Here is a 112,132-nt window from a genome sequence, read left to right as displayed (position 1 = left end):
TTACTTATTCAGATTTAAGGCTTACTCAGCGACAAAAGAAAGGCTATTGCATATCTCTGTAGCAGAGAATGAATCAGGTTCAACAAACCTTAGCTAGAGGAGGTGATGTCAGTAGTCCTGTAATCAGACTGGGTGGATATACAAATGATCAAATTATATAAAAGCTCCATTAGTTCTATTCAAGAAAGAATTGAATTAAATTATTAACTTGATTAAGCTCCTGAATTTCCTAGATTCATTTGCTAGCTGAAGATCCAGCCTTCCCAATACTACCTTGTTCAAACTCTTCTGTGGCTTTCAAATCTTTTTAAAGCAATAGACTCTTTAATCAAGCAAAACCTCACTCAGGACACCCACCTCAGTCACTGCCCCTGCTGTAGATAAAAGCAGAACCTTATGACCATAAGTCATGTTTATTTTATAAGATTACATTTTAAAATCCTTATCAATGAGTATAATGTAACTAGAGAATAAAACACAGGCTTGGATGATCGTTGTTGATTTATCTACCTCAGCATCCATTTCTATATCTTGTTGGGATTGTCGAGTTTTCAGAAATTCCAGATTCATACAGATAAGGAATTTCAAGTGGTATTTTGTTATCAGCGCTCCTGGAAAACTCTTCAGTTAAACTGTTCCAGAAGCTTAAGAGGATGTTAATGAAGGTTTGCCCCTGAGTGGAATTCCCAATAATACCTAACAACTGATTACATTCCTTACCAAAAAAAAAAAAAAAGGTAGGCAAAAAGCACAAAAGATTTGCAGTAAGTGTTAAAATCACTTAACAGGAAAGGATCACAACCCCAGGGGCTGTGCATTTACTCTCATTGCACAACTTCATGGTAAGCACCCATAAAGCAGATGTACCCGAGCCTCGCCTGATATTTCACAATGGTGCACACAGGCTGTAACAGTGTCTTTACTTGTACAGTTTTATGTGTTCAGACAGGCAAAAACTTAAATTAAGATTGAGAAAAGAAAAAGCTGAGTCAGAACCGAGTGACAAACTCAGTCGCCAGGGAAGCAGTGCAAGAGGCTCAAGCATCTAATCTGGATGGCAAAGGTGAAGAGGTTTTGCAAGGTGTAATTAACGTGCCTGATTAGTTTACACTGAGCTAATCAAAAGGGAGATTATCCTTGTAGCCTGACCTTACCAGGTGAACCCTTTCAAAGAGGGTCCTGAGATCAGAAGCAGAAGCCAGAGACCCTTTTGTGGATCTTGAAGAAATAGGCCACTGTGAGTACTATGGCTACAAGGAATGAATACTGCCAACAAGCACGTGGACTTGAAAGAAGACTGGGCTTCGGATTGAGACCCTGGCCCTAGTCAACGCCTGGAATATTCTCAAAATCAGAGGACCCGGAAAACCATGCCCAGACTCCTGATCCGTGGAAACTGTGTGATAATAAATATGTGTTGTTTTAAAAGGTGAAATTTGTGGTAATTTATTATCCTGCAATAGAAAAATGAATACAGATGCTTTATTCCCAGGCAAATAAATACTGTGAGCACTTCAGGGCTGTCACTCAGTGTTAAAAATTCTTTAAGCTCAGAGATATAGCTGAGAGTGATTTCAGATTAGCTCAGAAAACTCAGCTCAGCTAAAGAGAAAACGCTATAAAGAATCACTCAAAATTATATTGTAAGAACCTGAGAAAGATAGTAAGCAACAGGCTAGGCTCTATGCAAACGTGAGTTAAGCCAGCAACTTGAAATGGCCTCCAAGGTGTTAAAAGTTGATTTATAACATATTCTAGTGTGTTTTACCATGATTAAAACTTTTTTAGGCTATATACTAAAATACGTACAAATTACAAAAGTAAAAAATGTAACCTTACAGTGGAGGAGCTTGCTAGACACCACCATCAGGTGATCAAAGTTAACATGACCAGTAATGGGACAAATAGAAATCCTGTGTCTGCTGATAGGATGTAATGAGAACACAGCATCGCTTCTGTGGTGTTCCTGCCAAAGTCTCACATTACCTGCATTTAATCACAAGGAAACATCAGACAAACCCAAACTGAAGGGCGTTCTACAAAATAACCAACCTGTAATCTCCAAAAGCTTCAAGGTCATGAAAATCAACGAAAGACTGAAGAATTGTTCCACAATTGAAGGAGACTAAAAAGACATGACATCCAAATGCACTGTTATGATTCTGAACAAGATTCTTTTGCTATAAAGAATATTGTTAGGACAACTGGCGGAACTTGAATGGGGTCTGAGGATCATGATATATATAAATGTTAATTTTGATTGATTGAATGGTTTTACTGCGACTGTTTTGGAGGAGAATGTCCTTGTTTGTAAGAATTACACATTAAAGTATTTGGGGTGATAAGACATCATGTTCGCAATCTAGTTACAAATGGTCAGGAAAAACATGTTCTTTAAATTTTTTTGTAAGTTTGAGATTGTTTTAAAATAAAAGGTACACAAAAAACTACATACTTGGACTTTGAAGAAATGATGCGTTTGGGCAACCCCTGAAGTACTTCTCAGGGAGCACTGTTTTTAAAAGGCTTTGGTTTATTTTTTCCAAATATAACACGATGTTAAATAAAACTACCTCTCATCTATATGGTAACCATATACTTTTCTATTTATTTTAAAAACTGCATAATTTATCATTTTTCTGTTTTGTGGTTTCACTAGTTGTTTAATTTTTTTCCCCTTTGTGATTAGGTCATGATTTGTATAATCATAGACTTTGAAAAATTTGCAGGAGATGTTTGCTAAAGTAAGTACACATTTCTCTTCTCATATTTTCAGGCATCCACTAATTCTCCATTTCTCTCCAAAATGTAATTTAGTTTGGGATTTTTTTCCCTTATGCATCCTCCAGTGCTACTTATTTTTTAGAATCAGTTAATTACAGTATTCTATAAGTTGTAGGGGCTAATAGCAAATCCACCATGGATGTTCAAATGTTATTTTAGTGTAAACAATAAAAAGTATACAACTGGAAAACCATTTCTTTCTGACTTAAGTTTAGATACTAAAAAAAATCAATTTATAACCCTATCTTCTTTTTACTGTTAACTAAGATTCTAAAAATATCTTTCTCATATATAATTACTGTAGACAAGTTACATGTTTAGAAAAGTTTGTAAACATTTCTGTGTTTCACATCTTTTAAAGAAAAATACTTCCCACTGAACTTTTTGACATTAATATTTTCATACATTTTTACTGTCATGAAACCCCTATATTGGAATAATTACTTCCTGATGAACAGATGGAGATGAATAAGGGAAGGGAATGAGGATATAATCCTCATCAAGAGAGCAAGCTTTGCTCTCTCTTGCTCCTGAGGCTGCTACTATATACTAATATTTGGCTCTGTAGTCAGTGACACTACAGAAACTCTTGACTTTCTAGACACATCCCACTTCTTCAACTAACACTTTTCTTCTCCTTACACCAAGCAATCCAACTTACAGATGAACACTGTGAACAGTTCAGGTCTATGGTTAAGTGCTAAAAATTTCTTTAAGCTCAGAGTTAGAGCTGAGAGCAATCTCTGAAACTCAAATCAGCTAAAGAAGAAACAATATGAAGATTTATCAAAAATGATACACTAGAAACCTGAGAAAGAAAAGTATGCTGCTTGCTGAAAATGTCAGCTTAAGGAGTGACAGCATAACGGACAACAATGATCCCTCGCCCTCTACATAAAAGCCATGCAGGGCTTTATGTAACACGTGCCACATGTACAAAAATTAAAATTATATAATCAAAGGTAAAGCTGTATTTCACCACAATATGTAATTCAAAGAGCCTAGGTTTTGAAACCAGATGGCTACACTCTAGCTTTATTATTTACCAGTTAGGTAAATCCTGATGGGTAATTTAACTGCTCAGTGCCTTAGTTTCCTCATGTGTAAACTGGAGATAATGCTATTTACTTTGCACGGTGTTGCAAAGATTAAATATAATGCACGGGAAGTATCCAGCACAAGGACTGGTGTGTAATAAACACCCAGGAAAAAATGGTAATTATCCTTCGTATTCGTGAGGTGGTGAGCGAAGGTACCAAAAGGAAGTCACATTACAATTTTTTAAATTGTTATATTTTACCAAAATCATACATGCACATAGTTCAAAAAGTTAAATAATACTAAGAAGTATATAAAGAAAATATGCAATACTCTGCTCCATCTCTCTAATCCTCTGTCCCATCCTCCAGAGGCAACACATTTCTGCTTTATTAGCTGCTTTGTCTAGTGTACATTCACCTTCTCAATATTTGGTTAAATCACTCAAATATTATTACTTATTACATAATATCACAATATTATGACCATGAGTATATTTCATTTCTTTTTTTCCCCTGAAGTTAATGATTACCTCTTTTAAAAATTTTCTGTGTTCTATGTAATTATCATTGATTTTCTTCCCTGCAGTCTCCAAGAGCTTTTTTTTTTAAAAAATTAATTAATTAATTAATTTATTTTTGGCTGCATCGGGTCTTCATTGCTGCCCGTGGGGTTTTCTCTAGTTGTGGTGAGCGGGGGCTACTCTTTGTTGCAGTGTGCGGGCTTCTCATCGCAGTGGCTTCTCTTGTTGTGGAGTACGGGCTCTAGGCGCGTGGGCTTCAGTAGTTGTGGCACACGGGCTCAGTAGTTGTGGCTCGCGGGCTCTAGAGCGCAGGCTCAGAAGTTGTGGCGCACGGGCTTAGTTGCTCCGTGGCATGTGGAATCTTCCCAGACCAGGGCTCGAACCTGTGTCCCCTGCATTGGTAGGTGGATTCTTAACCACTGCGCCACCAGGGAAGCCCCTCCAAGAGCTTTCTGCTATAATTTTCTGCATAGGCATCAGCATAGATAAATGGTCCTCTTTTTTTTTCTAGAAATTTGCCTCATATAACCTTTGTCCTTTTCGCCCAGATATTGCTCCCTGGGCCTACTGCACAACTCTTAGGAGCTCTTTTCCCCATCACCCTGGGCATTCCTTTGCCTCTCTCCGGTGTTATTGGAATCCCCCTTTCCTGGATCCCCCCATCTTCCTCAATCTTGTTTCACCCCCATGTTTTGGTAAAGAACATCTTTTAGCAGCCGCCTGAGAAAGACCCCTTAGAAGATTCACTTTTGAGACGTACCTTGAAGTTCTGAAATTGATTGTTGATGGAGTATAAAATTCTAGTTTAAAAATAACTTTTTAAAAAAAATTTAAGGCATCGTTTCTTTGCCTTGTAGTTTTAAGCGTTGTTGAGAAGTTCAGTGGTATTCTTACTGCCAGCTCTTTGTATGTGAATTCTCCAGAGTTCAATGGCGTTGTTATTGCCAATGCTTCGTATGTGAACTTTTTTCTCTCTGGAAGTTCAGGATCTCTCCTTTAACTATGATGTTCTGAAATCGCATGATGCTATATCTAGGGGAGAATTTGTGTTTTTCTTCATTATGCTGGGGTCTCAGTGGGCCTATCAATCTGGAGACTCATGCCCTAAAATATTCCTTAAATTTTTTTTGATAATTTACTCCTCTTTGCTTTTTCTATTCTTTATTTCTGATACTTTTATTGGTCAGATATTGGAATTCCTAGGTTTTTTTCAATCTTTTTTCTGGGGAATTTCCTTAATTTTCTAATACTTCTATTGATTTTTAAATTTTGCCATCATAGTTACATTTCTAAGAGCTCTTTCTTATTCTCTGATTGTTCTTTTTTAATATCATCTCGTTCATCCTGAAACATCTTCTGAATATGTTAATCTCTGAGTATATTAATTAGAATTTTTTTTAAGTTTATTCAGTTCTTCTCATTGCCCTGTTTCTTCCAAAACTATTTTTTTCTACTGTTTTTTACTATGTTTTTCCATGTAAAGCTTTCCTCAAATGTCTGGGGATCCTAGAATGCCCATAATAGCGAGTAAAACATGAGAAAGTTGTTTGGAAGCTCTATGTACACGGACAGGAGAGATTTTAAGAATGTCTTCAACAAATAAAGAAATAGTACAATACACAGAAAGCAGGGCATTTATGTCCCAAGAAAAAGACCTGGGGGTAAGTGCTGAAGAGTTAAATAACATCCTCTGAGAAAAATCCATCTTATATAAAGAGTGGAAGAAACAGGATAAGAGAAAACCAAGTAAAGGTGCTTAGGCCAGCTTGGTGAAGCATTTGAAATGTAGTCAGTTGAAGGACTTGATCTGATTAAGATAACAGTGAGAAGGTACCCTAAGAACCTAAGAATGGGGTTGGTCTGATCTAAATGATAGTGAAGGAAATATTTGGGAGTGAGTTAAGTACAGGCTGTTGTGCTGAGGAATCTCGCGATGATATAACGTTAGTTCAAGGAAAAGAAGTCTGTAGTCTGGGCATCGTGCTGCTTCTGTGGGGGTAACAATGACATTTGGCATGACCTACCTTGGGTTATGAAGACAAGGTCAACACCAAAGTACCAATGAGTGAAAGAAATATTAAAATTTGACATCGTATTATCTCTCTTATTTCTACAATCCAACGATCTCAGTAGGGGACATGCCAAAAGTTGTGCCTGCAACCACCCCACCCCCCTTATTCAGGTGTATCTTAAATGATTAAATAGCTTATACTCTAAAATAATGTTTCTCTGGCAAAGAAAGTTCACATTCTCATGATGGTCACAGGAGACTTACATTGCAAAATATGTTCAGAGATTATTCCCTTATCGGTTCCATGATAAAGCAAGGTTAGGCAAAAACTAGACCCGAATAAAATTATATTTCTTTCTAGTCACATTACTGACTTCTCCTGTGTTCCTCCCACCCCTGCAATATACAACCCAGTGAAATATCACAACTTGCTTCACTTTACCATAATATTATAGCAGTATCTTGTCCTTCTATGCTATTAGACCACTCAGATCTTATTATTAGTTATTATTCTAGGTCTAGGGTTAAATCATTTGAATATTTTCCAAACTTCTTAGAAAAAAGAAGCTTTACCATATGATTTAAAAACATTTAAAGGGACAATTTTCAGTGCTCACAAATGATACTGCTACTAGAAGGGAATGTCTCTTTTCTACTCTTGTTTTTAAAGAGAGAGCTGCTTTTGCTTTGTTTTGTTTTTCCTAAACACGCCTGGTCTCTTGTCCCAATTCCCCGAAGAGATAAACAGTGAATTTGGGAAAAAGCAGAATCTTTGTCGCTCAGCCACTTTCTCTCTTCTCTTCGTCTCTGGCATTTTGATGCCTGTCCAGCCCATTTGTTCTTGATTATTCTTGGCCAGGTTATAAAGACTAAAATTAAAAACCAAGCCCCTGGGGGTGGAGGGAGAGCCCCTATATAGTCTAGTCCTAACCAGGCAGGTTAGTCTATTAAATTTTGGGGTTCAGTGTCAAGCCCATTCAGCTGTCACACTATGCTCTGTCCTCTGGCCAAGCTTTTCTCAGTGAGAAAGGAGTTATTTTAGAGATCATCTTTCTTATTCCTTTTCTTATTTTTTTATTAGATTCACTACTCAAGAGTGATAGAGGGGTTCCAGGCTTTGGGCCCCTCAAGGCCTCACCAGAAGCCAATGAGTGTGATTCCCTTTTCACCTGGAAAACTGCTATCCGGTATCTATAGTAGGATGATCTTGCCATTGCTGCCTAAGCCATGTCGGCATCAGAGGGCAGGGGTCAGCTCCTGTGGCTAAATCTGGTGAGTAGGTGACATTGCCAAGGGAGAGCATGTAGAATGAGAAGACAAGTCACCTAAAGAAGGACCTCAAAGAATACCGTTATCTAAGGAACTATTCAAGAAAGAAGTTATACCACAGGCAAGTGGAAAGTGATAGAATGAGAACAGAAGAGTATGATGTCTCATAAGTCAAGGAAGGAAAGAATTTCAAGAAGTAGGGGGTCACCAGAGACGAATATCAATTTCTCAGAAATCTCTTTGCTTAGGAAGAAAGGATATGACCAGGAGACTGCAAATTAGGGCCCTTTTCCTTAACCTTGAGAAATACACGTATTTCTTTTACAAGGAAAAAATTCTTGAGGACCCTCCCCTCCCTGTGTTGAGTTAAATTATTGTTCTGATGTTACTTAAATATGTAAAAATATGAAACTTGTTTTAACCTCATTATGCTTATGGTTCTTACGTAATTAAAAATGAACAAATTTATAAGTTAAATATAAGTAAAATTATCAAATTAACTCAGTTTACTATTGTGGATGATTCCCAAACCCTTCAAAGCCCGTTCCCCCTCCCTGAAGCCAAATTACTGATTTCAAGTGAACATGGCGCCGATTGCCACTAGTCAGATAGTTTGGGTTTTGGCCTATGAACACCACTGTATTCGTCAAGTAACAAGCTTTCCCACCGCTTTTCTCTGATTGAAAGAGAGCAAAACTTTTTATTCGACGTGCCCTGAAGTTATTTGGCTTTCATATGGCACAACCTCATCGTTCACATATTAAGTTGGCATCTGTCCCTCCCTTTGTCATTAGTCAATGTCATTCAAAATAGCACTGTTACCAACTAGATCAATCTTGGGCAGTGAAATAAGGTGGCGTGACTCAGACACCAGGTGTTTATTCTTACGTTAGGGATTTTTTTTTTTAAACAAAAGATTTTCTTGAAATGGAATTTTCAGCTGTAGAAACACTGCCTAGGCTCTCCCTCCGCATACTTATTACTCTACTCAGGGCTCAGATGACAGTTGCAATGAAATGATCAAGTTCAAAGGTAACTTGAACTCCAGATACTCTCTGGAGCTGGACCTGTCATTGTGTGAAGCAAGGGGATAAAAATTAGAGCCGAAGTAGAGGGGATCTCTTGGAATGCTTTTCCTTCTATCAGAGTATGAAAGGGGGGCCTTTCTTGGTCTGCTACTGTTAGGGGCAAAGCCTACCAACCATTCTCCTTTGCTTTCTCTCTTCCCTTCTCCCTGACTCTCTCCCTTACCCTTTGCGATCTCTTACCCAGCGATCTTAAGCTTGGGAGCTGCCCAATTTCCAGCAAGATACACACACTTCATTGAGGGTAGGAACCATATCTCAGTAAAGAATGCTTTCTACTTCAGTTATCTAAAAACCCAAAAGTGGTTTAATCCAAACATGGTCTAGTTCCTCAAATAACACAAAGGTCTGGCGATAGAGTTTTGCACGATTTGGTTCAGCCGCTCAATCAGGCCATTCAGGCTTCATCCTCTGGCTCCACTGTTCTTAGGATGTCTGCCGTTTATCTTTCTGTTCTTTGTTTCACAGTTGCAAGTGGCTGTCAAGGCTTCAGAGATCATGTCCGTGTTTAAGGCAGGGACAAAGGGACGAGGGTAGTGCCAATCACGTTTTTGTTTTGCTTTAATAGAGAAGTAAAGACTTTCTCAGAACCACTGCCAGTTCTTCCCTGTTCTCATTTAAACTACACTGGGATAGCTAGTACTCAGATTTTTTTAGTCTTTATAATAGAGGCAGGCAAGGGAGATTGGTAGTGGGTGTTGCATTAGACCAACCAATGTGTCTGCCACAGATGGTGACAGACAGCTGCTGGGTCACTGCTGTTCCCACCTTCCATCTCAGAGGACAGACTTCCAGGCTGTGCAGAAGAATATGTGACGTTAATAATAGATGCTTGGAGATAAGCAATATGAGGACTCAAGACTGTACAATTGTGATTAACTTGTTGGGGAGTCGAGGTAGTTGAAAGGTTGGGATATAAAATCTGAAAATATTTCAGAATGGAATCAAAAGGCCAAATCATGGGCTTGCTCTTAGTTTTTTTAAGCTATGCTAAAAAGTACCACAGATTAGGGGTAAGGCAGAAATTAGCAACTCAAAAACAAACAAACAAACAAAAAACACTCAGAACTTTGTAAAAGATTCCAAAATAAACAAAAAGACTTTGAAATATATGTGTGCGTATAATTTCAGACTATTAGGAGGAGTCAAGTTATTCGAAGTCAAAGAGGAGAAACAAATGTAGATAAATATACCAATTCAGGAATGGTTGTTTAGAAGTAGACTCTTATTTTGTGATTCTTTTATGATACATATTCCTCAAAATTTTTGGGGAACCGATGAATAGTTACTTTCAATTCATGTAGGAGCGACTACCCTAAAAAAATCTTATAATTGTTTTACAATTAAACATGTTTGTAAAATAAATTTAAGCCTCATTTTTAATTAAGTCAAATTTATTGTTAAATAACTCTTGGGACATGGAAACCTATTCACATTTTCTAAGATAAGAACAGCTGTTAATACTCTGATTTCACATAATCCATGGGATTATATACTTCCATTGAGAATAAAATGTGCTGCCCATTATTTTGAGAGTGCACAGTTTTTACAAAATGCGTTAATTTGATTTATTCATCAAGTATCTAATAACCTCTCCCATGTTCCAGGCAAGCCCAGTCATAGGTACTGGGGGTGCTAGGGTGAACATGAAGAATGGCCTTCTAGGCTGGTAGGGGAAGAAAGACAAATAACAAATTACAATAAAGTACAATAAGTGGATGGGGGAAATACCTAAGGATAGTGTGACATCCAGCACACAACCCAGGGGGGTGCAGGAGAGGAGGGTTAGGGGAGGTCAGAAAAGGCTCCTTGGGGGAAGTGATGTCTAAGGTGAGACCTAAGGGATAAATAGGAATTAGCCAAAGACAGGTGCTGGGGTGGGGATGGGGGTAGAAGCAAAGGAGCTTTTTCCACTCTGAAGTAGGAACAAGTTCAAGGGTGAGAAAACCAGAGACAATGGGGCAGTTTGAAAGCAGCTAAGCAGACAAAGCTCTAAACTTGGGAGTCAGGAGGATTGGGGTCTAGCCCTAGCTCTGCTACATCTGAGACATATGTGAGACATTGGGAAGGCCACTCAACAGCACGAAATCTCCTGGCAAGATGCGTTTTCCGATTTATTCAGTTACTACTCCTCCACGTCTTGTGAACAGCAGCCATTGTCAGCCCTTATTTCTCTGGATCACGTGGCCTAGCATTCTGGTGGTTTTTTTTGTTTTTGTTTTTGACAGATCCTGCCTCAGGTTTATTTGTACAAATAGCACAGGAGGACACCAGCCCCATGCAGCCCAGGGGTCACACCAGTCCTTCTGTCCTCAAATTGGCAGAATTCATCAAGACATTCTGTCCTCACAGAGGCCTCTACTCTGGAGCCTTTGTGAGGGCCTGGGCATCTTTGGGAGCCTGAGCCTCAGCTGGAGACACAGCTGCAGTTGGCTTGGCCTTGGTTTGAGCCTTGGCCTGGGACTTTGGCCGGCAGAGCCTGAGACCCTTGGCGACGTGGGCACGAGCACGTTTCCCGAGCTTGGGGTGAGCAGTGTAGGCAAGTCGCCTGAGGTTTGCGGCTGCCACCCTTTGGGAACTTGGGCTTGAGCATTCTGGTGTTTTGTAGCCAGAATTAAGTTAAAAAATCCCACTGTTTGGCGTGTTAAGTGGTATCTTAGGACTCTGAAACCTAAATGTGGTTTTCTTTCTACTCCTAGTACTGTGTTTTCTATTTTTTAGGATGTTAAATCAAATAAGCATCTCTCTGCCCCTTAATCCTAAACACTTAATACCAGCCACATACCTATGGCTAATGTAACAACCAGCAGAAAATTTAAAAAATACCAGACAGTATCTTCTGAAATAATTTCCCTTGGTACAAAACTTACCTTTCCTTGTTTTCTCTTGCCTTTCAAGTAATTAACTCTTCTCTTTTTAGTTTGAACTATGCAGTGTAAGATTCCTCTGGAGTCATTCCAAGTGGCAGGTTAAAAAAAAAAAAAAAAAGCAAAAGAAACTTTATTTATACTGCATATACTTGAAAGTGTCATTAGGTTTCCTGACATGCCATGCCAGCAGCATTTTGTTTTAGTTGGGAATTAGGTGAACGGTAGTTGGGCCAACTCAGTGAATCATAAAACCTGCTAATTAGAGCTGGAAAATGGTTTTTGGCTATGCCCTCACTCTTATTTAATGTCTTGATGAATTCTGACCATACTGCTTGGACTCTGTTAAGAGAGGGAAAGTTATGCCCCTGTTATCACTTGATGCAAATATGCTCATTAGAAACAAGAAGAATTTCCAACATTTAAATTCTTCATTTACTTAGTATCTTATCACACTCGAAAATTCAAATGCAGGTTATGTACTTGTTAATAAATATACAGATCTAAAAACCGGCCACTACTTCATGTTCTTTTAAGTTTCATTCCCTGAATTTGTTCTATTTTTCTTAATACAAATCCAAACTAACACCTATTTTTCTTGAAAACTGCATTTTCTGTAGTGCCTTAAACTCAGCTTTCCCTGGAAATAACAAAGCGAAAATATTTTAAAGAATAGGTAGTCTTCCAGGGGTGACAGTTGGTGTCTCAGCACCTGCTTTTACACCTGGGAGTAAGAGATCAGAGGTGGTTAAATCTCTATTGCTTGCTTAATGGGCCAGATTTCATACATAATTCTCTCTTGTTGTCTTTCACTTTTTCCATTAGGTGAAGCCAGCAAGACCTTTTCCACTGTAAGAGAGATAAAATTGAAAAGTTTGGTCACAGCTGTCCTGCCTGAGAAAAACAATGTTGCTATTCTTCAAGGAGTGATACAAAATGCATTTTCTCAGAATTAGAAAAGGGTTATTATTTGTCCAGTATTTTAAGGGAAACAAAAGGACCTATCTCTTAGGTATTTAGCATTTATCCTCAATACTTTTAGGTGTCAATCTAATCCCTGTGAGAATTTAATGTTTACTTAATTACACTATTTTCTTCTTTTAGTGGGAGAATAAATGTTTTTTGTTTGTTTGTTTTTATACTTTGGTTTATGGTATCACAACAGAAAAATTCAAATGTGACCAGAAAAGCTTTTGAAATGCTCTAAATGAGATTTTTCTTAACAGAGGGAACATTCCACTATGTCTAGTGGGATTTAGCATATAGAATCTGTTAATAGAAGTCAAAGTAATTACTTAAAATGATAGTGATTTATTCTTTTGAACATGCTTTTATATCCATTACATCATTTGATCTATAGCCTTGTCAGACACAGCATGGAAAGGTAAAAATTTCCAAAATATATCTTTTCCCATCTCTTATCTCAACTATCATTTCTACTGAGATTTTTTGCTCACATTTACCCTTTCGTTTTTAATTAGGTGTGAATATCAAGCCCTTCCTCTTACAGAGGTTGTTTTTTTCTGTTTTTTGTTTTTTTGTTCTTTTTTTGTGAACCGTGTGGCTTGTGGGATCTTAGTTCCCGGACCTGGGATTGAACCTGGGCCCCCAGCAGTGGACGCATGGAGTCCTAATCTCTGGACCGGCGGGGAATTCCCTGTTATCCAAACTTTGATTTCATAATTCTCTGACTTTTACTCCTTCACCTGAGCCTTAAACGTAGGTGTTCCTTAAGATTCAGTTCTTGGTTCCTCTTTCTTTTTTTTTACTATTATTTTTAAGATTTTAATTAATTAATTAATTAATTATTTTACCATGCATACTCTTCCTTGGCGATCTTATTTACTTGCAGGGTTTCCTTCAATTGTCACTTTCACAAGATGACTTCTAAATGCATGTCTCCAGCACTGAGCTGGTGTTTGAATATGCTGCAAAGGCAAATCAAATAAATTTAGATTTTCCATTATTTTATATTAATCAATATTTTCTATCCATTAAACTTGGCCCTCAACTTTTAGGTCCCACGTGTCCAAAAACTGAAGATAATTGAACACTATTTTCAGTATTCCAAACATTTCATAATATATCATCTTGAATTTCAAAAGGTTAAACAAAGATATAGAAACTGTTCTCCTCCGAAATGGCAATCCGTTTTCTTAATCAATTTGGTATTATTCTTTAAAAATCACTCCTGAACAATGAGTTGGCAGGTTCAAGTGAATTCCATCCAGATTCCTAAAGGCTGGTGACAGTGGGTTAAATTGGTCTTTCAACATACAGGTGTATTTGCCAAGTCAAAGGCCATTGATATTTGTCAAAGGTCATTAGACAAGGAAGTACAAATTAAGAAAAGATCCTGAGAAATTTGGTAAATTCTAGGTGGATTCAGGAATTCTGGTCATGTTATGGGGAATTTAGCGGTAAAACCTGTAGAACTGGAGGGAACTTTCCAAGTTGTCGCTTACCTTCCTGTAGCCTTACAAAGTTCTAAGAGAATAATCAATCCAGGGTCCTAAGGCCCGGAAGCCAGACTGTGGAGGATAGTGATACTCCTCTATGGGGACACTTCGACTCAATCCATCAATCTGAGCTCCCTGGCAAGCTACGATGTCGAGGCAGGAAAGGGGGTATCTTCCACGCCGTTAAATGAATAGTCTCATATTTATATAGTAAACATAAAATATGAGATACATTTTGTTTGTTCCTCTTTAATTGGGAAGCAAACGTAGGTAAAATCATACAGTGAGAGAGGTTAACCCAGTTTGAAACAAATTAACCGCAGTCCTAACATTTCTCTACAAGTGACTCTGGGCCCAAATCGCGCGCCTCGTGGGGGTGGGGGCCGGAAGGGCGCGGCCGGAGGCGGAGCGGGTGGGGCTGGGGGGCGTGTCCTCGAGGAGGCGGAGACAAGATGGCCGCCCTGACCGCTTGGAGGACCTAAGAGGCGGTGGCTGGGGCCACGCCCCGGGCGGGAGGGCCTCTCTGTGCGCGCCCGCTCTATGATGCTTGCGCGCGTCCCCCGCGCGCCGCGCTGCGGGCGGGGCGGGTCTCCGGGATTCCAAGGGCTCGGTTACGGAAGAAGCGCAGCGCCGGCTGGGGAGGGGGCTGGATGCGCGCGCACCCGGGGGGAGGCCGCTGCTGCCCGGAGCAGGAGGAGGGGGAGAGCGCGGCGGGCGGCAGCGGCGCTGGCGGCGACTCCGCCATAGAGCAGGGGGGCCAGGGCTGCGCGCTCGCCCCGTCCCCGGTGAGCGGCGTGCGCAGGGAAGGCGCTCGGGGCGGCGGCCGTGGCCGGGGGCGGTGGAAGCAGGCGGGCCGGGGCGGCGGCGTCTGTGGCCGTGGCCGGGGCCGGGGCCGTGGCCGGGGACGGGGACGGGGCCGGGGCCGGGGCCGCGGCCGTCCCCAGAGTGGCGGCAGCGGCCTTGGCGGCGACGGCGGCGGCTGCGGCGGCAGCGGTGGCGGCGGCGCCCCCCGGCGGGAGCCGGTCCCTTTCCCGTCGGGGAGCGCGGGACCGGGGCCCAGGGGACCCCGGGCCACGGAGAGCGGGAAGAGGATGGACTGCCCGGCCCTCCCCCCCGGATGGAAGAAGGAGGAAGTGATCCGAAAATCTGGGCTCAGTGCCGGCAAGAGCGATGTCTACTACTTCAGGTACCGCCTTGGGGGCGGGGAGGGGGCGGCAGGGTCAGGCCGGGGTCAAGGGTCGAGAGCTGACCTGTTAGGGGATGTCAAGAGGAGAGCAAGGGCCAGAGGGGAGTGGCAGAGACAGACTGGCCTGGTAGTAGAAGGTGCCCGAGCCCTTGGGTGAGAGTTGACCCCAGTGCAGTGACAGTCACAATGTCTGAATGGTGAGAGCCCATAGGAGGGCCTCTTATGGGTAAAGTGTTGGGGAAAATGGCTTGCGGAAAGAAGGGTTACTCTGGCAGGGATGATTATTCCTCTGAAGGGTTAAAAGAAGGTGTAATTCATCGAAACTATAAAACCAGTCACTGTTGGCTCCTGTCCCAGATTCATCATCACAAGAGTGTTTAATCATGCACATGTGGAAGAATGAGGTATCTACAGTAACAAGGTTTCAGTTGCTTTGTGGGATGCACGAAAGTTTCTTATGAAGTAGCCACTTGGAATGCCTGTAGTTTCTTGGTGTTGCAGAATTTACTCCCTTTTGAAACGAAACACTGTAGTACATTGTTAGACTCCTAGACCAAAATTTGTCCTCCAGGGGATACTCGGTAATGTCTGGGGACATTTTTGGTTATCACACCTTGGAAGGGGGTGCTACTGGCATCTAGCGGGTAGAGGCCAGAGATGCTGCTGAACATTCTACGATACACAGGACAGCCCTCACAACAAAGGATTATCTGGCCCCAAGTGTCACAAGTGCTGGATTGAGAAAACTTGGTCTGAATGATAACAGGTTTTCAGTTTGATGGTGAATCCTGTGGTCATGCTGTCCGACCCAGTAAGCTCAGGGAAGTGTCTTTGGCTATTGATACCAATGGAATTTTCTTAACAACAAATTTACTAACTTTTCTTAGAAACAGTCCCATTTCTCGAAGAGAATATAAATATAAACATGTTTTACTCAGTGGCTTGGAGGGCCATGTTTGTGGGCTAATTGAATCATTTTCAGGGACGATATATGCGTGTTGGAGTAGTTGTTGTTTGCCATTTAGCCATTGGAGTATGGTAGGAAGGATTTCCTTTTTTCCAACATCAAGTAGGTTTAATACGTTACCCCTGGGTAAAAGTATATATATATATATACACACACACACACACAAAATACAATGTTTATGAATTGAAAATATTCTTAAATAGATTTGAGGTTAAAAAAATACATGTATATGTGTATATGAGTATGTACATATATACATACACACAAGAATGTGATCACTACTGGTATAACATGTAAATATGAACATATTCCTGATAGTTGCTCAAATATATGGAAGAGTAGTTTCAGTGAAGTTATTTCACCTATTGAAGTAAAAAATAAATAAAATGAAAGTGGTGTTGCATTAGAACTTATTTTGTCACTTAATCCGAGACCACTCATTTTGCAATCTTAAATGATAATTAGAAAACTTATTTTAAACATACAAAGGTGATAATCTTGTTTTGTATTTCCCCATCATTACATATTAAGTTTATTTCAATAATACTAAGAAAGTTATTGTGGAACAAATGGTTACTCTCAAGTTCACTTGTTTCATTTAGTGCTTTTCACAATTGTTCATTTTTGCATATTCTTTCGTTAACAGCTCTTTCTGTTTCCTTTTTAAGCAAGTAGTATGCATAACCTTCTTTATGTAAACTCTGTATTGATGTCTTTTAGCCAGTTATATTTGACAAGAACATTCTGTGTCTGGGATTGAACTCCTTGAGGAATAAGTGACTAGTCTATTCTCAATAGAGCATCTTCAACTTTGAATTTCACTCCCTGTGGCATTTCTCCTGGGATATGGTTTGTTTGGTTTTGGTATGATGTATTTGTTCGAACTTACTTTTGGTTACTGCAAAGCTTTTTTGTTGCTGTTCTTGCAGTACCTGGAAAAGTTATTTTAAAAAGGCAGATTGCTGTAGCGCTCATTCTGATGTGTGGTCACCTTTTTTTTAATGTGTTGTAAATTTTCGATGTTAACTTTTCTATACAAGCTCAATAGATTATTTTATGGTAGAAAAACTGATATAATCAATCTAAAACTTTCTAAACAAATTCATCCTGTGAAGAATCACAAACCAGTATAGTAATAATTACTCTCTAAAATTAAAGTCTGGGGCTTCCCTGGTGGCGCAGTGGTTAAGAGTCCACCTGCCAGTGCAGGCGACACGGGTTCGAGCCCTGCTGCAGGAAGATCCCACATGCAGCGGAGCAACTAAGCCTGTGCGCCACAGCTACTGAGCCTGCCCTCTAGAGCCTACGAGCCACAGCTGCTGAAGCCTGTGCGCCTAGAGCCTGTGCTCCGCAACAAGGGAAACCACTGCAATGAGAAGCCCGCGCACCGCAATGAAGAGTAGTCTGCGTGCAGCAACAAAGACCCAATGCAGCCAGTAATAAAATAAATTTATAAAATTAAAGTCTTTTTAAAAATAAATTTATTTAATAAATAAATTTATAAAATTAGTCTTTTAAAATAAATTTATTTAATAAATTTATAAAATTAAAGTTTTAAAAATAAATTTAATAAATTATAAAATTGAAGTCTTTTAATAAATTTATTTAATAAATTCATAAAATTAAAGTCTTTTTAAAAAATTAATTTATAAAACTAAAGTCTTTTTTTAAAAAATAAATTTATTTATTTATTTTATTATTGGCTGCACTGGATCTTCGTTGCTGCGCGCCAGCTTTCTCTGGTTGCGGCGAGCGGGGGCTACTCTTCATTGCGGTGCGTGTGCTTCTCAGTGTGGTGGCTTCCCTTGTTGCGGAGCACGGGCTCTAGGCGCTCAGGCTTCAGTAGTGGTGGCACGAGGGCTCGGTAGTTGTGGCTCGCGGGCTCTAGAGCGCAGGCTCAGTATTTGTGGCGCACAGGCTTTCCGCAGTATGTGGGATCTTCCCGGACCAGGGCTCGAACCTGTGTCCCCTGAGTTGGCAGGCAGATTCTTAACCACTGAGCCACCAGGGAAGTCCCTTAAAGCCTTTTTATGAGCCAGTGCAACATGATTTGCTTTTTACTTGTTTATGCCAAATGAAAAGACACATTGAACAGATTTGTGCCACATGTGCTTAGTTCAGGGCTGGAGGGAGTGTTGTCTATTGTTTGTTGTCTACCTACAAAGCTTAGTTACTCTACAAGATTGTAACATCCAGTCTCGATTTCATTCTGAGAGGTTACATTCTGGGACAGGAGGACACATAGGGTGTGATGTGATACTTGTGATATAGTAGTTACTCTGACTTTGACTTCTGCTTTCAGTGATGAATGCTGGAAGTCACCTACTTATATTAGAGGTGAACACACTATTTTTCAATCCGCAGTGTCACTGCTTTGAATATTAGCATCCCCGTATACCTGCCACTCATTAAAAACCAGTAGCTCACAAAATACTAGCCATATCTGTTAATAGGTGGGTTAAGAGTCAACTCTTCCGTTGGTAATGTGAACACCTGCACACAGTTGTGTGCACATAGATTCTAATAATGCTAACTCCTGATTTAGCTTGCCCATGGGAAGATTAATTTAAACAAATCTGTGCCTGTTAACGCAGGGTGTGTCTTACAATTATTAATTGGACTTAAATTAAGCTCATTGAGAAAGCCTCAAATTTTGGTAGAATTTTTTTCTTTTTTTGCTGTTTCCTGAGATTGCCAAGTTCTAATAGGAAGGTATGCCTCTGGTTGCTAGTTAAGCAATATAATTATGCCTTCTGTCAGGATTACTGATAGTACTGTGGCAGTTTGTATATGATCATCCAAAGTTTGTTTTTTAAAAGGGTGTGGTTTCATCAAGCGTTGGATCCATTGGTAGAGTTTCTGAAAAAGTTCATTGCCATCACATGAGCCCATTATTTGAACAATACTTTTCTTACCGGTCTACTTGACTCCTGTCATTTCTAGTTTTTGGTTCTTGCACTTGCAGATTGATATTTTTGAAATATTGTTTTCCTCTGCAGAGGAACCTTTAGTAGCTGTCTTATGCCTTTTTTAAAATCAAGTCTATGCTTAACCTTGGTGTGAGCTCTCTATCGATGTCTTGTTGGGTTCTAGACTTCTGGTTATAACTGGGTTAAAGGCCTGGGAGTCATGGTAAACTGCTACAGCTGCTGCCATAAAATGTCATCTGGTTGGGTATTGGAAACATAATAGTAACCATTTTTGACTCTTTTATCAAATTATGATGTATTCACACCTGATCACTTCTCTGAAAAGATAAAATGGAACCAGAGAACAATTAAAATAATCATTAAGGAGCAGATGCACGATGAGAGACTAAAGAGATTTCACCTTGATCTGGAAAGAAGAGGACTCAGAGGCAATATAATTGAGGGCTTTAAATCATGAGTGCGATGATAAAAGTAGGAGTCTCCAGGGAAAGCAGCAGGGCACAGGGGGTTAAGGTCTGGAACTGGTATTCTACCTCTGCATTTACCAGTGGTGCAGCCTTGAGCATGTCATTTACGCTTCCCAGTGCTGTGGTTGCTCTGTTTGTAAAGCGGGTATGATTGTACCTGTACCGGATAGTGCTGTAAGGATTCAGTTCCAGAACACCAAAATAAATATGTAGATGCCTTAAAGCTTTGGATATGTTTAAGGACTAAGGAAAACAGTTCATTAAATAACTCAAGTTGTATGGACTGAACATATAAATAGGTTTAAAAAAGTCTGTAGGCGTATCTCATTTGTTATGAAAGGCTGGTATGGTCTTTGAGGGCATGAATTCTGAATCATTGAGGATGTCAAAGTTCAACTAGGCTCTTTCCCTCTTTTTTTTTTTTTTTTTTTTTTAAAATAATAGACTCTCCCTTGTAGTCGTTGTTGGAAAAAACTAGCTCAGTGGACCAAGGGTCACAGTTCTTTTTTTTTTTTTTTTTATAATTTTTATTGGAGTATAGTTGCAAGGGTCACAGTTCTTAATTGAAGTCTCGCTGACGTTCAGTAAACTGTCTTTCTCCATAATATTTTCTTTCTGGTCATCCCTATGTAGTGAAACGTGGTGTCTCCTGTATTACTCTGTTGTTCATTTCCCTAGAACCTGTGGCTTTCTCACAAAGCTGTCTTCCTCCCCCCAGACACAGTGCTGAACACACAGATACTAAATAAGTGTTTGATACATGGCACGTAACATTTTGTAAAACAGGGCTTAAATGATCTCTTAGCCTTTGCTTTATATTACCTGTGATGTTGTACTGTACAATTATCTCCATTTTATAGGTGGGGCGTTAGGACAGGGAAGTTAGGTAATAGGCTTGAGGTTGTACTGCTAGTAGGTGCAGAGTTAGAATCCTGAGGCAGGTGGTTTAACCCCACAACTCTTAGCTACCCTGCTCTGCTGCTGCCTCACATAGAGACCTCTAGTTATATTCTGAAATATTGCAACATCTCTTGCCTAATCTACTTTATTAAACTTGGTGTACCACTAAAATAATGTAATTATTTACTATTATGCTTGCGTCCTGAAGTTGACAAGGGGTACATTTTAAATCCTATTTCACAGTGAAGCTATTGTACCAAAAGATGATCTTCCAGTTAGTTCTATGTAATATTGAAGCGGAAAAAAAAATGGAAAGATTGTGGTAAATTAACATAATTAAAGCAGTTTTTTTTCTGGGTAACAGAAGTGACCATTTTGTTCAGAAATATTTCTCTTTCTCTTTTTCTTGTTTATCCTAGGGTTGCCCCTCTTATTTATCAGATATTCAGATAGGCAACACATTCGCCAAGGAGCAAGCTATATAGATCTTCTTCATTTTAAAAGCTTTCACTTAAATAGAAGAAATCACATTGTAACTTGCAGGCTAAATGCAGCTTATGAGATAGTTTTATATGGTTCCTGGGAAAAGCTTTATATGTTTCTTTTCTTTTTTTTTTTAAATTATTTGCTTTATTTTTTAATTTTATTTATTTATTTATTTATTTATGGCTGTGTTGGGTCTTCGTTTCTGTGCGAGGGCTTTCTCTAGTTGTGGCAAGTGGGGGCCACTCTTCATCGCGGTGCGCGGGCCTCTCACTATCGTGGCCTCTCTTGTTGCGGAACACAGGCTCCAGACGCGCAGGCTCAGTAGTTGTGGCTCACGGGCCTAGTTACTCCGCGGCATGTGGGATCTTCCCAGACCAGGGCTCGAACCCGTGTCCCCTGCATTAGCAGGCAGATTCTCAACCACTGCGCCACCAGGGAAGCCCTATATGTTTCTTTCAGAGTTGAGATACAGTTGAAATGTATCCTACAGACCAATTTAAAAAAAATCCCTTTAGTTGGAGAAAGGAACAAAATACAGTATTTATTAAATACTTATTGCGTAATTGAAAGTTTAACTTGCTTTTAGTCTCTTCTTGATAATGCCTGATTGAAGCCTGAATCCAGAAATAAAAGTCATAGGTGTGGTGGAAGTTGTGCTCTGATAATTCTTTTCTCAACTGTACCATCACGTCTTTTTGTGATGTGCTAGAGGGATTTCTGTTAGGTTGCAACATTGCCATCTGTCCTACATCCGATTTTTAGAGTCTGACATGCAAAGTCTCACCTGCCAGAACATGCATAATACCTGTAGTAGAGGAAATACATAGCTCAAAAGGAACCGATACACGTACATTCTAAAAATAATCTCCAACAGAAACTGATGTATGATTCTTTTCAAATTGCTTTAAAATTTCATTTGTGAGATATAGAGTCACAATTTAATTTTTCGTAATTTAACTTTAATTAGTGGAACAGAAGCAGATGATTTGTGAAGTTGATGATGATTTTTTTTGCTTTGTTTTTGTTTTACACTTTATAGTGGGACTAATAGAGATTCATAATGTTTAGCTTGTATTTGAGATTTCTTAGCCCAGCATGATGAATTAGAAGTAAGTCATCAACTCTTATTTCATGGATTTACTGTTTGACTTGATAGGTATTACTTGCAGCTCTTGTCTGTTGATCTTTTATTGTTGTTTGCCATTTCCACTAAGAAATGACTAGGCAAATTGAAAAATGAAGTTTTACTTAATTTTGTCAGAACTTCTAAAAACTAAAACTTCTCAAGGAAGGAGAAGTATGAAATAGGGTGAAATTTGAATAATATATGTGGATCTTATGATCTTGCCTTATCTTATTAGAGTATAAATTCAAACTCATTTGTTTGGGAACTTAGCTACATAAGCAGTGTGTAAATGCAAATGATAGTAAATATAATTTAAAATTAGATCTTAAAAATTGAACACTTAGCATTTGTCAGGAACAATTATTAGTGATTTACAAATGTGAGGAAGAAGAACATCATCCTCTTGATGATTTTTGACTACTGTATCTTGGTATTCTTTTCCTCTTCTTTTTTTTTTTATTTTTTGGCTGTGCTGGGTCTACGTTGCTGCACGCGGGCTTTCTCTAGTTGTGGCGAGCGGGGGCTACTCTTCGTTGTGGTGCGTGGGCTTCTCATTGCGATGCCTTCTTTTGTGGAGCACGGGCTCTAGGCGCGCAGGCTTCAGTAGTTGCAGCACGCAGGCTCAGTAGTTGTGGCTTGCAGGCTCTAGAGCGCAGGCTCAGTAGTTGTGACGCACGGGCTTAGTTGCTCCACCGCATGTGGGATCTTCCCGGACCAGGGCACGAACCCGTGTCCCTTGCCTTGGCAGGCAGATTCTTAACCACTGCGCCACCTGGGAAGCCCTCCTCTTCTTTTTATACTGAAAGAATCCATAGATTAAAGCAAAAATGAATGTCCTTAGAATTCTTTTTAACATGTATGCAGTGATGTATGCATCTCTTTAAAAAAGAAAGATCTTTCCTGGAGGCCCCTAGCAGAAGTGGGCAATATAATACAAAAGTGGACATATGAAATACACATTGCAACTTTTTATTGTTAGATGCTACAAGTCATAAATTTACCATGTCATATTGCCATAGCAGTTTCTAAATGCTTTCTCTCCATTTCTGTACTTATTTGAAGACCTTGTTTGAAGTAAGTCTGTGCGTAAACTATACTTGCATAGCACTGGTTTAGAATAAAAATAGGGACTTTAAGTCAGAAGATTGGGACTTGAATCTTGAATCTTGCTTTACTGTTTTAACTTGGACAGATTTTTAAACTTCTGTAAGCTTCCGATTTCTCAACTGTAAATCAGGGGTAGGAATCCTATTTCATGGAATTTTGTGAGATTAAATGAAAATACATGTAAGGCATTCGGCGTGTAGTAGATGGTCAATAGATCAGTAAAATCTTTGTTCCTTTCTCTTCACTTAATTACCCAGCATAAATAGAAGCATGTGCTTGTTAATTATGTGAGGATTTGCAATATTTTGTATTTTGAAATGTGTTTAGGGTAGAGCTTAGGTTATACAAGTTCATCAGAGGTTTAAAAAATATTCCATTTTTTCCCTGATTATAAAAATAACCCATGCTCAGTGTGGAAAATTGGGAAAATACAGAAGAGTATATAAAGAGAAATGATAATCCTTACATAGTTCTAAAGAGAATCACTGTTAATATTTTGACACATTGTCTTCCATTCTGTTTTCTGAATATAGTTGTCTGTGCACACACATATACACATACACACACCCCAACACGTGTGTGTGTACGTGTGTATGTTCTTTCATAGTTCTTTTCATACTGGAGGAATCCATAGATTAAAGCAAGGATGAATGAACTTAAAATTCTTTTTAACATGTGTGCACTGATGTATGCATTTCTTTAAAAAGGTCTTTTCCAGAGACCCCTAACCTCTTTTTAAGAAATATAGTTTGTTTTTTGGGTGTTCTTATCTATCTATATGTATATTTTTTTATTATGGGAAAGTTCAAACATATGTAAAAACAAAAGTAGTTAGAAAAGTGTAATGAATTCCTCATGTACTTGTCTACCAGTTTTAACAATTATCGACTCCTGGCCAGTCTCGTTTCATCAATATCCAGTCCCCTTCCCACCTCTCCCATTATATTTTGAAATAATTTCCAGACATGCTTAATTTCTGACATTTCCATAACAGTGTTCAGTCCCCAATTCAACCAAAATAACCAGTGTTTTTGCTTTTTCAGAAGGTGAGTGCTTGTGGCAGTGGGATGAGATTAGGTAGAATTCTATGTTCATTCATTTTTTATTTTTTAGTGGATCACCCTGACTTTTTAACCATATTCGTAACCATGATATAGAGATAATACAATTTGCTACCAATAGTATACTCTTTGCATATAATTTTTGTTAAATAAATGCTAGTTTATGGAATAAGGATGATTGGCACAGAATTTGAATTCTACTAAAGGTCTTTCATACCATTTAAAATTGTGTGGTGATTCCTTAAACATTTAAGTCGAGGAAGAAGGTGGAATGCTGTCATATCTTATCAGTAGCCAAATTGTAAATACATTTTTTTTTCTTGTTGATACTTTAAAAATAATTCTCCACCCCAGCCCCCACCCCAGCTGCTAAGGAAATTCTTTCATGCTCCAAGTTACTTGCCCAAACTCTTCATATTTTTAAAAAACTACTTTTCAGTTTTCATGGGGAAATAGCTTGCATACTTTAATGTTTATATTTTAAGCATCTTATTATAGAACATTTCAGACATATATACAAAAGTAGAATTATATAAAGAACTACCAAGTGTCCAGTTCAGCAGTTGATAGCCTTATTTCTTCCATACCCACATCTACTACCCTGACTCAGCCTTCATTATTTTGAAGCACATTTGACGTCCTATCATTTCATTCATAAATAATTATACTTCAGTATGCTATTTGTGAAGATAAGATTTGAACTTGTAGAAGTTTTACAGCCATACAGAACTCAGTATTTCAAACTAGACTGCAAGAGATGCCAACAGGCGGTTCATGATTATTTACGTAATTCATGATTATTTACGTAATTCCTGTTACTTTGTTCTGTTAAGGCTTTGTGGAAGAGGTATAAGATGGATTAGTGTTTCTGGGCTCTTGGGGATTGGGGGATGGAGACACGCATGCTGGACCAAGTAAAATACATGGTTTGCATAGGGCTGAAGAGGGAAATCATTCAGCCTATTGATTCAGAATAGACTTGAATAAATCAATATGGCAGGAGTCACTGGGTAAGAGGAGTGGAAAATAGGGTTGAAAGGTTAAGAGAAGACTAGATGACAGAGAATCACAAATGCAGGGCCAAAATGTTTGGCTTCCTTTTGCTAATGGGTTGAAGTCCGTTGAAGGCATTTAAACTGGAACTTTGGTAATAGTGGTGTTTGAGGAGGAGCAGTCTGGCTAGTTTAGGATGCAAAGAGGCTAGCAAATAGAAAATCAGCCTATTGTGGTGATTGAGACTTAAGGTGATAAAGACTTGATTTAGGCAGTGGCAATGGAAATGGAAAGAAAGGATGGATTCAAAGGTGATTATGAAGGAACTGGATTTTGTAATTGATTGGAGATGGGAGATATTAAGTAAGATAAGATAAGAGTAGATAAATTCTGCCTGGGACAAACTATAGAGGAGGGCTGAGGATGTTCATTTTAGGAAAGGCCTACATTTAAAGTTTGGGAGGAAAGGAGTTAAGGGGGACTGGGAGCTGACTTTTAGATGGATTTTCCTGTGTGTATGTCATGTAGTTTTGAAAAAATTGGTATATACTTAGTACAAAAAGATAATTTTAATTTCAGATTTTTAGTCTCAGCTAAAATTTGATTTCTGGAGACAATTGTTATTTAAAGTTAGAGAAATCTTTCTTTCAATACTTAACACTCTTGTAAGTAACAAGTAAACTTTAACACTTAGAGGGATAGAAAAAATAGAAAGTTGATGTTTCTTTATTCTCAAACTTTTCCAGTGCTGTAGCTTCTAGAATTTTTATTATTCCCCGCAAAGTACTTCCTGATGTTGTTGGAGAGCCATGCGTGTTAGAACTTGCTCTTGAGCCGTAGACCTAACCATCTGCCGTCCACGATGCTCCTTCCTGCTGATAGGCCAGTCCATCTTCTTCCACTCTGGTTGCCGCCACCCCCACAGTTCATCCTGTTAGAAACTGGTTTGAAGGTATCCTTGTGTTTGCTCAGACCTCTGGTCTCCTCATAATGGTTTGACTAGACATCATGATTATCCATTCTACCAAAGTAACATGAAAAAATACGTTTGCTCTACTACTCATTTTCAGAGTGCAGTTTCACATGCAAGCAGCAGTCTTCAGAGAGTTAATTTTCATGTCATAGACTGGCAGGGCATATTACAGTTGTCTAGCTCCAGTAATGCTGTTTACAGATGAGTTTATAGAGTGACATAATGGGAATACTACTAAGTTAAGGTGACCGTTATTTAAGTCTTTCTGGTATCTCAATAGAGTTTTTTTAGATTTGAAAGTCAGATGCCAAATAAAATTTATTTCTGTTTGATAATCTATAGTTAGAAACCTCTAAGGTAGAGTTAGGTTTAAAAAGTGCTTTAAATCAACTATACTTCAATTAAAAAGAAAAAAGTTGCTTTAAACAGCTTAATCAAAATGAAGGCAAGCAAAGACATAGTTCAAGTGATGAAATGTTCTAATATGAACCGGAAAAATGTAACTCATGCTTTTGATTTTCATTTAATAGTTACTTTTCTTCAGGGTATTTAGTGGGGAGGACAAGTTAAAGGTGAGATCACAGGTTGGCTCAGGATAGGCAGATCTAGGGGGCAGTTGGTAGGGAAATTTTTTGTGGTTGAAAGTGAAATATTAGTATTTCATTACCAGGATTAGAAGTAATCGCTTTGGGCAGAGAAAACTGAAAGTGACTAATATCCTTCACTAGTCTACTAGAGTTTAAAAAAAAATAATTTCCCTAAGTTACAATTTGATGCTTTTAGAATAAAAGCTTAGTCACATTAAGTCCTGGTATGTCTGAGACTGTTACCTAACAGCAGCCATCTTAGAGGGCAGACAGATGATAACTTAGTCACTTTAGTGACATACAGTCGTTTTGTTTATCTAGCACTGACTTCCTCGGCCACTTCCAGAGTCATTTTGCCGTTGTGCAATGGTCCCTACGGACAGAATTTCTGCTTAACCATTCCCATGGGCCTTGCCTTTCTAATATGCTTGCCTTCATCTCCTGCAGAGGAAGGTCCCTGGTCTTAAAATCCCCTGGGGCAGCCAGGTTGACTTTCCTTAAAGCACCAAGCACAAGCTATAGCAGTTATGGAGAAGAAAATGGCTTGTAGCACGTTCTGAAGGCAACAGTGTGTATGACCAGTACTTGTAGCTGTGCATTACAGATGCTTGTATCTGTATATCAAGTAGTTTATCAGAATCTTATTTACCAGTAACTGGAATATCTGATTATAAGGACTATATACCTATTTTAGCTTAATTAAAATTATTCGTAATTATATAAGTGATATAATAACAGGGTACTCTTTACCAATTTTTCATTAACTTGGGTTTTTTAGTAATACTTCATTTCTTATGTAGTATAAGATTAACCATGAAAATATTTTCCAATTCAGTTTTTAAATTCCAGACAGTGTAAGTTTTATATAAGCATAGACTTTTCTGTTCCATTGTGTCTGCAAATGAAAACCATGTTCTTAACTATTCAACTGAGAGGTTTTTTTTTTTGCTCTCAGAAGTTACTTTGTTCAGTACTAGCCTATATATGTTTTGTTTGAGGGTTTTAATAAGGGACATAGTAATCTTTGGTTGTTTACTAATCAAGGGAATGTTTAGAATTGTAATGAAGTAGAATTGAGGGATAGTAGAATTATTTCTAAGTGGGCTTGCAGAATCACAGACAACTTCATAGATGCAGTGACATTTTAGCTGGGCTTGGAGGATTTAATAGTTTTATGATAGACAGGATATTGCTTATGCTCATCCTTCCACCTGGAAAGACATGACTGGAAGTCAAAGGTACATGGCATGTTTTTGGTGACACTGAGTTTAGAACGTGAGGCGTGTTCAAGGCTGGTGGGAAAAAGTCAGGAAAAAAAAAAACCTGAACAGATGGAAGGTTTTTGATGTTCTATTAAGGAGGCAAAACTATTTTGTCAGCACTGGGGAGCCTCTGAACACTTAGAACTTGGGATTGGATGTGTGGGCTGAGGGATGGAGCACTGAACATTGTGTTTGGCCTTCTAGCTTGAAGATTAGTTGCTAAGTAGACAGTGATGCTACAATAGAGGGGCAACACAAGAAGATCAGGTTTGGGGGTGGAAGTTTGCAGTGAGCAGAAATGATTCAGGTTTTAAACAGTATTGAGGGTTGCGTGCTATTTTATTTTGTGATACTGAGCATATTTGGAAATCTGGATTAGAATGGGAGTTGAGGTTTGTTTATACATAATTCTATATTCTTTCCTCTGCTGTGTTCTGGTTGTTGTTTGCTTCTTTCTATTCTGTTATATTCTGGTCTTAACTGGCTGTTACCTTCATCTGTAGGCTGAATTCTATACCTTGAATTGTGTTTCAGGAATAGCTACGTCATGTGATTGTGGAAAAAGAATGTTGATACGATCTTCAGTTTTGTTGAAGTCTGTGGTGGCAGAATACCGTGGAGTTTGTGACAGACTGGGGTGTGTTGATTTGGACTTGACCCAGAGAGAAGTTTTGCTGTTCCAGGGAAATGTAAATTGCTTGGTTTTCCAGCCTTTTCTCTTTTGTCTTCCTGTTGAATTATTTTTCTTTTACTGTAGTCAGTTGGTGCAAGGTTAAGTTCTCAATATGACATGTTGGCTTCTTTGAGAAGTATTTGAGAATTCTCACAATTCTCTTCTGGTAACATATCCCACTGCAGTTTATTCTAGCACATTTGGTTCAGAAAATTTATTAGATGAGACTTTGGGGTATTCTTCATATAAAATTTTTCTTACATTTCAGTGCAATATGGGACAAATTTTTTTAGGAAACACTAGTTTAGTTTAGCCCTCTATATAATTCCAGCACTTCTGTCATTTTCCAGCTTCAACAGTTTTTCTTACAGGAAGTAAGTTATTCTTGATACCCTTCTCTCAGATAAGAGTTAGGCTAACAAGAGTCATGTCAGCATCATACAAACACATTTGCAAATGTTTGCTTTAGTTTTCTCCTTTCAGTAACATTAGGGAGCATTTAAATATTGTCAAAAATTCAACAATTTTTTTTTTCTGTTGTGAATGTTATGAGTTCAAATCGGTAGCACAAAGATTATATGGGTTCCAAGTGTTGTGTAAATGTGTTGTTAACAAGAGTTGTTGACTTCAGAACAATTTGTTTTGAAGTTCTTTGTGATTATTGTTGGCATTGTGTATATGTAATACAGAAAAAAAAATTCAAACATCAATTTGGAAAATGTGTAAGATTGAAGACGTTTGCAGTGTGCACATTGTGTTGTGCATGCTGTTTGGGTTGGGATTCTGTTAATGGTTGCTGGGTGAGTGCCCAGTGGGATAATCGGCATTCACATCTGTTATGTGCTCCAGGGGTGTACCTAGTGGAGTATTATATTAGGTGACACATTATCTCTTTTTACAGAAGATAAAAAGTTCTAATTAAGTTCCTCTAAAACTTCTAATATTTCTTTGAAAAAAAATATGTAAAATCGTGATGTGATAATAATTGGGAGCAGAAAAGAAGGCATGAAGAAAAGGTTTATGTAGTGATCTAGGGTAAATATTGTTGTCTTTTGTACAATTAATGTTATCTTTCTTCTAGTCCAAGTGGTAAGAAGTTCAGAAGCAAACCTCAGTTGGCAAGGTACCTGGGAAATACTGTTGACCTCAGCAGTTTTGACTTCAGAACTGGAAAGATGATGCCTAGTAAATTACAGAAGAACAAACAGAGACTGCGGAATGATCCTCTCAATCAAAATAAGGTTGGTTAATTTACTCATAGCAAATGAGTGCTATTCCAAAAGCTCTCCCAAAAGTATCTTACATTGTACTGTGTCACTGGAATTTTGGTTGTCTGAATGTCCCAGTTTTTTTTTCTCCTCCCCCTCCAAAGCATTTTGACTTATATATCTGATTAATTTTCTGGTAGTTGGCTTACAGAGAGATAGCCTAAGTAAAATTGTGCACAGTTGAAAACAACATTTCAGTATCTCTCTAGGCCAACATACATCACACTTTTGACCCATTGGGACTATTTACAAAAGATTTCTTTGTTGATATTAATTGTCTCCTTTATTCCCCCTCTTAAAATAGTTCCTGTTGCCCAGAAAGAGGCAAAATTTTATTGTGGCGCAAGTATCGTTACCTACCACATAGTTTATACTTACCTGTTAATTTTCAGGATTAGGATTTGAGAAAGAGCAGTTTTTATTTTGACTTTTTGATGATGTTGAGGATAGTGACCTTTAGGAATAATATTCTCATTCTAATACTGTAATTGGAGATTGTTCCACTAGCTCTTACTTTTACTGGGTTGCTTAGTTGATGGTTTATTGTACAGGAATTTAAATGAGTAGCATTTGAATTCTGATGCTAATTTAATTGTATTAAAGCACCCAGTGTCTTTACAGAGAAAGCTCCCCACCTCCCTGTGGCCCCGAAACAACTAATCTTAGATAACCTTTTTTTTTTTTTTTCCAGTTTTTTTCCCTCTAAATTTCAGAGAGACACATGTATGTGTGTTGCCACCACCGTTGTCTCACACTGACCATGAAAATGGTGGAGGGAAAAGGAAGGGCTTTTCTTTCTAGGTATTTGGCCGATGTAGCCCTGCGTGCCCCTTGGGAGTGCCGCGTTCACTTGAGGAACCGGGGTGGCGTATGGAGTGGGGCGGGCATGTTTTGATGTACTGGCTCTGCCACTTACCAGCTCAGGCAGTCATGGGCAACTTTATTAACCTCTGATGGCCTCAGATTTCTCATTTGTAAAATTAAGGTAATAAGATCTTTCCTTTAGTTGTTGTGAGGAGTAAACAGGAATTTATGTGAAATTACCTAGCAGGTTCCTTTCCTGTTCCCGTTGTAGCTTCCTAAGCAGCGAGCTACCTCAGTGAACAGTGTTGCCTGGTGGCCAGTGTAGGAAGCTTTTCTGACCCAAGCTCTCTTCCTCCTCACCTTTTACTTTTCCTGGAGAATATGGGGTCTCTGCTTCATATCCCTCTTTTTTTCAGAATTTACCTTAACAGTTGTCTTTTTTTTTTTTAACAATAGTTTGATTTCCAAAAAAATGGTGTGGGGTGAGAATGCACTGTTTCCTCACATACTGCGTTAGTTACCTGGCATGGTTTCCCAAGGGGCATCGGCAAGTACCACGTTCAGAGGCAGAGCGGGAAGGGAAGGCTGGAATTGCCTCCGTATCGCTTAACTATGGTGTTACTGTGGGTTGATGGTTCTGAAGGTGTTAAGGAGGATATGAGGTAGTGGTAGGAGTCGGGGGTGCTCAGTTTGGGACCTTGAGTATGTAGAGGCGAAGCTGGGTGATTTCAGCTTAAGAAAGTCTTTATTCTGGGCTTATTTTGCTGCTTAAATGTACGGAGGAAAATTACGATTTATTTTTCTGAAACTGCCTTTTTAAAACTCTGAACAGTGCTGGATGTCTTTTGAAGGGGCTTAAATATTTATGAAATGAATGGAATGCTTTCAAACTACTCTGTTGTTACCAGAATCACAGTTAAGCTGCGCTAAGTGTAATATGAAGATATACTTCCTGGTAGTTATGATTCACTAAAAACCTAAAACTAATTCGTCTCTTTAGTTTGTGTGCACCTTTCCGCGCTAGCTGCGCTGGACCGCTCGTCATCCTGCACCGTGGCATGTGCTTTCAAGATTCTGCTTGCTCATGTGCTGTTTCCTCTGCTTGGAATGTGCTTCCCCCTCCCCCTCCATCTGGTGAACTGCTCCTCATCCAAGGCCCAGCTCCATTGTCTCGTCTCTGTGAAGCCGCTCTGCATCCTCCAGGCAGAACCAGTCCTTCCTTCCATAATGCCTCCCTGGTGCTTGGCCGTTGTATTTGTGATTGTTTGTCGGCTTCAGCTAGACTGTGAGCTCCGTGAGGGCAGGGTCCATGTCTTTTGTTTTGTTTTGGTATATTTAGTCCAAAGCCTAGCATACGGTAGGTACCTAATAAATGTTTGCTGAATGTTTGTGTATTATTCACCTCATTCCAGAAGTTTATAGTGGTCATAAATGTTTACTGAATAAATTAATATACCATACATATTTTGGAAATGCCTTTTATTATCATTGTTTTCTGAAGCTCTCTGTCTGAATTTTGGGGGGCCTGATTTATTTTTGTATCTGATTTTATTTTAGTTGAATAGACAGAAGATGGAGTTTTTCCTTTTTTTTTTTTAAGTACGCTCTCTTTTGGAGTAACACCAACATTAAATATCTCTATTAAGCAGAAAACATGTTTGTGGGTAATTAATAATAACTATATTAGGTATTTTTTAATAATAATACAGTATAGAGAAAATTGAGAGATTTAAAGTGATAAACAGGAATCTGAGGTAGTGTTTTGCTATGTAGTTGTGAACCTGGCTGAAGTGCTTTATTAATTGTATTATTTCTTAGTATTTACTGGTTTGTTTTATTTTTTAGATTCCACATGTAAATGATAACATACAGTATTTGTCTTTCTCTGTCTGACTTATTTCACTTAGCATAATACCCTCCAGGTCCATCCATATTGTTGCAAATGGCAAAATTTCATTCTTTTTTTATGGCTGAGTAGTATTCAGGGGTGTGTGTGTGTGTGTGTGTGTATGTGTATCTGTCTATATGTATATCTTTATATATCACATCTTCTTTATCCATTCATCTGTTGATGGATGCTTAGGTTGCTTCCATATCTTGGCTATTGTAAATAATGCTGCTGTGAACATTGGGGTGCATGTATCTTTTCAAATTAGTGCTTTCTTTTTCTTCCACTGTATACCTAGGAGTGAAATTTTTTTAAAGACTCGTATCTTTAAAGAATTAGAAATGTAATGAACAAAATAAACTTTGAAACAGGCTAAATTGTAGTTTATATTGACTGATTATAAACTGTGATTTTAATGTATCTTTTATATCAAAGGGGAATTTACTGGGTGAATATCTTCAGGTATGTTTGGAAAAATATCTTTTGAAGATCTTTGCAAAATGGTTTTTAATTCTTTGGGGATTGGTGGGTACAATGGAGTGGAAATTATCTTTCGATTGATACTTACTAAGGTTTTTGCAGTACCTATTCCCGTTTGTCGCAAACTCAGTCTTAACCTTACCCTGAAAATCTGTTCCATTCTTGATTACATTGTACCTTATTGATTTTCTTGCCACTGCCGTGATTATTTCCAGCCACTACTTCCGTCTCTTCAGCTGATAAAGTAGAATTGAAATATCGAGTATGTTACTAAAGATATTCCATTAGGTTAATGGAAAAAGACTAGAGAAGGATTTGGAAGTTATCAAGCTAGAGCTGATATTTGACGTCATGAGCAGCTTTCTCAAAGCTTACTCAGAGGGAGAAGTTGTAGAGCAGCACTGTCAATAGCAGTTTCTGTGATGATGGAGATGTTTTAGCCACCAGCCACATGTGGCTGTTGAGTACTTGAAATGTGGCTGATGTGATTGAATAACTGAACTTTCAGTTTTATTTAAAGTTTAAGTAGCCACATGTGCCTAGTGGCTACCATATTGGACCGCACAGTTCTAGAGCTGTGCCTCTCAATACAACTTTTGCTTCGAAAGCTGAATATTGTCTAGGTATTTATGCAGGCTTTGCTTTTTCAAAGAGGAGATGTTTCAGTGTTTTAGAGATAGGACCCTCAACATTTTATGAAGGAAGTTAATTTCTTAAAAAGATACATTTCTTTAAAAATTAGAGAAAGACTGGATAAAGAAGAGTATGGTGTTTCTAGTGCAGGATATGTTTAAGGAACTTGAGTAGCTTGGTTTTCTTGCTAGAAATTTATTTTAATGTTTCAGATGTGTAAATATTAAACTGAATTCCTTTTGTTTCTAGCTCTTAACAACACTGAAACGTTTATGAATTAAATCTACAAAACTAATAAAATTCAAGTTCCCTAACATTAATGTGGCATATATTTTACAGCTTGCTCACAATATGAATATGGTATGGAACAAATTATATTTTAGCCTGACTTGTCAATTCTGCTAATACCTTGGAAAGACTCAGTTCTTTCATCACATTTCACAAATTTGATACATTTGGAAATAAAGAGCATTATGTTCTCTTGAAGGAATTAATTGTATAAGTCTGCCGTTATTTTGTCATGAATTACCTTGGTTTATGGTAGTATGCTATTGTGATTATAAACACAGCATTGGATTCTGTATGGTTGTGTCCTAAGTACTTAATCAAACCATCTAGCAGGTGTTTGCTTTAGTTATCTTCAACAAAATAATAACAAATTCTTGTAGAGAGCTCATATATCTTGGGAGCAATATTTGTGCAAGTTGAGAAACTTAAGTGAGCTGGTGGTAATGGTGGAAGTCAGATTGGGTATTGGATAGGTGAATATCGAGTAGGTGCGATTTGGGAAAAGGGGAGACTGGAAGTAGGGAGAGCAGTTTGAGTTGTTTTAGTCCAGAGAAATAATGATGGCTTGAATTAATGCTGTATTAGGAGGTATGAAAAGGTGTGAGACTCAGTCAAGAGAAATTAGTAGATATGAGTACCTGATGATTGTAGAGAGGGAATTGTTGATGCTAGCTACAATTCTGGCTTGAGTCACTTGGGGCAGGGGTCAGTAGGAAGTAGGACAAGAAGAGCAGATTTGGGGAGGGAGTTGGTGAGCAAGACTGAGTTAAAATACTTTTGTTTCTTGGAGGTCTGAAAAGAAATTGTGGACCGCCAGGGTTCCCCAGGTCACACTTTGAGAACTCCTGTCCTAGTGGTTTGCTAAAACATATTGAGATCGCCCAACATAGGGGCAAACAGAAAAGTATCTTGTCACACTGTAGGCAGTGAATAAATTAGTTGTGTGGGGAGTAAGAAGGAACTTCCAGAAAGGTAGTAGGAGAATGAAGAGAATGTGGTGTTATAAAAGCCTAGGAAAGATTTTTTTGTTGGATGCCGTGGAGAGATCAAGGAAGATAAAGACTCTGTAGTATTCATTGGATTTTCAAATTAGAAGTCACCTGGTGGCTTTGATATAACCAGCTTTGGAGAGATAGAAAGAGCAGAAGTCATATTTAGAATGCCAGAAAGTTTCTGGGAAATGAGAAATTAGAAGCAAAAATGTAGCCTGCTGTTTTAAAAGTTTAAAAAAAATTTATTTGATATTATTTGATTAGGATTTGCACACACGGTAGAAAGGATATTCAATGAGAAACATCTCTCTCCTCTTTCAGTCTCTTAAGCTCAGCCTCTTCCCTAGAGGAAACTGTTGTTAACCAGTTTTTTTTTTTTTTTGGTATGTCCTTTCAGAGCTTCTATGCATTTACAAACACGTACACGTATGTGCATTTCTACATCTCCCCATAAAATGGTTAGACTACTCTTGTGAAGCTTGAATGAGAGGTGGAGGAAAGAGGACAATATTCAGAAGAGAATGCACCATCAAGGAACATTATTATTATTGTTATTTTTCCTGTAAAAGTTGAAAGAGGCCAACTTGGCAGGAACCAGTAGAGTTAGGGAGGTGTCTAACCTGAGAGTCCACGTTTCAGGATGCTCTCCAGGAACCTTTGAAATGTGTGTAATACTTTATGTTATGAATTTTTTTTTTATGTTTTTTTTTTTATGAATTTTTAAAAATTAATTTATTTTTGACTGCGTCGGGTCTTTGTTGCTGCACGCGGGCTTTCTGTAGTTGCAGTGAGTGGTGACTACTCTTTGTTGCGGTGCACAGGCTTTTCACTGCGGTGGCTTCTCTTGTTGCGGAGCACGGGCTCTAGGCTTGCGGGCTTCAGTAGTTGTGGCTCACGGGCTCTAGAGCGCAGGCTCAGTAGTTGTGGTGCACGGGTTTAGTCGCTTCGTGGCATGTGGGACCTTCCCGGACCAGGGCTCGAACCCATGTCCCCTGCATTGGCAGGCAGATTCTTAACCACTGCGCCACCAGGGAAGCCCCTGTTATGAATTTTTTAAGGAGAAAGTCTATCTTCATCAACTTCTCAAAGGAGACTGTAGCCGAAAAAGTTAATAACTACTGTTTTACAGACAGGAAGAGGGAGCAAGGCTTTGGCGGAAGATGTTAAAGACCAGCTCATTTGCTGTAGCTCAAATTAAGCATTTGTTTAACTGATTAGGAATTTTTCAGTTACTGAAGTAGCACCTTAGAGGGGTGATTTATTTCTGTCCTAGGGACCCCATTGTCAATTAACCAGCACTAAAGGGCCCTGTGGTAGGATCAGTCTGATTACCAACTCCTGGTATTGTGGTAAGAAGTACCCCTTGGCTTCTCCCTTCCTAGAATCTTTCCATCCAGACTGAAAACAGAGACCTCATTCCTTACATCAACATTCCTGGCCTATCGGGAAAGTAAAATCTTTCCCAAAGATGCTGGTGCTTTTTTCATCGTGTTAAGCCCTTGCTGAACAGAGTGTCTTTTGGTCTCTCTCTGTTGGATATAGTTGGGAGTGGAAGGAGGAGAGAGTAGAACACAGCTGATGAATCCAGCATTTCTAGGCCTTGAAGTCCTTACAGGGGATTACTGGCATCTCACTTAAGTGTGGGCCACTCTTGAGTACAGATTTCTGTTAATTTGAAATGAAATTGACAAAAGCGGAAGTGAGGAGCGAGTAGCTGTTAACAATGGTACAATGAGGAATGGCGATGGCCTAGACATATGTGGTGATAGAAGTGAATAGATCCTAGTTCCGTTTTGAATATAGAATTGACAGAATTTACTAATGAATTGGTTGTGAAAGATGACAGAGAAGACTCAGAGTGTGAGCCCTTAGATTTTAGATAGATTGAGTGACTGGGTGGATTGGATTGCCATCTACTGAGATTGCCTTAGGAAAGAATTTATATGGGTGAATACAATAAATTCAACTTCAAACATGCAGAGTTTGAGATGCTTATTAAACATCCAAATGGAGATGTCGTGTCACGTGTGTATACTAATTGAGAGGTCTGAGCTGGAAAGTCATTAGCACGTAAGTAGTATTCCAAGTAATGGGACTGGAGTTTATAGATAGGTAGATAGATAGAAGGATCCAGAACAAAGCTCTGAGAAAGTCTGGTAATTAAATTTGGGTTAGAGTGGAAGGAATCAGCAAAGTGGATTGTGAAAGAATGGCTAGTAAGGTAGTAGAGACATAGAAGAGGAGAAAGTTTCAAAAAAGAGAGTGGTCTGTTACATTGTTGCTGAAAGTTTGAATGGAGGAAGACAGAAATTTCCATTGAGTTTGGCAGCCTGAAGGTTATTAATAACCTTGATAGATAGCAGTAGTTTCAGTGGGAAGTGAAGCTAGATTGGATTATCGGGCTGAAAGTGAATGAGAGTTAAAATTGTCAGCATGGACAATTCTTTCAATAAATTTTCTTGGCTAGGAAGGAGAATCACTAGATAGTAGATGAAAGGGATGCTGACTTGGGTAATCTCCCATTTTAAAGATTGTGGAAAGGATAAGAATGGGGTCTGTAGCACAAGTGGAAAAACCACAGAGGTCAAGAAAGTTAAGCATACTTGCAGTGTAATAACAATGATGATGGACCATGGAATCTATACTGGGTAGGGAGGAATGTGAAAGAGGTTATGGAAGAGTAAGAAATATGGTCAGTCAATGGATGGGAAATATTGATGGGTTCAGAGAATGCAGAGGGCAGTCCTCAGTGAGTTACAAGGATAGGAAGTAGAAATTGGAGAGTTGGATGCTTGATTGAGATATTGGAGATGGTGTAGTTACTAGTGTTGACAAGCCTGTGCCTATAATGTTAGGTGGGTGAGGTTGGGTAGACAGATAGGTCAAAGGACTCAGGATGTTGGGTGGATTATCCACATGGGTACTGAGGCCTTTAAGAATGAGGACAAGAGTTGGGATGGAGAGGAAAACATGGAACAGAAACTAAAGTCTTTAGTGAATAAGGAGAAAGCAGGGAGAAGGGGTAGACAATAGTATAGTCAGATCCTATGAGCTTCAGAGGAGCTCCTGTTTTTGGAGGAGGAAAAATAGATGATTTGAGAAAAATGGGGAGAAAGGAGGAAATTACCACTTCCTGGCCCCTTAGATATGTAGTTGTAAGAGAGAGAGAAAGAAAAAACTCTTTCTCTTTAAATTTGAAAGAACTTTAGGGAAGATAGGACCTTTGAGGGACAGCCAAGTTTCAGTAAGCCCAGCAACTTGAGAGACTGTTGAAAGAAAATATTGAGGGTATAGGAGAGACTGCGATCAGTCACTCGAGTGTACAGTACAAGGACTGGGGGGTGGGATGGGTAAGGTGGGGGGTTGGTTTTCAAACGTCAGATGGTTAAATCAGTGTAATTGTTCAGGACTGGAATTTTTAAGATATGAAATGCAATAAGATAGAAAATAGTGTCCATCCCATTTAGCAAGGATAAGTATTTTAGGTGACTTTTGTGATACACACCCTTGTGTATACTAAGTCATGATGTAAAGTATATATTTCTACTCTTAGTTGAAGTCAAAAAAGTTTGAGAGCCACTGAACTATGGCGTGGATGTACAGAATATTTTGGAGATGAGTACTGGGTGATGACCTATGATCTGGGGGACTTGGCCGTTTGGTTATTATGAAGATAGAATGTGGGGTGTGATGGGATTAATTTTGATAATTGCTAGAGCAGAGTATACAAACATTTGAAATATTATTGTCCTGACTTTTTAGAAAGGAGGTATGTGTACCTCTGCCAGATAGCTATTACAAATGAACTCAGAAGAACTTTCTTAGGCAGGTAGGACCTGTCTGGAACTCTGAGCCCCAAAAGAACTGGCTTTATTCCTGCCTTAGTTCTCAGCCTCCTACATGAGTGATCTGCTACAGGACTACTCAGCAGAGTATGGGCTCCTTAAACACCTTTGCTTACCTCCCTAAGAGAGAATAGTTTTACAGTTTGGGGCAGGCTGAATTCTCACTAAACTTTTTAGGATTCAAGTTGATTAGCTCTGCTTATCTCCAAGTTAATATTCTTCTTCTTTTTTTTTTTTTTTGGCTGTGTTGGGTCTTTGTTGCTGCACGAGGGCTTTGTCTAGTTGCAGAGAGTGGGCTTCTCATTGTGGTGGCTTCTCTGGCTGCGGAGCACAGGCTCTAGGCGTGCGGGCCTCAGTAGTTGCAGCATGCAGGCTCAGTGGTTGTGGCTCATGGGCTCTAGAGCGCAGGCCCAGTAGTTGTGGCGCACAGGCTTAGTTGCTCCGCGACATGTGGGATCTTCCCGGACCAGGGATCGAACCCGTGCCCCCTGCATTTGCAGGCGGATTCTTAACCACTGCGCCACCAGGTTAGTCCTATTATTCTTATCAATTATACTTAAACCAACTTTGAGTTGGTGTAACAACCAAGCGATCACCTGTCTCATCTCTATAACTTACCTGTTGACATCCTATTGACCTTACACTTTGGCCCAAGGTTTTAATCTCCATACCAGTGTCCTTTGTCTAGACCACTGCTAAGTTTTAGGTTATTTTACTATACAGATGAAAAGTTGTTATGGCCAGTAAGTTGTAGTGAGATGATACAAGTTTTCAGATCCATAATGAAGAACATTTTTCCTAAACCGTGGCTCTCTAGGAGCAATATGGCATGCTTTCTGCCAATGTACATAGTTTGTTTTGTTGTCTTAATCTCATGTTGGCAGTCTGCTGAGTTATACATTTTTTTTACTCTTTATTTCCCATTATTTCATGGTATAACATCACTATAATTGACAGTGACTTTGCCAAAAACACCATCTGAGGATTTATTTTCCCATGGGATGTTTGTGTAGGACTGGCTGTGTATCTATAAGCATAACTTCATGTTAAATACTAAGAAATGGAACAAGTCTGGGGATTATTTTACATTGGTAATCTTGAGGTATATAATACAGATGACTATGCTTAATAATTTTGACATGGATATTATAGACCATGTTGAGTTAATAATTTCCACTTCCGTAGCATGGGTACGTTTCAGGCTGACAATGAGAGTATTCAAGAGTAAGGGCTGCATAACACAAGACCTTACATGTAACAGACATTTTATGCATCATTTATTCCACAGAAAAATTTTTAGCACATTCTGTGTGCTCAGACATTATTCCAGATTCTGGAAATATAGTAGAGGAAGGTTATATGTTTGTGGAGCTTATTATTCTAGTGGTATGACAAACTAATACACAATTTAAGTATTAAACGCTACACAGTAAATTAAGAATGGTTGAGATCGACTAGGTGGCTATTGTAGGCTGAGTGATCAGGAAAGCTTTTTGGAGGGCGTGATTTCTGGCCAAGATCTGAATGAGAAGGAGTCAGCTCTATAAAAACCGGAGGGCAGAGTGTTCCAACCAGAGGGAGTAACCAGTGCAGAATCCTTAAGGCCGGATACATTTAGCATATGAGGGCAGAAAGTAGGCCAGCATGGTGGGAGGTTAGTGAGTGGGAGAGGGGTACTTGGTGAGGTCAAGGAAGAAGACAAACCTAATGACAGGACTTGGGAAGCCACCATAAGGAGTGGTATGGAACGCTTATTTGTGGACTTTGTGTAGGGAGCGATATGCTCTCTGGCTGCTGTGTGGAGAATGTACTGTAGAGGTGCAGAAGTGGGAGCTGGGGGCCAGTTACAGCAAGAGGCTATTTACCCAGGCTTGGATGATGATGTCTTGGACAGTGGTCGTTTAATGAATAAAGAAAGAGTAAGTTGTAGCAAGAGACACTAGAACTACAGTTGACCTTTGAACAACACATTTGAACTGCATGCATCCACTTATATGCAGATTACTTTCCATAGTAAATACTGCAGTACCACACGATCAGCAGTTGGTTGAATCCATGGATGCAGGAACAGGGATCCAGAGGGCTGACTATAAGTTAGATGCTGATTTTCATTTGTGTGGAGGGTTGACGCCTAAACTCCCACCTCGCTCAAAGGTCAACTGTATTTAGTATTCCAGAGAACTTCTGATTTTCTCATATGCAGAAATATCCTTAATAAATAAATAAAGGATATTTATTTATCTTTAGCTGATGAATGAAGATAATGAACAAGTTATTAACAACTAACAGCACTGGTCCATTTTTTGGCTAATTTGAGATAGGTATTTAGGTATGGATTGTATAAAGATTGCTAGGAAGCAAAAAGTGAACAGAAGAACTTTAGCCATGTTAGCAGATAGACTTGCTGATGAGAGTATACTCTTCAGTATGAGAGCAGGTTTAGCATGTTATAAGTTAGTACTTCAAAGGTAACAAGGTACAATAGACCCTTTGGGAGGGTCTGGCTTGGCCTTTGTGCTAATAATGAAGGTAGATATGGGGACATAGGTGCCCATGGTATGGTTTTGTCAAGATTTATTTTGGATGCCTGGTTTTCTGTCAACAATTGAGTGAATTTCACCAAGTTTTATAGGTCTTGAAGAGTTACCTGACTTTGTAGACTCTAGGTCAACAAGAGAATGAAGCCCTACAGAAAACGATTTGGGTGACTGTTTCCATAATTCTAGGGATGTGTACTCAGCTAGTGCCAACACAGATGTAAAGGAGATAAAGAATTCCATGCAGTTGATGCCTTAGTTTGAGTAGAGCTGTTCTGGTCGAAACTCATTAATCTTTTGCCATCTGTCCTTTTATGACCCCATATTAACTAAATCTCCAAGAAGTTATTTTTTCAAACAAAACTCTTCAAAACTTGATTTCAATGATGAATTTCAAACCTCCACTTCTTCAGTTAACTACAAGTATATGTCCTTTTTTAATGAGCTCAAAGTACAGTATACCCATTTCATTATTTTTTTTAATATTCCATTGATCTCCTTAAAAAGGTAATATCTTTTTCCTCATTTAGGATATTACATGAAGTGGATTTTCAGTACAAAATCGTAGATACCAGATACATTTTTCTTTACTTTTTGCAGAAACCTATGAAGCTTGCACAACCTTCTGAATCTACTAAAACCCACTGAGTTGTATACTTTAAAATGGTGAATTTTATGGTGTGTGAATTATATAAAAAACTGAAGGATTGTAAAGCACCTTGCATTGTTGGCTTTTGATTTTTGTGGAAACGCATTAGCTGTTGGCTACTGTGCATATTCTGGAGAAAATCCGAAATTAAGCTTTGAGGATAATCTTGTTTCGACCTGAAGATACCACTCAGGCTCCTCTTTGTGTGAAGCAGCAGATCGCTTTCCTTATGGGAAAGCTTAATAGGTCAAGTTTCTAAATTTTAGTAGCATGTTCAATAACATGTTAGTGCTGATAATAAAAATAGCTCCTATTTCTTCAGAATTTATGTGCCAACATGACTATAAACTCTACACCATTTTGTTAATTGTCGTCTTATCCCTACCCTGAGAATGTAAGCTCTGAGGATTTTGGTGTTTTGTGAGTGATACTATACCCAGCGTACGGTCAGTACCTGGCAGATAGTAGGCACTCAGTGTTTGTTCAGTGACTGAATGAAAGCTGCATGAGCTTTCATTATCATACATGAATTATCTTGTTTGATCTTTATAAGAATCTTATGAATAGTTATTGTATTTACCCTCATTTACAGATGAGGAAAGTGACCTTAGAAAAATAAAGTCTTTGCTTCTCAAATTGGGGCATGACTATCTCTTGGGGATATGCAGAGCCACAAAATTAAAATGATACTTAAATGATTAATTTTCTTTTTTTTCCTTTTGTTTTTGTTGTTTTTTTAAATTGAAGTATAGTTGCTGTACAATATTATATAAGTTACAGGTGTATAATATATGATTCACAGTTTTTGAAGGTTACTCCATTTATAGCCATTATAAAATATTGGCTATATTCGCCATGTTGTACAGTATATCCTTGTAGCTTATTTTATACCTAATAGTTTGTACCTCTTAGTCCCCTACCCCTATATTGCCCCTCCCCCCTTCCTTCTCCCCATTGGTAACCACTAGTTTGTTCTCTGTATCTGTGAGTCTGCTTCTTTCTTGTTATATTCACTAGTTTGTTGTATTTTTTAGATTCCACATACAAGTGATATCATACAGTATTTGTCTTTCTCTGTCTGACTTATTTCACATAGCATAATGCCCTCCAAGTCCATCCATGTTGCTGCAAATGGCAAAATTTCATTCTTTTATGGCTGAGTAGTATTCCATTGGAGGTGTCCAGTTTTGTTGAAGCATTTTGGGTAGGAGAGCAACATTTTTACATTAAAACAAACATGGCTAATTTCTAAAATAAAATGCAAAATTTGCATGCATTTTAAAGATAAAATGAATCCCCTAGGCGCTTGTTATACAATATGTACAGTTCTGAACTATCATACTGTTTCAAAGCTAGGCTGAGAAAAGTGGTATTTAGAATATATAGTTTAAGTTCCTGCTGTTCAAACTATGTTATGTGGAGGCTTAATATGGTATACACAGCATGGGTGGTTTTAAAGGAATTATTTCTGTATCCTTAGGTTCTGAGAATGTACCTGAGATAGAGGTACAGGTTCTTTTTTCCCCAGTTCCCCTTCCATAGTCAACTCTCTCCCATTTTATAGAAGAGTAATACTCTTCTCGCTTGTGTGCAATTTTACCGTGGTATAAAACGTTTGACCTCCAATAAAGGGACAGTTTGAAATATTGGTGTTGATACTGAGAAAATGAATGACTTGGCAATTGTCAAGTCTTTCTACTAGTACAGTTCTTTGCCCGCAATAAAATTTACAGAGGACTTAATGTAGATGTCAATTATTGAAATTTTTGATGGTTCGCTATGTGATATTTTGACATATAACTCAAAAGAAGTCCAAAAAATTCACAGACTAAAACTATTTATTCATTTATGCGAACAAGGTTTCTTAGTGTTATATCTATCAAAAAATGAAGAATAGGAATAGAATCGATATTAAATCTTATTCTAGCAATTAGGACTACTCATCTAAGGCTATGGACTTAATTTTTAAATAAAAAATTATTTTCATGTATAGTTTTATCTCTTATGTTTAATAATTATTTATTAAAATGTATAATTTACTGTTTTTGGTCAGTTATATACTAATAATTGTAATAAACCAGAAAAAAATTTTTTTTTTATCACTAAGAACTTTAAGGTCACAGAAAGTTAAAAAAATAACTTTATGATGTATAAATGATTAATTAAAGGTTTTCAAGTTTAAAATAAGAAATAATTCTGGGAATGGAATTGTTAGTTCAAAGGGAAAAAGGAGTATAATAAATGTATTACTATTGAAGATTTTGTTTATGTATACATGGCTGATGGTGGGTATATTTAGATCCTGTTAGATACATTTTAACATGATGTAACAGTTTATTATTAAAGTGTCAGTATTTAAAATACCTTAGTAAGCTCATCCTCCCCAACTCTTTTTTTTTAAATTTTATTTATTTTTTATACAGCAGGTTCTTATTAGTCATCTATTTTATACATATTAGTGTATACATGTCAATACCAATCTCCCAATTCATCCCCCACCCCTGCTCCCCAACTCTTTACATTAAAATGTGAAATACTTCAAAATGTAGGTGGGGTATATATATTTGAAAAAAATTTTTAGGGGTAGGAATGAAACAGTATTTGAAAACGACCGGTTTATGAAACATGCTCTGCATCACCTCTTTAGTTATCCTCTTTTCTAGCCTTAATCACGTTAGATCACTGAAAGTTTACACAATAATCCGACCACACTGGTTTAGTCCTTTTCAGAATCATCTTCACTGAGTTGTCCTTTAAATATGTTCTTGGCTTTAATGGAAGGTCATTGGAAAAAGAAAAAGCATTTGAAATCTGCTAAATATTTGTTGTGATGTTAAGTGTCTTTAATTTTTTTTCTAGGTTTAATACCAGGACAGCTTTTGTTTTCCTCCTTAATTGGTATGCTTCCTCCCTTCTGAGTGTGGTATCTATGTAATTTAATATTTCTTTTTTCATCCACACCCCTAGAAAGTTCACATCCACATTTGATGCTCAGCTCTAGTATCAATCACTGTTAACCTTTTCAAAAGGAAATTTGTTTTCTCCTTGATTTTTAAAAATTAATTTTAAAATTAATTTTTATTGCATATTTGTCCTTTGTGAGTTTTAAGAGCCATCTCAGATATTTATTGGAAAGAGATGAAGTAAAAGTTTAAAAACTTTTTTAAAAGATTTATTTTTGTATTCATCCCAGGAGGATAGAATAAACCCTTAACAGTTATTTGAGTTATTTGAATACTTCCAGCTTAATATACACATTATTATAAAATACATTAAATTTTGATTTGAGCGCTAGCCTGTGTACTGAGAAGATTTATCAAAGGTTGGAAACTTTATTAGAATGTGGGTGTTTGTCAGTTTAGTTTTCTAATATAAGGAACTTCTATTTTACTTTTTCTTGTATTGAAAGGGAAAATTTCAGATACATGAATAGCTTTAACTTGTCCCATAAAAAAAGTGTTTGCTTTATAACTCCTAAGTTCATGGCAGATTGGTAGTTATTTAGAAAAACTCACACAACAACTGGGCGTGAATTAACAGTGACTCTTTGACAGTCCTCAGGGGAGAATGGTAATAAAATTTACTGTTTTTGTGGCAGTTTCTGGGAAAACCAGTTCGTCCAGCTTCTCAGATTATTCTACACGATACTGCTGTAGAATACAAAAGTAATTAGTAAAAAATTCTTTCTGTCTTCAGAGCTTTCAGGCCAGTTTAAAAAAGAAAAAATAATAAAAACCAAAATAAGATCAACAGAAGAGCAAGGCAGCACACTCTTGAATAATCTCATTCCATGCCACTGGGAAATGAATTGTCTCATTGTCAGACAATGGAAGTTAATGGTGTATTTTGAATACTTTTAGCCAGTAAATAAATTTTTATTAATTGCACCACGAACATAAGTTAATGAAAAAAATATCAATCTAACTATTGTAGCACAGGTTGTTTTACATGTTCCGTGCTTCCTTCCAATCTGTGTGGATTCAGGATTTTATAGTTTTGAATAGTTTAGACTAGTCTGTGCTTCCTCCAGTCATTCTTTGTAACAATGAGAATCTTACAGGCTCGACTGTGTTTGCTCATACAAATAGTTGTTATATACTTCTTTGTCTGCTGATGCCATCTTTGTTCTAATACCAGCAGAGTTTAGTGTTCTTTATTCAAGAACAAAAACATTAAAAACCAAACAAGATATTGTTTAGTGGAAGATACTAATTATAACTAATTAGTGACAGGATAAGTTCTTCATAAGCATTTATGTGTTAAGCTTCTTTAGGATTGAATATTGACTATGTGATAGGTTGGATGGCTTCACTTAGGGACTCAGAATGCTCTAGATGTCATAAATCAGAGGGATCCAAACCTGTGCATCACAGAATTACCAGGAGAGCTTTAAAAAATACACATTTCTGGGCCTCACACTTTTCAGAGATGGCATCCTAAATGGTTATCTTGCAGCCTGTTGGTCAAGTTTCCACACCTCTAAGTTTTTTGGAAAACCATAAAGATAAAGTGAAATGCCTGAGGAATAATATTAGAGTTATGAAAGATGAATATGTCTCTTAAAGGTAAGCACATACATGGGGAGAAAATTGAGTGCAAGAAATGACAAGCATGCCCAGTAGGTACAGAAGATCAGTGTGTGTGTGTGTGTGTGTGTGTGTGTGTGTGTGTGTTTGGGGCTGGGGGTAGAGACATTTAATAGTGAGTCCAAATAATACTGTAAGTGTAATAATGATCAGATTAATTTACCTTTCTAGTCATCCTGATATTCTTTAAGCAGAGATCACAAACTCAGTACCTGTAGGGCTCAGACAGCTTTGCAAATGTGAATTGAAGACTTTTGCAAAAGAACAAACCTTGACACCTCTAGTGGCAGCCATTACTAATCGATAATGGCCTGCTTTGGCCACATCAGTCCAGTATTTCTAGATCTTTGAGTTTTTAAGAGAAGCTAGAATTCTGCATTTGTTGTGAATTTTATTTGTAGATGTTGGCTTAATTTACTAAAGAAACTAAAAACTGAACAAAACACATCTATGGGTTAGACCTGGTCTCCCCGCCACCAACTTGCAGTCTGTGTTGTAGAGCAGTAGTTGTCCAAGTGTGGTCCCTGGACCAGCATCAGCATCAGCTGGACCTTAATAGAGATGCAGTTTCCCAGGTCCTACCTCAGACCTCCTGAGTCAGAATTTCTGGGAGCGAGGCCCAATAATCTGTGTTTTACTCAGCCCCTCTGGGTGACTCTGATGCATGCTCAAGGTTGAGAACTGCTGTTTTGGAGTCTCGAAGTTGATATTTTTATTTGGAGATAGTTATAAAGATAAAAGTTCATTGAATATCCTGTAGATGATTTATCAAGTATACTTCTATACTAAAATTATCTGAGGTATATTGCTTTCAGGTATATTTGACCCTTTATGGTTTTTGCCAGAATCAGAATACACAGTGATTAAATCACATTTTGTTCTTTTTCTTCCTCTTTTTCCTCGCCTCTGCCCCCACCTGATGTTAGAGTATTTCAAATGAGCTCAATAGCAATTCTGTGCCACATTTGCTTTTCATTAGAACATATCTTAATTTTTTTACTGGTGGATTAAAAGTATATAAGTATGTTGCTTGCCCTTCTGAAACTTCAATTTTAAGTTTACTTTTAAAAAGCATTAAATGTGCTATAAAATATTAAAGATAAAGAATATTTCCTTATTTTATTACATTTTTCTAAATTGAGCTCTGTTTGTGGAATTACAACTTTCATTTCTAATTATCTTTTTTTTTAATATAAAAGGGAAGGTTAACCTTTGTGGTTTTATGTAAGCCTGGCCCCCTGACAGCTCATGAGGTTATTTATATTTTAATGGCCAAGTACGCTATTAGTTTCCTCCATTCTCAGAATGTAGAAATGACTGCTTTCCGATTATTGTCCTGAAAACCCTCCTTCCTTTTGTGTAACCTAACCTTAAACATATTTGTTCACCTAAAAGTTCCTAGTATCTTGCTAATCAAATTTATTATGTATTTTAATATAGAGAATTTTCTTACATTTAAAAGAATACAGAAAGCTTTTTATTATGGGAAAACCTTGCATAAGTCTTACATAATAAAGTGATTAAAGTGTACTTCAGAGTATTTAAAATGCTGAGATTGAGAAGTTTGGAATAATCCAAGTTAAAGTAATACATATTGAATTAATAAAAATTCATCTAATTGTATTTATATATAATATTTATTAATTAAAACACACTTGTATCCACAGGGTAAACCAGACTTGAATACAACATTGCCAATTAGACAAACAGCATCAATTTTCAAACAACCGGTAACCAAAGTCACAAATCATCCTAGTAATAAAGTGAAATCAGATCCACAACGAATGAATGAACAGCCACGTCAGGTAAGGATCTAATTGGTTCTCCAATCTTATTTTTCAGAAAATTCTGGTATCTTTACCAGATATAGTTCAAGTAAACTCTGGTTAAAATGGAATATATCTGGAAAGAAAATTGTTTTATATCCTAGGCTATTACATGAATGCTGGAGAATAACTCTGATAAGATAACATTTAGGTAAAATGTTTTAAGAAAAAAATTAAGTTAATTAAAAAAATCAAATTAATTTTATGGACTCCACTTTTATGCTTTTGTGTGGTAGTGTACATCAGACTTGGTTCTGCTCTTCTTAGTTTTTTAAAGATTATCTTTCCAGGCATAATATTTCCTAAGGGGATGAAGCATGCAGTTTGTGTTGCTTAGTTTAAAAATATTTTCTATTATTTGGAAATGACTTTTTGTTCTGATTTCTTATTACATGAAAGCAGTCCCTCCCCTTTGGAAAAACAGCAGTAAATAAACTTTGTCAATATGGTATATTGTCCTGTGACTTCCATTTTTGTATAAATTGCATTTATTTTTCTCTTTCTTTATTGTTTCAAGCTGTATTCCACCAGAATCTTTTCTTAGAAAAAAAGTATTATCTGAAAGGCCTCCCTGCTGCTTAATAATGCCACTTAGCCAGGGGAGGGAGACTTGACAAAACGCTTAAACTTTCCAAGTGGTCTCGCTCACTCACTCCCTAATTGCGGTCAAAAAGTTTAGGTACCTTGTGAAATTTTAGTAGCAATTGGGGTGAGGGAGCGGAGGGAGAAACCTCGGTGCATTTTTTCTCTCCTTTCTCTGCCTCCTCCCACTTAAGGATTAGACACACTGATTTACCTACGACCAGTATCTTTTGCTCTCGTATTCCCCTTTTAGATGTCTCACTCCACCTTTTCATTTGAATTTGGTTTTTCGCTAGTCCCTCAAGTGTCTCATCTCCAGACTTCAAAAAGGATTGGGCCAAAACTTTCAGACAGTTGCTCTAGAAGAAACTACATAAAGAAATTCAGTTCCCACATCCTCTGTAGTGTTTTTTCCTCTTCAGGTGAGCCAGGAAAACAGAAGATATTTGGAGCCACATTGGATCAGCATCTTGCTATAGATGTCTCAAGATTTGAAGTTCTAAACTTGCTTTACTGTTGGTCCCCAAGAGATTCAACAGGGGCCATGTAAGTGTATCACATCCAATATAAAAGATGCGTACCTGCATGTGCCTTTAGGCTCTTGTCACCACTTAGGTTTTCTTTGGGCCATTCAGCTTTCTGTGCCAGGCTTTTCCCTTCTGTTTTACTACTGCACCCAGTGGTAGCCACCAAACCACCGGCAGTTTTAGTATATTCATTCCAACAGGGAAGGAATTCTGCCATTCTGAACTTTGCCCACCTTGACAAAGCCACTCCCTGATTGTGTTCTTTCTTATTTACTGTCTAAAGTCTTGAACATCTTGTCCTTTGGCTTTTTGGTGATTTTAAAATCGTTTCCTTGTAAAGATTTTTATTAATTGAAAAACTTGAAAGTATGTAATTGGGTAAGACAGTTTGCTTCAAAAAGCCCAAAAGATAAAGAAAGTGGAATAACTAATAATATTAGTTCCATATTGAAAATTTGAGTTGTCTCATTGAGAACAGATAGTGTTTCGTAAATTTTATCCTCATCTTTTCCTTGTCAAATCATTCGCAATATAGTCTGTGAACAAATATTCTGGTTAAAGACAAACTGAGTAGCAAATTATGGTCATTTTAACAGGAATTTAATTGTTTTCTGCACTTAAGTTCAGTCACAGATTTTAAAAACAGTAATAATTATATTTACTGGGTGTTTATCTGGTTGTAGAGATACTGGCAACCTAGATTTTTAAAGCTGAAGTAACCAGATTAGTTGCTTCTTATTTTTTGGGATGTTGAGTAGTTGTAAGTTTTCCTTCTTTAATTAACGTTTATGAGACTGTTCTCAAGTGAAAAGAATATGTCAAAAAAGCTAAATCATCTCCTGCCCCCACCAAAAAAACCCCACTTATGTCATTTTAACCCAGATCTTTTGAGGGTTTTTATCTTCCTTCTAGCTTTCAGAGACAGGAAGTGTTAAAATTATTTTGGAGGTTACTTCTCCAAATGTTTGCACTGTTTTTCACATCATCCTCTTGTCACCTGACAATTTTTGCTGGATGTTTTTGATTACACTAAGACATTAGTTGTCTCTCCCCCTTCTTTATCCTGAATGTAAGAATTGAGATAATATTTGACTACTGTCTCACTAACAGGATTTCAAAATATAGGACTGTGCATTGAGTAAATGCAGGAAAATAGTAAAGAGACAACTTTGGTATTAATGTTTTTTGAAATCATGATCTGTCATCCTGACTATTCCAGTTTAGATTCAGGTTTTTAAGTAAAGGAAAGATGTTGATTTAATTATATTTTGGCATACATATGGCAGATGACTGCTAGTGAGCTATTATTGTTGAGGAGATAGTTGGTATAAAATACATAGGCAAAAATGATTCTTCCAATTTTGCTACCTTTTGCATAGCTTCATTGAACTAGATTAGTAATATAACTGGCCAAATATTTCATTTGGAGAAGTTATTTTGATCATAGAGTAAATAAATTAGACAATGAGGTTTCTATTTTTTTGAGGTTCCTGCAGATATGTTTTTATCTTAACTGTATCACATTCTTTTAATAAGATGGTATTGTAATTCCTTTCGGAGTGTTGAATTTTGAGACCTAGAACTAGGATTTGATTTTTAGATCTTTTACCTTGAATCGGTTTGAAGTGATTAGTTTAGATGTGAAGCAATCATAGAAATTCATAATTCTGTTTTTATATAACAAACATCATATGCCTAGTTCTGTCTCTATGGCAGTCTAATTTGAGTTCTATAAAATGTATAAATTATGAAATTCTAATGTACTGACTCCTTGAAAATGCCTTAGTTTTAAAAGGGCAAATTAGGGTATGTAAACAAAAGTGCATTGAACAGAATTCAGCAGTGATTTCTGCCTACAATTAAAATTATAAGGTAGAGATGGCATTTGTAAGATCTGGATCTCTAGCCAGCCAGTTTTGTATGTACTATCGGCATATTTCACATGTACTTGTCTTGTCATTAGATTCAAAAGAAATCTTGACTGGGGTGGAGGGCATTCTACCAATTATAAGACTCTTATCCCAAACAGTAAGATCATTGAAATATCCTTATTTGGCCAGATATGTAAAACATGCCCCAAATTCTTTTTAATCTAATTGAATAGTGATTTTGCTGTTAAGGGTGTCTTTCCTAGCTTCCTTCTTTCAATATATGAAGAACTCACATATCTGTCTCTTTCATGCTGTCATCTTTGACACTTTATGGTCTCTTGCTTTTTCTCTTTTTTTATCCTCAAACCAAAGAAACTTCATCTTTTGAGCCATTACTTCTTCCTTTTAATTAAAGCCTCTAGGCTTTAGGTGTTTCTGATAGTCTTTGAATATTAATTACATTTCTTACAGAATATTCTCTTTTTTACCCAAAAGTAAACATTTAAATCACCGAAGAAGTGGATTTAAATCTTCCATTTGATCCTAGATTTTTTTCCCTTTTATTTTGTTAGCTAATTCTTTGTTCAAAGGATATGAAACTTTCCTTTACTCCCTTCCAGAAATGTCTTTTTTGTAATGATTTTTTTCCAGCTTTATTGAGATGTAATTGACATATAACATCGTGTAAGTTTAAGGTGTACAATGTGACGATTTGATACATGTATACATTGCAAAATGATTACCAGAAAAAAGTTAGTTAATACATCTATCACCTTACATAATTACCATTTTTTTGTTGTGGTGGTGATTGTGAGAACATTTAAGATCTCTCTTAACAACTTTCAAGTGTATAATACAGTATCGTTAACTGTAGTCACCATGCTGTACATTAGATCCCCAGAACTTATTCATCTTGTAACTGGAAGTTCGTACGTTTTGATCAACATCTCCCCATTTTCCCCACCTTCAGCCCCTGGCAATCACCATTCTACTCTGTGTTCCTATGAGTTTGGTTTTTTGAGATTCCACGTATAAGCAAGATCACACAGTGTTTGCTTTCTCTGTTTGACTTATTTCACTTAGCATAATGACCTCAGGTTTCATCTATGTTATCACAAATGGCAGGATTTCTTTCTTTTTTATGGATGATAATATTCCATTGTGTGTGTGTATATACATGCATACATACATATATATATATATATATACACACACACACACACACATTATCCGTTCATCCATCAATGGACACTTAGTTTGTTTCCATAACTTGGTTATTGTGAATAAAGTTGCAGTGAATATGGGGGTGCAGGTATCTCTTTGAGATGTTGATTTCGTTTCCTTTGGATATATAGCCAGAAGTGGGATTGCTGGGTCATATGGTAGTTCTATTTCTAATTTCTTGAGGAACCTTCAAATGTTTTCCATCATGGCTGTACCGATTTACATTCTTACCAATAGTGCATGAGGGTTCCCTTTTCTCTACATCCTTGCCAGCACTTAAATCTCATCTTTTTGATAGTAACCGAGAGTGACTATTTTTACATGTTAGAAGAAACTTTCTAGGTGAAAGATAGATTTTAAAAATGTGCACTTTAAAGACATTGTGTGTGAAAAGTTTATAAAATATTTTATTATTCAGTTATTATAATCCTGAAAATTGCTGTTCATTCCAGGCATTTTAACATTTACTTCTTCCTGACCCCTGACTATTATTTCTAGTTTAGTCTTTAGTATAATGCTTTTATGATTGAGAAATAGATAAGCTAAAGCACAGAGTTCCATGGAGGATATTATATTCCTTGTCTCTAGACAGATAAATTGGCTGCCTGGGCAGAAGAAATAGATGATATGTTGTCCAGTATTATTTAAAAGCATTATTCTGGGTGATGTTGGAAAGATGCCACGTATATATACATACTTTAAAAGATTTCACCTAACATTGTATTATACACATTTAATCCATGTTTTATATAATTTGTGTGCTATAATTTTATAATTAACTGTATATTATTCCAAAAACTGTGCATTGTACTAGCATACAATTTCCTTTATCATTTCCATATTATTTCCAGTTTTTCACCATTATAGGTAGTACTCAAGTGAGTATCCTTATGTATGTAAGTTCCTTCCTATATTTTTCAATATTTCCTTGGGCTAGATTCCCAGAAGTATAATTAGTATGAATATTTATGATTTTTGATACATACTGGCAAGTTGATTTCCAAAGACTTTACCAAATTAAAAGTCTATTGACAAATTATGTGCAATTCAGTTTTAGCTTACCTTCTATGGTATTATTATCAATATTTCTTCTTCTTGGTAATTCATTATATAAAAACTGTATTTCATTTTAAATTTGCACTTATTTGAATATTCGTGAAGTTGAACAGACTAAAGCATTTGTGTTTAAATTTGCAAATGAGAAGTGATTAAAGGATTTGAACAAGGGAGTAGCTTTTTTATTACCCCTCTGAACTGAACTTGACCATATCTTGTGACCTAAAACTAATACCAATATCTGTGCTTCCCAGATACATTCCCTCTTACCTTCTCAGACAGCTCACTCAATGGATTATGTCAGCTACCTTTCATCTTCAACTTCTTTCTAAACTGGCTTCTTCCCCAAAGCATTTAAATATATTCAAATCTTCCCTATCTTAAAAATTTATTTATTTTACTCTGTGTCTCCTTTAGAATTCATTTTCTTTCTTTTCCCTTTACAGTCAAACTTCTTGGAGTTGTGTGTATTTACTATCTACTTTACCTCTTCAATTTTTATATCTCTGAAATACTGCTTTTGTTCTCACTATGCCACTTGAACTGTTCTCATCAAGGTTATTGATGACCCTAATTAAATTGGTTGAGCAAACTTCAGTCCTTACGTTACTTGACCTGTTTTAGTATTAGGCACTCTTGACTACTCCTGCCTTCTGAAATACTGTCTTTTATTCTGTGACACTGTACTCTCTTGGTTTTCCTCCTTCTTTGTTTTTTCTCAGTCCCCATCCTATGTTCTTTCTGTGTCTATCTTTCAAAACGGTGGGGTTTCCTGGGGAATACTGTGCATTCTTCTCTGGATGTAAACCCTCCATGGATGATTTCACTCATTGTCACGGCTTCAGTTATCATCTATATGTTACTGATTTCCAAATTTACATCTTTATCCTGAGCTTCAGTTGTTTGTATCACTCAATCTACTAACATTGTTTGGTTGGAAGTCTCACCAGTATCTCTAATTCATCTTCCCAAACTTCATCATCATCCTTTCAAACCAGCTCTTTCTTCTGTATGCTTTATCTCACTGTATGTACCACTGCCCACTTGGCCGCCTAAGCCAGAAATTTAGCATCATCCCAGAAAGTGAGCATCATCCTTGACTCTTCCCATCTCTTACCCCCAAATCTAATTAGCCAACGAGTCCTGTTGACTCTACCTCCTAAATATTCACTTGCTCCATCTCTCTACCAAGTAACTCTCATTTCATCTCTCTGCTTCTTGTCTTATTTTCTTCAATTCTTTCTTCATACTGCATCCTGAAGATCTGTTTGACACAATGATCTAATAGTGTTATTCTGCTGAAAACATTTTAATTCGTGTTAGTTTTTAGGTAAAAAAAACTAAACATGACTTTTTAAAAAAAATTAATTAATTAATTAATTATTTTTTGGCTGTGTTGGGTCTTCGTTTCTGTGCGAGGGCTTTCTCTAGTTGTGGCAAGCGGGGGCCACTCCTCATTGCAGTGTGCGGGCCTCTCACCATCGCGGCCTCTCTTGTTGCGGAGCACAGGCTCCAGACGCGCAGGCTCAGTAGTTGTGGCTCACAGGCCCAGCTGCTCCGTGGCACGTGGGATCCCCCCAGACCAGGGCTCGAACCCATGTCCCCTGCATCAGCAGGCAGATTCTCAACCACCGCGCCACCAGGGAAGCCCCCTAAACATGACTTTTAAAGTCAAAACACTTAACATAACTTACAAAGTCCTTCATGATTTGGCTTTTGTGTATCTCTCTGGCCTCACATTCGTCCCTTGTTCTGCAACTGAATCATGTGAAACTGCAGATTTTTGAATGTGCTGTTCATCTCCCCCTTTGCACCCTGCCCTTGCATTCCCTGATCATATTTCCTGCTGCTTTCTTTCCCACTTTAATTAGCTATTTCCTACTCATCCCTCAAGTCTGAACTTAGATATCGCTTCATCTGTTCAAGAAACCTGATTCATGAAGTCTAGGTTTAGAGACCCTCCTTAGTGCTTCTCCTTTCTCCTTTTCTGATCATAACTGTATTAGTTGTTCATTGCTTTATCCACAGTGTCTCCATTACGTCAGTGCTTAACACATATTTGTCACATTAATGAATGAATGAATTTTTTTTAAATTCAAAAATCATAAATTGAGCCCTCAACTTGTGGCAGGCACGTTTCTAAGTGGTGGGAATACTGCAGTGAGCAAAACCAAGTCCCTGCTCTCATGGAACTTACTTTCTAGAGTGATAGGGAGAGAGACAACAGATAAGTACATATATAATGTGTCATGGCATGGTAAATGCAATGAAAACAAAAAGTAGAGGAGTGAGAGAATATATGGTCTTTGAAAGAAGAGAAGTATGGGGAGGACATTCTAGACAGAGGTTTAAATTTATTTATTTATTTATTTATTTAATTTTTGACTGCGTTGGGTCTTCGTTGCTGCACATGGGCTTTTTCTAGTTGCGGCGAGCGGGGGCTACTCTTGGTTTCGGTGCGTGGGCTTCTCATTGTGGTAGCTTCTCTTGTTGCAGAGCGCAGGCTCTAGGCGCATGGGCTTCCGTAGTTGTGGCACGTGGGCTCTAGAGCACAGGCTCAGTAGTTGTGGTGCACGGGCTTAGTTGCTCCGTGGCATGTGGGATCTTCCTGAACCTGGGCTCGAACCCATGTCCCCTGCATTGGCAGGCAGATTCTTAACCACTGTGCCACCAGGGAAGTCCCTAGACAGAGGTTTTAATCTGGCTCTTGTATGTAATATGATAACTGACTTAAGGCCAGGAGACCGTTGAAGAAAGTATAGGAAGCTAGGGCATAGATGATAAGATTGGTTTCATGCTGGTCATAAAATAATTGACAAAATTTATCTATGAATTAGCTGTGCCTATGAGGAGAGTTTTAAAATTTAACGTAACTGGGAAAACAATGTCGTTGACTGGAATGTGGAAATGTTTTTTAAATAATAAAATATGAATATAAGTATTAGAAAATGTATACTCTTAAAGCAGTTGTGGGAAGTAAAAGATCCAGGTAAAGGATGATGGGTTGGAGCCCTATAGAGAAAACCGGTTTGGTGACTTGTCAGTTTTATGGGGGTAAGAGTTGCAGCTGAAAGATGATATGTGACTTTTTTAAAAAAAATTAATGAATCCATAGGTTTTTCATTCATAGTGACCTTTAATCATCATATATTTCTCTAGATCACTTAAAAATATTTCACCGATATGGGGAGGTCCATGGCATTTTTTGAGATTTTTGTATTTCTCTAAGAAACGTAGGAATATAGATGAAAAAAAAATCAATGCTTAAAAACTTGTGTTTCAAAACAGTAGTTTCCTACTTTTTGTGTCTTTTAGTTCCATTTCCAGAAGCATTTAATCTCAATTCTGGTCACTTCCCTTTATAATTACCTTTATATTTCTGAATAATAAACTTATTATCCTATTTCTTTATTAATTTTAGACATTATTTCTTGACTTCCCACAATGGTACATGAGTACATAGTTCTCTCTCTGCTTCATGCTCCCAACATAGTTATACCACATTTTTAGTTAAATAGGTTAAATAGTCAGGGTTTACATTACTATGACTGAAAGTTATTCATGGTTATGGCAAGTAATGTCTTATCATCAGCATCAGAATTCTTTATTGTTGTCAGTCTTAGGAATTGTATGCTAAGTTTTCTTTATAACAGAGTTAATCTTTCCTCATGCTTGTTTCTGCTACATGCCCATCAATAATACTTTCCTTATGCTGAAATCCGTGGGGTTCCTTCTTGTGTCTTTCCTGGAATCACCTCTGCTCCTCTTCAGTCTGAATGCATTCTCTGGCCTTGCTGTGTAGCTGTAGCTCTGAGGATTTTCTTTACTGTGCTTCTGTGTGGGGAGTTTGTTTTCTGGAGTTCTGTCTTCCTCTGTCTCAGTAGATGCCTTCAGTTTGTAACAAATCCTCTAGTAGCTTTCTAATAAAATAAAATGGGACGTAAAGTTGAGAACCTGCACATTGGAAATAAACTTTATTCCAGCTGGACACAACCCAGTTTGTCTGGGTATGAAATCTTAGATTAAGAACCATTTTCCCTGAAGTTTTTTTTTTTTTTTTTTTTTAAACATCTTTATTGAAGTATAATTGCCTTACAATGGTGTGTTAGCTTCTGCTTTATAACAAAGTGAATCAGTTATACATATACAATATGTTCCCATTTCTCCTCCCTCTTGCATCTCCCTCCCTCCCACCCTCCCCATCCCACCCCTCTAGGTGATCACAAAGCACCGAGCTGATCTCCCTGTGCTATGTGGCTGCTTCCCACTAGCTATCTATTTTACGTTTGGTAGCGTATATATGTCCATGACACTCTCTCACCCTGTCACATCTCACCCCTCCCCCTCCCCATATCCTCAAGTCCATTCTCTAGTAGGTCTGTGTCTTTATTCCCGTCTTGCCACTAGGTTCTTCGTGGCCTTTTTTTTTTTTTCCCTTAGATTCCGTATATATGTGTTAGCATACTGTATTTGTTTTTCTCTTTCTGACTTACTTCACTCTGTATGACAGACTCTAACTCCATCCACCTCATTACGCATACCTACATTTCATTTCTTTTTATGGCTGAGTAATATTCCATTGTATATATGTGCCACATCTTCTTTATCCATTCATCTGTCGATGGACATTTAGGTTGCTTCCATGTCCTGGCTATTGTAAATAGAGCTGCAATGAACATTTTGGTACATGACTCTTTTTGACCTATGGTTTTCTCAGGGTATATGCCCAGTATTGGGATTGCTGGGTTGTATGGTAGTTCTATTTGTAGTTTTTTAAGGAACCTCCATACTGTTCTCCATAGTGGCTGTATCAATTTACATTCCCACCAACAGTGCAAGAGTGTTCCCTTTCCTCCACACCCTCTCCAGCATTTATTGTTTCTAGATTTTTTGATGATGGCCATTCTGACCGGTGTGAGATGATATCTCATTGTAGTTTTGATTTGCATTTCTCTAATGATTAATGATGTTGAGCATTCTTTCATGTGTCTGTAGGCCATCTGTATATCTTCTGTGGAGAAATGTCTATTTAGGTCTTCTGCCCATTTTTGGATTGGGTTGTTCGTTTTTTTGTTATTGAGCTGCATGAGCTGCTTGTAAATCTTGGCGATTAATCCTTTGTCAGTTGCTTCATTTGCAAATATTTTCTCCCATTCTGATGGTTGTGTTTTGGTCTTGTTTATGGTTTCCTTTGCTGTGCAAAAGCTTTTAAGTTTCATTAGGTCCCATTTGTTTATTTGTGTTCTTATTTCCATTTCTCTGGGAGCTGGGTCAAAAAGAATCTTGCTGTGATGTATGTCATAGAGTGTTCTGCCTATGTTTTCCTCTAAGAGTTTGATAGTGTCTGCCCTTACACTTAGGTCTTTAATCCATTTGGAGTTTATTTTTGTGCATGGTGTCAGGGAGTGTTCTAATTTCATACTTTTACATGTACCTGTCCAATTTTCCCAGCACCACTTATTGAAGAGGCTGTCTTTTCTCCACTGTATATGCTTGCCTCCTTTATCAAAGATAAGGTGACCATATGTGTGTGGGTTTATCTCTGGGCTTTCTATCCTGTTCCATTGATCTATATTTCTGTTTTTGTGCCAGTACCAAACTGTCTTGATTCCTGAAGCTTTTTCCCTGAAGTTTTGAAGGCATTGCTTCATTGTTCTCTAGCTTTAGAGTTGCCAAAGAGAAGTTCAGTGCCATGCTCAATCTCTGTTCCTCTTTTATGGTCTTCTTTTTTCTCTCTTAAAAAGTTCAGTATATTTATGATTTTTAAAAATTCACTGATATGTGCCTGTAGGCCTTTTTTCATTCACCAGGCACTTAGTAGGTGATAGACGTGACTACTATCCTTTGCGTGGGAAATTTTCCTGTGTCATTTTTTCCCATTTTCTCCTGAATCCCCTAACTTTCCATTCTCTTTGTATGAGTTGTGTATTAGCCATCTATTTCTACTTTTTCTACTATTTCTACTTCTGTATTTTCCGTCTTATTATTGTTGTTGTTTTACTTTCTGGGATATTTTCTTGATTTTACTTTTAGTCCTTTTTTTGATTTTTTTATTTTGGTGATCATATTTTTAATTTCCAGCAGCTGTTTCTTGGCTTTTGTATATAAAATTTTGCTGTTCTTGTTTTATGGATACAACCTCTACTCTTTCTTCTCTGAATCTATTAATTATAGGGAAATTTTTTATTTGTATGATATTTGTTTTTTCTCTGTTCCCTGCATTGACTATTCTGTTGCTGTTATTTTAGTTTCTGTCTTTCTTGTTGGCTATTATGGATATTCTTCAGTGAATATTCTAGTATGTGTTTTTGGTTTTGAGCTTATAGAGGAGTGCTGGGTCATAGAGTATGCATATGTTCAGCTTTATTAGATGCTACCATATAGTTTTCCAAAGTGATTATACAAAGTTACCCTTCTACCAGCAGTGTGCAGTTGCTTCAAATTTTTGTCAGCACTTGGTATTATCAGTCTTTAAAATTTTGAACATTCTGGTATGTGTTTAGGTGTATTTGTTACAGTTTTAACTTGCATTTCCTTGGTGTTTAATGATACTGTGCACTGTTTGTATGTCTATTGGCTGCATAGATATCCTTTCTTTTGAAGTGCCTACTCTTTTATGTATTGTTCTGTTATGTTGTTTATCTTTTTTTCATTGACTTGTGGGAGTTCTTTGTATATTCTGAGTATCAGTACTTTGTCAGATATATCTATCACACATATCTTCTTCCAGTTTGTGACTTACCTTTTCCACTTCCTTAATGGCGTTTTTTGGTAAATGTAAGTTCATAATTTTAAGAGAGTTGGGAGGTGGGATAGAGACTGGGAGAGTGTGGGGTGGGGGCTTCTGGGGTGCTAGTGATATTCTATTTCTTGATCTGCATGGTAGTTACATGAGTGTTTACTTTATGAAACTCCAGTGAGCTGTATACTTATGTTTTTTTTACACTTTCCTGTATGTAATACTTCAATGATGATTTACAAAAAGTAAAGGATATACTTATCAGTCTCTTCCTTTTATTTCCTTTTATTTCTGTGACGTGTTTAAGAAATTTTTGCTTACCCCAAGGTTATCAATATATTCCCCATGTCATCTTCTGAAAGCTTTGTTTTACTTTTGCATTTGGGTCTGTGATCCATCTGGAATTGACTTTTGTGTATGATGTGAGGTAGACTTATTTTTTTCCCATATGGATATCCAGTTGACCCAGCACCATTTACTGAAAGACCATTCTTTTTCTGTTGCTTTGTGTTGTCACCTCTGTCATAAATGAAATGTGTAAGTGTGAAAGTCTGTTTTTGGTCTGTTCTGCTCCTTTGCCCTATTTGTACATGTGAATCTGTTTCTACACTCTGTTTTATTTCATTGGTCTGTTTGTTGTTTCTCAATACTGCACTCTTTTTAATTGCTGTAGTTTTATAAAAAGTCTTGATGTCTGGTAGTGTAAGTTTTCCAGCTTTCTTATTCTTCATTCAAGATTATCTTGGTTAGTCTTGGCTGTTGGCATTTCCACATACATTTTATTTTATTTGTTTATTTATTTATTTAAAGGTTTTTTTTTTTTTTTGATGTGGACCATTTTTAAAGTCTTTATTGAATTTGTTACAATATTGCTTCTGTTTTACGTTCTGGTTTTTTTTGGCCACGAGGCATGTGGGATCTTAGCTCCCTGACCAGGGATCAAACCCATACCCCCTGCATTGGAAGGTGAAGTCTTAACCACTGGACCACCAGGGAAGTCCCCCACATACACTTTAGACTCAGCTTGTCCAGTCTTCTTCAAAACCTGCCAGGATTTAAATCTATAGATCAATTTGGGGGAGAATTAACATTTTTACAATATTAAGTCTTAAAATTCACTAACCTTGTATATCCCACCATTAAGATTTTATAGTTTTCAGTCTAGACATCTTACATCTTTAATTGATTTCTAGATATTTGATGTTTTTTGATGCTATTCTGATTACATTTAAATTTTTTCTAGTTATCTGTTGCTAATATGAAGAAATAAGCTGAATTTTGTATATTGACTACGTATTCAGTTATCTTCCTAAATTCACTTATTAGATAGTGAGTCTCTCCAACTTTGCACATGAACAAACATATCATCTGCAAACGAGAGTTTTATTTCTTCCTTGCCAATCCTTAAACCTTTGATTTTTTTTTTTCCTTGTCTTATTTCACTGGCTTGGAATGCTAATACGAACTTGAATAAAAGTGATAGCAGACATCCTTGTCTGTTATTGTAATACCAGGGAACGTTTTTAATCATTCTCCATTAAATATGATGCTTGCTGTAGGTTTTTTGGTAAATACCCTTTGTCAAATTAAGGAAATTCACTATATTCCTAGTTTACTAAGACTATTTTTCATGAATGGGTATTGAATTTTATCAAATTATTTTCCCTACCTAGTTAAATGATATAATGATCTCTTTTCTGTTAATAGGGTGAATTACAGTGATTGGTTGATGTGGTAAATTGCAAGGCTTGATTTTTTTTAATGGAAAAACCTTTAAACATACCTTGAATTCCTGGATTAAGCTCAGTGTGGTCATGTTGTGTTATCACTGTTTAGATTTGGTGTTATTTTGTTTAGGATTTTTTGCATTTATAGTCACAAGAGAGATTGATGTGCATTTTTCTTTTCTCATAATTTTCTTCTCAAGCTTTAGTATCAAGGTTTTGCTAACCTTGTAAAATAAGCTGGGAGGTGATCTCTCTTTTAATATTCTCTGGAAGAATTTGTGGAAGACTGGTACTTTTCTTTAAATGTTGGGAAGACTTAATTGTGAAGTCATCTCAGCCTAATTTGTTGTTGTTGTTGTTTTTAAGTGGGAGGCCTTGAAATTGCAGATTCAATTTATTTAATGAGTACATGGATGAATATTCATAGTTCCTATACCAACTTTGAGAACATGTTTTTCTAGGAATTTGTGCATTTCATAATTTTCAAGTTAATGATATAAGGATGTTCATAATATTTTCTAGTAATATTTTTAATGTTTGTAGTATCTGTGATACCCTCTTTTCTCTGATGTTGGTAGTATCTAGGTGAAAGGTGGAATGAAGTATTGGGGAGAGCTTTCTTAACAAGTTTTGAACTCAGTCTATACATGCACATTTCCCCGTGGAAAACCAAACTCCAATTTTATCATCAAATTTATTAAGATAATATTTATTTTATGGAAGTTAGTTAATTTTAATGGGTTAAGCTTTGTCTTATTTGACACTTACTGCCTTGAAGTAATTTTCTAGTAATATTGGAGCCTTTGTTTTCTCATTGTCTATATTTGCTTTCTATTTCTTTACTCTTTATTGTTAGCTTTTTGAGTCCCTTTATTTTTTTTTATTTTTTATTTTTTGAGTCCCTTTATTTTTAGAAATTTTTTTTTTCCATGAAACATACAGTTGATTTTTTTTTTTCTATCTGATCTGAGGGTCGTTTTTTCTTTTATAGCCGAGTTGACCATTACATTTATTGATTTTATAGATATGTTTGGTCTTGATTCTTTCATTCTATTTATATACTGTTTTTAATATTTTATTGTCATTTTCTGGTATTAATATTTTTGCTCTGAGGTCTGGGTTTTCCACTTAAATTCATACTTCTGATAATTTTGAGGATTTGTAACCTGATTTTAGTTCTAGTCGTTGCTCAATGTCATGTTTTAAATAGTACGTATGTACGTCTATTTCTTGATTTATTGATATTAAAAAGGAAATAGTATCTATTAATGTCCCACTATAAAAATGAGGAATTACTTTATACTATTGAAATTAGTTTCAGGGAAGCTCTTCTGAAGGGCCTCTCTTCTGATAAACAACTAGTGATAGCTCTCTATCAGAGATTAAAGTTCTTGCACTTGAGTGGGTTTTGAAATCATTAATTCATTTATTAAACAGAGTATATTGTTGCTTCTATTACAGGTGCTGTACAAACACACAAATCAGTCATGCATCCTCTCCTTATAAAACTTCCAATCTAATAAGGAAAACAAACACTGAACAAATAATTTCAACTGTGTGGAAATATGACATACAAGAAATAAAGGAACCTAGCTACATCCTTGTATGGACTTACATATTGATAAGAAAATTGTTACCACTTTTCCTGTGGGAGTAGCACATGAAAAACTTATAGGCCTCATGAGCAAGTATTCTTAGTCCATGGTTATCTTAGGGTAACAGTACCTTTTCAGGTACTTGGCAAGTATTACCTACCCACTCTGTGTCAGTGAAGTGGCGTTCATGACAGAGTTCAGACGAGCAGCTGCAGCGGGCGGTTACTGCACCTCCATCCTCCTCAGCTCCACTGCCTCTTGCTTCATCCTTCCATCCTCTCCAGCCCACACTGTTATCTTTTGCCTTAACAAACGATCTCACTGTAGTTTGCACAACCACATGAGTCAAGCTTTTCCTTGATTTACGTAATAATTTTCTTGTCATTATCTAGCCCTTTCTTCCTAGCCCACTCCCCCAAAATAAAAGGGTAGCTCATGTTTGTCTTTTGATGTTTGCAGGCCACGGTATTTAAGTTGAGTTGTTTTTGCTGACCAAAACTAGCAACTCAGATATCATATGGGGTTGATTTGAAATAGAGCAGTTTATAAACTGGACAGCAAATTCCTTCTGGGCAGGAAACATTGTTCTTCTGTGTAGCCCTAACCCAGTGTCTTGCATATTTAGCTTTTCATGAATCACTGAATATAAAGTGTACATTTTTTGGGTTTTGGTTTAGTCTACAAATACATGACAAGATCCTTTGTTCTTTGATTCGGTTTAGCAAAAGCCTTAGAAAAGTGAATAAGATATTCATTGAATTTATGGAATCCTAACATTGGAAAATGTTCTAAACAATACAATAAAATTTTTATGTTTTCAAAGAACTTCCTCATTTTTTTTTTTTTAAAGAAATTCACGTTCTTTTATTTATTTATTTATTTATTCATGACTGTGTTGAGTCTTCGTTTCTGTGCGAGGGCTTTCTCTAGCTGCGGCAAGTGGGGACCACTCCTCACCGCGGTGCGCGGGCCTCTCACCATCGCGGCCTCTCTTGTTGCGGAGCACAGGCTCCAGACGCGCAGGCTCAGTAGCCGTGGCTCACGGGCTTAGTCGCTCCGCGGCATGTGGGATCCTCCCAGACCAGGGCCTGAACCCGTGTCCCCCGCATCGGCAGGCAGACTCCCAACCACTGCGCCACCAGGGAAGCCCTTCCTCATTTTTTATCAGTGTTTATCTTCTGAGGTAGATAAGGCAGTTATTAGTATTTCTAGTTTTACTAGTGAAGATACATCCAAAGGTGATTAAGTGACTTCCCTAAGACAGCACATCTATTTAATGGTTGAGTCAGGACCAAAGCATTAAACTTCCAAACCAGTGGTTTTCCTGTTACCCTGTATTCCCTCTACTTAGCCACAAATTCATCCCATGAAATTTGAGTGTCTTGCATCATGCTTTTGACAGAGATGAAGACTGTGCAAGTTAAAATTCATAAAATGGTTAAATTTTAAAGGTAACTTTTGGTTCTTCTACTTTACAAAGTATTAACACTTCTGTGCCCAAATACTTTAAAAGGTATATTACATCTTTTGTTTTTAAATGTTGATAATTATTTTGTTTTGTTCTGTTTTGGTTTTAATATTTATTTATTTATTTATTTGGTTGCGCCAGATCTTAGTTGCGTCAGGCAGGCTTCTTAGTTGCAGCTCAAGGGCTCCTTAGGTGTGGCTTACTGGCTCCTTAGTTGCGGCACACGGGTGGGCTCCTTAGTTCTGGAGTGCGAACTCTTAGTTGTGGCATGTGAACTCTTAGTTGTGGCATGCATGTGGGATCTAGTTCCCTTACCAGGGATTGAACCTGTGCCCCCTGCATTGGGAGTGTGGAGTCTTATCCACTGCGCCACCAGGAAAGTCCTGGTATATTTCATCTCATACATTTTAAATATTTGTTTTTATTAGAAAAATTGCTTATAGTCTTATTTCTTTGACAGTTACTGTTAGAAGTCTTAATTTGTTGCCTAACAGTAATAGAAAATACAGAAACATACAGAGAAGCATCATAAAAGGCAGACTTTCATAAGTCTTCTGACAGCAGGCAGTGGCAACAGTGAAGCAGGGCAAAGGAGGCTTGAATCAGGAATTGGATTTGGTAATTAGAAGGTTACTGTGACCTTGGGCAGGTCAGTGCTAATATAATAGTAGGAGCAGAGTCGAGGTTAGAAGGAAAGAATGAATGGAAGGTGAGGAAACAAGAAAGTTTCTCTCCTAGTGGAAGGAGGAAGACAGATGGTTTGAAGGAGATGTAGTTAAATAAGGACACTTTTTATGTTAGCCATGTTCCAGTGTATCTGTCACTTCAGGGGAAGAAGCCCAAGGAGAGGAAGGGGTAAAATGGAAAGTGTGAGAGGAGGATATTGTAAATCGATGGGCAGGATCAGAAGGAGGCAGGAGAAGATATGACCAAGCATCACTGTAGAGAAGCTCTTAGAAAGACAGCAGGGTACTTAGTCCTCTGAGACAGGAGAAAAGTAAAGGAAGGGTGAAATGGTCCAGGGGCCATCTGTGGGGCAGGGAGGAAAGCTCAAGAAATCTGGGGTTTGGATATATCGCAGTTTTAGATGAATTTAGTTTCACTATTGAAATCTCAGTGTGTTCTATATAGTCAGTTTGATTTTTTCTAATGGAGATTATCATTTCAAAAGGGAAGGGAAGATGTAATTTAAGACAAGATATGAAAATTATATGAAGATCTAAGTTTTAAGTTTTTGTATGGCTCAGTTTGGCAGGATGCTTTTTCCCTGGGCTTTTAATTTAATATTGGCCAGGCCCTACTGATAGCTACATACTAAGAATTTGTGGAAGTTAAAATGTTCAAGATCAACCCATGGTTCTATTTTGTTACCATACCTGTATTTGAACACCTAAAGTCATTCTGAATGGAGCTGTGTTTTTCTCAGTAGTCAGTGACATCTTTGCACATACATGTGGTCTCTGATGCTGTGGTAATAACAGAGAACTCCCTGTAAAATCTGTACACACAGATGCTTTTCAACTTACAGGTTGGGATATAAAATGTCGTGTTTCAGTCCTTTGGAACCGCACATCTTCCAATAGAAATGATATTATAAATGGTTCTAGTGTCCTAGACCAGCCCATAAAAGACAATTAAATCTAAAGTGTGTCTGAATTACTAAACATAATTACTGTTTATAACCATGTTTCTATCAGGAAGTGTGTTCAATTTCAGGTCTTAAGGTAAGAAGTGTTTCTCCCACTTCTGCTTTCTCGTACTCACCCCCTGGCTGTCTGGCAGTGACAAAAGAGGCAACCAGCTCCAGGCCACTTAGTGTGGTTCTGGTAAGGCCCGGGGAATGGAGAGCTGGGATAGAGACTCTCTGAAAGTCGAGAAGGGGGCTGGTGTGGTGATGCATATGCCAGGGAAGGGTCTCCCTTCTGTCTCAGCTCTGAGATCTGGGCCCCTGCCACTGTAAACCTCCTGTCTCCTCTCCCCTTTCTCTTTCTCTGGACCCCTGATTCTTAGCCAGACCTGATTTTGTCCTCCCGCCCCGACCCCAAATACCTGGGGAAATTTGGCAGTGTCCAGAGACATTTTGGCTGTCACAACTGGGGTGGTGCTACTCGTATCTAGTGGGTGTAGGCCAAGGATGTCGCTAAACATTGAGAACCAAGAATTATCCAACTTGAAACGTCAATAATGCCAAGATTGAGAAACTCGGCGCTAGGCTACTGCTACTGGTTTGAGTTTTTTGCCTTCTTGCTTCACTGAGGAACAGAAATGTCGTTTGTTTCCAGTTTCTTTTCTACCTTCTGTTCTTGAAACAAGCTTATAGCCTTTTGAGGTTTCCCTGAGGGCTCTACTATCATCACAAGATGGAAATAGATGGAGTAAAAATAACAAGAAAATTACAGTTTCAGGAAATCTTAATGAAAAGCTTCCATGTTATCCACTGTCCTTTAAATAGAACAAAATTCTCATCGCTCTTTAGGCTTCTGTCCTTCTTCCCCGTTATGATTTCCTCCTTCCCTGGGCTTCCCTTCTTCCTACCGAACAGCTCACTCACAGAGGCTTTGGCAGGGGTCCTCGCTCCAGTCTTCCAAATGAGGAGTGACAAGAGGGAAGAGAAATCCTTGGGCTGTTTTGACGCGGAGTGAGGGGAGGTTTCCTTTGTTATTGCATAGATCCGGCCAGAACAATTTTCTGTTGCCCTGCTACTTTTAAGGAATTCACAGAATGAGATTATACCACAGCGTTTCCCTAAGTACTGCTGCACGGCACGGGGGTCTCCTGTCTCTGCTGGTCTCTCCTCCTTTCTACCCGGCACGTAGTTACCATCCCTCTGGCTCCCTGGGCGTGTGACCTGAGCAGTTCCTTACTAGGGCCCGTGCCTGGTCACATGCTGTGCTGTCATCATGAAATAGTCTTAATAACTTTCGGAACAAGAGCCTCACATTTTCATTTTGTACTGGGCCTTGCAAACTGTGTAGCTCTCCTGCTTACCAGAGTTCTCCCAGCCAACCTTGGGCCCCGGAGGGGCGCAGACTGGCTTGGATGAAAAAAGGAAGGGGAAGGGTTTTAAGATACTTCGAGTAGCAAGAAAGCCCCCCCACCCACCCACCGCTGAAAATCTGGGCGGGACTACCAGACTGGAATGCACGTCTCAGTCTTCCTTTGTAAATACGTACCTTTCAGAGCTGACTCTTTCTGCTGTGTTTATATTTGTTAACTTTAATAAGATGACCAGTTACTTACTAGGTACTATTGTGTGATAAAACAGTGTGCTAGACGCCGTGGGTAAAACTAAGTAGTAAACTGATATTTGCTCTCTATGGGTTATCTTCAAGTGTTAATAAAACCTCTTCATGTAGTGTCCATAACCATTTGAGATTGTTTTTATTGTCCCATTCCATAGGGTAGGAAGCTGAAACAGGCTATGTTACTTGTCTAAGTTTATAAAGCTAGTAAATGACGAAGAATGGATTTGAACCGAGGTCGGTCTGACTCTGAAGGCCAGTCCCGTTCACTCAGCTACTCAGAAGTTCAATCTTCCTACTGTCCAGTTGACTCTCAAGTTGAGGTCATGAGCATACATTGGAGGTCAATTTCTTTTAATCAGTGAATTCTTTTAAAACACTACACAGTGCTTTTCAAATTAAATATAATGGTGGATGAAAATGTGTATTTGATCTAGATGCTTTTCCTTGTGTTCATGAGAAATAGATATTCGCATAAGTAACCAAAAATAGTACTCTTACAGAAAAAACTCAAAAGTCTTGCAATCCTATAAGCTTCGTAAATCACTCCGTCTCTCCTGTTTTATGAAACATCCATTGGAGCTAACACTCCATTGTTAGTGTGACTTATCTGAAAGAGTTTTCTTGGAGTACGGGTTTCTGTCTTTAATTTTTATCCACCAAATAAAAATGTGGTGTTCAATGTCATCGATATTTGCAGTTAATTCTAAGAAAGCTAATTTGTAGAGAATATATTTTATACCAATTCTTTGGTTTTTATCATGTGAGCTACCCCACATTATGGTTTGGTATCATCTTTTTTTTTTTTTTTAATATTTATTTATTTTGGAGACTTCCCTGGTGGTGCAGTGGTTAAGAATCCCTCCTCCAGTGCAGGGGACACGGGTTCGAGCCCTGGTCTGGGAAGATCCTGCATGCCGTGGAGCAACTAAGCCCATGCGCCACAACTACTGAGCCTGTGCTCTAGAGCCCGTGAGCCACAACTACTGAAGCCCGCATGCCACAACTACTAAGCCTGCGTGCCTAGAGCCCATGCTCCTCAACAAGAGAAGCCACTGCAATGAGAAGCCTGTGCACCACATTGAAGAGTAGCCCCCGCTCGCCGCAACTAGAGAAAGCCCACGTGCAGCAACAAAGACCCAACGCAGCCAAAAATAAATAAATAGATAGATAGATAAATAAAAATTAAAAAAAAAAAATATATATATATATATATATATATATATATTTATTTGGATGCACTGGGTCTTAGTTGCGGCAGGCGGGCTCCTTAGTTGCAGCTCATCAGCTCCTTAGTTGTGGCATGCATATGGGATCTAGTTCCCTGACCAGGGATCGAACCCGGGCCCCCTGCATTGGGAGCGCAGAGTCTTAGCCACTGCACCGCCAGGGATGTCCCTTGATATCATCTTGAAACCCTGTGCCAGCTTTAGCCAAAATACATTACACGGCCAGGCCTCTTAATTCTACGTGAGGAGGAGGCAGGTGTCGGCACCAGTCACCTACAGTGGGCAGTTTACACAGCATTACTTAGTAGGTGAATGGATTAAGAGCAACTTGACAATTTTCTTAGCAGTTACTGATCTTTCATCTGCCTTTGATTTCATGACTACAAGGGTCTCAGGCCTGTTACTATTAACACAGAGCCGTGCATGTAAATGCTCTTCCAGAGCTTTTACTGTTAAGATCAGGACTGTTTAATCACACTGACCTGAGTGTTAATTCCAGCTGCACCGCTGACTGGTTGTGCACCTTTGGTGAGTTACTGTAGGCGGGACCAGTGATGTCTTCTTCAAAATGCTGTAGGAAAGACTAACCGAATTAGTGTATGTAAAGCCCTGAGCACAGCGCCAGGCTGAAGGAAAGGGCCCGGTGGGTAAGTGGGAGTTGTCGTCCTCCTTCTCCTCCTCCTCCTCCTATTCCACCAAGAGAATATGCCTGGGCATAAACAGAACTTTGGGCAAGCCCTTTTTCTGTTTACACCTAAATAATTTGCTATACTCTTAAATATACTTTGACACATGTCCTCCTGCAGTGAAAAATAGAAAGGCAAATATCTTCCTCCTGTTCTCTGTGAGGAGAGGATAGCATGATGTGTTTTTTGTCTTCTGGCAGAATCAGGAATAACTCGGGGGTCTCGGTGATCAGTGTACACAGCCCTCTGTGTGTACTGCCGTTCTCTCAGCACAGACCAGACCAGCCTTTTTCAAACTGAGATCCCCGGCCTGCATCAGAATCACCTAAGACACTGATTAAAAAAATAAAATAAAAGCCAGCTCTCTAACCCCAGACCTACTGAACAGAATCTCTGGGGCTGAGGTCTTAGAATATGCATATAAAATAAGCCACCCTGGTTATTCTTGTGTATAAAAAACATTTAGAAATACTGGCCCATACTCTCCGTCTCACTCCCCTGCCTTTGCTTAAGCTATTTCCTTGGCTTGGAGTAGTCTTTCCTCTTCTATAGAATTCTTATACATTTTTCGAATGCTACCTCTTCCTAAAAGCCCTTCCAGATTCTCCCAAATTGAAGTTAATTTTGTATCTTCATTATTGCAATTATTACAGTCTACCTCATAGAGTTTTGCTAGTTTTTTACCAAACAGTAAGCAGCTAGAGGGCAGTGATTGCCTGATTGCCAGTTATCCTAATAACTATCCCTGGTGCCCAGCAAAATGCTTTGTGTATAATGGGCACTAAAAGAGTATCTGTAATTTGGATTGATTCTCTACTGCTTTTTTCCAATAAAACCTTCTGTTCTGACTTCCTCCGAAGAGCACAAATCCCTTCAGAGTACGTATTATTAAGCTCAGGGTGACGGAGGACAGTCCTCATAAACATGATCAACCTTAGTTCCCAGCACGTCAGAATTGGGATGTGTGTTTGTGTATGATATGAGGAATTGTTTGACATCCCCATTTCTTCCTCATCCTCATCTTTGGATACCATTTGTAAGGCACGTTGAAAGAGTCTGCCGAAGTCCCAGTTAAATCTGCAGCCATTGAAAAAAGAAAATGATACGGTTGTATTCTGGGTTGGTTTTACTTTCAGGAAACAGATTTGATCGTATGAAGCAGCTTTTATAACACATCATCATGCTTGTCCTCTGGGGCTCTATAAGATAGATAAAGCACTTGCAGCTGTGCTTCCACTGATGTCATAGAGGTATTTCCTACATTCATGTGAGGAGCAAAGGTGTAGAGATGAACTCCACTTTCTAGTAAGATGGTTTCTCCAAAGCTGCACTGTCCCTGTCAGTGATATTTTAGGCACTTTTTTTGGTTTTGGACGACTTTTAATCCCATCTTGTGCTTCTCTATCAACTGGCTTGTTGGATAGGGCATTGCCCAGATCGTTGGCAATATAAAGTGATGCACACATGGGACCTATCCAGTTCTTTTATATACTGGAGGGTGACAAAGAAAACATGATATTAGAGGAGGGTCTGATTAGTGGGGATTAGAAAGGGATGTAATAACTGAGAGTGATAGCACATTAGGGAGTTTCTCCAGATATTAGATCCTTAAAAGTATTACATTGATTATTTGACCTCACACAAGGCAGCAAGGTTAAGCCGTGAAAACTATTGGATTTGGCAGGTGAAATCAGATTTTCATTGGGTAGATTAGGATTTATGAAAGCAATAGTGTTCATGGAAGTATGGTGGACAAGACAGCTATCCTAGTGGGGGACTCCTTACAAATTTAGGGAGATTCATCTTTTCGATATTTCTGTCTTTAGATTTCTAATGGAAATGCAATAAAAAGAACTCCAGATGACCACAGTTAATCACCTAGTAAACACATGGAACACATAAATGAGTAGAGTAGATCAGAAATTTTAATTTCAGGCAGAGGAAGACCTCCCCCTTTTCCTGCACCCCTCCAAAGCATTCAGGGCTATAAAGTGACCAGAGATACCGAGAAAAGGTCACTGAACTTGGTGAGAGGAGCTGACTAAGTTTTACAGTAAATTTAATGGAAATTCATGGCATAGGGGGTGGGGTAATAAAGTTGAACTGGGCCTGGGAGAATGGAGATAGTGCATGTTGATCATTCCTTGAGCAATTGGCTTGGGAAAAAAAATGGTAATTGTATCAGCGGGATAAAGTTTATGTTTATAAAAAAAAAACCAGAGAGCACAATTCCAGCACCCCAAGGAATTCCCTTGCGCTAACCCCTTGCAGTGAGACCTTCCCTCCACCCCTAATCCCTGGCAACCATCCCTATAGTTTTTTTCTTTTTTAAGATGTCATATAAATTCAGTCATACAATATGTAAAAGACTGGACTCCTTCACTTAGCATAATGCCTGCTCAGTGTAAATTTTTTTTTTTTTAAATAATTAATTTATTTATTTTTGGCTGTGTTGGGTCTTCGTTTCTGTGCGAGGGCTTTCTCTAGTTGCGGCGAGCGGGGGCCACTCTTCATCGCGGTGCGCGGGCCTCTCACTGTCGCGGCCTCTCTTATTGCGGAGCACAGGCTCCAGACGCGCAGGCTCAGTAGTTGTGGCTCACGGGCCTAGTTGCTCTGCGGCATGTGGGATCTTCCCAGACCAGGGCTCGAACCCGTGTCCCCTGCATTAGCAGGCAGATTCTCAACCACTGCGTCACCAGGGAAGCCCCCAGTGTAAATTTTGAACATATTTGAAAGTACAAAGAATCCCCCCTCTCCAAAACAAAACAAGTAGGACCCGGAGAAGATGGGTGTAGAGAAAGTGAGTTAGGGACGTATTGAAGTGTAAACAGACACCTAGCTCGTGAAGATGGCTCCAGTCCTCATGGAACCTAGGCAAGTTTGTTCGCTTTGAACGCATGGTGGACAGAATGGAGAGGATGGCAGTGGTACCCTTGACCAGTTAAATATTTTCTTTTCTCAAGCTAGCCTCCTTTCCTGCTCTGAACTTTCCCACTACCTCCCTACTTCTCGGGGTGGGGTGGGGGGTAGGGGCAGGGAGAAATACACACATACACACTTATACATTCATAAATACATGTATCTCCATTTTCATGGCATAAGCATTTCATTTATAAAGAGCTCATCAACCTTTCAGTTTCAACTTCACATTTAGTTGAGGGCTATCAGATGACACGTAGTGGTACCAGGATTTGTAATCTAGAGCTGTACACTTGTTTCTCAATCCAAGATTTATTTTGCAAAATTTTTCTTTCTAAATTTTTGTTTTCCTTCAAATTAATAGGAATTTAAACATTAAAAATTATAGAGGGTAAACAATTTAACATTTGCTATCTAGAATTGGAACTTTTAGATGTAATTTGTTAGTAATCATCTCTGTACAAGGTTTTCAAACTTGGTTTTTGGCAGTGTTATTTTTACAGATTATATATATATATAATTTTATTATAAAAGCACTTACTAATCTCATATTCACTGACTCCCTCTGTATGCTTTTTCATTAGGAATTAACTGCACTTTCGTTTTTCTTGTTTTTTTTCCTGTAGTTTTGATATTCAAAGCATAGATGATTGTTATTTCCCCAAAGAGGAAAAGCAGGCAGACTTTCTTGGGACATTTATCACATTCATTAATTATTACCTTCACCTAACTATTTTTCTCATGACGGTTGATATATTCATGTCCTCATATGTGTTGACCACATATTCTGCTGCTGATGTAATTTGTGTGGAGATACAAGGAGCTGTTAACCATATACCAGAGATCTTCAAAGGACAGTGAAGCAGGTTACTCTTGGTGCTAGCATTGTGGTTATTATATAATCTAACATATTATTGTTCTGCCATAAATAGAAGTATTTTACTGTATCTTTTCATTTGTCTGGAAGGCGATTATTTGATACTTTTCATATATCCTGAAGTTAGAATATAAGCCTGAAAAGCCCTCAGAGTGGTCAAAATTTGTTAAAAGTAAATGTAATGAACCTTATTCCTACTCTGTGACAGGTGTTTACATATACTGCTTAATTTAATCTCCATAGTAATCTTTTGTGATAGTCATTGCTGCCACATCTTACAGAAGAGGAAACTGAAACTTCGGAGGTTATAGAACTTGTCCAGGGTCATACATCTATAGCTGGGCTCTCAAGTTGGGTTTGTGTGTCCCTCAAGTTCCTGATTCTGAGTCCATTTACTCCCACATTCAGTCATTCACACAAATATTTTTTCAGTATTTACCACGTGACAGGCCCTGGGTATCCAGGGTTAAAGACAGGTATATCGAATCCTGAGGAATTCCTTTATCTGTTTTTTGGGCTGTAGTAAATATGAAACAGACTAGAAAAGAGATGAGGCTTAAGGACAAAGACACTGTCTATCTCATCTACTGTTGCATCCACAGGACAAGCACAGCACATAGTAGGAGCTCAATAAATACATGTCGAAGGGATGAATGATATTAGTGAGAAGTAATAGCCAACTAGGAAAGAGAACTAAGTGTAGGAAGGGTATAAAATCAAACAGAACTGTCCTGGACCATTTAGTGTTTGAATAAGCAATTGCGTACCTCACTAGCCCCAGAGGGTGTGAAGAGACTTCAGTGTGCTCACTGGTACCAGAAGGATGACCTGGGGCCCCCGAGTGGCTAAGGCAACCCAGGCTCTGTGCAACAGGAAGAGAGTCACTCATGAACATTACATCCTGTTTAAAAAGCAAGGTAGTATGTAAGACATTTTAGGAAAGTTTCCATTAAAAAATGGCCCTTTTCCCCTTAAAGTATGCTAAAGGGCTAAACTTCAGTGTCTTGGAAAAATCACATAGGTGGAGGAGTTATTTCCCAAACAATATTGGATTAAGAGGTATTACATAATATAGTTTTTCTCTTTCCTGGTAAATTATAACATTAAATTTTCATGCCAAATGAATCTTTAAAAAATTCAAGTTATACTCTTTGGAAGATACCTTATAAAGGACTATATATAGTACATAGCACATAACAATCTATTGTATGTAACAAGTGAATAGGTTGCATAGAATAACAAAACAAAAGTTTTTGAGTAATATAACTTGAAAGAATTATGATGTGTTGAAGTCATGCTTGGAATATCATTTAGCTTTTTGTAAGGAAAAAGTGGGGAAATTAGGAAACTACTGAAATGATTTCAATTTCATTATTCAACAGCATCGATGCGCTACTTTCTTGTCCCAAGAATGTATCTATTAACAGTGATGTTTTGCCTTACAGCTTTTCTGGGAGAAGAGGCTACAAGGACTTAGTGCATCAGATGTAACTGAACAAATTATAAAAACCATGGAACTACCTAAAGGTCTTCAAGGTATTATCCAAGTTCAGTTGAGCAGTACCTACTATGTGCCAGGCTCTGTGTTAGGTGCAGTGGAGTCAGACCTGATTGAGACAAGTCTTTGCTTTGGGGACTGTACGCCTTGCTGGATGAGGTACCTCTTGGGTTTTAGTAAACCCAGAGGAAATGTACCTGAAAAGCTTGTATGTTGCAGGGATGCGTCGGGGCAGCGTCTTACTTAAGATGTTTTTCTGCGTGTACATTTTGGCTTTAGGTTAGTTGGGTACGTCATGTAAATTAACCCATGTGCTGCTTTTAGAACCAAATGCAGCTGAATGACAGAATGTCCCAAGCTTCCTGCTGAAAGCAGCATCTGGCCCCAGCACATGCTCTTATCAAAAGAGCGGCCAACAGCTCTCCTTCTGCCCCTCCCTCCACAAACTGCTGCTGCAAGTAGCAGTGGGAGCAGATGCCCGTTGGTCCAGGGAGAGGAGTGAGTGGGATCTGGGGTGGAGACCTCAGCTGCTGGTGTGCTTGTCATATCATAGGTTAATTCCAACTTGTAGAGAAGCATTATTTTTCAAGTATTAGAACTTTGGCTTCTAAAACTTGATACATTGTGGATTGCTCAGAAATCCTCATAATTCATGGTTAGAATATTGTCTCATCCCTCTATGCTCTTGGAAATTATTGCTTTAACTGTTTTAACAAGTTTAGGACTTTAAACAATGCACTTAAATATAGCCACGGTTCCAGTCTCCTACGTGTAGTCAAGGTGTGCAATTATTAATTCTGTTAATTTGGATATTTCGTTAGGTATTTGAAAAAGCTGTTAAAGGTGCAGGCACAGCATACTTGCATTGGCTTTTCCTTTGAAATCCCTACACAAAAAAGATAAGTTTTGAGATATGGCTAGAAATGAATGTTAAACAGCTACAGGGGAAACTATTCCAGGATCCTAGGGACACATTAATAGGGATACTGGAGTGTGATATGACCTTAGAAGGGACTTAGATCATTAACATAATTGAACTTGCTTGTGGAAATGTAGCCAACTTTTAAAAAGTTTAATACTTTGGAAAATGTATTTTTAAGTTACGTTAAAGTTTTATTATAATACTCAGGTATTTTGTTACTGTTTCTTTAATGTTAGTTCTTTGGTGTATAATAACTAAATAGATATGCTATTATCCTTTGCTGCTTTGGCTTGTGTCAGTTTTAAACAGCTGATCCCAAATGAATATAAAGATATCAGTTGTTTTAGGTTACATAAGGTTTGCTCAGCACATCTAGAAATTTCCTTTAACTCATATATGTTTCTAATTGCAGGAGTTGGTCCAGGTAGTAATGATGAGACCCTTTTATCTGCTGTTGCCAGTGCTTTGCACACAAGCTCTGCACCGATCACAGGGCAAGTCTCCGCTGCTGTGGAAAAGAACCCCGCTGTTTGGCTTAACACATCTCAACCCCTCTGCAAGGCTTTCATTGTCACAGATGAAGACATTAGGTAAGGCAGCTTAACATGACTTCAAAAGCTTGTCTTTTACGCTTGTTACATTTTATACTGCCTGTTAGGTTCCGTGGCACATCTAGTAAGTGATGAATCAATCAGAAAGTTTTACTTTTTTTTTTTTTAACAGAGCTTTTGTGAAACTAGTGAAAGGTGATAGAGAACGTTTAAAACAAATACGTGCTTGAAAAAGGTAGCAGGGCTGTGTATAAGGCACATCATCACGATGATGTCCAAAGGACAGATCAGTTGTACTCTCTCCACATCATTTTTGCAGTGTCTTATGAAATCTGGGGTTCTGCCTTTCTGCTCTAAGAACCCCTTCATTCAGTTATGCCTTTTGTGATCGCTGACTGCATTGGTTTGTCTGCAGTAGCAGATCATTGCCGTGCTACTTTAAGTTCGGTTGTGTTTTCAAAATTCAGTTTACTTATCTTGATTATATTTACCTCACTTAAGCTCAATTTAGAGATTTATTTATCTCTACTTCAACTTGTTTCAAGTAAAGATTTAAGGTGGCTCCAAAGAGACACACACACACACACATGCACAGACACACAGAGAGACACACACACACACACACACCACAGTGAAGCCAGATAAGAAGCAAATGAGAAGAAAGACAAAGCAAAGCGTAAAGCAATGAAACAGAGCCAGGAATGAGGAGCGGACACAAGTGCATCTGTTAACATCTTTCACTCTTTCTAAGGCTGGGCCACAAATTAGGTTTTTAGCAGCAAATTTTGAAAGGAAGACATATAGCTCAGATTGATAATGCCCAAGGAGTATAAGCAAACCATTGCTCAGGAGAAACAAAACTATTCCAGATATTTAAGACCACAAAGAAATTCTTATATGGGATTTATGAACTTCAGTATTATTACTCTAGAATGATTGTGTAGTATACTGTATTTTCTTTAAATATAGGGCAGTGTGTACAGTTCACTATTTCTGTCCTCTGAATGTAAACCAGAAAGGTGTACTGGAGTATTATTCCTAAACCAAACCAGCAGAAGGCACTTTTGAATTAAAAAACATGTATTACATTTGTATTTTTTTTTCCTAAATCCATGGAATTTGGCATGAGAATGTTTTTAAATGCCTGAGTCTAGCTAGGTTTATAATTGGAAAGCCATTCCTGGGTTTTAAAGTAGTTCCTTTTGCAAAGATGTAGAATGGTTCAAAGTTGCATTCAGATGCCTTTATTACATAGAATTTACGATCAGTGTTATTTTTTTAAGAAAAACAAAATGTAAAATCAAGGAAAGGAATCAACTTGCTCTTTGGACAATTCTTACCTTTGAGGAAGGAAATTACTCAGGAGACAAGTTCCTATCTGTCTTGGAATGAGTACCCAGTTAATCAGCAGGGATTCCGCTAGGTCATTATGGGGGTTGACTGAGGTTCTCTGAGTGATGTCATGGGAATGCTGACGGCTTCAACACCAGATCTTTTGACAGTGGAGGAAGCTGTCTCAAAGCCAGACCTGGATGCTTTCCTTTTAGGGTAAACTTGTCTAACAAATTGTCCGTTTGATTTCATTGTCATAACAAATTATTAAGCAAACATGTCTTGTTGAATTAGTACAGGTTCAAAACACATGACTGCAAATGGAATTGTTACCCTTTCTCCAATTGGATAGCCAGTAATCTGTTTGTATTAAACCTTCAACTAAGAATCTCAACATTAAGCATATATATTTTCATCAGTCTTGATGCTATTTTCACCCACGGGTGTATTTGTTTTCTAATACTGAGTAACAAGTTCTCACAAACCTCACAGCTTAAAACAATACCTGTTTATAGCTCTCAGTTCAGTAGGTTGGAAGTCTGGGACAGGCATGACTGGATTCCCTCCCGGGGTCTTACAAAGCTGAAATCAAAGTGTCAGTGGAACCGCAGGCCTTCTGGAGCTTGGGCTCCTCCTAAGTTTGTTGCAGAATTCATTTCTTCGCAGTTGTAAGAATGAAGCGCCTGTTCTCTTGCTGGCTGTGGGGTGAGGCGGTTCGCAGCGGTTAAAGGCTGCCAGCATTTCCTTGCCCCATGGCTCCCTTCACATCCCCTCTCCTGCTTCTTTCTGGAAGGGCCCAGCCCCTTTTAAAGCCTCCTCTTATTAGATCAGGCCCTCTGTGATAATCCCTTTTGATTAACTCAAGGTCAGTTATTAGTAACCTAATCAGAGAATGATAGCTCAATCATATTCATAAGTTCTGCCTGCCCTTAGGGGAGAGAATTATACTAGGAATGTAAGCAGGGGCAGGTGGGGACATCTTGCGGACTGTGTTAGAATTCTGCCTACCACATCCAGCAGATGCTTTAATTTCAGTTTTCATAAATGTGGGAAGCAGTGCTCAAGACAAAAGAGAAGCAGTGGCCAATGTCAAGAGTTTCAGATATACTTCTCTAGCCAGAAGCACCATTCCTTCCATTTTCTTTGTCTTCCTGATGGGGTGACTTTAGGGCAATTGTGTAAACTCTCATACTCTGTTACTAGGCACGAGAGACTGCCATGAGACTGATACGCCGTTTATCATAAAGCTGGAGTCACTGAGCCAGAGGCAAGGCTAACTGTAGAAGAAATAAACATTGTGTTCTTCGTGACTCTGCTCCACTGCATGAAAATCGGTTGAACTTCAGTTTCTGTTAATATGATCGAGGCTGCAGAGCCCGATTAATTCAGTGACAGATCCCCTCTTTCTGAAAATTCATTTAAAAGGTAGAAGTCCAAACCTTTTATCTCTTTGTGCTGTTTTTAGAGTTTAGTAAAGATGACGTCTAAAGTTTCTGTGTTTACACAGTGTATGTTAATTTTACTACCTTGGACATAGTCTCATGAGATAGAGAGACGTGGGGACTAGACTACAGTAAACACGACTTTACAGCTGGTTGAGTGCCCAAGGGGTGAATACTCAGGGCATCTTAGTGGAGTCTTCTGGAATATTGCTCCTCTACCCTTCTGCTTTCCCAGGTTTGGGGCATTGTTACAATTTGTCTTCCTCAACTATTGATGGAGAAAATCACTTCTTCTTTCAGTAGAGCCATCAGTATTCCTTGTTGCATCTCTTATTTGTCCCAGGGCTGCTCTGTCTCCCATTCTGTATCCATCCTAACCACCTTTCCTTTGGTCTCAGGAGGTGACTCGTCTTGTTTTCTAATCAAGGGGCTCATCCTCCGACCTGGGCCTTTGCCTCTCTCCCTTTCTTGCTTTTTTCAAAGTCTTTTACTTAGCCAGTCTTGTCCCTTCCCTTGTGTCTTCAACCATTGCCTCTCCACTGGGTTCTGGATGCGAATTTCTATTTACCATCTTCATTTGCTAGAACTGTTTTAGGAATCCCTCTCTTGCCCTGTCAAGGAGCTAGTCTCCGTTTTTTCCTGCTTTTTAAAGATGAATTGTATACCAATAGCCTTTCTTCCTGTGCTTTGTTTTTCACCTAATGGTTCTGAACCTTTTTATGACTCGGTGTTATTAACTCTCACTTTTGAGGTTCCTTTAGAGTCCCCAAGACACAGGGAAACTTGTGGTGTATTCTTAACCTACTCAGCTCATCTCGGTTCAAGAGTCTTTTCATTCCCTGTCCTTGGTGTACAGGATCATGTGGTCTTGATTCCTTCATGATGGCCTGCTCCCAGCAGGCCGGGGAACCCAGGGAGAACTCCAACTACCTTTCCGCTGACACAGCCAGAGAATGCCAACAAAATCCCAGCTCATCATGCCTCCACCTCCTCCATCTTTCTCAGTGCTTCACTGAGCAAATCTCTTTTCCTTCTTTATTTTCTGTATTCCTTCCCTGCTTTTAAGTTATTTCTAATTATCCTTTATAGGAATAACCCTGAATCTTCACATATTTGAAGTTTGTGAAGTTGTAGAAAAGGTCACTGAAATAAATCTACTCCTGCCGGAATTCTCTGTGAGATGAGGGCTATCTGCCTGTCTGAATGTCCCTCTTTTGGACAAAGTTCATCCCCCATGTGACTTGGTTTTTTGAGGGTAGAAGCAACTTTTGCAAAGTCTAAGGAGAAGGAAATGTATGTTTCTCCGGAAGTTTCATGACTTTGAAGTAAAGATAAACCATTTCGGTAGCTTCATTGTTCCAATACTTGCTAAATTATTAGTATCTTTTTACTCTGTTTTTAAAAAGGAAACAGGAAGAGCGAGTACAACAAGTACGTAAGAAATTGGAAGAAGCACTGATGGCAGACATCTTGTCACGAGCTGCTGATACGGAGGAGATGGGCATTGAAATGGACAGTGGAGATGAAGCCTAAGATTAGCATCAGGTAAAGCAACACCAGAGAGACGTGGAACTTAAGGTCTTTTATTTCCTTGCTTTTGCCCTCGTAGCCTGATTCAGCAGTGCCTACAAAGCCTTCTCCTCTGCGTATCTTGTGCATGTGCTGTTGTTTGGCCCCCTCTATATTTAAGGGCCATATAAGTGTGCATCCTTTTGTTCTCATTATGTGAAGATGTTCACACCCCTGCAGCCACTTGCAAGGCATCTGGTCTCCAAGGTGTCACCAGAGAAAAGCAGAAGAAGGAGGAAAGGACTCTGCCGGGGAGGGAGGAGCGGCTGGAGGAGATGAAGGTGCCATTGCCTCTACCACAGTAGCTCTCCTGGGGTCTGTTGTCCCGTTTGTAAAATTATGGTCACAAAGTAGGCAAAAATCCCTCCTTTTTTCCCTCCGTTTCTGTTCTCTCTAGCACAGACTTGATGCAGGGAGAATGAGAAGGACATTTTAAAGTATGATAAATAATTTACCTTAAAAAATACAAATAATGATCCTGTCCTGAACTCACGTAGGAGTCTCCCAGTCTCTGTTCCATCGGGTACATATTCTCTGTAGAGGATTACACTCCAATCCCCAAGGGTTTATGTGGCATCTTGCTTCCCAACTTCTATCCTGCTTCGTTTTGGGGGCCATGTCTTTCTGCCACCCCCAAGCCAATTATTTATTTGCGTCCTTTGAAGGCAGAACTGAATGGTGGGTGGTGGTGTCAGGAGGGAAAGAGAAAGGGATGGACCGAGAAGGAGAGTGAGCGGAGAGTGTGGGAGTTCTAACCCCGTGCTGGTCTTGGAGCCCTGTCTCTGCCCCTCACACCTCGTCCTGAGAGTCAGCCTTGCATTCAGTGCTGGGTCCTGGGGACGTCCCCGCGCCCACAGAACTTACCGTACAGTTGTATGAAACAAATGCTCACATAACTGTATGATCACCAGCTGTGATCCGTGCGATAAAGGAAAAATGAAGGTGCTGGGAGAGCTGCCGGCAGGGGAGCTAATGCGATGTGAGGGCCAACAGGACTCTGGGGACGTGGCATTTACGGTGAACCTGAAAGCCGGGTAGGAGTGAGCAGAAGTTAGGGTGAAACGTGTTCTCATCAAAAGAAATAGCAGGGACAACTCTCAGTTCCTTTGAGGACCAAAGGAAAGATCACTATGGTTGGAATGTAGGAAGTCTGGGGAGGGTTAGAAAGTGTGGAGATGAATCAGATCATGGTGAGCCTTGTGGATTCTTGTTAAGGATTTTGAGCTTTATCATTAAAACCACTGGGAATCCACTGAAGGCTTCGTAAAGTGATTAGATGTGCTTATTTACAAGATCCCCACGGCTGCTGCATGAAAAAGGATGTCCTTTCTAAGGAAAGCTTAGAAGCAGGGAGACCAGTTAGGAGGCTGCCGTAGTCCCGCAAGAGGTGATGGTGGCTTCACGAGGGTCTCGGCAGCGGATGTGGAGAAAAAGAGGAAAAGGCCGATTTGAGATGTATTTGGAGGTAGAATCGACTTGACCGGGTGACTGACCGTTAGGGAGGATGAGAGAGTGGGATGAATGACTCCAGGTGTTTTACTGGAGCCACTGGGTGGATGGGGAGGGGTCCTGTTTGGTAGAGGGTCATACTGAGGGTGTTGCATGCAGGGGGGATGAATTCATTGTTAACACAATCTTTCCTTCCCATCCGTGCTTCGTCTCAATTCAGGGAGTGGCCCATGCCACAGTGACACAGATCAGGTGATAATCACAGTGTCTTCCATTTACATAGTCAGTGATCGCAGCAACGTTCGGTCACACAGCTTCCTGACCACGCAGAACCTTTTAAATCGAGTTCAGTGCTATTTTAAGTGGTTTTGTTTTGTTTTCCATGTCGAGGACAGGAAGGTGCCGTGTTGACACTGAATCTTGTTTTCCACTCCGATCAGGATGTGTTTTATGGACTTTGATGAGCGTACTTAATGTGTGTGAAGTCTCTCAGAGGCAAGTCTGCAGCGTGCTTCTTTTCTCCAGAGACTTCAGTGCAGTGTGGGAATTTGGACCATTGCGCCTGCACCACATCAGAACTGACTCTGGGAAAGCCCTCTTCTTCTCCAGAGCTTTTTGTTGTTTTTCAGACTTTTTTCCTGAAAACAATTTAGAATAATCAAGGGTCATGTAGTTGAGGTTTTACGAGACCCTCACTTACTTTGCAGATTACTTTGCAGGTTGACGTCAGGGCAGCACCTTAATTTATGTAAGCGAGCCTGTGGTTAGTGCACGAACAAACTAAAGTTGAGGGATTAAAGTTTTAATATGTACTTAAAGAGTAGCCATCACTTTGTCATGTGCTAGGGAGAGATCTGCATTACGTGTATCTTGAGAATGGTATTATTAGACCAGTCCATTAGACTTGTAGGTTATAGAAGATTTAGATGTACTTCTTAATTATCAAAATTAAATTTACCTAAATCACTAATTTAGCCCCACGTACACCTAAAGTGTTTAATAAACCAGAGCACTGCCACATGACTTAGTTAGGTGTTCATAATAACCTGTGGAATAGGTAGGACTTAGCTTGAGTAAAGGTGGGACATGGCCAAGTTCACATGGCTGCTAAGAGATGGAACCCGTAACATGCGGTTCTGTTTAGGTCTGTTCACCGCATTATGACATGAATGCTCTTTCTGATGGTCCTTATTAGCAAAATGGACCTTAATTTGTATGTATATATATATATATTTGGCAGGCACAGAGTTTAGGAAGCTATCAGCGGAGGTGTAACTCTAAGTTTCGCGCAGTCGCAAGGAGAGATTTCAGCTCTTCTTCCTTAGTCACATGGCCCCTGGGGCTCAGTTATGGTTTCAGCCCACCTCTGCATGTGTTCCTCCTGCCAGAATCTGCTCCAGAGATTGCCGGAACACAGGAGCCCGTCAGGGAGGACGGAGCTGAGGCTGTTATTGATCGGGGCGAGCAGGCGTGCATGTGTGTGTGTGTGAGTGTGTGCACGTGTATGTGTGTGGGTGTATGTGTGTGTGCGCGTGTGTGTGTGTACACACACACCGTCAATAACAGGTTGAGGTTTGCTGTGTTACTTAAGATTTTACACTCAAGAGGAGTGCCCAGGAGTGACTGCAAGAAGAAGATAACTATAAAAACGAAGGTGTTAAAACATTTAGCTATAAATGAGCTAGAGTATCAAATACATAAATAGTTGAATTGGCAATTGCACAGTACCATTTCACCCAAGTTAAGCAGTAATAAAACTTCAGTACACTTCTGTCATCTGTAAATTCTGGGAAGTAAAATAAATTATTGTGAAATAAAATAAATCATTGTTAGAAATTTTCCTAAATTTTCTCAAGGTATGTTTGGATTTGGCTACGTCTATTATGTTTTCTTCATTTGTATGCCCTGTGATTTCTCTTTTTATGCTGATTTAATTAATGATAGAAAATATTTTCATAAGCATACAAAGGGGTACATATGATTTATTTGAAAATGAAGTGAGCATTAAGGGTTATTTTCAAAATAAAACACTTTAAACAATGAAAGGAAATGTTGAGCACTTTTTAATGTACAAAGTGCTGTAACTAAACGCTATCAAGGCTCTAAAAATCCTATTCTAAGTGAAATTTGGCCTCTTAACTGCTTTTCCAGGTTTTGCTAACCTCACCTGAGAAATCACTGAATTACTTAAGTTTGTTTGTTTTTCTTACAGGTAACTTTCGACAGACTTTCCCCAAGAGAAAATTCCTAGAATTGAACAAAAACGTTTCCACTGGGTTTTGCCTGTAAGAAAAAAATGCACCCGAGCACATAGAGCTTTTTAATAGCACTAACCAATGCCTTTTTAGATGTATTTTTGATGTATATATCTATTATTCAAAAATGATGTTTATTTTGAGTCCCAGGACTTAAAATTAGCCTTTTGTAATATCTATCAAGCAGGACCCTGAAGATGAAGCTGAGCTTTTCATGCCAGGTGCAATCTACTGGAAATGTAGCACTTAACGTGAAATATTCGTCTCCCCCGCAATTTTAATATGAACGGATCAGGAGTACCAAATAAATTTCCCAATGAAAGCTTATTGTGACTTCACTGTATATAAACAGATTTTTATACTTTATTGAAAGAGGACACCTGTACATTCTTCCATCATCACTGTAAAGACAAATAAATGATTCTATTCACAGACTGATTGGAATTCTTTCTGTTAAGGAGCACACAATACATAGCCCCTCCTTAGGATTCCTGGTTCACATTCAACTGTGATCCCTGGGACTTAGGTTTGAAATGGAGGTAGTAGCAAATAGTTCATACATTTGCAGTATGCCTCTGGATATCATGAGAATTGCTCTGCTTTCACCAGAATTGTAAGTTGTCGTGTAGCATGGGTAATTTTTTTCCCCTTGCCTGTAACGAGTACTTTTGTTAGTTCTATAAAAATAAGGCATTTTCTTCCCTGGGGCGTGAGTTAGGTACACAGGTGCGTTTCAGATGTTACTGGAAGTCCATGTCTGTTTTTCTAGAACATTTTACATTTTCCAGTGCCTACTGGCTTACAGAGTTAACAGGTGCAGGTCAGACCCTTTGCCACAAAGAGAGGCATTTTTCTGGGCAGAGTTGCTTAATGAACCAGATTGTAATACTTTGCTAATTACTACCCGGCCTCCAAAGTATTAACATCTTTTTTTCTGTTGAAACTCACAAGCGTTAACTTCATTACCAGTTAAATTCCTTGATATCTAATTACTAAAACTGGCATAGCATTGAGAAATGAGTTTTAAAAATCAAAACATACTTAAGGTAATCTGATGCCAAAAAAAGGAGGGAGTGGTTATAAGCAAATTTAAGTACATTTTGAGAAATAGAGCAAACATGTTATCTTTCTGTACGAAGGGTTTATGCACTTCTTAACTCTGAGTTCTTTCAAAATCAGACGCAGAATGATGCGTTCAAGGACGTGACCAAACCCCTCTAAATGTCACTTGTACATTTTTTTATCACTACCTCCAGCATCCTTCCGGTTTCCGAGGAGGGGAGAGAAAAGAAAATAGTGAAAGCAATATGACGGCTAGGTTTGAGCTGCTGTCTCTGTGGACCTTATGCAAAACTACCTAGATATCACCTTCTTGGAATTCCTGATTTACATGCAACTTTGATCTCTGGGCTTTAGGCCACCAATTTCCACAGAGTAATCCTGCTGGCAAATAAGCAGAGATACTTGCAGACTCTGGGAAGACAAGCGGCAGAGGGTACCTGCTCTGGGCCCTTCCGACTGTCCCAGTTGGGGTGGCATTGGGAAGTTACAATAATGATTTCTTTGTAAGAGCTATTACGACTAGTTAGAATGAATGTCCAAAGGCTTTGCTTAGACTCCTCAAAGTCACGAGTCTTCATTTGTAATCAAGCCTGGGGTAACTTCACCTTGGTGATCGTATGTTCTCTTCACAAAGCAATCCAACCAAGACGTACATGCCTTTGTAAACAAATTTTGTAAAAGGAAAAGCACACACGTGCAAAACTTTGATTTTTGTCCTTATATACATTGCTCAGGTAGAGAACAAGGTTTGAAAGCCGTTACATGGTGTCTAGCTGGGAACTATCCCATAAGTCCAGGTGTTCCCAGTATACCCGCGGGACATGTCCAAAAATAAATGCATCGTCTTATCCCCCAAACCTACCACCGTCTTGCATTCCCTGACTTGTGTAAAAGCAAATCATCTGATCCAGTTGCCCAAGGCAGAAGCCCAGGAGTGATCCCAGATGCCACTCTTCCCCTTGCCTCCAATATCCCATCAATCCTGTTAGAATTGTTAACCGCATTTCTCACACCTTCATCTACATCTCTTCTCCATTCCTGCAACCACTGCCTCCTCTCCTCTCCTCTGCTCCTTCAGCGGCTTCCTTTTATTTTTCACCTGTCCCCTTTCCCTTCTTCCCTCTCCATCCCTCCTTTTTCTCCTCCGTATAGTCATCAGAATGGTCCTGGAAGCAAATGTGACCTTATCATTTCCCTGCTTGAAATTCCTCACTTCTCCGTGTATGCAGTTTAGAATCATGCTTAATGAGCACTTTGAAATGGAGAGAACCTGTGTCTGAACCCTGGTTTTGCCATTTGTGTGACTTGTCAGGTTACTTAATGTCTTTGAGCCTGTTCGTCCTCAGTGAAATAGGAATAATAATACCTACCTCATAGAGTCGTTGTGAGGACTAAAGGAGATACTGTTTGTCAAGTGTTAGCACAGTGCCTGGCGCATAGTGAGGGCTCCTGTTGGAGGGCGCTCTCACTATTATCTCTGCAGGTGTCATTTTATGTCACTTCCAAGAGGCATTCGCTGATAACCCTAACTACCCTCCACTTTATAAATACCCGCAATACTTTATTTTCTGCCTTGGCACTCTGTTTATTCCCTTTGTAGAAATCTTCTAAATCTGTATTTTATTTATTTGTTGACTTTTTGTCTGTCTATCTACTAGAATGTAAGCTCCGTGAGGGCAAGGATGTGTCTGTCTTGTTCCCTGTTATAACCCCAGCGCTTAGCCTAGTGCTTGGCACACAGTGAGCACTCAATAAGTGCGTGTTGAATAAATGGACGAATGATCAAAAGCCTCTTCACAATCTGATGCCCGCCTACTTGTCTAGCTCATCCTGCCACTGTCCCCACTGCACCTTTGGCTCAAGAAAAACCACATCACCTGCTCCTTTGAAGTGCCCCTTGGGCCTCTGTGCCTTTGCACCTGTCGTTCCCTTTGCCTGCCTGTCTACATGGCCAATTCCTGAGCACTGGTCAAGTCACAGCTCCCTCCTCTGTGAAGCTGTCCCTGATTTCTCCAGGCAGATGTTCTTTTCCCCCCTCTTCCAAATTCCCACTGCACTTTGTCAATACCTCCACGGAAGCACTTTACTGTATTGTATTGTAAATTTGTTTGGATGTCTGTTTCTACTTTTAGACTGTAAGCACAGTGAAAGCAGAGATTGCATCTTCTCATCCTCATGTCCCCAGAGCCTAGCGCTGTGCCTGGCACATAACAGTTTGTCAATAAATACTTGTTGAATGAATTAGTGAACAAAGCGTCTTGCAGTTGGAAAAATCTTGCAAGACGTATGTATTATTACAGAAAGGGATGCCCCTGGCGGCTTCCGGGGTAGTTTTTTTGCTAGAGAGGAGATCTAGAAAGCATTATGTAATCTCTTTGAATAGAAGATGACTTGTTTGAATTTCTAAAATAAGTTGAACAATATAGATCTTCATAAATGATTGCAAAAGATATCAAAAAGCTTTGTGATCCCTCAAATGCTACAAAGTCCAAAATAAATATTTGCACTATTAGTATTTCCATAGTAAATGCTATGCGAAAATGTACAGCAATAAATTTTGAAGCTTTAAAAATGTTTGTGTAAGTTATCTTCAATGACTTAATCTATGGAGAACATCTAGGACCTGTGTTTCCCAGACATAGGGGCTTCAGACTGGGGTTAGGGCCCCAAAGCTTTCAAGCTTATCCAGTGATACTGCTTTCATTTGTTACTGAGACAAATTGCTCAGTCATGCTGCTGGCATGTCTAGTGAACAGAAAGGTCTGGAAGGGTTCTCCACAGAATCAGGTGGTGGCCACACTTGACCTCGTGAGGACATAGCCTCCGAACCTCCACGAAGACTGTCATAGCTCCCTTGTCCTGCCCGCCTTCGCTGCTGGGATGCATATGTGACCCCTATATGAAATCTACTTCAGTGGCTACCAAATCCACCTGTCGAGTCATCACATCAGTCAGAATAGCATTAGCTATGGGATTGCGAATCGCAGCAGTGGCTTATCAAACCTGCGTGTCTCAAAGGGTCTGGGGTGGACTTTAAAATTTCCAGTTGCATACTGATTTTTCCAGAAGGGCACATGTAAGTTACTCTGTCAATTATTTGGCTTTTGTTTTTACGACAGGAGGACACAAGTTTTTATTTCTTCTCATTTATATAGCATTTTATGATGTATAGAGCACGTTTACCTCCATGAATGGCATGTTTGAATTTCAAGCTACGTATAAGGCTTGTCATATACACATGCTATTACCCCCATTTAAGAGTTGAGGAATCTAAGAAGCAGACAGGTTAAATGACTGACTTACTCAAGCCGGTAAGGTGCAGAGAGGGGCATTTGCATGCAGAGGGCTTCTGTTTCTAGAACGCCACGCAACCTTCCAACACTCTTCTCCACTCACATCTGAAGCTGCCTTTCTCTCTGTGACAGAGAACAAAACAGTTTGGTTTATCAAGTACAGCGTGACTGTGGCCTGAAAGCTTACACAGGGCAGAGTGACTATGGGAAACTTGGTTCTTTTCAGTCTGAATAGTCAAAGCTTTTCCAGTGAATTCTTCTGCTGAGAAATCTTTACTAAGATTAATCTTTTATAAGAGGTGAGAAGAGGTGCAGCTTCTCAGTCGCAGAACGTTGGGAGTTATTTTTATCTGAGGGGGTTAGCATTTTCTTTCTGCTGTAGTACTTTCTATTTTTTGCTTCATGAGCTTGATGCTGTGAGAAGTCTGGCATCAAGATGCAACTGGACCGCAGGGCCTGGGGAAGGGGCTGCAAAGTGGGGCACGTGCATCTAGGGCTTGTGTAAACGCATTCAGTGGGGGTGGGAATGTTACTGAACCAAACTTGGGTCTGCCCACCCGAGCGCAGTAAAGCCAATCTACTGACACTGGGTCTTGGTGAGGCAAAGTGCAGTGTTTATTGCAGGGTGCTAGACAAGGAGTCTAGGGCAGCTAGTGCTCAAAACACCCAAACTCCCTGATGGGTTTCAGCAAAGCACTTTTAAAGACAATGTCCCAGGGTATGTGATCAGCTTGTGCACAATTCTCTGATCTGTGGATGGTGAGGTAACAGGGCAGTGTCAAAAGGGTTAACATTATCAATCCTTAGGTGCCAGTAGGTATGGGGGCTACGTGCTTATGATCATCAGGTAGTTAATTTCTTCCATTTGGTGGTGGTTTTAGCATCTGAAAAACTCAGGAAATCTGCGTCAGATACTATTTTCTAGATACTTCAGAGAGGAGCTGCAGCCGAGGATATGGAGGAGGGGGTCTGTCCCAGGAAGGCCCCAAAGGCTCCTGCTCAGTTACAGGAAAGTATCTGACCTTTTATTATTTGTTTTCATCTCATCTGTTTGAGATTTTAATTTTTGACTATTTAATTAAAGATATAATACATTAGCAGAGTAGTACATGTATATGATTTATAAGTAAATATCCATAAATTGGGGACATATACTTTTGTTTTTGAAAGGGCTTGTTATTATTAAAAGGGTTTGTTATTAAACTCTTACTATTAAAAGAGTTTTTTTTTAAAAGTTAATTAATTAATTAATTAATTATTTTTTTGGCTGTGTTCGGTCTTCATTTCTGTGCGAGGGCTTTCTCTAGTTGCGGCGAGTGGGGGCCACTCTTCATCGCGATGCACGGGCCTCTCACTATCGTGGCCTCTCTTGTTGCGGAGCACAGGCTCCAGACGCGCAGGCTCAGTAGTTATGGCACACGGGCTTAGTTGCTCTGCGGCATGTGGGATCTTCCCAGACCAGGGCTCGAACCCGTGTTCCCTGCATTGGCAGGCGGATTCTCAACCACTGCGCCACCAGGGAAGCCCTATTAAAAGAGTTTTGAGACCACTACTCCAGTGCAGGACTCCTCATCTGGGGTTCATGTACCCTGGAGTCAAGGAGCCCACCAACCTCTTGCCATCAAGTGCAAAGTTTTGTGGCGATGTGCCCTTCTCCTGGGCTAGTATCCAGAGCTCCCATAAACTTCTCAACAGGGAATACATATCACAGTTTCCGTATTTCATAAATGGTACCAACCCCTTCCCTCAAAAAACACCCCAATGATTTTTTCAGGATTGGAATCTGCTTTGGGGGGAGTTATCCTGAATTTTGCTGACTTGACAGATACCTCTTGGAGCAAGAGAGAGCCAAACTGGGGAGTTGGGTGTGTTGGTGGGAGGTTGGTGCCCAGCTGTCAGAGTGCCTTGTTGATCGCAGCATGATTTACACTAAAGAGCCTTGGACCCAACAATAGCTAGTTGTGTGAAAATAGAAACATTTGGAAACTTAAAGGGAAAGATATGAATAGCAGCATGGTAGAATGTTCTATTTATGAAGGGAATAAATGTCTTCTTTTAAAGCCTTTCTTTCTTCTGTCACCCCCAAAACATAAAGTCACTTAGTATAATGTTGTAAATGAGAAAACCACAGGCTTACAGCTATGACTGTTATTTTTAAAAAAATAACATTGTGGCTCTTTGTAGCAAGCCAGATTTTAGTTTATCAGAATCTGCTGTGAGAAGGGGATGGATTAGTCACCTAACCCTGAAAACACTTAACACTGGGGAGAAATGCAGTATTACTCAATGAGTCAAAAACATGCACAACTTTCCTGGAACTTTAAATTTATTCAAGGAATGGTCACAATCTTTGTTCTTCTGAATTTTTTTTTTTTTAATGAAATCCGATAGGCTCCATTGCCATATCCTTAAAGACCAATTGAGAGGCAAGAGGAAATACAGGTGAGAGGTAAAGAATAGAGATAACTCAAAGCACTCAAGGAGATTTCTACCTGGCACAGAGATATTGCAGAGGACATTTGGGGAAGAAACAAGTGTGACAATGAAGAAATGTACACTCTCACAAATATGTCCACTTAGCACTCGCTTATTAGTTCAAATATCTATAAAAACTTGGCTCATATTCTCAAATAAAAAGGGAAACTTCTTTTTTTTTTAAAAAAAATATTTATTTATTTAGGCTGTGCCTGGTCCTAGTTGCAGCACGCGGGGTTCGTTGCTGCACGCAGGATATTTAGTCACGGCATGAGAACTCTTAGTTGCGGCATGTGGGATCTAGTTCCCTGATCAGGGATCAAACCTGGGCCCCATGCATTGGGAGTGCAGAGTCTTAGCCACTGCACCACCAGGGAAGTCCCAAAAAAGGGAAACCTCTTATTTGGTTATTTAACCATGTGATGTGTGGCACACAGAGAAGGTTGGCTAACCCGACAGCCATTCACAGATGTACTGGTGCCACACTTATGCTCCTAATTAAGATCGGATGCCTAGATCTTCAGCAGCCGTTGCTAATTAGTACATACCCAAACTTTAGACTCAGCTTTGAACACTCATATTCAATTAGTCACTGGAAGCCCCACCCAGTTTTCCTTCTCATTCTCATGGTTTCATATGCTTTTGTTAACCCCTGCCTGGATTCCTGCAGTGACTTCTATCTGCTGTCCCTGCCTCTAGTTTTTCCAGCTCCATTCCATTTTGCCTATTGCTGCCAGATGTTTCGCCTATACCTCTTAGATGATCTGATGTTCTCGGTCATGTTTACAGTGGGCTTCTATCCTTCTGGACCAGGTGTGTATTCCTCAAATGACGTCTGGCCCTTGGTCGACACACCTTACCTGAAGATACTCCCAACTAAACCCCTTAATTAGCTCAGACACCGTGTATTCGTTTTCTGCTGCTGGGGTAACAAATTACCAAAGTTTTAGAAACTTAAAACAGCATCTCTTTATCATATCATAGTTTCTTTCTGTGGGTCAGAAATCCCAGCACAGTGTGACAAGCTGGTTCCCTGCTCAGAGTATTATGGTTGAAATGGAGGTGTTGGCTGGTCTGAGATTTTATCTGGAGGCTCTGGGGGAGATCTGCTTCCAGGTGCATTCAGGTTGTCCGCAGAATTCAGGTACATGCAGTATAGGACTGAGGTCCCCCTTGATGACTGTTAGCCAGGGATCATTCTCAACTTCTAGAGGCTGCCCACATTCCCTGGCTCATGACTCCCTTCATCTTTAAAGCCAGTAAAAGCGGGTCAAATGCATTCTATGCTTTGTATCTCTCTCATCTCCCCTTCTACCTCATGTCCCCAAGTCCAGCCAGAGAAAGTTCTCTGCTTTTAAGAGCTCATTTGATTAGACTGAGTCCACCCAGATAATCCAGGATAATTTTTCCTATTTTAAGGTCTGCAACTTTAACTGCATCTGCAAAATCCCTTTTGCCACGGAACCTAATATTTTGATGCTACTAAGAATTAGAGCGTGGACATTTTGCAGGGGCCATTCTGTCTGTCACATACTGCTAGCTACCAGTAACAGAAAAATCAGTCTTAAGTGGTTTAAATATTAAACGTATATTAAAGACAATCCTAGTGGAGGACAGACACCCAGGGCAGACCATCAGCGCTGCCCCCCAGCTTTGCTTCTGTGTAGTCTTCTGATTCTGGCCTCCCCTCCACGTATTAGCTACATCCTCATCTCAGTAGCAGGATGGTTCCAGATGACATGTTTAGACAGGACAGTGGCCAGAGGAAGAAGATAGACTGTTTCTTCCTACGTCTGCATTTTAAAAGCCCCAAACATTTTCCTCCATACTTCACTGGCTGGATTTGGGTACCTGCCCATTCCTAAACTAGTCACTGAAAAAGGGGGTTGGAATTACCCCAAATGGCTTAGATTAATCATATGGGAGTGATATGGCTGTTAGGAGTCAACCACAATACCTGCTTCAAACGACTCACTATTCTTCTGTGTCATGCTTTCCCCACATTTGTGCTTTCAGTTTTACTTGTTTCTTCGTAAAAACTAGCTTGTTTTTCTCACAATTGTCCAAGTCCTATGTTGTCTTTAAGCCTGAGAACATCGCGTTGCTTTCTGGAATGCTTCTCATGCATCCCTCCCTCCGATCTATCCCTTCCAGATAGCATGACTCTGTCTGACACACTGTATGTGACTCCATATGGCGCCTTCCTCAAATGTTTCGCATCTTAACTAGGTGTTAAGTTCCTCCAGGATGTGAGCGGTGTATTTGGGGGTGAGTTCGTCAATTTAATACCTGGCATTAATTGCAAAATCCCCATTGTCCTCTCCCTGCTGAGTTAGGACACACTACCTTCCCAGCATCAACATGATAAAATGCACCGGGTATTGCCAACCCAGACAGCTCACCTGAGCTTCAGGGTTCATTGTTTCACTGGGGCTTCACTATCTAGGCATGGCTGATTGATTGATTGCCCACATGGTCAAACTCAGTCTCCACGATACTGCTTGACCCAAAGCCTCTACCCAAGTCACACGGTTGGTTCTTCCTGGTGTGCCTAGCCCCTCTCCCCCTAAGACAGTGCGGCATGGTCAGCCCCATTCTAAAATCTATTGTGACCAGGCCGTCCCGTGAAAAGAGAGAGTCCCTTCAGGTATGATATAGATTACCTCCCAGAGGCCAAGGGCAATGGCCACTCTTCTCTCTAGGCAAGGCCAAATTCTTTACTACACACTTCATGGTAAGTATTTTAGTAATAACAAATACTAACCTGGTTATTACTAGAGCCTTCAGCAAAGATCTGTGATAATCAAATTAATATTTAGATACGCTATAGAATGATCATACTTGAAGAGCAATTAGCATTTTGTGCCATTCCACTAAAACCTTATTTTTCAACTTTGCTCTTATTATACAGGAATACTTCCTTGCACTTGTAATGTAAAATAAGCAAGAGTATCTCTCTGTTGCTTTTTCTTCACAAGTTATATAAGATACTTAAGACATAATTGCTTTCTTTTTTCTTAATCTGGAGCAAATAAATGGTGTAGGAATAAACAACAAGGCCACAGACTGAGTAATCATGCAAACACTTTACCTCCTAGAAAGAAAAAGCAATAATCTCCATTAAACTTTAACAATAATAATTATTGCAGCAATTACAAAGTCGTAGGTCTTTCCTACCCCTAATTCAATATTTTTTAGACCTTTTAAAAAATCCATCCTTTCTTCTATATCACATTAGAACTTTCTTGATGCTAATCTTACGATGCTAGTCATAAAAATCTAGTAAAAGGGATAAACCAATAAGTGAGGTTATAGGACAGGAGAACAAGTCTTGACACATTATTTCTACAATAGAGTCATGATCTCTGGGGGGTCCAAAATACATATGGTCAAAATGTGGATATATCTGAGCATTTTATTTTGCCTTTCAAGTAAATGTCACTCTCTAGATGTGAATTGGGGTTGGTGGATGGGTGGGTGGGTAGAGAATTCTAAAGTGCTCCTGCTTGCCTAGAGGATTACATATAATTTTGGTTTTAAAAAATATTTATTTTAAAAATTATATACACTAAAATTTTTGATGTGCAGGCCTGTGAATATTGACAAAGGAAGAAAGTCATATGTCCACCACCATAGTTGATACGGAAATGTTCTATCATCATCACCCTTCCGAATTCCTTTGTTGTTAACCACTTCCTTACCCCAAACCCTTGTCAACCACTGATCTGTTCTCCATGTCCATAGCCTTTTGCCTTTTCCAGAATGTCATATGAATGGAATCATGCAGTATGTAGCCTTACAGGACTGACTTCTTTCACCTAGCATGATACATCTGAGAATAAGTCATGTATTGAAAGTTCATTCTTTTATTGCTGTGGATGTTTGTTTATCCATGGTTATCCACTCATCTGTTGAAGGACATTACTTCACTTTGTTTTAGGATCAAAACTTGATCATCTTAACACATCTTATGGTGGAGAGGATCAAACAAAAGAGTAGCATCATATTCTATGCATAGTGAACTTCCAAATTCAATGTAAGTCAAATTCAAATAGGAGACAATTGCTCTGTTTTTAATCATTCTGCTTTTTGTTTCAGAGAGTTGCACTTTAATATATGCTCAGGATTGTGCTGGATACAGTAACGAATGTACAAAATACTCTCCAAATGCAACACATAAGTTAGACACCTTCTTTGTCCTCTGGCCTAACCCAACATAACATGGGAATGCTGTTTGCTTGGTAATCACAGCCATTGTGGGTCTAAAGAGGAAAAAAAAACACTATCATATAACCTTAATGATATTCTTTTGGAATCCTAACTGTATATTCATCTGAACATTTCCCTACCAAGTATTTTGAGTGACATTTTTCTTGTTTTAGCTACTTTCACCCTTGGCAATCAGAATTTCTTTGGCTGCTCTAGTACTAAACAAACATGGATAGGAGGGCTTTCTGGCTGCAACATCTCCTATACTGCTAATCCAGAGGGTGGATCCAGCTGATCTGGCTGGAAAGGAGTGTGTTGCCTGTCTCATCTATCAGTGTGTGACCCTCCTGAATCTCCGTGAAGAGGCAGACTTTCCAGATGGATCTTGGTCAGCAGTTGTCAAATATGAAACTTATGTTACCATAGAATCTCCCTTATTGTAAATTTCAGTTTTTAATTTCTTTCCTTCCTTGTGACCAGTTTCTTTCTTTTGTTGGACGGTTTTGGTGGCGGTTTTGGTTAATTCCTGAAGAAAAATGCTGACTTCTGACTTCACACTCTATGGTGGTGTTTAATGGAAAATTGGCAGGCTGGACTAGTGAACTTAATAATTAACTTTCAGTTTGACCCAATGATGGGCCTTCAAAAGATCCAATTATGTTTAGAACTGTGTATGAAGATACAGATGAGCGGGGGTAAGGATCCATGGGGCATAAGCCCAGGGTCACCCTTGTGATCACATTAAGATGCCACGTAAGGAAGGGAGATGATCTTTGCAGTGACTGGACCTTCTTCCATGTGGTTCTGCTGGCACAGAGGGAAGTGACACAGACCAAACACTTCCAGGAGAAGCATTACTTTGTTTCCTATTCCTATCTGTTTTTCTTTCCGTGGAAAAGGCTTATCAGTTCTTACTGAGTTGGAGAACTCCCAGAAAATAGCTTATGAGATAACATATAATAATGACAGATGTCTGCATACACTCATTTTAGACTCACAATATCCCCTGCAAGAAAGACATTACTATCCCCATTTTGCAGATAAGGAAACTGAGTCTTAGAGGACCTTCATCAAGGCCACCCAGCTGGTGCCAGAGTCCATTCAGGACACCATTTTCACCTCTCCATTCTGTCTCTGTGGATCTGGTTAGCATATTCACAGAAAGAACAGCATGAGGGAGTGCCCCAATTCTAGAGAGGAATGGATTATGTTAAAGTGGGAGAACAACCTTTTTGGCAACATTCCTGTAAAAACCCCAGAACTGAGAGAAATGGCATGAACTCAAATGAGTGGAAAGTAGGGATATTTGAGTGGAGTAGTGGACCTGGGAATGAGAAAAGGTGAGAAAATATGATTTGAAATAGAAATATATATATATATTCATTCATATTCAATAGTATATATATATATATTTTTTAAACAGGGAATGGTAAAGAAAATTGTAAAGAAAAAGCCTGTGTCAAAATCTGCAAGAAAACAGGAGCAAGAGTCCCATGTTGAAAGAAGCCACATTAAGATATTTTAGAAAATGTTGCTTCTTCATCATTTTGCATCTTCACTCAAATGGCATGCTTTATTTCTTTAATGCTTCACTTTTCCTAGCCTTTGGTTGGAGAGGCAGCCTCATTACCTTCATTTTTTACCGGCTGTCGAGATAGCTCAGGTTCAGATGGGCCAAGCTGAGGTAATGACCCAGGCAGGGTAAATGGGAAACTTTCTGTACTCTTGGGAATAAGTCATCAATGTAATATATTTCCTGAATGCTACATTCTTTCTAAAAATCATATACAAAATGTAGGCAAGCTAGTTCCTGAATTGTTTTTATTCAAGAAAATTTAAGAGGAGCATTGCCAGCTCATGCATCAATGTCCATGAAATACTTACAATGAAATGTGCTCCAAGAAGCACGTGTTGAAAAGTCAGTGCTGAGTTTCCAAGAGAACTCTTCTGAGGTTCCATTTACCATATTCTTTCAGAATTTTTTCCTGAGTCTTTTCCAGAGCTAGTAGGCAATTCTTGCCCAGGCTGGATGGAAGGGAAGCCTTTACATGGTGGGGCTGCTCTTCCTTCTTTGCTTTTTCTCTCCCTTCCTTTTCCTTCTCTTTAGTTATCACCATGGCATGCAGGGCTTTGTTTCCGGACCTGTTCTAAAAGAGAAAAACAACCTGGCTCACAGACTTGGGCTCTTATTTTCCTAGAAACAACATTTGGTGCTAACATTCATGTCCTTTCTGCCTGCAGTAGCAGCCCTACCATTACCCTCAATTATGCATGGCCGTAGCTTGAGTATTGTACAGGGAGATTTCAATCTCTGCTCTCTGGCCAAACGTGACTAGTGTTTTGACAAAGGACAGAGACAGTTTTCCCCCTATCAGAAATATAACACCTGCATCTACATCATTCATGCTTGTATACACTTGCCTATGGAATCTTTTCCTCTTGCCACGTAATTAAATTCATCCGATACAAAGGTTTTGTACTTATTGTTGGTTCATTCGGACAGTCTCATAGAGTCTCACATGGGATAACAGTTTGAGAATTTCAAAACAAGGATGTAGTATTTCAAACAAGGTCTCAGTAAAATTCATAATCGCAACTGTTTTTCTTCACCTCTTTTCCATATTCACACATCTAAGTGTAAAGGAATAAGTGTTCCCCCTCTTTTTTGCAACTTTTTCAGCTCTTTGGTTCAGCACACCCCAATGCTGTCACTGTTTCTATTACCCTGTGTGTTAGTTTGCCAGGGCTGCCATAAGAAAGCACCCCAAAGTGGGGGGCTTAAACAACAGAATGTTATTTTCCCACACTTCTGGAGCTTAGATGTCCAAGATCAAGCTGTCAGCAGGTTTGAGTTCTCCTGAGGCCTCTCTCATTGACTTGTACATGGCCATCTTCTCCTTGTGTCTTCCCATCATTTTCCTTCTCTATATGGCTGAGTCCAGTTTCTTCTTATAATGACACCAATCAGATTGGATTAGGGTCAACTCAAATGACCTCGTTTTAAGTCTTTTACCTCTTTAAGACCCTATCTCCAAATGAGTCACTTTCTGAGGTACCGGGGGCTATGACTAGACATATGGACATGAATTTGGGGGGGACACAGTTCAGTCCATAACTCCCTACATCCTTGATACCACATCTTAGATGGTGAAGTTTTAAAAATATCTTAATGCTCATTGTGCCATCATGTTTTCACTGTAAACCTGATTTCAGCATAAGGCGAGGCTAGAGCCCATGGACTACTTGGGGTCCATAAACATGCTGAAATCATAAAGCAAACTTGTGTCCTACATTATGAGCACACATCCATCAGACTCTTAGTGCATTTGTAGTGCAAAAAATGCTAGGGTCTAATGGTTGACATACGGGTGGTGTTGTTAGAATACCTTTCCCATAAATAACAAGCACTCTACATTTTGTCTCCACATTCAACACACGCATACACAACATTGTACAGCCCTTATAACGTACCCAACACTTCAAGTGCTCCACATATGAACTCAGTTAATCCTCACAGGGACACTGTGAGGAAGGTAATATATATATTTTTAAACATCTTTATTGGAGTATAATTGCTTTACAATGGTGTGTTAGTTGCTGCTGTGTAACAAAGTGAATCAGCTATACATATACATGTATCCCCATATCTCCTCCCTCTTGGGTCTCCCTCCCATCCTCTCTATCCCACCCCTCTAGGTGGTCACAAAGCACTGAGCTGATCTCCCTGTGCTATGCGGCTGCTTCCCACTAGCTATCTATGTTATGTTTGGTAGTGTATATATGTCCATGCGTTAGGCTTCTTTAAATACAGTTGCAGGAGGTCACAGAGAGGATATGGCCACTAGCTGACCATGACATCAGAGACTCCTCACCCCGTCCCCTGTCCTTGGGGTGTATGTTCCACCCGTCCACTGTTCTCATATCAGCAGCCATTGCAAGGAACAAGTCTTGAGAGAGTAATGTCTGATAGAGACCACCTGGACCATGTATGTGACTGAACTCCATTAAGGGCTTTATATAAACTTAAGATTCTGGTGGGCAGGTGCGGAGAGTTACTCATCTTGCAGCGGCTCAAGACAAGCCTTGTAGGTAAGTTCTCTTGCTTATTACACCTGCCACCTACCAATCTGGAGTGGCCTGCCTATGGTCAGTCCTTGTCCTCTGCATACTGGGGCCGGTTTTGAATTTCACCAGGGGAACTCCCGAGAATGCAAACCAACAACATTCTATCATTTCTAGTCCAAAAGACGAAATTAAAGGAGAAATTGCATCCTTGGACTGGGGTGGGTACAGGAGTTAGCCAACTAGCACTTGCTTTTCCCGCCTACTTAGCCGCTGTATTTTCTACTTTCTTCTACCTTCCAAGCCCAGAGGACAGCTAGAAATGCCTCATTCCCTTGGGCAAAAGGTGCTTAACTAACAAAACACAATTGAAAAGGAAAGTAAGTATAAATCACATCTTCTTGTAATTTGGGAAGATTGGTATTCTCCCAGGTTTTTTTTTAGAAATTATAGACGTAACTATGAAGGCTTACAAATTGGTAGCAAGTGCTTGCTCTGATACTTTTTTAGAACTCAAACTACACATGGGGAAAAGGGATATATTTGAAGGCACAATCAGTGCTGTAAGTCTTAGGACTGACTGCATCAGGACTCCTTGTATGTGAAAGTGGGAACCCCTTAGACTGGCTGTAAGGTGGATACATTTGATAAATGCTCGCATACTTATGTATTTCTTTTCCTTGGTTTCTGGACATACTTTTTGAGTGACAACTGCAGTGGGGCACTGGAAAATTTTGTGAATAATTATGACGCTCTATGGATCTACTGAAGGAAATGCATGAGATCTTAATGGGCAAAAGATGGTGTGTAAGCTCCTCATCTGTGGAAACTGTCAATCCAATTATTTCAGCTAGTCACCCATCAAATCAGATCACTGCCTGATCAATTATTAGACTATCAGTAGTAAAGACAGCCTGAAATTCCAAATGGATAATGTCAAGGATAGTGACACTAACAGTCGTTATTTTCATGAAATGGGTAACTGGTTTAGCCACAAGACACGAGTTGTTTAATTACCGTCTATGTTTCTGTTTTTGGTGTCAAATCAAGTGTCTAGATGAGAAGTCATCTCCTCTCCCCCCACAGGTATTCATTTTTAAAAAGAAAAAAAGTCACCTACGTATATACCGGCTTAAAATTCCTTCTTCCACAGTTCATAGGGATAAAGAGATTTATCTGCGGTTATATTTCTCAGACTCACCATTTTTCAATAAATTCAGCCTCTTCCCAGGTGTATGCTCTGGAGAGGCTGGCTTTGTTTGAGATGTTAACGATTACCACCGCTGAGGAAAGGAGCTTTAGGGTAGCGATCTTGTAGGTGAGAGTATTATTGCCCAGAGGAAAATAGATTGGAAACCTCATCCAAACTCTTGCCTGCTCAGACCAAGACAATCGAGGACCGAGGAGTGGACACTATGCTGCTTCACCCATGGACTGCAATGACCTCTCCAGGTTAGTTGGCAACCCCTTTGGGGAGCATCCTCCAGTTCCAATCAGGTAGCCCTGAGCCCCGGTGTACGACCATGTGCAAACAAAGCCGCTTTAAACCAGAGATGTCCTGGAAGGGGAGGACCCCCTTAGGTAGGTCTGGGCTGGTTCAAGGATAAGGAGGCTTTACATGACGTTTAGAGGGTGATCGAGCTATGGTTTGGGAGCTGTTTCCAAAGTTCCTTATATTTTTCCTTTGTCCCTATTTGTGACCCTGACCATAACTGCGGATCATTTGAATTTCAGAGTACAACCCCTGTTCCTTTCAGACTGATCGACGTGGGCTGTCTGCCCCTAGGGGGGTTCATTCCTCATTGCAACCCTAGAATGCACCCCCCAAATCGCCCATCCCTCAAAGTTAGACTTGCAGACTCGGAATCTCAGCTCCCTCAGTGTTCCATGTGCTTCTTTTCCTTCAATCCCCCTATATATGGGGACAGATCCCTGGGTGATCTGTGTATTACAAATCAAAATTTCAGTTGCCAGAAGTGTGTCATTAAGATTCTTGGGAGAAGCTGACATGCCACAGCTGTTTTCCCCCCACTCGGTGGCAATGCTGTAACTTGTGTCCGCCGCGCCCCCAGCCTCCGTGGCAGCGCTGGTATTTCAACCTAGCGTGACTCAACCTTCTCTTCGAGATGAGGAATGAAGCAAGGCAAGGGGTGATGCGAGTGATGCCGCATCCCAGGCAGCCCGGGGCCTCCACGCAGGGACACAGCTCCCCGTTGCCTTCCCTGTGTTGGAGGGACTGCGGTGGTTGGCAGCTGGCCTAGGGTCTCAGCTGGTACACGAGGCAGGAAATCAAAGTTGCACATTTAAAATGCAAGCGCTTGTTTCCAATCTGTCTGACTAATACAGCAGCAAGCTTAACTGCTGGCGCTCGGGTCATGAGAAATAACGCTGATGAAGTTTGCTCCTATTAAGACGGTTTTAATTGATGGCACTTGGCAGTGAGATCCCGCTCTCTGCTTTACCGCTACTCTCCACACCCTTTTTGATTCTAAGAAAGCGAAGCAACATTTTCCCATACTTTATTATTTCTTTTCCCCTGGGCCAAACACCTAGCATGTTCTGAAGGAAATGAAGAACCTCTAGGGGTCAGTGCAACGTAAAAAATGGCCAAGGCTCGCAGCTGAGCTGAATCCCAGAGATTTCAATCACAGCTTGGTCCCTATTTCATCCTAATGAGGGACCGGTCCCATTACTTCCTGCCGAGGCTGGCTCCAGAACAATCTCCCAGATAGCCATTTTCCTTTAATGTAACTTTAAACATGTACGATCAAAGGCAGCTCTAATTTGAAATTCAGGACTGTTTGTGCTGTTTTCAAATATGTTGCTTTTCACCTGTTCTGTTTGAACCTGGAAGGTTGCCCACTGTCCTCTCAAAGCTTCACCCCCAGGGTGGGCAGAAGCCTGTTGGCCTTTCACCTCACTTTAACTCCCCCTTTTTTCCCTTGTAGTAAAAGAACCCGTGTATGTGTGTGTGTGTGTGTGTGTGTGTGTGTGTGTGCGTGCGTGTTCCCTTTTGTATACATATGTCATTTTGGCCTTTGTTTTTCAACGTTGAAAAGTCCTAATTTCTTTTGTTATGTTATCAAAGGATACTTCAGTTTTAGAGCGCAGTGGAGATGGTGTGGAAGTGTTGCGGGAGAGAATGATAAACAGGCACAAGACACACTGAAACGGCAGGTGGCGGTGGAGAACTTGAGATCCCTGGGCAGGCACTGTAGCGTGTGAAGGATGCTGGGAATTTCTTGAGCTGTAGTCTCTCCTTATTGAAGTAGTTTCAACTCCTCCCATTTACTCCTCAACCTTCTTCAGTTCTGCCCCCACTACATCACCAAGACAACTCTCAAATCACAAAGGTCCAAATTCCAGCATCCCTTTTTCAGCCCTTAATTCTATTAGCTCTCCCTGGGGCACTTGCTCGTGTTGAACATTTCTTTCCGATGTGCTTTCTTGTTGGCCTTTTGCACGTTTGCATTTCACAACCTCCTAAACCTGGCATGGTAGCCTCATGGCACCGGTGCCACCACTTCGTTCCCCACTAACGACCTTGTGAATCCATCCTGGCACCTGTTTGTGGCCCTAGCATGCTCTCTCAGGGCTCCAAGCAGACACTGCCAGTTGATCAAAGTAGGCAGGATGGATGATACCTCCCGTTCAGCCTGCCTTAATTGTGCCTCTCCTACAATCCTTGATTCCATTTCCTTTTGATATCCATCCTTTCCCTGGATGACATCATCCCTTCCCACAGTTCTAATGAGTACTCATATGCTGAAAACACCCCAATCTCTGTCTCCAGAACACATCTTCCCCCTGACCCCTAACACTGATAGTTCTATAACCTATTAGATTTTCCCATCTGGAATGCCTACATGTGCTTCTAATTCAGCATGTCCCAAACCAAGCTCATCATCATACCTCCCAAATCTGGGTCTGCTGTATTCTCCAACTTTGTTAACGGCATCATAATCCATCTAGTGGCCCAAGCTAGAAGCTTCTCTTCTTTTTTTTCAATCTCCCCCCACCCCATTCCTACTCCCCACATCACTACTGCTTTCCCCTCAAAATCCACCCAGTAACAAAGACTCTATATGATAAATGACAATTGGGTAGAATGGGTAATTATCTGGTGGGAAGGGCTTTAGCTTCTCCATACTCTTTATTAAACCACCGCTCCCAACCAGTCATACCCTGAAAACATACACTCTAAGTATACTTATCCAACCTCTCCTTACAGAAAAGCAGCCCTTAACCTCTTGTATATGAATTCTGGAGTTCTCTGCAAGAAAGCATAAATCTAATCACACCATTCCCCAACTTAATAAACCTTTACTGGTTTCTCTTTGCCTGTAAGGTAAAGCCCAAAACTCTGAGCATGTTATCCGAGGCTCTGCCTGGCTTCAGTCCACATTTTCAGCCATATTTTCTGCCCTTTCCCCCTTCACATCCAGCCCTCATGCCTGGCATGCTCGTTATACACTGAATTAGTTCATGTTTCCAGGACATTTTTTTTAACATCTTTATTGAAGTATAATTGCTTTACAATGATGTGTTAGTTGCTGCTGTATAACAAAGTGAATCAGCTATACGTATGCATATATCCCCATATCCCCTCCCTCTTGAGCCTCCCTCCCACCCTCCCTATCCCACCCCTCTAGGTGGTCACAAAGCACCGAGCTGATCTCCCTGTGCTATGCAGCTGCTTCCTACTAGCTAGGTATTTTGCATTTGGTAGTGTATATATGTCAGTGCTACTCTCTCACTTCGTCCCAGCTTACCCTTCCCCTTCCCCATGCAGGACATTGTTCTTGCAGCTATCTGCCGGTGTAGCTTTTCTTCGTAATTCTCTGTTTGCTCCCCCAGCTCAAAGGTCACTGCTGTGAAACCTTCTCCAACTCATCCAAGTAGACCAATCAGAATTCGGTATTCTCTGCTCTGTGTCCCCCTAGCATATGATATTATACATTTCTCAATAGCGCGTGCCACGCAGAATTCTGATTGGGTGTCTTTTCGACCACCAAAATTCTAAGTTCCTACAGGGAAGGACGTCTGCTTATTTTTTGAGTCCGCAGCACCTTGCATGGTGTCTAGCACATGGCAGATGCCCATCAATTGTTTTGTGAATGAAGGAGGAAGTGGATGTGCTAAAACAGGAAATGAGTGTCATCAGCGACAAACTGTTAAGATTATGTTTCAGACCAATCCTTAGTAAAGATATTTACAATCTAGAAGTTCTGGGTTTTGCAAGACACAAAGGCGCCCCTAGCCCCACCCTTCTGGAATGAGGCACACAGTAAAGGTAGTGTCTGTGGAAGGAACTCAGACATGTACTCTGGCCAGACTGTGAGTGTGTGTGTGTGTGAATGTGTGTGTGTAGGTGAGGGTGGTGAGGAGTAAAGTAGGTAATTCCCCATAGAATTATCTGTTGGGCAGACTGTTGATAAGCAAAATAAGCATTCCTGGCTTGCCCACTGTCAAATAAGACCAGTTGATTTTTCAGGGGCTGTTTGAGCTGCTACTTTGGGCAAATGTGCAGCCTGTGCAGAGGTGTCAGAGGAATGTGGTGAAGTTCTCATCACTGAGTCACAGACAGTCCTGCTCAGGAGGCAAGATTCTTGCAAAGCTGGGTTGATAAGTAGGGTGATCATGTTTTATCATCTGGACGGAAACATTTTTGAGCATGAAAGGGGGCGCTATTAAGTATTTCACCAGAAATATAGATGCAAAATAGGAGTGTCCCACACACACTGGGACATACGGTCACACTAAGGAAAACTGTCAGATGTTTAACGTGAACCATAAATGTCATAGTTTCAGAGGAGAATGCAAGCATTAGGAGGTGAGGGGTCACAGAATCTCTGGAGAGGAGAACCTTGTTATAGGACCTGAAGGAAGAGGAGGATTTGGTATGGTGAGAGGAGGTAGGAGAAAATGTTGAAGTGTGGAAAAGGGGGTGAACGTGAATATAATGAGGGAATACCCAAGGGTTTGAATAAAGGAGCCAAGAGCAGATCCAACTGCCTGGATCAGGGGGTTCCCAGAAGGTGGTGATGCTTGGAGTGGAGTGGTGGGGTGTAGAAACCAGAGGGGAAGGTGAAAGCCAAGCTGTCAGGCTAGAACATTTGGATGTCTTACTCAAGGCAGTGACAGTTTTGAGTGGAGTGATTTGCTCAAAACAAAGCAAATATGTATACATATATATTTAAATTAAGGTTAACTTTGCAGTTTTTTCAGGATGGAGCTGGAGTCTAGATTAGGTCATAAGGATGTTGAGTGGCAGAGGAATGGGAAGAAAGATGTTTGCAAGAGACTTTGTTGAGGGGAACAAAACAAATGAAATCTGAAGATTTTTTTGCATAGGGGAGGCAAGCAATGGAAAGAGGAAAGATCCAGGGAAAGTTGAGGTTTCGATAGTAGGTGACTGGGAGGGTGGTGGCCCCAAGTTAACAGAGAATAAAAAAGTAGATGGAAATGGTTTGGGGGAAAATAATGAAGCTGGGATAATTTGAAATGCTTTTGCTTTTGATGTTAAGAGTAACTACATGCTTACTTTAGAAAACCTGGATAATGCAGGAATTATGGAAGAGAATTTCAGCATCTTGTGATGTTGATGCATCCCATTCCTGGGATATTCCTGATGGCCTATTAATTCCAAAGAAATAGATGGAACAGCAGGAGGGGTGAAGGTAAACCTGATTTCTATGGGAGTTTTTCAAATGGTTTGCCTTCTGTGTTTTAAAAAATATTTCACTCATAAAAATGTGCTTGTTTAAAACTTATTGGTCCCTTAATCTGTGCCAGGCACTGTGGAGGAAATGACATTAAGAAGTAGCAAGGAAAGATTTACAGGTGGAAACTTATGGGACCAGTATCACAGGAATTGTGATAGAGTTTACAGAACGGAGAAATCAGATACCTGAATGAAAAGCCCTATTGAAATATACTCACCAAACATGAATTCCAGTGGTGGGAACAATTAAATACAATGAAGATGCTGACAGGTTGCTTGTATGTTTGAAGTTTATACAACTAAAGATTCTCTAGGGTTTATTCTCTGTGAAGGCTGGGTTGTTCCATCCTTAACTAAACTAGTTTCTCCCAGCCTTCTTCTGTTTCCTTCATTCTTGATCTACGTTCACTCATCAGAACTGTTGTTCTTTTATCAGCAACAGTATTTATGTTGAATATCAGTGAGTCGTGACAAGGCTAATTCCATGACATCGTCTAAAGGTTCTCAGTTGTACACAAGACTGTTGTAACTTTATCAGGCCACATCAGTTTGAGCTTAAAAAGATGCTGACAATAATAATAAATACTACTCTTCTGGCTCTTTCCTCTCCTCCAATTTCAAAATCTCCAACAGCCAGTTATTTCTAGGGGTCTTCTGAGAATCTCACTTTGCTCATGAATAGAATCCTTTTCAGCCCGTGCAAGGCATCCTCATGTCTCTTCTCTTTGACGACACATCCCGACATTTTCTGCCAAGGTGATGCTCTTGGTTCCGGTGCTGCTTCCGGCGGAGATGCTCTGGGTACCAACATCTGCTGATGGCCCTGAAGTTGTGCTGTGCCAACCCCAAAGGGCCCTGCAGCATTGCCTTGTGCTAAAGCACTGATGCTGCTGAAGCCATTTGATGCCCAGCCCCCTCGATGTGACAGTGCCATGCTGCATGGACAGAGGAAGTGAGGGGACATCCTTTCCCTAGCTTTCTGCCGCATCCTCTTGGTTCCAAGGCAGTGCTACCTTCTGCTTCCCAAATAATACTGAAAATAGATCTTTCAGTTTTTGTAAGCAGCCCTTAGCTTCCTAAGACCCTAACATAGGACCATCTGAGTGAAGGATACCTGCCGTACTCAAAATTCTTCCTCCCCTCAGACTCTAGGACACTGTCATGCAACCAAGTATAAGGGTCTGATGGCTTCCCATAGGATTCACTCTTTCTTACCCAGGGTCTCTCCATTTCTCATGTAACTATATCTCTGCAGAGCTGACCTGATTATTCTGAAAGACATCCATAGATGTGTCTTTAACATCAAGTCAGGATGGAATTATACTCTTCTGCTGGTTCAATAAAGATGTCCCTCTTGTTGCAGGCAAATTTCTATTGCAGGATCCAGAACAGTGGTGCCTGACATGCTAAACCCATCTTTCCACCAGAGGGCAGATATGTCATAGCTATTGAAACACTCAGGGTATGTTTTGCAATAAAGACCAGGTTAATAAAAAATGTAATGTAAAAATTATGTTCCTGTATCTTTCTCTGTATATCTTTAATATTTATAAGCTTCTATAAGGTATATTAGTATGTATAACACTGATATCTATCCTAAGTGAATATATATAGTCTTATGGTGGTTTTACTTCTACTTTCACTTATAGTGGTTTTATGGACCTGGAAAGGGTATTTAGCAATAGAAATTGGTTTGTGTTACCCCAGATTTCCTTTGAAGCATAGAACATACATCACAGGAGATTTTAAGAAGAAATAAATGTAGAACTAATTGACATGACATGCCATTTTGCAAGAACATTTGCTGTCATATCCTAGTTTTGCCTGATACATACTTGAAATAACAATTCTGATATACTGATTTATTTCTACTTCAAGATTTTTTTTTCATCAGCTTGGAGAAGAGCTATGTGCCATTTCTAAGTGGAACTATTTTGATTTTGAGTATACTTTTTGCCAATTTACTTTTACTATGTAGGAAGTTAAATCCTAGTGAATGTTATGGCTGATTTGTGGTTTTAGGGAATTCTCTAAACCATGTAGAAATGGAAGCCTTATAATGGCAATGTGAAGTACAACTAATTATGTATTTCTCTTTGGCTGTTGAGAAAACCAAGGTGTAGAAGTTATCCTGAGGCCCAGATAAGGGGAAGTTCTTTATAAGCTTTTATTTGTGCCAAGGTTTTTAAAAAAAATTGGTGCAATAGCATACCTACAATTTTTCAGTAAATATGTGTTTCTAAAAATGTAGAGCTATAGTCTCATAGTTAGTTTCAAAGTTGATACAGTGCTTGGAACCCAAAGGTGTTCTGGGGCTTATGTACTCCCTTTGCCTTAGTTCAAAGGAAAAACTTTACATATACAGCACTATTGTTCTGGAGACATCTCAGGAGGGGGAGAGAGCCAGAGTAAAAGACACTGCCTTAATTTTGCTCGAAGACTGAGCTTGGGTGGCTCAGTGAAATGATATTGCGTGAGATCAAAGCTAAAACCTTTGACCAGCCCCACAATGCCCTGCCTTTTCATTGCTGTTATGAAATACTATGAGGACTTCTCTGAAAAATGTTATGGTAGCTGACTTCCTGCTTCAAATAAAGCCCTCCCCAGCAAAAGAGAGGGTGGGGTTGGGAGTGCAATAGAAAAAAAAAAAAATGAGGAACAGGAAATATTGTCTCAGTGAGTTCCCTTTTTCTCTTGATCTTTTTCCCTCACTGATATGGTTTGAAGACCTCAAAGTAATTTTGCCTGGATGTTCAAGTTGCTGATAAACTGCATAGTATAAGGTATGCTTCTAACCATTATTTTAGAGACTCAGTTTAGATCCTTGCTACTTAAAGTATGGTTCATGGCCTAGCAGCATTGGCATCACCCAGAAACTTGTTAGAAAGCAGAACCTCTGTGCCTCACCCCAGACCCCTGAATCAGAATCTGCGTTTTAACAAAATACAGGTGACTCACGTGTGCATTAAATTTTGATGTGATGGCTTAGATAATCCCTTTTTCCTTCCTCTTTCCCTCTTTCTCTCCCTTTCTTTCTTCCTTTCTTCCTCCCTCCCTCCCTCCTTCCTTCCTCCCTCTTCTTCTTCCCTCCCTTTCTTTCTTTCTTCCTTTCTTTCTCTCTTTCCTTCTTCCTTCTTTCCTTCCTTCCTTCCTTTCTTTTTCTCCCTTCCCTTCCCTTCCTTTCCCTTCTTTCCCCTTCCTTTCCCTTCCTTCCCCTTCCTTCCCCTTCCTTCCCTTTCCTTCCCTTCCCTTTCCTCTCCCTTCCCTTCCCTTCCTCTCCCCTCCCCTCCCCACCTCTCCCCTCCCCTCCCCTCCTCTCCCCTCCCCTCCCCTCTCCCCTCCCCTCCCCTCTCCCCTCCCCTCCCCTCCCCTCCCCTCTCCCCTCCCCTCTCCTCCCCTCTCCCCTCCCCTCCCCTCCCCTCTCCTCTCCTCTCCTCTCCTTTCCTGTCATTTCCTTTCCTTTCCTTTCCTTTCCTTTCCTTTGTTGTCTGCAACTCAGTTTTCCTCTTCCTATTCTGCCTCTGTCCTGGGATACTCATCTACCTGGTACAAGTGATTTAAAAACTAGAACAACTGATCTCATGAACCTAGTGACTAGAATGCATATGGAGATAAAGTCAGCCAGTGTGCTGCCATTTCCTTCATAGTAATTTTTTTTTTTTACATAAACTGCAATGTGCAGTTTGCCTTGCATTAAGTAAACTTGACAAAACTCCAACTTACAAGACATAAAATGAGGAAGTGATTATTCACATTGTAAGAGTCTCTGCTTTAGAAGGAGATTTACTAAATTATTTCTTTAAATTGCCCTGGGGTACATTTCAAATAGAATTTGACTCAAATGTTGATTCACAGTCCAATTTCTGAGATGGCATGTAAGACATAAATTGAGACATGATTGCACAAATAGTAGTTTTGGGCATCTTATTAATATATTTCTGAAAGAGCTGTTGACCACCTGTTTCACTTCTTTTCTCCATTTCATTCTAATTTCTTTAAGTCTATAATCTGGAATGACTTCTTGTTACTCATCTACCAACTCATATAAATCTATCACTTCACATCCTTATGAAGTCAAAGACTTCACCAGGATTGAATTAGCAGAGAAGACACCTAAAGATGAATCCCAGAAAATTGACCCTTTAGCGTGATGAATAGTAATAGTGGTATTATGCTTGGTTTGAGCCTGTAATCATCTCTGGTAGTAAAATCCTGCAAAGGGAAAGCAGATACATTCCTGAAGAACACGGAACAACAGCACAGAACTGTTTCTTGGATCCAGAATGTTATCTACAGCTGGTAAACCACATTGGAACAGACACTCAGATCATCAACTCCTCCATGTTCTCATGCCTTTGTCCAGATCTCTATTATGTTACTTATGTTTCTATAGTGCAATCTGTGTTTTTGATGGTTTCCCCTAAAAGTTTTGGAGGGCGGGAACTTTGTTTTTCTCATCTTTATGCACCTGGGGCCTAGCACATAGGAGTATTTCACACAAGCTTGTTGCATGAAAGACTTGGGAATCACCTGCACAGTTACTGATACCTTTAGAAAGGAACAGGGATTTGACATCTGAGCAAAGTCTATAAAAAGTGGGTGAAACACTGATAGGTTCTCTCTTTTCAGAGAGGCAGCAGTAACATGTTTCATCTAAAATATCAGATACTAAAAATTAGTATTTGACTTAGAAATTGTGACTATATTTGAATATTAATAACTATGAAGCATTGGAATCACTAAAAGACAAGAAGGAGGAGGAGGAGGAGGGCAGATGGGGAGGAGGAGAAAGGGGAGGATGGGGAGGAAGAAAGCTGTGGCTGTTTCATTGAAATGCTTTGACTATACAGTTACTCCTGAGACTGTTGTTTATCTCAGTGGCTGACCCCCCCTTGTACACTAAGTCACTTAAGTCAGTACAGAGAACTCCACTTGCTGGAAACCTTGCTTCTTCACATAGGCAGATCAGGTTTTAAAATATAGGACTTCTTTTCTCT

The 112,132-nt window shown here is 39.3% G+C and overlaps 1 protein-coding gene across 1 annotated transcript; it reads left to right on the top strand.

Annotated features, from left to right (window-relative positions):
* The first annotated feature begins 14,548 nt into the window (after positions 1–14,548).
* Positions 14,549–85,748, top strand: MBD2 (methyl-CpG binding domain protein 2). Its single transcript, XM_036823199.1, has 7 exons — positions 14,549–15,222; positions 29,836–29,995; positions 48,392–48,529; positions 75,738–75,828; positions 77,125–77,302; positions 81,444–81,582; positions 85,268–85,748. Exons 1-6 carry the CDS (start codon positions 14,687–14,689, stop codon positions 81,568–81,570), a joined length of 1,230 nt encoding a protein of 409 aa, XP_036679094.1. The 5' UTR covers positions 14,549–14,686; the 3' UTR covers positions 81,571–81,582; positions 85,268–85,748.
* Positions 85,749–112,132: the final 26,384 nt, after the last annotated feature.

This window comes from Balaenoptera musculus, chromosome 14, assembly GCF_009873245.2.
Source record: "Balaenoptera musculus isolate JJ_BM4_2016_0621 chromosome 14, mBalMus1.pri.v3, whole genome shotgun sequence".
Lineage (NCBI taxonomy): Eukaryota > Metazoa > Chordata > Mammalia > Artiodactyla > Balaenopteridae > Balaenoptera > Balaenoptera musculus.
This window is presented reverse-complemented; position numbering and strand designations above follow the sequence as displayed.

Bases quoted from the DNA above. Each gene is read 5' to 3' on its own strand.
- MBD2 (XM_036823199.1), top strand. From the start codon at position 14,687: ATGCGCGCGCACCCGGGGGGAGGCCGCTGCTGCCCGGAGCAGGAGGAG. The intron at 75,829-77,124 runs GTATTATCCAAG...TTCTAATTGCAG, and splicing joins ACTACCTAAAGGTCTTCAAG to GAGTTGGTCCAGGTAGTAAT. The intron at 77,303-81,443 runs GTAAGGCAGCTT...GTTTTTAAAAAG, and splicing joins GTCACAGATGAAGACATTAG to GAAACAGGAAGAGCGAGTAC.